Source organism: Salvelinus fontinalis, chromosome 9, assembly GCF_029448725.1.
Source record: "Salvelinus fontinalis isolate EN_2023a chromosome 9, ASM2944872v1, whole genome shotgun sequence".
Lineage (NCBI taxonomy): Eukaryota > Metazoa > Chordata > Actinopteri > Salmoniformes > Salmonidae > Salvelinus > Salvelinus fontinalis.
Genome location: NC_074673.1, coordinates 42,311,043 through 42,431,876, shown reverse-complemented (window position 1 = coordinate 42,431,876; position 120,834 = coordinate 42,311,043). Strand labels below are relative to the sequence as shown.

At 44.7% G+C, this 120,834-nt stretch overlaps 1 protein-coding gene across 6 annotated transcripts; it reads left to right on the top strand.

Annotated features, from left to right (window-relative positions):
* Window positions 1-2,707: 2,707 nt before the first annotated feature.
* LOC129862634 (A-kinase anchor protein 13-like) lies at window positions 2,708-100,771 on the top strand. Of its 6 annotated transcripts, none has more exons than XM_055934481.1 (38): window positions 2,708-3,096; window positions 23,815-23,858; window positions 34,994-35,147; window positions 39,136-39,459; window positions 43,668-43,854; window positions 46,835-47,030; window positions 47,296-49,612; window positions 52,192-52,271; window positions 69,825-69,912; window positions 74,715-74,839; window positions 76,717-77,093; window positions 77,905-77,961; window positions 78,733-78,792; window positions 79,897-80,068; window positions 80,254-80,353; window positions 84,651-84,693; window positions 84,816-84,930; window positions 87,517-87,673; window positions 89,856-89,923; window positions 90,214-90,268; window positions 90,669-90,822; window positions 91,067-91,179; window positions 92,146-92,292; window positions 92,529-92,782; window positions 92,903-93,028; window positions 93,241-93,358; window positions 93,539-93,790; window positions 94,013-94,089; window positions 94,880-95,061; window positions 95,500-95,582; window positions 95,690-95,887; window positions 98,002-98,166; window positions 98,274-98,344; window positions 98,966-99,010; window positions 99,240-99,290; window positions 99,419-99,883; window positions 100,150-100,483; window positions 100,619-100,771. In XM_055934481.1, exons 2-38 carry the CDS (start codon window positions 23,826-23,828, stop codon window positions 100,675-100,677), a joined length of 7,602 nt encoding a protein of 2,533 aa, XP_055790456.1. In that variant the 5' UTR covers window positions 2,708-3,096; window positions 23,815-23,825; the 3' UTR covers window positions 100,678-100,771. The 6 variants fall into 6 exon arrangements, with proteins under 6 accessions (XP_055790456.1, XP_055790453.1, XP_055790455.1 ...); XM_055934478.1 differs by having other exon boundaries at window positions 90,214-90,274; XM_055934480.1 differs by having other exon boundaries at window positions 90,211-90,268.
* Window positions 100,772-120,834: the final 20,063 nt, after the last annotated feature.

Sequence of the window (120,834 nt, the reverse complement as noted above, 5' to 3'; positions counted from 1 at the left end):
AAGCAATATAAAATGTAATGTGGCAAGCCAAAAGATGTACATTGTGGTTTTTAAATTGCCCTTTGTTCATTCAGCCAAAACATCCATTGTAAATGTGTTTTAATTACTATGCCAACAGTGCCCTCTACTTGACAAATGAAGCAGTATTCTTTCACTGGTAATGGCCCCACCATCTGGATAAACAAAGTTTCATTTTATTTTACATATATCTACTTTGCAATGTCCAAAACTTGACGTATTTATATTGCTTAGAAATACCTCATATGCATTTGGCTTGAGAGGATTACCACTTCCAGGTCATGCAAAGTCCTAGCAATCGATCAAGTGTGGTCAAAGTAATGCTGATGCTAAAAGATTCCAGGGGAAAGAATCTCATTGTTGTTAGGGTCAGCATATTGTGAATGAACCCACATTAGAGATCCTGCAGGATTAGAGCAGCTACATTTAGATGTTTTATGACCTCTGTCTGTCAACCTCAGTCGTTACTGCCTATTGGTCTTGGCAGCAATCTCTGTAACACATATCACGGGAGTGCCTTCCCTGTAGGTCTGCTGCCTGGTGGGTCTTTGAAGGTGATATGCAATGGATTTCAGTAAGATGTTTTTCTTAAGTATCTGTTGAAAGTACACATTATTGCCTTTGTATAAGTACCATACTATAAAATGTATGATTGAAAAAACTACAATGCAATTTTATACACATGTACTCCGTATCAAGATGTAATCTAATCTAAAATCACTGGTGCAGTAACACAGAATCGACTTGTCGCTTATTTGTGTCCTAACGGGTCAGTGGCCCCCTGTGTCTCTCTCTATCCATCCATCCTCCCAGCCAGCCTACAGTAGCAGCGTCCAACAGCACCGCTGTTGTGATTCCCTCCACGCTCCTCCAACCCCAGCATCATGCCGGATGCAGCCCTGGACAAATGTGTTTCAAGCAGCCCAGCGTGACAGAAACCCGAGCTGCACCTCCTCACGCCCAGCCTCCATATTTATCTAACCTCTGGGTTTCTCACTGAAGAAGCAGGCGAGAGAGGAAAAGAGACAGCAGAGCATTCTCAGCCTAGAAAAACATTAGAGTTCTTCAAAGCCCACTGACACGTGGTAGCTATGGAACCAGAATGGACTCCAGGGACCCTGCTCTTATTTTGGGGGGAACGGTGGAGGAGAAGAGGGCGGAGGAGCAGGAAAAGGGGGAGGGAGAAAGGGAAGAAAATGGCAGAAAGAGCAGACACATTCACCAAAATAATATGACATATTGCATCATACTACAGCACACTAACCTGAGACTCTAAACTCTAAGACAAAAAGGTGCTATCTAGAACCTTAAAGGATTCTTTGGCTGTCCCCATTGGAGGACCTTTTGAAGAACCCTACACAGCGGGTTCTACATGGAACCAAAAAGAGTTCTACCTGGAACCAAAAAGGGTTCTCATACGGGGACAATCGAAGAACCCATTTGGAACACCTTTTTCTAAGAGCGTAGACTTTAATTCATGACCTTTTAAAAAGTATGCTATAACAGCAGCATCCAACATAGTGCTGCAGTCTTCAAAAGACAGACCTGCTTTCAAGCGGACACCCTGGATGAATAGACAATGGCTAGGAGGTACACTGTACACTGATGTTAGTGTAGTGCACTTTATATGAACTCAGAGGCCCCAAATCTATTAATCTAACCCTGTTCCTCCTCTCACACTCTCTCCTTCATCCCTAGTGTGCAAGACCAGTGTTCAAAGTTCATCACTCCATATAAAACCTAACCCTGTCTCTAAATTATGAAAACCTCAAATATGAACAATGTGCAGTACCCTACCTATACTGAGAGCCTCACTCCCATCTACATGCAGTGACCACACAGCACAGGTCAGGTCCACACAGATAACAATATTTCTTATCTGCTAAACCATTGAGGATGGGTGATCCACTTCCACTTTGTATTCTCAGAGTGACCACCAAGCATTCACACCATCTCTCCGCCAACGGGATGAATGACGTGTGTCACTGTGCACAAGTGGACATCAGTGAATGGTAGTGTGTGTGTGTGTGTGTGTGTGTGTGTGTGTGTGTGTGTGTGTGTGTGTGTGTGTGTGTGTGTGTGTGTGTGTGTGTGTGTGTGTGTGTGTGTGTGTGTGTGTGTGTGTGTGTGTGAACGGTGTTGTTTTAGCTTGGGAGCAGCTAAGCCTCTGTTTGCCCTCCTCTCCGGTTCCAAGAAAAGGACCAACGTGCTACTGGGTAGCTTGCACGCGGGCTGCTAAAGACCTCATTCTAGGACCTGCTGCTAGATCTACTGGTCATGCAGAGCAATGCATGGTTGCCATATCAATCACAGTGCTGCTGAGCCTATGTATTAATAGGTTATAGATATTAGTAAACCATGTCCCTTCGCATAGCCACTAGAGGTCCACCTTACCCACATGAAGTAACCTACATTATTGCCTAATAAAATGCAATGTGTTTTCCCTTAACACATAATGCTCTTTGGTTGCAAAGCATATTCTACTACAGTCTTATGCATTGATGCTGCCAAAAGGGTTTATGTGAAAATGACCAAGTTGACAACTTTATATACAGTTGTTTCATCACCTGTAATGTCTGCATGTCAAAATATGGCTTGCATAGACAGACACCCGTTACAATTCCGACGCCCACCCCATTATCTCAGGGGAAAAACGTCAACACAAACAGAACGTAATATTGTAGGGATGGCTGAATGACAGCTTGTTGGACCGGTGAGAGAAGACAATGGAACATAGTTCCAACTAAACCTCGTCTCCCAAGTGACGGTATAGCCCGCCCTCTGATGCATGCTTCGTGGACTGATTCGGAAGAATAGAGAGTTGTTGTCGTGAGCAACAAGTGGGTGCTCTGCGAACTATTTAGTAGGCCTACTGTATTGAGTACTAGCGGCCATTCATTACGCTGAGAAGAACGGGACTTTATATGAAGATTAGATGCTCAAGTGATCTTCTGGACTTCTCTCTGCAGATCAATTAGTACAGATAGGTGCGGTTTGTGTCCCGATAACTTGTGTTAGACTGAACAGGGGAATGCTTCGGAAAGAGGAAAGCACGCATTAAACACCACAAAGTTCGAGGTAAGATACATTGTAGGCAATAGCACGAGCTGAGTAAAAGGACAGTGTGGTTTTGAAACAACTCTCTTTGGTCTATTTTGTACAAGATACAACATTACATGTTTCAGATTAGCTATGGCACATTATAGCCGTTTTGAATGATCATCTACGGGTCTGCCCTCATGATAGTAACAATGTAACACATGTTGTAGTGACACGGAGGTGGCCTTGCTGGTTAGAATCCAAAGAATCAAAGCTTATTCCGTGGTAAATAATGCGGCACACCTCGGTAGTGGGCTACCCTGTCCCAGGCACCCCTCTAACTTCGGATCGGATTTAAATCCTAGCGGCCATCAAAAAAACATGGGGGATTGCACACCACTGTTGTGCCACTAAAAATGTGACCGGAATGAATAGAATGACCTCCTAAAAGTCATCCCCAGACCCCTGCCATATTAATAACATGGTTGCTTTGATGTAATTACATGTAACTGTGATGTTAGTTCATGTGGTTATTATTACTTTGGTTCAATAGCTATAAATTACCAAAGTACAGTAGCTATTATTGTTAGGACTAATGGTGCGCTGATTGTGGTCTGAAACAAACAGCCACATTGAATCAACTGTGACGTAATGTAACATGTATTAGTTCATTGCATTAGGGTTGTGATAATAACACATGTTTCTGAACAACATATTGTTCATTATAAGCCATCTGGGTGTTTAGAAAAATACGTTTATACCCAATGTGCAGTTGTAGCAGCAGTTATTAACATGCATACCTAGGCCAAGATATTGCTTTTTGCATGCCGCATCTAAATGGGTGTGGCCAGCGCTACCGACTCCTGTGCGACTTCTCTAAAGGGCTTGTGATTGGTAAAACATGCCAAGGCCTGGGAGCCAGCCTCCGGTACATGTTAACGGGGACTCATGGATTTCCTGTCTTGAGTTTGTTATTGTTTTGAATTTTTCTTTACTTTTAACCTCCCTCTGATTTCATACAGCCTTGAGTTTGTTGTTGTTAAGACTAGGAGCAGTGGAATTCCCAACGTATGCTGGGTGTTGGGTCTCCGTTTCCCACTGTAGCACCACCATGCATTAGAGATCACACACAGTTGGACTGGCTGTCTGGCACACATGCATGTTTTGTGTTTCCCCCTCAAGGCTCTATATCTGACTCATTTGCGCTAAGGTCTTGTCCTAAGGGTTTGGCCAATTGTCTGCAAGCTATGATGACTGTATTCATATAGGACTCAGGTATAGTGGTTCATAAAGACTGATACAGTACTTTGATAAAAGTCCTAAAATCAATCGCTGCACTGCATTCTGTAAATAGTGTGTCTTGTGTATGAAGCTCAAAGCAAAGCAGCCATTCTTGTGAAAAACTAAATCAGGGTCACACAGAGTGTTTCTTGGTTTTGAAACAAAAGTCTACACCTCACACACATGGTTATGAGCTTAAAAAAAGAAGACGCATGTACCATGTCAGATATGGAGTTTAAATATATTTTTGAGTTTGCATCCCAGTATTACACTTGATATACATCACAGAAGACTGAAATATAACAAAACTATTTGCCATAGAAACACCAGATTTTTGTCTGTTACATTTTTTTAAATGTTGATTAATTATGAAACTATGCAAGATATGAATAACGTTCCACCCATGAGGCCACTAGTCATTTGACTGCAGGACAGGGCTACATGTGTTTTGCAGCTCTGGAAATAGAACTGTCAAACAGGAGAAAGTGGTAGCTAACATTCCTTACAGTGGAATACTCTGTTTAATGAAACTTAAGTGGGTCCATCTGCCACTTACTGCCTGGGTTGGAATTTCAAATCCTTATGAGAGTGGTTCCTCACAGACCACAGGGCCTGCACAGATTGACCTGAAAGTTATTTCGTTGGGGTAACATTGGGGTATAGGGAATTATCCTGTCTGAGTTTTAGCAATATGTCTTGTTTTCTCGCCGATTTTATCACTCGCTGATCAAAATATGACCTTTTTCTCATTGAAGTGTGATTTTAAGGACTGAGCTGCTAAAGGAAATGGCGTCCTGTCATCTTGTCAGCAGCAGTAGAATAGTAGGTGTCCCCGGGCTGTCTAGAGGACATACAGCATACAAATCAAATCCATGGGAGGTCTTGGCATGTAATGGATGATTGGAGAATGCGCTCACTGCCTGAGTTTCCTCCATTTTCAATGTGGTAAGGCAACATTAAGGACCTCTATGAACATAGTAGTGGGCCCCACAGGCCTTTCTGACTAAACACCCATGACGTACCAACTGGGTAACCTGGTAGAGAGTGGACCAATGACACAGAGGGAGACCATACCATGCTTCTGAATCATCAACACCTCTGGGGATAGTTTTTTATATTTCAGTTTTTCAATCTTAATAAACTTTCATCTGTTCCTGTGGCTGTTGGGCTGTTTCACAGGGAAGTGATCTTTTGAGCGCAGAGCTCAGTGGCCTATGCTGTCTTCCCTGCCCAGTGATTTGTTTTGTCTTCACTCCCCTTATATGCCTGTGGTTTTGCTGCTTTGTAAGCATGGTCACAATTCCAATCATTCCTGCTTTTCCGGTTTTAAGCTTCTCTCCGACTTCAGAAGTGGTTTTCCAGTGCCCAACTGTCTCGGTGTGATACGCGGCATGCCTGTCTTAGTGCTAACTGCCCCTCGTGAAAGGTTGCACACAGAACTGTTGTCGCGCCCTCAATCGCAGCGCACATTTCTTCCAACAAAGGGCAGGACAATAGAAGGACAGTACTTCAGATGGAAGCTGTGTTGGAAAATGTTGAAAACATGATGGCAACAGATCTATTCATAGCACTGAGTCAAGTATGGATTTAGCTAACCAAATTAGGCTTTTTTTGTGTTGAGTCATAGTGTCTCACTTGGACTGTACAATGTGTTCTAGTGGAGGACATTGATTGCAAACAGATAGGTCTACCTCGGACATTTTGCTGCGTCGAATTAAACTCTGCACTTCCGGGATCTGCTTGATTACTACAGTATCATCATAATAAACATGAATAACTCTGTCCAGATCCTCTTTATCAATCTTTAATTTCTAGCATTCTAACTACAGCTGGGTTTACAGAAGTGCCCTCAACTGTTCAGAAGGGAGCAGGTGTTAACCAAGCCAAGTCTGCTCCAGAGAAGGCAACCAACAGCACATGTCCCAGACACTCCAGTGCTGTTGACACACCTGCCTGTGGCTGGCCTGCTCTCCCCCTCTCCCCTGTGACATCACAGCATTTATCTCCCCCTCATCACCATCGACATATTTATCCCTTCTGTAAACAGAGTATAGTGCGGCCTGGTCGGCCAAACACTCACACAGGTTCCTCTGGAGTCAGCGCCTGCTTCAAACACTGCCTGGCTTCACTGCCTGGTTCCTTTTTTTGTTTGCTTGTTTAATGGGGAAGTTAAGTCTGCATTCGATATGTGTATTTCAAATACAGTAATTTCCGTTGAGGTTTTTGTGTAAATGGATGGAAAACAAGTCATGAAAATCACTCACTCAGACCTGCCAGTGGCCAGAGTTTTAAAGTGCAAAGATACTGTCAAAGCAGAACCTTGCCATGAACTTTAGTGACCTTTAGTAACCCCTGAGAGGAAAGGCTCTTCGTCCTCCTTTCCGACTTGTCATCCCTTGTATGAGTTTATCCCACATCTGCACTTATAATGACGATGTGCCTGCGTGTGAGGAGAGCAGCAGTGTGCTAGCTGGGCCTGTCCTATCCAGGTCCACATCATTACTGTAGCCTTCACCTCCATCTGCTCAGCCTCTATCCACCTTTGTCATGCACTGCGGCGGTGGGGAGGGGAGGGGGGGATCTCTGTAGCTAACATGAAACTACTTAGTCCTAATGTAATCATAGGTCATGATATATTTGAGAGAAAATAAAGTCGTGTTGAAAGGGGTTGTTGCTATTAGTTAACAGTGTCCCTTTTGTAGCCAGTGTGCAGTGAACCCCGTAGACATGCCCATGTCTGTTGTGTTATCAGTAATAACACTCATGTTTCTACTTTTCTTAAAGGTTAGGTCAGTAAAGAGCAGTTTCTTTGTTGTCTTTTTGATTTGGTATGATATGAATTCACTACACCCACTTTGTTATTTAATCTGCAGCAACACAATTTCATATTTTTACAGTATAAATATTTTTATTGATTTTGGTGTCTTTTTGGGTATGTCCATTAGAACAGAGGCCATATTTAGCGTTTGGGCGTGGGCATGGGCTTAGTAAGAGATTTCAGATTACTCTCCTCACAGGAAATGGCTATGTGTTGATAATTACTTTTAATTAGCACTATTTCATGGTCCACTGTGCATCATAGTCTCATATCAGGAGTTTGGAGTGTTTAGTCATGTCCTTCTGGGAAGTCAAATCATTCATCCAAATGACCTTTGTACATCCTGTGAACAACATTGGAGTTAACTACTGATGTGGACAATAAATGGATGTTTAAGCCTTGGTTAACTAGTAATGAAGATACAGTGTAAATACCGTGGCAGGTTTGTACAATAGGCCTTTTCAGGGCCTGATAGGCTGGTTTGATAAGATGAACCAGCAGCAGGTGATAAAACATCCTCTCCTCTCGTTAAAGATGTAAGACTGCCCTCTACTCCAGCCTTCAGGTATTATGGTCTCAGTCAGGACCCGTAATAGAAGATTGACCTGTAATAGAACATCTTTCTTTCTTTAGCCTCTCTTTCCCACATCTCATTAAGCCACATTAAGAAGGCAGACAGACAGGCAGACAGACAGGCAGACAGACAGGCAGCCAGGACTCAGTTTGGGGCACCATGTTATGGCTGGCTGACACTTGTATCAGTTACTAGAAGCTTTTAAATTCTGATACCAATGTTTTATTTTTGACCTCAGACTGATGACAGTCAGTGTAGAGAGGTGGATGGGGATTGTCAATCCGGCCCCCTGCCTGCATGTCTGTGCTTCTCTGTCTATCTGTGAATGAGTTGCAGCTCTCTGTCTTTCTGCCAGAGTGTTGCCTATGGAGCGGCCTAGCTGCCCGGGACTGACTGGGAGGAGTGTCATTGTGTTATCAGGCTGGGTTTGTTTACAGACAATACTGCACTAAGCCCTGTCTCTAAAACCTCACTCCTCACACTCCGGGTCGGCCCGCTGTGCACATTGATTTGGTTCCCTATATCTGGTTGTTGTGCTGCAGTGTGATGGTGTTACTGTCATAGTTGTGGTGGATGGAGCTGAAGGACCCTTTCTCCTGCTAGAACCAGTGGTTATACACATCCTGGTGGGGAGCTGCCGTTCCTGGGAAATGATCTAGCAAAATGTCATTCCTGTGTAGAAGGTGATAATGAAGTTATGACGTTTACCGCTCTTTGACCGGACAGGTACTTTTTAAAAATGCATTTGAGATTTTACAACTAGGCTAAATGCAAATGAAGAGCTTTGTTTTTCACAAACAACAGGCCATATTCTGATTTAGTTCACTACTTCTTTTCAATAGGCCAGTCTTCCTGCTTGGCTAAATGTATCGCTCTTGGGACAGGGTTTTCCTCTGTGTTTATCGGAGCAGAATGGTTGCTAAGAGCAAGGCTCAAGTTAAAGCCTGGAAGTTTAGTTTCAGGGAAAAATGTGTCTCTCCCTCGTGTCCTAAATTTTCTCATCCACAAATGTTTGATTTCCTGCTGTGGAGGGAGTCTCCTGATGGGGGGGTTGTTTTGTGCAGACTGCAGAGAAAGGCTGTGTCAGCTTCACATAACTGCTCATTAAAACAAGTTGTGGAAACCTGGACCCCCCCCCCCTGGGTCTGTGAGTTGTTCCGGCTCTGCTTGTCGGTCACAGCTGTATCTGTGGAGGTAAAATGTTGTGGTATATATCCTGATATATATTAAAGGAGGGCACAGGCAGGCTGATCCTCTCATCCAATAGCAACCCTCTATTGCTCCTCGGTCCTGCCTTGAGGAAAACCGCTGAGTGTTACAGCAGGAGAGCTATGTTTTGGATTGTTTTAACTGCAGTTTAAATCAGGGGCTGATTCTTGTCTTAGTTCCCCCACCTCCTCTAGCTTCCCCAGAGTCTCGCTTTCTTTAGTGCTCCTCACATGCATGAAAACCTCTCAACAGGCTCTTAGCAATCTCTGTATTTGGGCACCGCCATCTTCAGGGCCAAGCTGTTATCAGGCCCCTTAAATGCTCTGTCTGCTCTGAGTGTTCTCCATCCTTGGTATGCATTCCACCAGAACCTTTCACTGGTTCAGAGCAGCCACTCAAATGCCAAACCTTTTTAAGAAGGTTTACTTCAAAAGATGTCTCAGTTTATTTTTACAGCACGTTATAAACTAAAATTGTTTTTTATTTTTTACACTGAATGCCCGCCATATAAACATGAATCTTTAGAGATGAGGTGAGCCGTTGAGGGGAGCATTAACCGGGCCTCTGGTTAAACTTCCACTCGATCATACCACCCTCCTGACCTGAACACATGCCTGTACCCCACCCCCATCAGAACACACACAGTCACACACAGTCCCTCACCCCAAACTGAGAAGGCTTGTTTAGACAGATTTAAACACAGCGAGCGTGGGGCTATTTCTGCTCGACTCTTATCTCCGTGGTAACTGGCTGTTTCGTGTTTTTATGGGGCTATTGATGTGAGGACTGATTAGACACTATTGTTTTACAAAACGCACACACAGCGCAGCGAGATGAATTACCAGTTGTTGGGTAATTTTGAAGACATTTAATGTATCTGAAACCACTCTTGGCCTTTTTACATCATAATACCAACCCAGCTGTAGCCATAATATATTCCCTTCTGATTTGCCAGCAGTTCAGTTCCCTAACCCTCGGAATGACTTGGGCTCCAATTAGAAATCCCGGGGATTGACTTGCAGCAGGGATCTCCAAACAGTCAGTTATAATGTCCGAGCTGTTTTTGTTTGTCTGTCGGCATGGAGACTTCAACAATGAGACAGCTGATTGGTTGAGCTCCATGATAAGTGAAGTGCAATGTTCCCTCTAAGCTGCAGACTGCCACACAGAAGAAATATCAACCCGTGCAGAGAAGCAATTTTCAAGAGTTTTCCCCTTTAGTTAACACCATCAACGTTTCGCTCAACTGTGGGAATTGTGCTCGAATTAACGCAATATTAGCCACTTTCAATTAAACATTCTGAAACAAAATTAATTATTCAAGATTTAGTATGCAAAGCTAACTGTGCGTGATATTTTCTTGTAGGCAAAGCGCATTGGAGTAGGATTCTTTGCATTGACAGGCAGGACTGCTGCAGATTAGAGCTGCAGTAGGCCTTTATGCTAATAGCCGTTGCCATATATGGATCTATGCCATTCACTTTGAACTGGACTGTGTTTATAGCGGAGTATGTGAGCAGAGTTGAGTGATCAGAAATCCCGCTCAAGCGGTGTTTGCCCAAATGCTCAGGCCAACTGCTCCACTAAAAACCACTCCACGCTCACAGGGGAAAAAACTGCCGCTCAAAATGGAGATTAAAATGAATTAAAATCACAATTTAACTAACACCCATCTATTTTTGTGACTACCTGGACCTACCATTTGGTTTTTGAAGTATTGAAACCAAACCATATGATTTGAATTGAAAGTATTTGAATAAACTTGAAAAGGTGAATGTAAGAAGGGCTCATCATTTCAAATAGGATACATGTTATATTAAACAGCATATTAACAATCTAAATAGACAGGGAGCCTAAGAAGGAACTACAATATTTTAGGCTATATTATTTCAATTATTTCAATGCTATAGCCTACAAAGAAATGCATTGTGAAATACATTGGCGAGTGCAACACACTAGGCTGGTAGGGAGTCAGGGACATTAAGCGCTCAGCATTTCAACAACATTTTGTTGTATTAAATCATTATAGTCTATAACTTGCGCACATAGGTTGTGACTTACTTAAGCAGTAAGGCACGAGGGGGCGTAGTATATGTCCAATATACCACGTCTAAGGGTTATTCTTATGCACGATGCGAAGCGGAGTGCCCAGCCCTTAGCTGTGGTATGTTGGCCATATACCACAAACCCCCAAGGTGCCTTATTGCTACAATAAACTGGTTACCAACGTGATTAGAGCTGTACAAATAAATGTTTTGTCATACCTGTGGTATACGGTCTGATATACCATGGCTATCAGCCAATCAGCATTCAGGGCTCGAACCACCCAGTTTATAATTAGAATTAAATACAAATTAAACAAAAACATCCTTATTAGGTTCAGTATACAGTGCCTTTGAATACTTAAAAAAAAAAAAGTGTTTTGCCAGAGTCTGTAGCTTCAGGTAAATGCGATGGTGCCTGGAGAGCAGGCCAGCAGCAGAGAATATCCTCTGCGCACCTGCAGAGCCACTGGGGATGCTAAACACCCTTTTGGTCACTCTTGCCAGGCTGGGCAGGGATGCAGAGTTGTTATTTCTTCTATACGTAGGCCTCAAGGTTTTTAGGCAAAATAACCCATTCAAAACGGAAAGCTCCTTGAAAGTTGGAAAAGCCAGGCCTATTGGGCCAAAATCAATTATGGCTTATTGTATGGATAATATAACAAACATGAAGGAAACTTTTAAGAGATCAAATTTTTTGTTTATAAAAACTTTGCAACAATGACACACTTATAAAAACTTTGCAACAATGACACACTACCCACCTCGTTCCTTTCTTTTAGCATGTGCATGCAGTAAGTACACCATCATGCTTTGGGGATAGGTGTTTTTTCAGATTCCACAATGATTCTTTAGTTGTGGACTCTACATTACTGCACTCCCTCTCTTGCTCTTGGTCCTCCTCATCTTTGTAAGTCACCTTGATTTTGCAGCTGTGTGTTCTATCAGTTTCTCTCTGAAAATATTTATATTGGAGTGGGCGAGGAGGCCGACGCATCAGCCTTCGGGAATCTCACTCCAGCTCCGATCCTTGTCACATACTCTGATTTTTAAGCATTAGTGGTCTCAAATAGATGCGCATGTTTTGATATCAAAGCCAGAGCTGCATCTACCCACCTGTGCACATTTGTTCATATTCTTTGCTAGTTAGTGAGTTATTAGCCCAGTTATAGGTCGTTTCTAGTCAACAATTAGGGAGTGGTTGCTTCCTGCAAGAGCGCAAAATGTGTGTATTTCTAGTCATCTTTGAAAAGCGAGTCAGGTAAAGAGCTTTTTTTTAATGTCTTATGGAATGTAGGCCTACATTGAACAACACACATTTGCTGCCTCTGACAGAACAGCTATTTGTTAAAATGTTATGGGATTCATTTATCTCCATAGTTTTTTTTATTTTAGTCCACTCTGGTAGTCCTACATGATGATCAAATAGTCACAGCAGCCTACTTGGCCACTGTTAACCTCTACAGGATCCCCCCCCCCCCCCACCACCACTGCGCGGGATGGTTAAGCTAACGTAGGCTAATGTGATTAGCATGAGATTGTTAGTAACAAGAACATTTCCCAGGACATAGACAAATCTGATATGGGCAGAAAGTTTAAATTCTTGTTAATCTAACTGCACTGTCCAATTTTCAGTAGCTATTACAGTGAAAGAATACCATGCTATTGTTTGAGGAGAGCGCACAGTTATGAACTTGAAAATGTATTAACAAACCAATTAGGCACATTTGGGCAGTCTTGATACAACATTTTGACCAGAAATGCAATGGTTCATTGAATCAGTTTAAAACTTTGCACATACACTGCTGCCATCTAGTGGACAAAATCCAAATTGCACCTAACCTGGAATATTACATTTTGACCTTTCTCTTCCATTTCCAAGATGATAAAAAAAATGGAGATGTTTTTTTCTTTGTATTATCTTTTACCAGATCTAATGTGTTATATTCTCCTACATTAATTTCACATTTCCACAAACTTCAAAGTGTTTCCTTTCAAGTGGAATCAAGAATATGCATATTCTTGCTTCAGGTCCTGAGCTACATACAGGCAGTTAGATTTGGGTATGTCATTTTAGGTGAAAAAAAAAGGGTTAGATCCTCAGGAGGTGTATAAAACTGTAACTTAAAATGGGTACAGCCTCAGTGTTCACAGTAAACACATTTTCACAATAATCAAGTTTGTGCTCGGCAAACCTGAAATTTGCTCAGTGCTCCAAAAGATTTGCTCAGTGCTCCAAAAGATTTGAGGAAACTTTGGTGACATGCAGTCTCTGTCCTGTCTGTCCCCCCCCCCCCCCCCGAAAAAAGATATATAAATGTTAAATTGTTTTTTCCTCAATGATTCTGGTGGTCGGTATGCTCAAAATCCCCATATTTGCTAAAACTGCATCAAAACCTCAGGAGGGCAACAGGCAACATTGCCGATTGCCGTATGCAGTGCCTACCTTCCCCTTCATTGAAATGCATAAAAATAGTTGGTGCACATGCGCATTCCTGACTCCTACATTCATTTAATTGAGCGATTTCATATTTTGCGCATGCGTGTAGCCTTAAAAAGGTTGGTCGTCAGAGATACTCGGCTCTTCCTCTCAGTGGTCATGGGCGTCTCTACATAGTTTGACGCTGGCATCCCCTGAGTGTCAACTAACATTAACGAAGCTAGCTTCCCACTGGTTGCACCAACGTTGTTTCCACGTAATTTCAACAACAAAAAAAAAATTGATCAAATGACTTTGAATCAACGTGGAAAACGGATTGGATTTGCAAAAAGTCATCAATGTAAAGGATTTTTATTTTTTTTTGACGCGACTTTGAACATAAATCCAATAACATGGTGAAATGTTTTGTTGATTTCACGTTGAATTCACGTTAGCTGAACCAAATGTAAATCAAAACTAGAGGTTGAAATGACGTCTGTGCCCAGTGTGTAGTTAGCATAAACAATAACCTGACAAAATGGATATTTGCACCTCAAACAATTTCCCCTTCATCCAGAAAAGTAGAAGAATGGATTTAATTTACATTTGCAATTAGCAGGTCACAGGTGAATGAACATGAGAATAACTGGTTTATTACAAATGTGTAAAACATATGTAACTTGCTCTATCATTAACAGGACCACAAAATACACATTTAAGCTCTGTATACTGTAGAAAAGAGAAGAAGCTTCGTAACGATATCCAAACTCTCTGATCAGTTGTTAAGAGAGAATCACAGAAGTTTGCCGTCATTTTTCAGCCCGGCGCCGTTTGATTCTGCTTGCAGCAACGCAAGTGCCACTGTAGAATACATTGTATGTCTGTCTGTTATTTGGTGCGTGTGTGTGTTAGAAAGACGACCTTGCTATTACCTGGGTCACAGTGGTGCCAGTGGTATCAGGTAAGGCTAGGGAGTCTACTTTCCGAACAGGAAAGTTTACATGAACTGTTAGCTGCTTCAATATCTCTTTGAGTGACAGACAGACGCTAGTATAGCATTAAGTAGACTGTGAATCCCACAGTCTATGGTAAACAAGTGTAATAGATAAAAAAGTTATTGAATGCATGAAACATTATTTGCCAAAATTGGAAACTTGTCATGGTAGAGTATATAAGCTGGAGAGCTATGAAGGTGTTCAGTAGAGCTGGTATTTCCCTAGTGAATGGTTCCTTAATGTAACCATTACGTAACTTAATGGTGTGTTCCTACCGCATGACTGCTTGTTCATAGAGACACATCCAGGCTTTGATTAAGAAAAACACAAATAGCCCATATCCTTTGTCATGCCTGTTTTCCTGCATATTGGTATAAGCTACGTAACCAGTTGTGTAATGCTGCTATCTATCTGCCTTCAGGGGATGACCTTAGCTGCACATGACCCCTGACCTCTCAGAGGGCCTGACTGGCCAGTACAAAGGCTTTCTCATGTTCCAGGGGGAAGTCCCTTAGAGACTGTCCCACATGCTACATCCTGTTGGTGCCACAAGGGGTGTGTGTGTGTGTGTACGTGCACCAGCCCTCCATGTACTGTTATCCCTCTGAGTCAGCTCTGTAGCCACACACACACACGCACGCACGCACGCACGCACGCACACACACACACACACACACACACACACACACACACACACACACACACACACACACACACACACACACACACACACACACACACACACACACACACACACACACACACACACACACACACACACACACACACTCACAGAGCAGCTCATAGATTACTGCACCTGTACATAGCCCATCTATAATTTAGCCCAAACAACTACCTCTTTACCTACTGTATTTATTTATTTTGCTCCTTTGCACCCCATTATTTCTATCTCTACTTTGCACCTTCTTCCACTGCAAACCAACCATTCCAGTGTTATTTTTTACTTGCTATATTGTATTTACTTCGCCACCATGGCCTTTTTATATTTTTATTTATTTATATATATATTTTGTTTGCCTTCACCTCCCTTATCTCACCTCACTTGCTCATATTGTATATAGACTTATTTTTCACTGTATTATTGACTGTATGTTTGTTTTACTCCATGTGTAACTATGTGTTGTTGTATGTGTCGAACTGCTTTGCTTTATTTTGGCCAGGTCGCAATTGTAAATGAGAACGTGTTCTCAATTTGCCTACCTGGTTAAATAAAGGTGAAATAAAAAAAAATAAAAAAACACACACACACACACACACACACACCGAGTTCAAAACCACCGGGAAGGGGACATTGACATCCAAACTATTTCTGCAGGCCCTTGTGAATGAGCATCAGCCCCTGTAGCTCAGATTGTTCACGCATTCCTCCACCGTGACGGAGGCATGCACATATAACAGCATGAGAGTCTCCACCAGGGCTCCAGCCTTGCTCTGACACCAGGATACCTCATAGCTGCCATGCTTTTCATATAATTACTACGTGTGCAGATGACGGAGGGTTAAAGCTAATCAAATGTAATGTAATGAATGGGTTAGCATTAGCCAGCTAATCCGTAATCACCTTATCCTATTTCAGGCTTCATGTCATTCATGGTGCAGTCTTAGCATCATCCACATCCACACAATAATATCCTTCCCTGGTAATTGTGTGGTGCAACAGGGAATTGGCTTACCTAGGCTGGAACTACACTACATTAATGCTGTCTCTTCTCTCTAGACTTACTATTAGGGTCCTCCCTCGCCTTTGATTAGCGGTATGTTAGTTGTGAGCCAGAACTGTTGTGCTTGATGATTTTATTAAGAGGAGACAGTTTAAGTGCAGTTAATTCCCCCCTAACAGAGACCAGAGAGCCGAGGTAGAGCTGAAGAGTGTGTTTTGACGAATTTACTCAGACTAAGCAAATGGGTGTTTGGCTCTGGCCTTAGCTGCTGAACTCACAGTTCTCCACACATTCTGGGATTGACCATAGTTCTCCATTTTTGTTTAGTGGAACACTCTACTTCTAGGTTTCTAACCTGACAGACTTTGCAACCTGCCCAAACAATCCGTGTTGCTGCTTTGTATTTCAGCAGATAGCGAAAGGAAGTTAAACTCACTGACCTAGTTCTTGTTGCGGACCAGCTATTCTTTCTACCACACTGAGGTATGTGTCCTCTGTTTACTGATTACCCATCCAGTTCACCACCACCACCACAGTCCATCAAACTAAAGTTCTTATGAGGCCATTGAGGCTGTGGTTGCAGAGCAAATCAACTCCACACACACGCCTCTCATCCACACAGACTGAGACAACAACCCGAGGATGTACACAAACACAGAGTTAATATGTTAGTTGTGTCGGGGTTTGTCAGACTGCCCGCTCCTTGTCGTCATTATCACCAATAAGCACTCTCTAGCCCTTTGCTAAAATGTTTTCGAGCGCAGAACGAGTCACTGGTCCTTTTTTAATGCCGTCGCTAATTTTTGGGATGAGAGACTGCAAAACCAAAAGTACAAGCATAATTGTTGTGTTGACAAAAGCATTGCTTGCATAACTGTAGCAGCCATTTTGATTGAAAACAGTACTGGTTTGCTTGGGCTAAAGGCTTCTGTGTTCTGTGGTCTATTGCGCAAAAACTGCAGCCCGTTGCCCAGCCAGGCCCTCTCCCCTCTCTCCCTTTGAAGATCAGAGGATGTTGTTGCTTAATAATGGGTCTTTTTCTAGATATGTAGAATGATCCCCAGGCAGTGCTCCGTCATGCACCATAGGTACCCTGGCCTGTTTTTAAGGATTAATCAGGGGACATACGACTAATGTGAAACATGTTACAGTGTTTCTTGATACAGTGGAAATCGTGCTGCTATTGTACGCTATCATCACACTCTTGTTCTAGCTATACTGTATGTGCTATTTTGACGTAGTTTTAACTTCAGGATTTTTGAACAAAAAGATTCTGCATGGTACACTCTTAGAAAAAAAAAGGTGCCATCTAGAACCTAAAATGGTTCTTCGGCTGTCCTCATAGGAGAACCATTTGAATAACCTTTTTTGGTTCCAGATAGAACTCTTTTGCATTCCATGAAGAACCCCTTTCTCAGAGGGTTCTTCATGGAACCCTTTTCTCAGAGGGTTCTTCATGGAACCCAAAAGGGTTCTACCTGGAACCAAAAAGTGTTCTCCTATGGGGACAGCCAAAGAACACTTTTGGAATCCTTTTTTCTAAGCATGTAGAGTGTGAAATTCTGAAAGACACGCTTGGCTAGCATCTCCTTTCCTCACAGCTTTTTGACAGCCAGGGGATGTCCAGATGCTTTATAGGTCAGAGTTCAAGCTCTTTGTGGGAGTCAGTCAGTCGGTATATAGGGCTGTGTGTGTCCGTCCCTCTGTCTGGCTGTGAGGACTTAGAGCGTCAGGGTGAGATCAGTGGGTATAATTAGAGGCAGTTGATTATCCCTCTCCCGTCTGTATGTCTTACTCCAACAGTAGCCCATTTACTGAGGAAATAACTAGAAACTGATCCAGGAATAGAGAGCATGACCTGCCCCATGATGGATGCCCCCTTACTCCTCCTGATTTATTCATGATGCTGAGCTGACTCTGAGCTTCCTGTTGTCCATACCCCCTATTTGGACCCCCACTTCCTGTTCTGTCCTGTCCTCTCCCCAATTAGAATAGTGTTTTTTGTGGGGGTTTTGGAGCCGACCAAATGTACAGGTCGAGTTTCAGCGGTACCAGAGAGCTAGCCAAGGCACACAAATCCCCCCCCCCCCTTTTTTGTGAATGCCTTAAGAAATTGATATGGTGTGGAAAACCTCAACCGTAATGCTGATTCTGCAGTTCGCTGCTACAGTCGCTCTCCTGGCCCATCCTAGAGGGGGTTTTGTCTCTTTTTGCTGTTTCTTTTCCTTCGTCATTCTCAATCTCCCCTCTGTAGCCATGTTCAGCAGTACACTGTTCACCACTCTGCCTTCCTTCCACCCTCTGTCCCTGCCTGGTCCTGGCTGCTGGTAGAGATGCTCCTCGCTGATGGAGATCACTTCACTGCTCAGTAGGTGGAGAAGATGATGATGTATTTGGACCAAGTTACATGTTAAACCAGCACCTGCTTAGTGTGAGGCCAGCAGCAGCAGGCCAGGCTGTCTGGTTTCTGTCTGGGGCTGAGGGCTGGCCTGGCGCTGAGGCTGGGGATGAAGTTGGAGCCTAGACCTGGGGATAGAGCTGGGGCTGGGGATAGAGCTGGGCTTGAGGCTGGGGCTAGAGCTGGGGCTGGGGATAGAGCTGGGCTTGAGGCTGGGGCTAGAGCTGGGGCTGGGGATAGAGCTGGGGCTAGAGCTGGGCTTGAGGCTGGGGCTAGAGCTGGGGCTGGGGATAGAGCTGGGGCTAGAGCTGGGCTTGAGGCTAGGGCTGGGGCTAGAGCTGGGCTTGAGGCTGGGGCTAGAGCTGGGGCTGGGGATAGAGCTGGGGCTAGAGCTGGGCTTGAGGCTGGGGCTGAGGCAGAGCCTGGGACTCAGGGTGGTTGGGGTTAAGCTAGGACTGGGATGTGAGCTTTGACGAGAGCAGGGGTAGAGTGGGGCTGGGGCTTGAGCTGCAGAAGTGGCTTATAGAGTGGGGGTTGGGCAGAGTTATGGTCTGTGTAGTTGTGCTGGTGGTTGTTGAAGGGAATTATAGCTGGAACTTTGACTTCACAGTGCAGGATTAGCGAGCCCCTCTATGTGACTGACCGGCACCTGCAAGACTGCAATTCAGTTTAAAGTCTGTTTAAATCCGTTTTTCATTTTGTTGGTGGACATGGGTACACCGTGTGACTTGAGACTCAATAATCAGATTGCCTCTTTAAACTTCCCCCTGCAGAATGTGACTTGAAGCTGATTTCTAAACAATAGTGGGGGTGGATTATCATCTTAAGCAGACAGAAGGTGGACAAGATAACAATAAGTAGGATGGGTTTTCTATTTACTCAGCTCTAGGCTCCCATTGAGCGGTTGCTTCACAGATGAAATGGACGCTGTAATGTATTGACAAGGGCGGACATTTTCCCCAATGACACAATAAAGAGGTTAGTTGTGACTAGTTCATTGTTGTTGTTGGAGTCTGAGTAAGGCCTAGTGTGTGGTGCCGGGATGTTTTAATGGCCGGGTAGAGCTGGTTAGACCCCAACGCCCTGTTACAGGTGGGTATCATGGTCGGCAGCTCTCGGGAGATTCTCCAGCATGGCAAGGGCGAGCGTTGGGCCAGAGCGTTGAGCCAGAGCTTTGGGCCAGAGCGTTGGGCCAGAGCGTTGGGCCAGAGCGTTGGGCCAGTAAACGAAAGGTTGCTGGTTTGAATACCCGAGCCGATAAGGTTAAAAATTGGTCGAATGGCCATTGAGTAAGGCACGTAACCCTCATTTGCTCCATGGGCACCATACTACTGTGGCTTAGCCTGTAAAACACATTTCACTGCACCTACCTGGTGTATGTGACAATAAAACAAATAGGACACTGTCTCAGACCTGCTCTGTTCTCTCAAAACATAAACCTGTGGTGAGGCGTGTTTCTGCACAAAAGCAGGCAGCCTCAAGCGTGTTTGTGTGGTTTTATGCATTGATCAAAGATAAAATAATAACTGGTCCAAGTTCAAAGTGAGTTCACAGTACATGATGAAATAAAGTTAAAGAGGAAGTAAGTATTGCAGTTGGAAAAGTAATGTGACTGTCTCCTTAGAACATATTCATTGCTCACTGTAGCAACATTGTCTGTTGTGCTCAGTGTCCCTGCACAGTTGCTCTGCCTGTCTTCCTGTTCATATCTATGGGACTCTACTTGTAATGCAAAGTGACGTGTTTGGGATGAATGGCAGGGCTCATGCCAGCCAGGACTGTTAGGCCTTTCTGTTCACTTCTCAGTGGAGACACTTCCTGTTGCTGCTTTGAACAGAGCCACATCACACAGACCAGCTGACTTTGGATCAGGGTATTACATGATTAACGGTGATGATTTTGTTATCATTTTACACTTCAGTCAGGCCCATAATTATTTGCACCAATGATAACGATGAGCAAAAAAAGATTAAAATAAATAATACAAATACTGAGCAATATTATATGATTGAAAAAGTATATTTTATATTTTTGATCACATTTTTGTAGCATACAGTATAGATCAGTAGTTGTATAATTTATTTAATAGTCTTTTTTGGTCATCTTTATCAAGGGTGCCAATCATTTTGGATCTGAGATTTTACAAGAAACTTAGGCAAAGGAATCGGCTGCTCAAAGGAGTGAAGTTCCACCACATCTACACAGACATTTTTTAAACCTCCAGTCCATGAAAACAGTAGCCTGACGACTCACACTAAATTCTTCCGCTGCTCTGTTGTTCGCTACATTCACTACATGACCAAAAATATGTTGACACCTGCTCGTCAAACATCTCAGTCCAAAATCATGAGCATTAATATGGAGTTGGTCCCCCCTTCACTGCTATAACAGCCTCCACTCTTTTGGGAAGGCTTTTCACTAGATGTTGGAACATTGCTGCGGGGACTTGTATCCATTCAGCCACAAGAGTATTAGTGAGGTCGGGCACTGCTGTTGGGCGAAAAATGCCTGGCTCGCAGTCGGTGTTCCAATTCATCCCAAAGGTGCTTGATGGGGTTGAGATCAGGGCTTTGAGCAGGCTAGTCAAGTTCTTCCACAACGATCTCGAGAAACCATTTCTGTATGGATCTCGCTTTGTGCACGGAGGAATTGTCTTGCTGAAACAGCAAAGGGCCTTCCCCAAACTCTTCTCACAGAGTTGGAAGCACAAAATTGTCTAGAATGTCATTGTATGCTGTAGCATTAAGATGTCCCTTCACTGGAACTAAGGGGCCTAGCCCAAACCATGAAAAACAGCCCCAGACCATTATTCCTCCTCCACCAAACTTTACAGTTGGCACTATGCAGTCAGGCAGGTAGTGTTCTCCTGGCATCTGCCAATCCCAGATTTGTACATCGGACTGCCAGATGGTGAAGCGTGATTCATCACTCCAGAGACCACGTTTCCACTACTCCAGAGTCCAATGGTGGTGAGCTTAACACCACTCCAGCCGACACTTGGCATTGCACATGGTGATTTTAGGCTTGTGTGCGGCTGCTCGGCCATGGAAACCCATTTCCTGAAGTTCCCGATGAACAGTTCTTGTGCTGACGTTGCTTCCAGAGGCAGTTTGGAACTCACTGGTGAGTGTTGCTACAGAGGACAGACTATTTTTACGCGTTTCAGCACTCTGCAGTCCCGTTCTGTGAGCTTGTGTGGCCTACCAATTCCACTTCACAATAACAGCACTTACAGTTGACTGGGGCAGCTCTAGCAGGGCAGAAATGTGACAAACTGACTTGTTGGAAAGTTGTTATCCTATGACGCTGCAACACTGAAAGTCACTCAGCTCTTCTGTAAGGCCAATCTACTGCCAATGTTTGTCTATGGAGATTGCATGGCGGTGTGCTCGATTTTATACACCTGTCAGCAATGGGTGTGGTCCACTAATTTGAAGGGGTGTCCACATACTTTTGTATATATAGTGTACTTTAGTCTGAGAGTGCCAGCCTTGAAGTTGTGTGTGCTGACGAGGGGCGTTGTAGAAAACAAAGTCATCATCGATTGGATCATTTCTAACCTATCAAAGCCATTGACACATTTTCAAACCACTGCTTTACCCTTGTGTGTTTTGCTCTGGCCCAACCCATCGTTTTCTGGACCAATCAGATGGCCCAGAATGTGTTCACATTCGTGAAGGGTCTGGAGGTACTCAGATCCAGACTTATTGCCGGAGAAGAAACTAACGTCCGTGGGCGCGGTGTAGTGTTTGGCCGGAGCAAGGAGTCTGGATAGCCAGGCAATAAAAACAGCACAGAAAATACTAAACTATTTAGACCGTATTCATCAACAACAAAAGCCCATACCTCAGGAGTTGTCTCTCTCTCAGTCTGCAGCGTTCTACACAGAGAAAGAAAGCAGGGTCGTTCCATATGATTTCATTTACTTTCTGACTGCACCCCTTTTGATTTGAATGAAACCTTTCATACGTTTGCTCAGTGGTAGAAGTGGTCAGGAAGGGACTTTTTTGACCTGAATGCCAAAACATTCAGGAGATGGAGAGCCTCAAAATGGACCCATTTTGCATAAAACCCACCCCACATATGACGTCCATGTTACGTCGTCTGAGGTGTTTGTGTTGTGACCGTCAGCGGTTGAGACGCAGCATATTCTTGAATTCAAGGTGTCATTTCAGTCTTAGAAATGTAAATCTTAGAATGGCCCTATCCCTTCAGACCACTGCAATTTTGCTGGTACACCATTGAAATATAAATTGAATTGAAACTTTTACTTCCAATTACTACCGGAAAGATGGCCGCTGGTCCATCCACCATCAAATGCCAAATTGAATGGAAATGTCTATTCTATTATCTATATTTCTGTGATTTCAATACGGTTCCTGTGGAGGAGGGACGGTTTGATTTAGAAACAATGGATATTCACACTTGAGTCAACATTCTCTGATGTGTGGACCTCCAACCATCTTTGTGGTACCATTTGAAAGTTGAAACGTTTATTCACATTTTAGTGCATTTATCAGCCAATACATGACACCCACCTTGTATTCAAGAGTATGCTGTGTCTCAACCGATGGAAGGCACAACACAAACACCTCAGATTATGTAAAATAGGGTCTTAGCCACAACATGCTAATTATGAATCATTTTATTTATTTTTAGATAATTTACGTTAAAACTTTAAAAAATTACAAAATTTTCATTAAAACAATTTATTTTTCAATAAATCATCAAATAGTTTGACAACCCTGTTTGTAAGCTTTCAAATTGATATCAGACTCAACCGTCTTATCTTTTTCTGTGGTGAAGACATGGATGTCTAATGGTGGGGTGGGTTTTATGCAACATGGCCTAACTTTGAGCACCCCAATCTCCTGAATGTTTTAGCAGTTAGGTTCAAAAAGTAACTTTCTGACCACTTCTACCATGGTCAAACATGTATGGATGGTTTCGTTTCGAATCAAAAGGGGTGCAGTCAGAAAGTGATTGAAATCATATGAAACGACCCACCAGCTAGATGCCTTAGTTTAGAGAAAAGGGAAAAAGGAGAAACAGGGTGGCCATTAAAGGCCCAGGCAACTAAGTTACTGTAATGTGCTCTTAATTATGGTTATTAGGCCTGATTTTTGTCTGTTAAATGCCTCGTCTGATCCCAAGCCTGGTGTTGCTGCAGGCCAAACCGCTATCCGTGGTCTGACTCAGGCTGTTGGCCTGTTGTGTGGACTGATACAGAGAAGTGGTAGTGTGAGGCTGTATAATGGCTGCTTACCTCACGCTGCCCTCTGCTTCTGGGTTTACAACTGTATTTATTAACGCTGATGCTCTCTCTCCTCTCTCCACAGTGTCCAGTGTCATGAAACTAAATCCACAGCAAGCTCCGGTATATGTAAGTACTCCACTTTAATCCCAAATCTGTCTGGTGCATCTGAGGAAATGGATTCAAAGCATCAAAACATATTATGGCTATTTTCCATTGCTAATTAAAAGTTATATTTTGGTGACATGTAAATTATATAGTGTTGTTGAAATATTTGGATGAAAGGAACCAAAGAATAAAAGACAGAATTGCATTCATTATATAGATAGATAGTACATCGGATGTATGTGTACATAACATTGGGTTGAGTGAGTGATAGATAGAGGCCTGTCTGTTCTCTGTGATGGTGAGGGTGGGTTGTAGGGCTGTGCTGGATAATTGCATGTTGGTGCTTTGTTTGGGTTCGAGCATGTTTCATTCGATTTACACAGGGTATGAGGCGCCCACGTGTCACAAGGGTGGCTGGGCTGGAGACATAACACTGTTACTAGATTATGTGGCAAACCTGTTAGACACTGTTTAAACATAAAGGCGGTACCTCCCGGTAAAGCTGGTTGTCCATGTTCACCCTGTGTGTTAAACTAGACCATCTGGTTTATCTGAACATGGATATATAATGGCCATGTGTGTCTGTGCTGGTGGCGAGGTCCTCGCCCTATCGTCTTAGTGATACCAAGTCTGCTTTGTAAACATAGTTTAGTATTGCTGCTCATATCCTAGAACTGAATGTGTGGGTTAAATAAGTTAAAGATTTGCTTTGACTTTGTTAAATTGCGCTTTTTATTTTTTTTAAATGACAAAACATGTTGATGCATCCAGGCAGGGAGTGAAATGTGACATGTGAACCGTCTCTGTAAAGTAACCAGTGCTTGACTTGGACTGAAATAGGTGCCGGTACTCATTTTGGGTGCTGTTTATATTTAGGTGCAGGAACCCCACAATACGTTTGAGCTATTATTCTATAAGAGGTGCAGGAACTCAAGAAGTAGAACATTTGAGGTGCCAGTACTCAGTTCCCGGTAAGCTCCTGCCCAAGTCAGGCACTGAAAGTAATTCCTAAGTGGGCCTTAAAACTGTAACCGAAACACTTTGTGACCCTTTGACTTGGCAGTGCAACAACATTTTTAGGGTGCCAGTGAATGTTTTTAGCTGGTCATGTTCGTTTTTGCTTGACAATTAGCTTTTTGAAAGTGTATTATTATCGAGGTTTATTCAAAACAATGGGTATGCAACAATGGTGTGGTGTGCAAACCAGGTATTCAGAAAGTTGGTTGAATATTTGCGATGCGCAATTTAGTCATCATACTCTGTTTGAAAGAACGTTTCTGAAGGCTTTCCCAGAAAACCTTCCCAATGAAATGTTGACCAAAAAGTAGGACTAACCAACACAATGATATCATGATGATTTGAACCAATCGCGGGAGGCATTTGTTTCGCAAACTCTGCCATCATATGTAACCTACGCTGTACATTGTACAGTACAGCTAGCCAAACACAACAGTCTCTTACTAGGTGAGCAATTGAGTGTAAAGGGCAACTACACCCTCCAATTTCTTATGATGATTGTTCGCAGACCTCAAAAGGGGTCTTCTGATGTGGTCGTTGTGGATTTTTTTTCTTCTCCCTCCTAACAATCAAAGTAAATATGATATTGTTAAGTTAATTCAAATGTAATTATTTGTATATGGAGGGTAGGCCATTATAGGCTGTAGGCTACTTGCTCATTCCGCAAATGAAAGATAACGTTTAAATGTTGCGGACATCATCCATTTCCCGGGCATGCTAATTTAAAAGACGGCTAGTCATAAATTAGCCTGGTTCTGTATGGAATGCGGGTACGTTCTGGGACACAGGTCAGGTCATTATTGCTGCGCAGCGCCGGGAAAAATTGGTGCCACCAAATCCTGCTGGTGCCATCAACTGAAAAAGTTGGTCTAGAACCCTGCTCATAAGTGGAGTCAATGGACAATGTTATCTGTGTGACAATCTGGGTGATGCGAATGGGAGGCTTGCGTGAGTTAGGGATATCTTAACCATCTCCGTGGCCTATTGTTAGTGTGTAGCATGAGTTAGCTCTAGAGGCCTGTAACTGGGTGTGTGGGAGTGGCTTTGGATGGGGCCTGGCTTCAAGTTGTCATTGGATCCCTGAGCTGAGCTTTCAGCTCGGCCTGTGGAGCGGAAGCGGGTAGACTAAAGAGACGGGGAAGGAGGGGGTTGTTGCTGTGTGATGTGTGGCCCGGCAGCGTCTGATTTCAGCGAGCAGCCGCATGAAGAAGGGGATCAGCTGGGCTCAGTGCACACAGCTAGGTCTGGGCTCTCCTCTCCTCCCGGCAGAGCCTTCTGAGCATGCTCAGTACACAAACAGGAAACCCAGGGCCATCAGACATATAGTAGGAGCAGGCTCCAGTCTTCCTCTGACAGCCAGGGGTTTTAATTGGGCAGAGGCAGGAGACGTCTGTGTCAAATCAGCACTCTAGATGAGGTTTAGGAAGGAGACGCCGTTTATACAATATGTGCTGATTCATCCTCATTAACAGGGAGGAAGGCAGCACCTGATCACTCTGAGGATCCGATCCCAGCCCTCCTCTCCGCCACAGATATTCTGCTCTCAGACACAAGATCAGCTATTACGACTCTGATCTAATACATTCACACAGTCCTTAGCTAGCCTCAGATCTATGGCCTGCTGTATTACCAGGGCTGGAAAGAGTACTGAAGTATTGTTACTTTAATTACATTTTATTCAAGTAGAAGTAAAATTACTGGAGTAAAAAAATTACTAAAGTAAAAGTAAAAAGTAGCATTTAAAAAGTACTCAGGGTAAAAGTAATTGAGTTACTTTTAAAATAAAAACAAAAACATCAGCACTTGCTTTAAAACTCTACTTGGCTGATTTACTGACGTCAATCAAGACTGACGTGTATCTCGTGACTAAAACAGTGTTCTCTGGAAGCATGCGACCTATCCCTTTTTGTGCCTGTTGTGGTGGGCCATGCTAACTAGAGGATTCTGTCAGGAGAGGGGAACTCTTAACATATTGTCTAGGAGTACCTCTCCTACACTCAGCCAGGTGTTGTCTTACCTTCCTCAGAACCAGAAAGCTGCAGATCAACGTGACTGAGATGTGCTGCGGTCTGTGATCACGTTTTTTGCTACCTTCCTGCCTGTGTGTCTGCTGTTTCCTGTGCATTACGTGACGCCTGCCACCTTTCTGTTCTAAATATTGAACAGGGAACATCAAAAAAACAAGTAGCAACTGAACTCAAGTAACCTCTTGTTCTAAAAGAACACATTATACATTAAGTGGTTTGAGAGCAGTTGATACGCTTTGAAACACATGGCTGGTTAGGCCCTGGGGGTTGCAGAACGAGAGAGGGAGTGACTAACTACACACATGGAGAAGTTCATTCCTTTTCCTCTGTTGGTCTCACTCTCTCTTTCTCCATCTGTTCCTGTCTCCTCACCTTAGACAATGAGACGGTGAGCTCAGAGTTTGCCCCCTGGCCCTATGGTCCCCTCGCGCTGGGTGTGGTGTGAGTAGAGAGTCAGGAATGTAACAGGGCTGGGGCAAACCTCAGCATGTCGGCCACTCGTGACAGTGACTCATTCACATGTGCGAGGTGCGCTAGTGTGGCTGGGTTGTGTCTGTACAGGGACCCATTTCAGCAAGGGATCCTGCACATACAAGCTCAAGAAAAAGCTGTTTTGTTCACCTGATAAGTGTGTTGTAACTTGTTTCATTTGAAGGCTCTGATTTTCAGCCGTCAGGGACAACTCTGGTCATGGCCTTGGTTAAGTACTAAATAAGCAGGGGAGCAGTGTGGCTAATTCAATCAGATGCCCTGCCCTCCGTGGATTTGATGTAATTGTTCCTGCCAAGAGAACAAATGTTGGAATACAGAGTCTGTGTCCTGCCCTTCTAGAAAGCCTGGGTGTGTGCTGTCGGGATACTTTATGCCCTTGGAGTAATACAGCTGTCTCTGAAGAGGAGGAAACACACTCACTCACGCACGCACACACACACACACACACACACACACTGGGTCCGAGAGCCACCCAGTCTTTTTTGGTGCGAGTGGTGTCAAGGTCAGTCTGTCATTAGAGTACCTCAGTAGCAGGCAGCCAGGCAAGATGAGCTCCTCCTTGGACTGTCTCTCCCTGGGGTTATTTCCAGTCAGGAGCTCCTCCCTGGACTGTCTCTCTCTGGGGTTATTTCCAGTCAGGAGCTCCTCCTTGGACTGTCTCTCTGGGGTTATTTCCAGTCAGGAGCTCCTCCTTGGACTGTCTCTCTGGGGTTATTTCCAGTCAGGAGCTCCTCCTTGGACTGTCTCTCTGGGGTTATTTCCAGTCAGGAGCTCCTCCTTGGACTGTCTTTCTCTGGGGTTATTTCCAGTCAGGAGCTCCTCCCTGGACTGTCTCTCTCTGGGGTTATTTCCAGTCAGGAGCTCCTCCTTGGACTGTCTCTCTGGGGTTATTTCCAGTCAGGAGCTCCTCCTTGGACTGTCTCTCTCTGGGGTTATTTCCAGTCAGGAGCTCCTCCCTTGGACTCTCTCTCTGGGGTTATTTCCAGTCAGGAGCTCCTCCCCTGGACTGTCTCTCTCTGGGGTTATTTCCAGTCAGGAGCTCCTCCTTGGACTGTCTCTCTCTGGGGTTATTTCCAGTCAGGAGCTCCTCCCCGGACTGTCTCTCTCTGGGGTTATTTCCAGTCAGGAGCTCCTCCTTGGACTCTCTCTCTGGGGTTATTTCCAGTCAGGTTCTCCTCCTTGGACTCTCTCTCTGGCGTTATTTCCAGTCAGGTTATCCTCCTTGGACTCTCTCTCTGGGGTTATTTCCAGTCAGGAGCTCCTCCTTGGACTGTCTCTCTCTGGGGTTATTTCCAGTCAGGAGCTCCTCCCTGGACTGTCTCTCTCTGGGGTTATTTCCAATCAGGAGCTCCTCCCTGGATTGTCTCTCTCTGGGGTTATTTCCAATCAGGAGCTCCTCCCTGGATTGTCTCTCTGGGGTTATTTCCAGTCAGGTTCTCCTCCTTGGACTGTCTCTCTCTGGGGTTATTTCCAGTCAGGTTCTCCTCCTTGGACTCTCTCTCTGGGGTTATTTCCAGTCAGGTTCTCCTCCTTGGACTGTCTCTCTCTCTGGGGTTATTTCCAGTCAGGTTCTCCTCCTTGGACTCTCTCTGAGGTTATTTCCAGTCAGCATTTAGAACTACCTCTGATGTAGATCTCTGGAACAGCATCACAAACAACCCAAGAATGCCTAAGAACATTTTAGACTAGAGGCAAACCACTCCAGACCCAAGAGCAGTGGAACCGTTGGAATCTTAATGGAATGGTTGGAACATTTGCTCTGTGAACTTATCTTTCAAACTTCTGGTATGCATGTAGCTTACATAATTTGGAACTCATAATCACGTTTTCAAATACATCAAAGTATATAAAAAGGAGGAAGGGAAGCTCTGCTAAGGTACACAATAGTAGATTTTGGTAGACACAAGGTGCTCTTTGGTTAACAAAGTTTAAAAACACCTACGGGTTTCGCCTGCATGGAGTACGCCCTGACGAAGGCCATGCAACCGAAACGCGTCAGAGTTTTAAACTTTGTTTCCATTCCATACAAATAAAGGCCTTTTAATGAAGAGTGCCTTGGTCCTCCTTTCTTTTTGATACATAAAAAGTATATTTCACAAACCCCTGCAGGGTGGTCTGTTGGCAAATGTTTTGGTTTAGTTCTCTTTTTGCTCTTGCTCGCTTTCTTTCGGCTTCAACACCTGTTGTCTATATTGGGCTTTTACAGTAGAAGTGGCCCAAGGCCCAGTTTACCATTAGTGTGCATGCTTTTGCTCCTGAACAGCACTGCATTTTACTCTCATCTTGTGATTCATTATTTTTTTCCAACTAGTCTTTTTGTTGTCTTCAGCCTTTTGTCATTGTTGAGAAGCACTTCATGGTTTCACTTTGTATTGCTTGGATTTGTTTTAGACTGTGACCTTTTGTACTTTTGATTGCTTGAAATAAAATATTTGTCCTCAGAGGCCTTCCGATTGCCTTTATATTGCTGATGACAGTCCTAAAGCCTTTTCCAAACAAGTCATACTGGCTGCTCAAATGATTTAATAGCTTTGTGTCACAGGATTTTGTCATTCGACCTCGGTCTAAAACCTGTCTAACTCCCTAGCCACTTTTACATAATGGAAAAACCTTTTGACTGTTCTAAATGAGAAAAATGAAAATGAAGTCTGCTTCTTTCTCCCTCATCACGCCCAACTAGCATCTCCAAATAGAAGCATCTGTTCAGAGTACAGGCTCCAGTAACCCAATCAGCAAGCCACATCTGCCACCCTAGGGCCATGTCAACACCACGGAGTAGGACACATCATTAAGGAGGTGTGTCCTCCACATCAATCAGAGCCGAGTCGAACACAAGACAGTAGCAGGGAGGGAGGGAGCTGCAGACAGACATGCTAGCTCCCCTCCTCTTTTTGTGTTGCCGTCGGCTACTCATGTAGAAAATGGCTGCTGCAGTTACAGTAGAAAGATACCATTACTAATCTCTTACTGTAAAACAAGGGTCTTTCTTTCAGATGATCTGCTCTACCACATAGACAGAAACAGACTTTTAAGATACATACATGAAGGTAAAGAGCTCCAGGCCAAATACGTTTTGCACCTACACTATATATTCAAAAGTATGTGGACACTCCTTCAAATTAGTGGATTCGGCTATTTCAGCAACACCCTTTGCTGACAGGTGTATAACATCGAGCACACAGCCATGCAATCTCCATAGACAAACATTGGCAGTAGAATGGCCACCTTTCCAACAAGTCTGTTCATAAAATGTCTGCCCTTCTAGAGCTGCCCCTGTCAACTGTAAGTGCTGTTATTGTGAAGTGGAATTGGTAGGCCACACAAGCTCACAGAACGGGACCGCCGTGCTAAAGCGTGTAGCGAGTAAAAAATTGTCTGTCCTTGGTTGCAACACACACTACCGAGTTCCAAACTGCCTCTGGAAGCAATTTCAGCACAAGAACTGTTAGTCGGGAGTTTCATGAAATAGGTTTCCATGGCCGAGTAGCCGCACACAAGCCTAAGATCACCACGCACAATGCCAAGCGTTGGCTGGAGTAGTGTAACGCTCACTGCCATTGGACTCAGGAGCAGTGGAAACTTCTCTGGAGGGATGAATCACGCTGCACCATCTGGCAGTCCAATGGACGAATCTGGGTTTGGCGGATGCCAGGAGAACGCTACCTGCCCCAATGCATAGTGCTAATTGTAAAGTTTGGTGGCGGAGGAATAGTGGTCTGGGGCTTATTTTCATGGTTTGGGCCCCTTAGTTCCAGTGAAGGGAAATCTTCATGCTACACCATACAATGACATTCTAGATTATTCTGTGCTTCCAACTTTGTGGCAACAGTTTGGGGAAGGCCCTTTCCTGTTTCAGCATGACAATGCCCCAGTGCTCAAAGCGCGATCCATTCAGAAAGAGTTTGTCGAGATTGGTGTGGAAGAACTTGATTGACCTGCTCAGAGACCTGACCTCAACCCCATCGAACACCTTTGGGATTAATTGAAACTGACTGGGAGCCAGGCCTAATCGCCCAACATCAGTGTCGACCTCACTAATGCTCTTGTGGCTGAATGGAAGCAAGTCCCCGCAACAATGTTCCAACATCTAGTGGAAAGCCGTCCCAGAAAAGTGGAGGCTGTTATAGCAGCAAAGGGGGACCAACTCCATATTAATATGGAATATGGAATGAGGAATGAGATGAGATGTTCTACAAACAGGTGTCCACATACATTTGGTCGTGTGGTGTATAGAAGATGAACCATAGGATGGCTGGGGGGGTTTCTGTCCTCAAGCAGTTGGTTCTAAGCACAGCTGTATGTTAAACAGTGCTAGCACACACGGTGCAAGAGCTTTCCCGTTGATTCTAAGCATAGCTTTATGTTAAAGTAAGTGCTGCAGTGTTAGCCTATATGGTGAGAGAGCCTCCTCTAACCGCTTGTCATCAGCCACAGACAGACCAGCTGACTGGCATTCAGCACTGAAGGATGTGGCTTTTACAGTCTTTCCAAAGTCAACAGTCGTGTCCACATACGCCCACTGTACGTCATTGAACACCCACTATACTAAGCTAGCTAGCTAGCCGCCCCAAAGGCTACAATTGGTAGCTCCGGACACGTTGCGTGTATTTGGGAATAGTTTTTTTGCGTGTGACTGAGTAAGCTATGCATTCTTCTTACCCATGACATCTATGTTTCCCACATGCATTTTCTATCTTCAGTGTTTATTTCTGTATGAAAAAAATCCTGCCACTGAAGGAGAGAGATGGGTTATTTGGACTAGTCAGTACCTTTCTGTCCCCCTATCTGTTATTCATGCTGCATGTGATAAGGTGGATATGATGTGGACCTGTGAGGAAAACAACAGAGGGCAGACAGCTCCAGCAGTCCGGTGCTTTGTACCGGCACACGGGTAACCTAGAATTAAGGAAACAGGAAACACAGTCGTCCTCCAATCTTACCTTCTTCCTCTCAGGCTGAGGGTCTTGCTATGTGCAGCTGTCTGTCACACTGGACCATGCGCTGGGTGAAGCAGAATGACAGGTAGTCATGTGTTTACACTGGGTCCCTCAATATAACAGACCTGTCAGAGAACTGCAAACAGCCTGGTTGTAACCCCAGGCCGGGGGCTCTATCAATTTGAAGAGTTCTTAGTATAAAGAGGTCTCTAAAATAATTATCATTCATTATAACACACACCGATGCAAGAAGGCACACACACACACACACACACACACACACACACACACACACACACACACACACACACACACACACACACACACACACACACACACACACACACACACACACTTGTGCAATACACTGTAATTAAATAAGGCGGGGTAATTATTGTTTTAGCAGGGTTTGTTTTTATGTATTCAGTTGAGTATTCCACCCTACATTATGGGTTGATAGTGCTATAATAAAACACAGCCTCTTCCTACCGTGATAGACAGGTGTTGATACCTGCCCGTGGGTCTTTTTGTTCTCCTATATTTCTGTGTTGGTTTTTCCTCTGGTTTAGAATAAGAATGGGGGCGAATCAATACAGTAGAGCAGTGTTTCCACTGGAAAATGTGTTAGCTGTGGGGGACAGTTAGTGGTAGCGGGGTCCTCCCACCCCCCCCAAAACAAAATATGTATAAATACTGAAAGCTTGGTTCTTGTGACTTTTTAAAATGAAAAACTCAAATAAACCATCTAAAATATAATTTCCACCCCCAGAAATGAGCTCAATAACATATCAGTAAAATTATTATAGTATACAGTCTGCAATTTAAGGTTGAGTGTTAGCTATAGTGTCAGCTATCTAAAGAAACACAACAGAGACCTTTCTGAAATAATAAAGTTTATCTTGACAAAATTAACAGAGGAACATTTGACTGAACATGAATTAGAGCCCACTAATTCATGTTCATCACAAAAGGAGAGCGTTGGAAATGTCTTTTCAATTTCTGACAAAAGCCTTTGTCAGAGCACTTTATTCTTCTGGGCTTTTGGAAAAAGATTTCCAACGCCCTCCTGTAATTGAGCTCCTTGATGGAGGGGGGGGGGGGGGGGGGTTGTTGATGGAGAGCCGGCTGGATGCTCTCCCTGCAGTCTGTTCCTCAAGTCTGTTTTGACCTGCAATAACAAAAAGTAAAATAAGAGAAGGGAGAGGGACAAAGAAAATCGATCAACTTTCACATTTAAATGTTCTTACTCCTTTCATTGCAGAGAAGTCCCTCTCAAAATTAACAGAATACACTGATATAGTCAGGGGTAGACTGCTCCCACTCATCAAACTGCAAGGCCAGCTTTATCATTGCCGTCAGCATGTTCCAACCCCTAAAATACAGGTGTTTATCCTCTCACTAGAGAACGCAGCCTGAGGTCCCAACACCCCCCCCCCCGAATCTCCAGGGGTTGAAACCTCCGGTCTAGGCTGTCCTGGAGCCCAACAAGATATGGATCCATGACCTAATTAGTTTATCCAACACACATGATGTAACATTGGTTTCATCACAGCATTTGAAAACACACCTCCTCTCTGAACCAAGCCCAGAACTGCTCCCTGGTCTTGATCGTCTCTACCTGGCCTCTCTCTCTCCTCCGCCTCCTTGATGTTGAATGCGCCCAGACCCATTGGGTCGAGGTCCTGGTGGAGTTAGCTCAGAAATAAACACATAATGCTGTAGACTAGTACAGACTAAATATGCACCATTGTTTTTTAGCCCTTAGCCCCTAGCTAGCTAACATTAGTCAAACAAACAAGCTAACGTACCTTTCTTGCAATTTCTCACGCAGGAGCACTCTGAGGTGATTCAAGTGAATTGTGTTTCGCGCCGCAGAGCGTCTGTATCGAGCACTGGTCACTCACGCAACTGGTCACAGGCGCGCTGTGTTTCTTGAGTTGCAGGCTGCCTGCCACAGCTCACAGAGCTAAATAACCTTCAGAACTGTGTTGAACCCAGAATGGATGATCTATTTACTAAGAAAAGAGAATGTGCTTTACAGAACTTTATTGAAACTATGTTTGGTAGAAATATATTATGGTTTCTTTTGGTGTAGCAGGAATGATTCTGCCGTGGTGCAGCGCCACACTTAAATGAACGCAGAGGAAACACTGCAGTAGAGTATCGCAATATAATCTTTGCCGATTTTATATCGATACTGTGACTCCCAAGTATCGATATGTGAAATCCCAAAAATAAAAACCATACTTTGTTTTAGCTAGCGTTAGCTAGCGCTAGTCAGTTATAACTATAGGTTATCCTCCATCTTATTTTTAAATGTTTTAAAGAGTGTGCCAACATGTTTTGAGCACTTTTATCCCCAAAACTGATTTCCTCACACTCTCTCGTCTTTCTGCCGCAGACACATACAGAGCAATATGTTTGGAACATCGAATCACAATCAAATCGCAGTACTGAATTGCAATACATATAGAATCGCAATACATATCGTATCAGCACCTATGTATCGTGATAATATTGTGTCATGAGGTCCCTGGCATTTCCCAGCCCTAGTTTAGAGAGGTCATGTTCTTTGCCATTCTGCTGCGAGCTCTGACAATGTAAAAGTTCAACCTATGTCAATCAAACTATGTGGCTCAAATGTATAGTATAACTGTATTTCCATTTGTCTGTCTTTTTCCAGGGTGAGTGTCTTCTGACGGTGCAGCTTGGTGATGAAGATAATTTGGAGGATGAGGAGGATGTAGAGTTCTACCTGCTGTTTGCTGGCACCAACCAGAGGCACCTGACCAGCACCTTGAGGATCAGCCATGTCACCCTGCAGGCCGTGTGCCCAGGTAAGTCCCACAATGCACCACAGGGCGTAAAGGTCCCAAACATTCCATTGAGCTGGCCAATGGAAAGTACAGTAGTACTGCCACACTGCAGGCCGTCTGTCTTCACAATACTTAGAGTAGTATTGTATCCGTTGCCACACTGTACACCACACATGGCTACTCAAGCTCACGCAATCCCACACACCCGCAGCCCAATGACTTACCATACCACCAGGAGTCCTGGGAATATGACCGGCATTTCTCAAAGTGTTCCAGATTGAAACTAGACTAATAATTCACTCTGAGACAGTCAAACACACACTGCACTTATGGCTAGAGACCTCTAATTGCTGTTGATGTTCAGAGACATTCCATCTTAATGTAACGGATGTCGGAAGTGGAGGAAAACCTGACAAGGCTTTAGAGAAGTAAACACAGATATATTCAGCTCCTGAAAGCCTTGCCCCGAGCGTGCGTGCATATTGACCCTAGGTACTTGTATAAGGACATGTATTTCCACTCCTTTCCCTTAGTATTAAACAGAATGGAATAACTCAATCCTAATCTCTAAAATCCCTTTTACCAAAGTAGTAAACACACCATAGCCTAATAAATACCTCCACAAGCCTTGCTATCATCAGTCAGCCTTACAGTGTGTGTCCGCGTGCCAATCCAGTAAGCCATTTTCCCCCAATGTCGGGATACCTTATCTAGCCGATCTACAGTACGGTTCATCCCTGCTGTCGCAGCGCTAAATTAGGTGGAACTGGATGTGCTGCAGACTGTTTTTAAAGTATTCCCTCTGTGTGGTTTGGTGGCTATGATGTCATCTACATAATATAAAATGACCTCACAGCGTAGCTACGGTACATTTCTTCGTTCCTGTGGAAATAGCCACAGCAACAGCAATCGTGTCGTTGACTTGTTGATATACACACAACTCCACGGCTCAGTGCGGTGCCAGACAATTAGGGAAGACACGGCGTGAAAGTGAAATGAACGTCTGTGCGTTCTGACAGATGGACGGCTAGTTGACGGAGAGGGTCCTAATGAGGCCGGAGGAGGGGAACAGAGCGGGGTGGAAGATTCCAGTGGAATGGCTCCATGTGCGTCCCAAATGGCACCTTATTCTCTATTTACAGTGGTGCACTACTTTGGACCACGGTCCACAGTATAGGCAGTATGGTGCTGTTTGGGACAATCTGACTGTAACACATGCCACTGTGCAGCAGCAGCTCCTTGGCACGGCCTGTGTAATCATTCCAGTGTAGAACACTTAAAGGATTTTGGCCAGTGCATCAAGACCTTCAAATGAAGAAGAGCTTCAGAAAGCTCTGTCATCCTCCTCAGGTGCACTTCTGTCTCCCTCACAGAGCTCTGCCGCCGCCGGTGGTCCCGGCTCTTGTTTTAGTGAAACTGATGGTTGCTAGGACGTTTTTATCAACAGGAATGAAACATTGACTTTTTTTTTTACCCCACGGGACAGTCAGACGAGAGATTGGGTTTTAAACAACATTCTGGTGCTGGACGGTGGTACTGGTTGTGTGTTTGTCCGTTTGTCTGTGTGGCAGATCCGTTTGGATAAACCAAGTCTTTTATAGTTACACGAACGCACGCACACACATACACGCGTACGCACACACCACTCTTCATGGGCAAATAGAGACATTGTACATGGATTTTCAGCTAATGATGTTTGCTTTTTGCTTCCACTGAAATGGGACAAGCCTCTTGGCAGCTGACACAGGAATGTTGCCTTTGTTTATGACTGCTTCTCTGCTACATGTACACCACTCTCCCAGTCTTTGGAAATACATTGTCACAATGTGAGAACTTTGCTCCATAATTATATCTGTCTCAGTCTGGTCATTGGTAGTAAACCATGTTTTCATCCACCGGGTGTTTATGTCTAGGCAGCCTTACCAGAAGATGTCCTAGAGATAAATCCAAAATATATTTTTGTCTGACAGAAAAGTAGTTTTTATATTTAACCGCGGCTTCAGTTATCATCCTGATCACCATGCATGGTCCGTGTAAAAACATGGCTGACATGTGGCATATTGATGATGGCGTGATGGCTAACCCCAGCTCAGATGTATCTGTGTTTGTGTTGTGTGTATGGACGTCAGCAGAGCCATGAATAGGAGTGGGTGGGCCTCCTGAATGTTTGCGTGCTGTCCCCCCTGTCCCCTCAGTCCTGTGGCATGACTAATATGAGCTGTCAATAAAATATGGCTCTCACGTGGCCTTTTGCTGTGGAGTCCATTCATTTTCAGAGCAGGGAGGGACATAGTAAAGGAACAGAACAGTACATCATGTCACTAGGCCATGTCTTAACCCTTTACACTCGTGGGAATTGGCCTATACGTATAGGGCTACATGGAAATGTTTCCTACAGAAGAAATAGGAAAAGCATAGCCATGATAGCAATTGAACGTTTGGGAAAATGATTAGACCAAAGTTGAGGACACAGCAGTTCACCTGACTCAAGACTGAATCCAAACATTACACTGTTGATTTTACATTTACTGTACTTTTCGCCACATTCTGAAAATACTCTGTATACATACAGTTACATGATACGACTATTCCTGGAAAATGTGGGGTCAGTTAAACATAAGACCAAGAAATGCTAAGGGTTTGAGTGAGAGGACTAACTGGTGTCACCACGTGGCTACACAGGCGCACACCTCTCCAAAGTGTGCACAGTTCCAAAGTCATTTAAATGCACTTTTGTGACTCAACATAGAGTCTTCAACAACAGTATAAGGTGCCTATTTTTTTATCTCCTAGCTGTGCCGTTGAGGAACTAGAGCAAGCACACTTGCCACTGTTTTGATTGGAACACAGCCCTGCATCACACACTCACTGTTGTTTACACAGTCCAGAAAATGGCCCATTATAAATGTTCTATTGCCAACATGACCAGCTAAGTTGTAAAATACGATATTACGGTGTTAGGCCTTCACAGGGCAATTCAGAGAAACAGATCGTACTGTTGGTGCGCATGGAAAGGAGTGGTGTACATTCAGGTGGTTGTCTTCTTCACAGTAGACAACCAGGCTCATTCTGTTCAGGACAACCCGGGGTATGACGCCATGTCATCTTGTAACTGTTCATCAAACAGTGATCATAAACGTCGACACTGTAAATGACATGAGTTTTATGATATGGAAATGTGAAGTGTTTGGCTTGCTCGATGACATCAAAGCAGTATTTATTATAATCCTCACCGTCTCATCTTTCAGAATACATCGAGTCCTCTTAATTTACAGCATTTCCCTCACTCAGACAACAAAACATTTGCAAAAGTTGCACTATTACCAGGAGGGATTTTCAAGCCGTATACGGGTACGAGTGTAAAGGGCTAGACACTTTTCATAGATGCTAACAGGTTTTAATGGTTATTACCCCTGTTTGCGACACCTGTAGCTAATGGATATTCCTCTGATTGTGAGAATAGCATATTTACCTGTTGGTTCACAGGCTTCTTCAATAATACACCTTTAAATATAATTAGAATTGTCTGTTGAAAGGTCCACTGGGAGGGAGGGTAGATTCATGTTAGTCCACTCTGAAACCTGTTGACACCAGCCAAGTTATTTGGGCAAGCTAAGTGGTATTTTGCCTGCTCTGTCACTTCTACCCGTATTAGCTGACGAGAGACTTAAACGCTGAATGTTTCCTTTTCATTCCTCTGGGGTTTTTAAAACTATTCATTGTCAAAGAGGGTTTCATGTTTGGACCTTGAGCATCTTAGCAACCAGAGAGGTCACAGAAATCTCACGCCTGCATTGCAGCGGGACAGTGGAGCTTATGCCTCTATTTTTCTGTTCTTTTTTCTAGGCTCAACTGAACTGTATAGGCCGATACACGCTGTAAACTCACCCTGTAAACTCACACTGTAAAGTATTTTTGCATGTCTGAAGCATGTGTATGTACAGTAACAAACTGGTCCCTCAGCCCATGCTTGTATGTAAAAAGTAAACTAACCCCTTCTCCTTCCTAGCCCATGACTGCTCTGAGTCGGTGCAGGTCACGCTGTGCTCGGCGCGGCCCGGCGGCTCCGTGGATCCCGTGGCTGAGGAGCGCTTCCAGTTCGTCCAGGACCTGGCCTTTGACATGGCCCAGTTCCTGGTGAGCGCTGCGGGGCAGGCCGACGGTCTGGAGGGGGCGCTGCTGCTGGACGAGTGCCAGATCCCGCTGCAGGAGTGTGAGCGGCTGGACGACAGCCTCTCCCTGGCCCTTAGACACCTGGCCCTGCCCCAGGGGTGGAGCGTCCTGGGTACCAACATGGGCACACCACCAGGTACCAACCTGGACAACAGCATAGGTGAGTTAGGGATAGGGTCTCCGCTTTGTGCGTCACTGTGGACCTATTTTTGAGTGCTTCTCACGGTGTGGTCTGCTTTATTCCCTCTTAATGTGCCTGTATATTTCATACAGTATGTGCTGCTGTGTTCGGTGCACGCCTCAGTGAGGTAATTAAGTAGACTGAGAAACATTTGTTCCTTTCCTCCCGAGCTGAGAGATGATTTGGCCGGGTTCCCGTTCTACTGAATGAGTAGTGGAGCGCGCCCACCGGGTGGTTCACTAACGATACTCCAGCTCCGCCTCCCGGGCATAAAATCTGCTCCAGCCACTCATGGCCTCCGGAGAAAGAGCCGGTCGTGGTAACGACCAATCAGAGGTCACTTTGTTGCCTTGTGTTTTTTTTGGGGGGGGGTGCTCTGACATTTCAATCCCACTGCAGTGATTCTGTTAATTGGCACACAGGAATCCTGACAGTGAGAGGAGTGAGAGTCTGACCAGAGAGGTCTGCACTAGTGAGGAGAGGAAGGGCTCTATCTGAGAGAGGGAGGTTGCGTAGCCATGATAGCAATTGAACGTTTGGGGAAATGATTAGACCAAAGTTGAGGACACAGCAGTTCACCTGACTCAAGACCTTCACAGGGCAATTCAGAGAAACAGATCGTACTGTTGGTGCGCATGGAAAGGAGTGGTGTACATTCAGGTGGTAGTCTTCTTCACAGTAGACAACCATAGGCTCATTCTGTTCAGGACAACCCGGTGAGAGGTGTGAGAGTCTGACCAGAGAGGTCTGCCTAGTGAGGAGAGGAAGGGCTCTATCTGAGAGAGGGAGGTTGCCATCATGCCCCAGTGTCCCCTGGGATAGCTCCAGTCCTCCCTCCTGATGTTCTTGGCTGGACTCTCCGGCTGAGTTTAGATCCACTTTATTTCCTCCTGTGTGTTTCTGTTTTCTGCTCCTATTGGGTCGTCATAAGTCAGGAACGCAATGTCAGATATGCTAAAAACAAACATTCCCACCCAATGAAGAAGTGGGCAGTAACCAACAGTGTTTATTTGGTCTATTAACCAGAGCCTGGGACTTGTTCTGGAGCTCAAAGGGGATTGTTGGGATACATGTCGGGGGCTCTGGTCACAGCTGACTGATGCTTGTTACATTTGGAGCCTGTACGCCTGTTCTTGTCAGTAGAGTGTTAGTGTGCTCCCACCCCCCCCCCCTCTCTTACTTTCTCTCTCTCACACTTTCTCTCTCTCTCTCACACTCTCTCTCTGCACCGGGAATTAAAGACTGTATGAATTAAGTTTCATACAGTCACAGTAGAGGTCATGAACCCACTTGAGGCAGACCAGACAGACAGACAGCATATTCAGCCACTTGAAAGATCGGTTGGAATGTATGGCCCTATAGAGCCATTTAATAGTACAGGACCCATAGGTCATCATGAAAACTATAGGCTCCTGCAGGTCATTTGGAACACCAAATTGAAGGAAACAGATTTGAACAGGACATTTCTGTTTTCCTTGAGGCATTGTTTTCACTAGACCATTCCGTTTACCACTGCTTACCAATTCTAACCCATCGTCTATAGTTGATTAAGAATGTAAACGCTGGGCTGATTTGATAGTTACAGAAATACTAAATCAGGCCATATGCAGGACTGTTCAGTCATCTTTGCCTCAGGTCCCCTTTGAGTAGTCTGTTGTTGAAACATACGGTCTCATTCCAACTCACTGAAATCTAGAACCCACATGCTTTTTATGCATGTCTGCGTCTAGGCGTCTACTGTCTTTGTATTTTGCTTTGACTGATGACAGATTGTCATACTAACAGAATGTGTTTAATGCTTTAATGTTAGTTACACATTGTGCATGCTGTCAGAATGTGGAGGATGGAGGCCACGCTGAGCCACTGACGGCTGTTATGGCTAGCAGATGTCCTGTTGTGATGTTACCATGTGCCTCTGTCAGGCATAGATAAGAGGAACACAAAAAATGCTGAGCTTAAAGACTGAGAGTGCCCCTCCCCCAGCCTTTTTTAAAATTTTAAATCCTATCAGCCTCTTTAAAGGACTACTTGATCTTGGCCTCTCAGTGAACGATATATCCTATTAAACCTTTTGGGATCTTTAGTATCTCAATGACGTCTGTCCCTTTTTTCTCAGGGATTGAGCTTGTAAGAGCTCAGTGATTTGGCAGAGATATCTGCCCAGCACCAATGTACAGAACTAGCCAACAATGTATGGCGAGCTAGAAACACCTGTCAGATTGACTGGTTTATATGTTTCAAGTGGTTCTAGGCCTGACGTGCACTCAGATGAAAGCATTGCAGTCCTTTATGAGGTGGGACATGTGACTCTGCCTATTTCCTCTGTGCTTCGAAATCTCCTCCGGTTCCACTGTTACCTGAGGCCCCTGATAATATTTGATTCCAAAACTCTCTGATGTTTGAAAAAAGGGGGGGGGGGGTCTGTTAGAATAGATGATCCTGCAGCCAGGTTAAATTCCTCCCCCCAACGGTTGAGTGGGCCAGCTGTGTAATGGCTTCTCCAGCCCTGGCATTTCCTGAAGCTGGTCCCGGGTACCTGGACGACAGGCGGTGAGCCCTGGAACTAGCGGGCCTTAGGTCCAGAGGCTCTCTCTCTCTACTGGCTCTGCTGGCACTGCCCGGCCCCAGTGCCCAGCCCCAGCCAACAACTCATTCTGGTTGAAATAAAGCACAGAGGGCCATTATTATCATGAAAAAATGCAGTAAAACTCCTAAAGGCATATTTTATCCCTTGTCACATCGACTGCCAACACTCTAAATGCCAACAGAGGATCTGCTAGCATTCCAGCGCTTCGCGTAGCAGTTATACTGAGGGTTTGTGGGAAAGAGGCAGCCATGAGAATCCAGCGCTGGTGGAAAATCTGATTTGTTAGGGTCTCTCCCTACTCCTGTAAGTGGCTGTTGGAGTGAATACGCTGAGTCCTACCATAGAATGTGGCTGACAGAGAGGAAATGGCGGCCCATGCTCATATTGTCTCCGTGTTTCTACAAATCAGATGCACTGAACTGAGTCTAGTAGAGGTCAGGACAAGGGTTGATTTTCCTTTTCACATTGGATAGTTTCCCATCAATGTTACAAACCAGCTAACCTGCCATTGTATGCACGTTTTGTATTGTATTGAGTATGTCTGTCAGTGTGATGCAATATAGTACGTGTTTCTTCTTTTAGTTCCTTTTTCTCTGACAGCATTTCACAGGAAAATGAGACAAGAAAACCTTCTACTCTGGTCTGCTCTGATGTGCAGCAGTCATTCAAATGATCTGCTTCAAACATAGACTCCTGGTGTCAGACCTGGTGCAAACGGTGTTAAATTAGCACCCTCAGCTCCGCTACGACTTAATCCCCAACTCCTCAGTACCGGATTACGTTTCTAGTAGGACTCATTTTTGTGCAACACCTCTTTTTATGGGGGCTCCAAATTGGTTTGTTGAATTCCCAGTGGGCCGTTGAAACCAGGGCAGTCTCTTTCCCAGCCTCTCATTAACCAAAGTAGAACAATCCTCCCACTGTGTGTCCTCGTACTGCTGGGATAGTAATGGCGACCGCCCGGTCGACAAGGCTCTCTGCTCTCAGAATAGAGCCTTCTGTAACATTGCAGATAATCTCCTAATACACCATTGTGAGTTGTCTTGCGTTGGGAGAAAGTCTCCATACGACTTAATTACCCACACTGAAATGGGACTGTAGCTGTATGGTTTGTAGTAAAAGACACACCTCCATGTCAGGCCTTCCTGCTGGTTCAGTGTGTATTGAAGCAGAGGATCAGCAGTCTGACCAGTGGGAGGGGTGAGAGGGAAATAGGGGGCGGGGTTATTAGACACATGACTCAGACAGGACGGTGGGTCACACAGGTTAGGAGGGCGGGACTCTGACAGGGCAATCACTTCAGGCTTATAGCAAAGGTGGGAGGAGTTAGGGAGAGGGGAGAGAGGGAGGCGCTCGGCCCGTGCATGCCTGAAAATGCACTTAGGGATTTACACGTGAACATACTGCACTGCCAAACAGGTTACTGATCACAGAGTGGCAGAGTAAACACGTCGGCTATTAAGCAGAAGCTGGAGTGTTGTTGGATGCCTGCTGGCAGCACATCGTTGCATGTGTGCCGTGTTCTAGTGAGAGGACTGGAACTGTTGACCGTCGCTGAGCCCAGTGTAAACCTCCCTCCCTCCCTCCCTGTCGTGTCCAGCTGAGCCCAGTCCACACGAGACCCTCCTGCACTTTGCAGCTCGGCGTGGGCTGCGGAAGGTGGCCTTGTTCCTGCTCCAGCAGCCAGGAGGTAGAGAGGCTCTCAGACTGCCCAACAAGCAGGGCTCTACACCAGTCAGCGTGGCAGAGAAGAGGGGCCACGACCAGCTACAGCAGCTCTTCACTGGGTAAGTACTCACCTGAGTCCCATCCTATATACTTCACACAGGGCCTACATATGAACAACCTTTACTACAGTAGTGATAACCTTCAGATACACGATTATTATGCTTCTATAGGAGTAAGCTAGCTAGCCAGTCATTTCTACTACCTCGGGGACGTGTGAAAGAAAAGCAGAAACCGTGTCTTCATAATATATTCTGCTGTTTTCAGAATGTTATCTGTGAATGAAATGCACAACCCTCTCCACAGCATTTAATTGCTCTCAACATGGTCACGTCGTTAGGTAGCTCTTCGCCGCCCTTTTCGTTAACACATACCCTTGCATTCCTACAGATGAATAGGCAAGAATTTCAAGCGAGCTCATTAGGATTTGGGATCCAAACCAGCGAGAGGTGTCTTTATGTAACCGTGGGAATGGGAACAGCTCTGGTTAGTTAGGAGCTGGGGATGTTGAAATGTGTTTGGAGTGTTTGGGGAACACAGAGACAAGCAGACAGACCAAGGATGACCTCTGCAGCTTCGCTCCGAACTGCTGCTGTCAGCACAGAGTCCAACGCTATATGCACTTTGTTAAGTACGTCAAGCCAGACCAGTATGGCTCGTCTTCCTGGGACAAAAATCACAAAATGTACCAAGCTGGCGCCTCACGATGGCATACATTTGACGTCCGTTTAAAAAAAAAAATGTACTGTTTTAGAATCAGGAGGGACAGCTCGTATGCTACTCTGTGTTCTCACAGGCTGTACCAGCTGTATGGGATTGGTTACCAGTGCTCTCAAACATCTGAGCTATAAAATAACACAAGAAAAAAAATTACCCAGCCAACATTTTGGTTTCAAAACTAGACCAATGTTAACTCAGCAGCCCCAGTAGGTTACTTCTCCCAAACACAGATGACAGATTTACCACTGAAAAAGTCGTAGTGAAGATGGTGGGAAACAGTTGTTTCATGGAACTACTATACAAACTGCATTTCCAGTTTATCTAATAGAGATAATTTGCTCCCAGCCACAGCCTCAACTAGCACCTCACCAAACGAGTTTGCTTACCTGCTTACCATCAGTGTCGTCCGTGACACAGTGGTGATTTGTTCTCCATCTGAGCGCATACGGTTGACCTCATTACAGAGTTCACCAGAGGTCACTTATCACTCTCTATGACATTGAGGTTCAGATGTCACCCAGTCCCCGACAGGGACCTGCGTGGAACAGTTGTGACCGGGTCATAGGGACACTCTCAGGCACCAACACTGCATGGTGTCTCTCTGTCTGCGTCACACAGACTGCTTTGCTGTCCCCTGGGTCAACGGTCTCTGTCGGGTCTCTTTCGGCCTGGTTTGGTGGCTTTGACACCCGATCACCGTCAGAGCGAGAGAGCAGCACTGGCGGGAGCTCCTCAGAGGCACTGTGTGTGTTACAGAGGAGAACAAAGCAACTGTTTTCACTAGACTAGACCAGGGATTTCTCCTTACCCACTCTTCCTCGTCTGAATGTAGCAGTTAGACCAGTCACATAGACACCAACCCATGTTCATCTCTCTAATGTTGCTTGGTGTAGTTGGGGAGGCTGTTGTTCGGTGTAGTTTTCGGGAGTGTATTTAAAGATTCCTGAAATGAGTTAAGCTGGGAGTGGAGAGATTGAGTCACCTGGCTTCTGACGTTAAATGCTCTGAGACAGGATTAGTTCAGGTCAGGGACAGCCGGCGGTTTATTTGGCACAGGAGAACAGTTAGGTGTCATGGCTGAATCCCAACAGCATAGTTGTGTACATTCCACCCGCTGGCTGTAGAAATAAGCTGGTTAGGTCATATACCATTAATAAAGGAATAAAAAAATACAAAATTATAGTACAGTTATCTTCATGGCAACTGTGTGTTGTTAAAAGCTCTCTCCCCTGGCTCCTGAGATTGAGGCTGGGTCCTGGCTGCATTCAGGTTCCCTACTCAGGTCCCACAACGTGGCTCTGTTCTGTTCTTCCCCCGTGCCGTGTCCTGCCTTTCATTCCCCAGTGAATGATGTTAGGGGGTTGCCATGGAGACCCATTCAGCCCTGTGCTGGCACCGAGCGCCAAGAGGCAGGTGAGAACAGCCTCTGATCTCATCGCTCCTGCAGACCAAGGCTCAAATACTATTTCCAACCATTGAGTATTTGCTCTAGCCTGCTTGGAGTGGGATATGGAGCAGGGTTTTGGAACTATTCTATTGGTCCGTTAAGCCAGGCAAGCTCAATCAAGCACGGCATAAAGTATTGGAAATGATTTCAAATGGTATTTGAACCCAGGTCTGCACTCCTGTCCCAGGGGCTGCATGGGGCTAGAGGGGTACGATCTTACTCATCCCATCCATTTACTGCATGACTCCCTCATGCCCTTTGTTTCCATCAGATTGTTTTGGATTTGTGTCCTTCTCACCGGAGCTTACCAATGGTGACATCATCACCCCTGAGTCGATTAGAGTCAGTTCCACTCATTGTGAGTAGAACAGATGACTCAACCCAGGCAGAGAGAGACTCACACCCAGAGCCAGCTCAACAGGACAGTACACTACTAAAGTCCCTCCCAGGATGTTGCCATTACAAGAGGCGTTTAGAATAGGTTCATGCAGAAAACGTCATTTTAGCACGGCTATGATTGATCTCTTTGTTTTTTGTTCCTCTTTGTAACTCAGTAGAACTGGTTTCACTGGTGGAGGAGATTAGAAAGGGAGAAGTGGTGTTTACTTTTTCAATTCCACCGATATCATAGAACAATTCATTAAATACCAGTTCTCTGATTGAGATAGAAGTAGCAATGAAGCTGACCAGCTTGGTGGTGAGGTCGGCGGTGGAATGGTGAAAGGTTGGTCTCCGGTGCCTACCCTGGGAATAAACCTGTGGGTCACAATAGTTGATATAATATGGGCGTAGGTAGTGCTGCTGAATGCTGAGTCAATGCTGAGTGCTTTGGCTACCTCCGCTCTGACCAGGTGTGTTCTGTTTGTGTTGAGCAGGGTTGACACCTCGCCGGACACCCGGATAAAGGCAGAGGAGAGGCAGTGTTACCCAGGAGGCCGAGCGCTGCAGCACCACCCTAGACTGAACACCTACACCCTGACGGTGGACACGGAGCCAGGGAAAACTCCGCCCAGCCTGCAGGGAGAGGTGGAGGAGCTACAGAAACTCATCCGCTCACACAGAGACAACAAGGTGAGCTATAGAAGTCTGCATTTAACTCCGTCTGCTTTCAACTCTGTCTGCTGTCTCACTTTGTTGCTTTGAACTATGACTTACTTGCCGTATTCTCATACACTAAGTCATCTCAGAACCCAGAATCAAATCTTCTGGCCAGCTAGCTAGCCTATTGTAAGTTACCTGTGGGTTTTGTTTGCTCTGAACTTTTTGTGCATGTCTTATCTTGACATGAAGTGTCAATTATTCAATTATTCACCCTGCATTTCTGTTTGTACTGTAGGGAGATCATGTGTTCCAGCAGCAGTCACCAGACGAGCTAAACAGTACAGCAGGATCCAGCGACATCAGCAACACGTCAGCGCACATAGCTTTACACCCCCAACACAGCCATGCCCACCTCGCGGGAGGGGCGTGGCCTTGTCCGAACGGCCAGCCAGAGGAAGGGGAGGCGGGCCCTGCTCAGGCAGCAGTAACGGACTCTGTGAAGGCGTTAGATAAAAGAAGTGAAGCTGCAGCACAGCGGCGGAAGAGGGAGGGTGAGACTCAAGCTTTCAGCACACCGTCCTGTGGAAACCAGCAGGAGGAAGCTGATAGAGAGAGGACAGGCGTAATCACTGCCAGGCAGAGCAGCAAGGCAGGGCGCCGTAAAAGGAACAAGGAAGAGAGAGAGAAGAGGAGAGCAGAGACTGAGACGGGCGATAAGGCTGCTGCTTTTCCGACGACGGTTACGCCAGCCATGGGCCACGCACAGTCCCAGGAACACCCGGAACACCCGGAAGCCAAGCATTGGCCCCTGGAGACTGGGGAGAGGAGTACAGGCAACAGCAGTAGCAGCTGTGGGGACACGAGGGCTCAAAAGACTATGGAAAGGCAGGGGGAGCCTAACAACATCGAGGAGATGGATTGTAGAGCACCCTGGGCTCAGATAGTGGCTGGGGCTCCTGTGGAGAACGGGCAGCACGGCAGACATGGCGGCGAGCTGGAGGTGGAGTACGCGGAAGCCGCCTCTGAATGTACTCTGCAGACAATGACAGGAGCTGTGAGCCGCCATCAGGCACAGGCTGCACAGTCACAAGACCCCGAACAAAGACAGGAAATCACCACAGCGCTGACGAGTTATTCTGAGGAGCAGGATTTGGCCAATAACAGGAGCCAGACCCGGGGGTCTGAGACTGAAAGAGGTGGTGATTGTAGCGGTACACACGAGAGAAAGAGAGAGGCAGGAAACCCCGGCCAACAGACTAACTGTAGCACTGAGTCAGCCAACAGCCGAAGTGGAGAGACTGACACAAACAGCATGAAGCAGAGCCCCAGTATGACAGAGGGAGAAAGCGAGAGCAGCCGTTCACACGGACCCAGTAGCGTTACAGCACCAGAGCCCAGTGAGCAGGTCCTGGATCAGACGGCGGAGGGCACAGTGGAGGTAGTGGTACCACCACCACAGCATAACCAGAACGGTGCCCACAGCCAGGGCCACGAGGCTGGGCAGGAATGGGAGGAACAGGCGTCCACCGACCCAGCCAGAAGGACAGCTGAGGTTGTAGAGAGGCCGAGCGTAGAGAAGTGGACCATGGGGCCACAACACTCTGATGATGTCACAGACCTCACACCCTCTTGTGAGGAGGAGGAACTCGTCCAGTCGGATAGTTGCTCCGCAGACAAACTGTCTGAAGAGGGGACAGTCACAGGAGAGGAGACCCCTGCAAAGAAGAAGGTGTCTGTACAGTGGGCATCGTTAGAAGAGGCAGACTCTCTGCTGTGTAGGGAGGAGATAGCAGCTACAGCTGTAGCAGTGGTGGCCATAGCAGTAGCAGCTGCTGTAGCAAACATAGAACAAGGCAACTCCAACTCAATGCTGGAGGCAAGCCGTGTACCGGAGGCTGTTGACAGCCAGAGTGAGCATCAGACTGGACCCAAAGACACTGCACCAAGGTCAGCGGTCACTGTGTCTGAGGCCACTGAGACCCTTACCTTGGACGGGGGTCCTATTGTCTCACCTGGAGAGTTACAGGGGGATGTGATGGACAAGAACCCCTCAAAGGGAGAGGATGAGCCTCATCTTCTACAAGGAGAGGAGAGCAGTGACGTATCCGAAGCCAGACCTGGGAATGAGAATGAAGTTGAGGCCAGACTAGCAGGCCTGAGTCTGACCCAGGGAGAGAGTGTAGAAGCCAGCAGAGAGTGTGGAGACTCCCACCCTCAGACAGACATGTTGTTACATGATGAAAGGGCTGTGGACAGACACAGCGATGAGGTCATCACATCCTCCTCCACTATCTCCCCAGAGAGATCCTCAGAGCTGACACATCAGGAGGCTATTCCAGAGAGAGCGGCCACACCTGCAGATTTACATACAGCCAGTGACTCTGACAGTGGTACGGGCCAGAGTCCAGAGCTGACTTCCCTCTCGGAGCTAGACAGTAAAACAGGCCCGGGTGAGGAGAAGCACAGCTTCTCAGTGGAAGTAGACAGTGGATTGTCCTTGGGCCTGCAGTCCCCAGACACACTGGCCAGCCTGGATGGAGTGAGTGAGAGAATGCTGGATACTAAAGTGGAGTGTTCTGAAGCTTTGAGACCACTTGACAATTCTGTGAAAGGTAAGGCCACACAATGATAAAACAATGGTAACTGCCCATGGCCCTTTTATAGCTTGATGTTGCTATGCTTTTGCTTTGCTCAGGATTCATAAGTAGGCATTTCACAGTAAGGTCTATAGACCTGTTGTATTCGGCACATGTGACAAATACACTTTGATTTGATGAGTTAGTAGAGTTGGGACGAAAAAATGAAAGTTGCAGACATCGACACTGCCTTCTTCCTACCGAAGCATTTCGCTTATGTCGGGGATTTCGCTACACAACGCTCCTGTGGATTGTTCTAAAACCATTATTTGGTCAACGGTAATAGCCTATGCATTATGTCGACTCATGTTCTGAAAGTATCTGTCCAAGTTCAGCTGTCGGAGGAGGGGAGAAGCTCAGGCATATGACCGTTACTCAAAATGCAATTGCGGGAAAAATACCGTTTTCAAAAGCAGCTACTGTTGTTCCTCCCACAAGGAAACTGGTTAGGGGATTGTGGATCTGTTTCCGTCCGTTAGTACGTTAGCCACAGACAACATCTCAGACAACACAGGGCCGATTTTGTTAAAATTTAGGTGAATGACGTGTCGTGCCATAGAGAGCCGGCATTTACAAAATGATACTGCTTGGCCGGGGGGGGGCTGCATCATTCGTGGGAGATAACATGTTTACTGTTGTTGATTTATCATTATCGCCAAAGAATTTTCAATTTAGCCATTTTTTTGGTTCATATCATCCAGCTGCACTAGTTAGTACAAGCTCAAATTCAAGTAGATTTGGGTCATGAGGAAAATCTGAAGCTCACTTTTCATGTACATAAACCCGTTACTATATATCCTCTACTTTATATCCCAGCTGCTAAATTCAGGCCTGGTGTGCATTTTTGGCGTCTTTCTTAACTGCACCGTCTTTTCTGTGTGAGCACACTGTCGTATGATTCTGAGCATGTGACCATTAGTTCAGCTATGCCTGAGCTTTTACTGTTGCTAAAAGGGGATAGGCTGTCATTTGTCATGGCATTCTGTGGAGGTTGAACCACAGAATATTTACCTCAAAACAGAATGTAGATTATATTGAAATGTAACTTTTAACACATTTTGTCAGCTATACCATGTAAATTATAGAAGCTTGATTTTCAGGAGTAACATTATATGAGACTCTCTGGCTAGGCTTGGGCAGTATCCTGATTGTCATACCTTCATACAGACCTTGTGCCATACCGGGATATTCCGTAATACCAGCACTGAACAAAAGGGGCTTTATTTTCAAACAACACTTAGGCGTCTGTATTCTGAAGGTTAGCAATGCTAACAAGTACATGTAAAAGTACATAGAGGATGCTAACTAAATGCTAACGAGCGCAATGTGAACATTTTATACAGTCTCTGACCTAAACTATTTGCAGGACAGACATCCCAACGCATAAAGTTTTACAATGAGATCAGAAATGCTACTCGCAGTTTACTCCAAGCACAAAACAAATATTAGACAGCAAGGCTCTTGATCCAGGAGGGGATTTTCTGCTGTTAGGATTTTGGAAGAAGCTAACCAACCACTTAGCTAGATAGCTAACTAGATACTAAATTAGCGAACAAAATGCACAACTGCAGAGCATTTAGCACATTTTAGCCCGTTACCTTAATAGTTATAAGATATCTAGCTGGCAAACATTTAGTTGTGAATTCCATACGTAAGTAGTTCGCCTGACGCGTGCTGCACAACAGTGAGAGACTCACAAGGCTCCGGTCTTTCGTCGTTGTGTGCTTATAAAGAAACACCACATGACTGGGGATTACCGGTAAACTTCATAATGAAAGATTATGTGGCAGATGTACATTAAGATTGCGATCTTCTTTATCTCCTAACCTATATAACAAGTTGACTGCAGGGATTTACTTTAAGTACAGTAGCTTTAAATATGAGAATTTATTCAAAAACTTCAGAGAAATTGTTTAAATGGTATTGAAAAAACATCCTGTGGCTATTTCCAAATACCCCGGTATATATGGTATACAATACCCCGGTATATATGGTATACCACCCAAGCCTATCTCTGGCCTCTCATCCCTGAGTCAGTCTGAAAAGGTCAAAGGCTCCATGTCAGTCATCTAGAGAGCTGTGTGATTGTGAATGGGGTTGTGTGTGTATTTACGTATCCAAGCAGCAGTACAATGATCTCACCAGACCTTACAGTAGGCTCTGAAAATAAAGGTATCCTTCCACTCAGAGCCTTCCCTGTCTTGGCAGTCTGTGAGCACATGGCTACACCCAGGCCTTTTCCTGTCTGGATGGGAATATGGAGCAGAATAGATCCTCTGATTCTACACTGATGTAGTATAAATAGAGATCATTGTCCTCTCTTCATACATGACAGCTTGTTTATTGTTGCTTTTCTAACGGTTGTCAAGGCATATGCTGTTTATACATTAGATACTACTGGTATGATTCATTATTTTGAGTTCATATTTTGAACTTTAGTTGAAATGAAGTTTTCATTTACGGAGAGGATTCTGTGTTAGTTTGTTCATAGGGTCAAAGGGTTAGGTTCCGTATTTGTCTGTGTCATACCTGTGTCATACTGTATCACTCCCCAGACAAAGACACGGTCTGTCCAGCCCAGGGAGAAGAGAAGGGAAAGAAGGAATCTCTCGAATACACGGAAGACTCTACACTGGTGAGTTAACGTTTCAAGTGTCAAAGTTTATTCTCCACGTGCACACGTGGAAAACAGTACAGGGAAGTTGATACTTTGAGAGCTTTTGTCAACAATGCAGTGATAGTAATAATAGTATAGACAATAATAGAAAAAATAGAAAACATATAAAAATTAAGACATAAATTAACAGACGCCTCACAAGTCCTCAATTGGCAGCTTCATTAAATAGTACCCACAAAACACCAGTCTCAAAGGTTAACAGTGAAGAGGTGACTCCGGGACGCTGGCGTTTTAGGCAGAGTTGCAAAGAAAAAGACATATCTCAGACTGGCCAATAAAAAGAAAAGATTAAGATGGGCAAAAGAACACAGACACTGGACAGAGGAACTCTGCCTAGAAGGCCAGTATCCCGGAGTCGCCTCTTCACTGTTGACGTTGGTGTTTTGCGGGTACTTTTTAATGAAGCTGCCAGTTTAGGACTTGTGAGGCGTCTGTTCCTCAAACTAGACACTCTAATGTACTTGTCCTCTTGCTCAGTTGTGCACCGAGGCCTCCCACTCCTTTTTCTATTCTGGTTAGAGTCAGTTTGCGCTGTTCTGTGAAGGGAGTAGTACACAACGTTGTACGATATCTTCAGTTTCTTGGCAGTTTCTCACATGGAATAGCCTTCATTTCTCAGAACAAGAACAGACTGACGAGTTTCAGAAGAAAGTTCTTTGTTTCTGGCCATTTTGAACCTGTAATCGAACCCACAAGTGCTGATGCTCCAGATACTCAACTAGTCTAAAAAAGGCCAGTTTTGTTGCTTCTTTAATCAGCATTACAGTTTTCAGCTGTGCTAACGTAATTGCAAAATGGTTTCCTAATGATCAATTAGCCTTTTAAAATGATAAACTTGGATTAGCTAACACAACGTGCCGTTGGAACACAGGAGTGATGGTTGCTGATAATGGGCCTCTGTACGCCTATGTAGATATTCCATTCAAAATCAGCCGTTTCCAGCCTAAATAGTCATTTACAACATCAACAATGTATTTCTGATCAATTTGATGTTATTTTAATGGACAAAAAATTAGCTTTTCTTTCAAAAACAAGGACATTTCTAAGTGACCCCAAACTTTTGAACGGTGGTGTAGATGTAAACAGGAGTAGTAGTGACCAGTAGCAGAATAAATACATATATACTAAATGTAAAAGCAATCCATAATCAATGAACAGCAGCGTAATGGTAGTAATACACCTAGTCAATAATCATTATTATCATTATATCACGTTCATGTTTTTATCAATTTACAGATCGAAAAACTCTTGGTACTCTAATGATTTGGAACAGAAGTAAAACTCTGACTCCTGTCCCCACAAATCAGTTGAAGTCACATATAGTCTGATTAATGTAACATTTTTCATGACTGGGAGATCATTTGTTTCTGGGAAGCGATTATCTTATCGCTGTTCCATGCCAAGCATTCCCACCTGACCTCACTAAATAAACCCTTTTTTTTTCATGTTGTTAGCGTTCACTTTTGGGAAAGTCCGTACAAACATGACGCACTTCTCGGCCTGACAAGCTGAACTCTGCCTTCTAAAGGTCAGGTGGGCAGATATGGGAAATCTGTGGCCACGTGTGTGTGTGTGTGTGTGTGTGTGTGTGTGTGTGTGTGTGTGTGTGTGTGTGTGTGTGTGTGTGTGTGTGTGTGTGTGTGTGTGTGTGTGTGTGTGTGTGTGTGTGTGCCCTACCTTGTTTAACCAGGAGGAGAGAGAAATAAAAGATGACCTCACCGTCTCTTCTCTCCCCTGAGAGGAGTGATATGAGGGGTGAGAAACAAGCCGTAGAGAGGGAGGCAGAGATAACAGAGTCCCACTGACAGTAGCTGCAGCAGCAGTGTGAAGACAGGGAGGAAGGAAGGAAGTGTCTGATTAGCAGTAGGAGACATCCACACCAGCAGGTCAGGGCACTGCTCTCCCACGCAGCTCTAGAAGCCCACCTTTTCCTATGGGAAGCCATATTGTTTCCTACCGTTGTCATTCTCTGTTTCTGACTACCTGGTTCTGAAAGGTGACCTTCTATTGTATAGTAGGTCTTGTGTTATGGTGAGGGACTGACCGTGCAGTTGTGGGCAGGCATCCTCTGTGATTTTCTTTGTAAATCTCTATAATTTTCTTGGGTTGTTTTGTGTGGTGCGGAATTGTCAGCATAGTCCACAGGGCCTATGTGACTGAGATGATGTCATAGTGTATGCTTCAGCCATGTCATATCTCTGTTGCGATCACGCCGCAATCTGCAGGCAACTTTCTTCTGGTATGATAATTGTCTTCATGCAAGAAGGATTAGGTGTATTGTTCAGCGGTGATTTAGTTCTGCAATTCACCCCCCTCTTGTGAATGTGGCTAAGCTGTGCTGCTTATCTGTAGAGTGGCATGTAGACAGGGCCACTGTAACCGCTCTCTCTTGGCCAGACTCCCTCTGTACTTCATTGTTAGCCTTTGAGAGGAATTACACTGTAACTCTGGAGGACTGTCTTATAAGAAGCTCACCAGGTAAAACACAACAGCCAGCCAGACAGCCAGAAGTCTGTGGCACGTAAACCACATACGTCTCAGAGGAGAAGAATGTTTCAAAACTCTTTTATGAAGATCTTTTTCAGCGTACTAGGTCTAGTTTCAGTTAGAGAATTAAGAGGCAATGTAGTGTACTCTTTGAATGTCTATCAGAGTCAGACACTGGATGGAACCAAGGCTGTGGGTACCACAACACTTAGTACGAGGATCAGGGTACATCTGATTTTTAATGTCAGTTAGAAAATAGAAACAGAGTTTGTAGACATGATGTATACAGTAACTGACTGATTGGCTCTGAAAAGCCAACTGACATTTACTCCTGAGGTGCTGCCCTGTTGCACCCTCAACAACCACTGTGATTATTATTATCTGACCCTGCTGGTCATCTGAACGTTTGAACATCTTGGCCATGTTCTGTTATAATCTCCACTTGGCACAGCCAGAAGAGGACTGGCCACCCCTCAGAGCCTGGTTCCTCTCTAGGTTTCTTCCTAGGTTCTGGCCTTTCATGGGAGTTTGTCCTAGCCACTGTGATTCTACATCTGCATTGCTTGCTGTTTGGGGTTTTAGGCTGGGTTTCTGTACAGCACTTTGTGACATCGGCTGATGTGAAAAAGGGCTTTAGAAATAAATGCGATTGATTGATTGACTATGAGACAGCTGAAGATTGGGTGCAGTGCAGGACTCATTCATGTCTTCCTATTAGCAGCTGTTGAAGGTCCATGCCGGGGCCTGCTCCGCTCAGTGTTCTTCCACCTGAAACAAATATCTGCCAGTGCCAGCCAGTGAGAGTGAAAGCAGATGCCATTTCTCAGATCCTTTCAGTCTAATTCAGTTTGCTCCAGCAGTGTTCCTCATTGTTCTGTTGATGGAATCACGTCATTGATGTCCGCCTCGCTGATTATGACAGCCTGTCAGAGAGACAACCTGTGAGCTGTTACAGAGTGGAGGAGCTGCATGGAATAATAATTTGGTGCTAACGTTAGTCGCCAGGAGAGGGCAGTCTAACATCAACTGGAGCCGCATTTTGGTTGACGGACTCCGCACCAGAGGTCTGTTTGAACGTGTTTGATGGCCAAAGTTTTCAACGATAAATAGAGAATGTATACAAAACAACGTAGAGCACTACAGTTCAGAATTAGCCTCGACATTACATTGCTATAAAGTGTGATGCAGAATGTTTGGTTAATTGATTTGGATGAATGCAACACAGCTTTTAGTGTCAATGAGTTTGTGTGAGGTACAGTTGAGTAATCTTCGTAAAACAACTGCGAGTACTGCAGAGAGCAGCCAGGAAAGGAGGAAGTCCTGACAGACTGTGCTGCTGCTGCCTGCCAAAACCATAATGAATGTTCCTGCCAGCTCTGTGTCCTCAGGCACCCTCTAGTGTTGTGTTCTGGTATAACTACCTCCCGATGTGTACTGCATTTCAAACGGTTAACAAGAAAAATACAGATTACATAAAAAATATATTTTTGCCAGAAAGTTTGGTTCAGTAATATATTGCCTGTCTTAATCTTGCAGAGGCATGCTTAACAGCCTGCATTCTAGTCAGGAATTGTGATGGTTTATGATTTTTGAGTTTTCACAGGTTACCAAACCAAGCATGATGAGACTGTTATAAATCTGCCACTCCTACCTACTGCAGTGGAATGGGCTGCCTGGGCACTGTAGGTCCTGAGGCTGCTCGGTGCATAAAATGAAGGATATTCTCCTCCATATTGTTTGGTTTGGGGGAAAGCAGGGGGTAGCTAGTTGCGGTGAATTCTTCAGTGAGTCTGTTCATCGCTCACTGAATCTGACTAGGGTGGGTCTGGCTGTCTGTGTGTCTCTTTACCTACGTCCCTATTCCTTCCCATTCATCCTCCTCTCTGGTATCTCTTCCCCTCCCTCTGTAGTTGTACAGCAGGATATGAGGACACACGCAACTGTGCAGTTTGTTCCTCTCTCTCTCTCTACCTAGGTGCTGTTGACTACAGGTCCGATACCAGTCCAGAACTCCATAGGTGCCCAGTCTCAGACCCTCTGTGTATGAGAATAGAAGCCAGTTCTTTGTTAGCACAAAGAGAGGCTGGAAGAAATCATGAAGTATTGATCAAATCCCCCCCCGTAGTGGTTTTAACCAATGAGAATTGCCATTCTAGAAAAGTCCCCTAAACATGATTAGCATGTCACGTATCTGGGTCTGTTGTTTTCCTCCCATAATGTTACAAGCCGTGCCCTGGGGAATAGTAGGAATTGGGGCAAGTTGCTCTTGTTTCCAGGGGTTGTGTTTCGTTCCACTCAGCTGCCCAGACGTGTTAAGACCGAAGGAGCCCCAACCCTCTCTTTCTCTCTCTCTCTCTCTCTCTCTCTCTCTCTCTCTCTCTCTCTCTCTCTCTCTCTCTCTCTCTCTCTCTCTCTCTCTCTCTCTCTCTCTCTCTCTCTCTCTCTCTCTCTCTCTCTCTCTCTCTCTCTCTCTCTCTCTCTCTCTCTCTCTCTCTCTCTCTCTCTCTCTCTTTCTCTCTCCGTCTCTCGCTCCCCCCTCTCTCTGTCTCTCTCTCTCTCTCTGTCTCTCGCTCCCCCCCCTCTCTCTCTCTCTCCCTCCTCTCTCTCTCTGTGTGTGTGTGTGCGCGTCATGTGGACAGTTTGTAATGGTTGCCATGGTTCTAACTGTTTGTCCGTTCCATTGATGACTGTCTGCAGATGTGTAGTTTTTTTCCCCTGCTCAAGTGTTTCACACAGAGGACACTTCTGCTTTCTCCTCAGCTTCGGCACCCAGGGTTTGAGAACATGTTACACGCATTGAGATTCCAATTCTAAGTGATACGCTTGGGGTGTTTTTGATCATGAGGACCATGTTTATACTTGAATAAAGATAGAAAACATATGATTTTAATTCCTAAAGATATTGTCCTTATTAGCAGTGTTATTACATCAAACCTATGGGACAAGCTACAGCAGTTGACTATGTCTCTAGTTATAGTTTATCTTATCTGTTCCTCCTCACTGCACAGTGTGTAGGAGAGCATCCCTCTTCTGGAGCCAGCCAGTATGCAGGTCATGCATCACAGTGGCTTCTCTCGTGGCTGGCTGTCTGCCTTATCAGTCTGTTTCCATAGACACTCTCTACCTGCCGCTCAGCATCACAGCACCCACTGGGTACAGCTGTTCAGCTCGTCGCCACACGGAGAAACGGGGGGGAGAGGAAATAGATGCAGATTGACGAGAGGATAAGAGGAGTTGAAATTTAAGAATTGGAAAATGGAAAAGAGATGAATAGGGGAAAGGCGAGAGAAAAAAACGGCCGTGAAAGAGAGGAGAGGAGGGAGGAGTGTGTGTGAGAGAGGGAGAAGGAAAAGAAGGGAGGGTCAGACTGAGGGGCTGGTTCTGCGAGCAGATGTGGGAAGAGTTGCTCATTTCCCCCAAACTTCACAAAGGACTCCACAAGCCTGAGCTTCATGTTGGAATCTAGCGCCTTTCTGTTAATAACCACTACTTTTCACTGCCTGGAAAGATGTACGAGCGACACAAGCGGAGGTATAGTCTGCGTGGAAAGGGGGAGAGAACAGTGGATGTCGTTTTGATAAAGGTACGAATGGACAGAGAATCTTTTTACTTGCCACATGTGTGAGAGAGCGCTCTACGCCTGTGGATGTGGTCATGGAAGAGAGAAAAAATACAGGCTGTAGGTTTTCTTAGCAAGTTTTCATCTAGCCTTTCTTCTCTGCTGTATCCGCATGGTAACAACTAAGATTTCACATCTACACTGGGAAGATGACTGTCACCTTTCGTGTCACGGGAGAGTAATTTACTCTCTCTGTGTGTGTTAGTATTTGTCCGGATGTGTCTAATTTTTAGCCGTTCTTCAGTGTGTGCTCAAGAGGTGTGGAGTGTTTGTGAGCCGTTATTAGGTGGGCTCACTGACAGCCTTGAGGAGTGTGCTCTCAGGGTGGACTTTGTCTTTGGATGGAGAATGAAGGCCTGCTGGCCAGATCTCAGGAAGTGGTCCATGCTCTTTTCTCTCTCTTTCTCTTTCTTTCTTTCTTTCTTTCTCTCTCTCCCTCTATCTTTCTCTCGCTCTTTATTTCTCTTTCTCCCTCTCCCTTTCTTTCTCTGTCTCCTCTCGCTCCCTCCTCCTCTCAATCTCTTTCTCTCTGTTTACTTTGGATGACACTTCGTCTGTGTGCAAAGTGTGAGTCACGGCATACAATGCTAGGATTCTGAATGTGATGCATATTCTGCTGTCTGTGCGTGTCGGGATTGTATATAATTTATGTAAACTTTGTGTAAATTCTTCTGTCTGTGTTCTGTCTCCAAATGTTGTCTATTACTAGTGGCACCATATCTGATTTTGATCGGTTTTGCCTCAAGTATCACGTCAAAGCCTGCCTCATCTAGCTCAACAGATTCATTCGATCAAATCGTGTTTTTCCACAGAGACACACAGCTACAAGCTCCGAACTCAGGAAAACCCTGAATTTGTGTTCTGCGAAACACAATGGCACGGCGGTGCTTTCAGCATAAGGCAAGGGAGGTGTTTCAGTGACGTGACAAATCAGTGCTCCACCAAACCGCTCAGGTTTAAGTCATATTTTCAGCATCTCTTCACCACCACTTTGAGCATCTCTCTGTACTTTAGCTTGGTGGGACTGGGAACAGCGCTGTAATTCCAGTGGAATGTGGCATGTGGGCTCTGGGTTGGTGAATATATATACACTGCTCAAAAAAATAAAGGGAACACTTAAACAACACAATGTAACTCCAAGTCAATCACACTTCTGTGAAATCGAACTGTCCACTTAGGAAGCAACACTGATTGACAATAAATTTCACATGCTGTTGTGCAAATGGAATAGACAAAAGGTGGAAATTATAGGCAATTAACAAGACACCCCCAAAAAAGGAGTGATTCTGCAGGTGGTGACCACAGACCACTTCTCAGTTCCTATGCTTACTGGCTGATGTTTTGGTCACTTTTGAATGCTGGTGGTGCTCTCACTCTAGTGGTAGCATGAGACGGAGTCTACAACCCACACAAGTGGCTCAGGTAGTGCAGTTCATCCAGGATGGCACATCAATGTGAGCTGTGGCAAAAAGGTTTGCTGTGTCTGTCAGCGTAGTGTCCAGAGCATGGAGGCGCTACCAGGAGACAGGCCAGTACATCAGGAGACGTGGAGGAGGCCGTAGGAGGGCAACAACCCAGCAGCAGGACCGCTACCTCCGCCTTTGTGCAAGGAGGTGCACTGCCAGCGCCCTGCAAAATGACCTCCAGCAGGCCACAAATGTGCATGTGTCTGCTCAAACGGTCAGAAACAGACTCCATGAGGGTGGTATGAGGGCCCGACGTCCACAGGTGGGGGTTGTGCTTACAGCCCAACACCGTGCAGGACGTTTGGCATTTGCCAGAGAACACCAAGATTGGCAAAATCGCCACTGGCGCCCTGTGCTCTTCACAGATGAAAGCAGGTTCACACTGAGCACATGAGCACATGTGACAGACGTGACAGAGTCTGGAGACGCCGTGGAGAACGTTCTGCTGCCTGCAACATCCTCCAGCATGACCGGTTTGGCGATGGGTCAGTCATGGTGTGGGGTGGCATTTCTTTGTGGGGCCGCACAGCCCTCCATGTGCTAGCCAGAGGTAGCCTGACTGCCATTAGGTACCGAGATGAGATCCTCAGACTCCTTGTGAGACCATATGCTGACACATGCACATTTGTGGCCTGCTGGAGGTCATTTTGCAGGGCTTTAGCAGTGCTCCTCCTTGCACAAAGGCGGAGGTAGCGGTCCTGCTGCTGGGTTGTTGCCCTCCTACGGCCTCCTCCACGTCTCCTGATGTACTGGCCTGTCTCCTGGTAGCGCCTCCATGCTCTGGACACTACGCTGACAGACACAGCAAACCTTTTTGCCACAGCTCGCATTGATGTGCCATCCTGGATGAACTGCACTACCTGAGCCACTTGTGTGGGTTGTAGACTCCGTCTCATGCTACCACTAGAGTGAGAGCACCGCCAGCATTCAAAAGTGACCAAAACATCAGCCAGTAAGCATAGGAACTGAGAAGTGGTCTGTGGTCACCACCTGCAGAATCACTCCTTTTTTGGGGGTGTCTTGTTAATTGCCTATAATTTTCACCTTTTGTCTATTCCATTTGCACAACAGCATGTGAAATTTATTGTCAATCAGTGTTGCTTCCTAAGTAGACAGTTTGATTTCACAGAAGTGTGATTGACTTGGAGTTACATTGTGTTGTTTAAGTGTTCCCTTTATTTTTTTGAGCAGTGTATATATATTTATTTACTGGTAAGGAAGGACACTGTATCTATCTGAGAGAGCCCAGACCAAAGCAGAGCATGTTGGAGCGCTTGGACAGAGTAGAGTGGCCTGTGGATTTGAGGTTTGTGATAAGAGGCCAGGCTGCGTCTCTGGGGCCAGGCGTCAGGCTCTATCTTTGGGCATGGGACCTGGGAATTCTCCCCTCTGCTCTCCATCATCTCTGGGTGTCAGAACCCAGGCCAGACTAGTTTTGGACAGGCATGAGGCTGGACTAGATTCGGATGGCTTCAATACAGAGGGGAAGAGATCTGCTTAGGAGATGACTTCTTCCTAAAGGATGTCATTATGCACAGGTTTGTTATATATATTCAAAGGGAATAGACAAGATGGTCCATACTAGATGGCTCTATTGCAATTCCACCCCAAAAATGAAGATGAATTGTGGTCAGATCAAAGCTCCCCTTCCTTAGCCTTGGTCCTCCCTCTCAGGCTGTGTGTTGTGTTCCCTGAAGGGCGAGGAGGGCAGAGTGAACTTGGTGACAGATAGACCAGGGTAGAGCGTCTTTCGAGTCCAACTCCTGGGAGAAAACATGTCTGAAATGTTTTTCACCAGTTATGTCTCTGCTTCAGAATAACTCCACCTATTCCAAGGGTGTGTATTGATTGTTTGGGCCTAAATTAAGCTTGGCAGTGTTGTTGTTTCTGTCTGCACTGTAAGTACTGTAGCAAAGCACTTAAATGTAGCTCTCTCCAAGGACATTCCTCTCCCTTGCTGTGCCTCTGAGTCATGCCAGACATTGGCTGTCACTGTGGAAAGTGCAAGTCTGAAGTCTGCCATTCGTTATATTGGGTTTATTTTCACCAGGGACTTCCTTCTCAACCCACATGTATCCATTTATAGCTGATCATCTCCTTTTCCCAGGCAGCGCAGGAGACTGATCTACTAGGCAGCGCAGGAGACTGATCTACTAGGCAGCGCAGGAGACTGATCTACTAGGCAGCGCAGGAGACTGATCTACTAGGCAGCGCAGGAGACTGATCTACTAGGCAGCGCAGGAGACTGATCTACTAGGCAGCGCAGGAGACTGATCTACTAGGCAGCGCAGGAGACTGATCCACTAGGCAGCGCAGGAGACTGATCTACTAGGCAGTGCAGGAGACTGATCTACTAGGCAGCGCAGGAGACTGATCTACTAGGCAGCGCAGGAGACTGATCTACTAGGCAGCGCAGGAGACTGATCTACTAGGCAGCGCAGGAGACTGATCTACTAGGCAGCGCAGGAGACTGATCTACTAGGCAGCGCAGGAGACTGATCTACTAGGTAGCGCAGGAGACTAATCTACTAGGTAGCGCAGGAGACTGATCTACTAGGCAGCGCAGGAGACTGATCTACTAGGCAGCGCAGGAGACTGGAGACTGATCTACTAGGCAGCGCAGGAGACTGATCTACTAGGCAGCGCAGGAGACTGAACTACTAGGCAGCGCAGGAGACTGGAGACTGATCTACTAGGCTGCGCAGGAGACTGGAGACTGATCTACTAGGCAGCGCAGGAGACTGAACTACTAGGCAGCGCAGGAGACTGGAGACTGATCTACTAGGCAGCGCAGGAGACTGATCTACTAGGCAGCGCAGGAGACTTGAGACTGATCTACTAGGCAGCGCAGGAGACTGGAGACTGATCTACTAGGCAGTGCAGGAGACGGATCTACTAGGCAGCGCAGGAGACTGGAGACTGATCTACTAGGCAGCGCAGGAGACTGATCTACTAGGCAGCGCAGGAGACTGGAGACTGATCTACTAGGCAGCGCAGGAGACTGGAGACTGATATACTAGGCTGCGCAGGAGACTGGAGAGATCTACTAGGCTGCGCAGGAGACCGGAGACTGATCTACTAGGCAGCGCAGGAGACTGATCTACTAGGCAGCGCAGGAGACTGGAGACTGATCTACTAGGCAGCGCAGGAGACTGGAGACTGATCTACTAGGCAGCGCAGGAGACTGGAGACTGATCTACTAGGCAGTGCAGGAGACTGGAGACTGATCTACTAGGCTGCGCAGGAGACTGGAGACTGATCTACTAGGCAGCGCAGGAGACTGGAGACTGATCTACTAGGCAGCGCAGGAGACTGGAGACTGATCTACTAGGCAGCGCTAGAGACAGATCTAGTAGGCAGCGCAGGAGACAGGAGACTGATCTACTAGGCTGCGCAGGAGACTGGAGACTGATCTACTAGGCAGCGCAGGAGACTGATCTACTAGGCAGCGCAGGAGACTGGAGACTGATCTACTAGGCAGCGCAGGAGACTGATCTACTAGGCAGCGCAGGAGACTGATCCACTAGGCAGCGCAGGAGACTGATCTACTAGGCAGTGCAGGAGACTGATCTACTAGGCAGTGCAGGAGACTGATCTACTAGGCAGCGCAGGAGACTGATCTACTAGGCAGCGCAGGAGACTGATCTACTAGGCAGCGCAGGAGACTGATCTACTAGGCAGCGCAGGAGACTGATCTACTAGGCAGCGCAGGAGACTGATCTACTAGGCAGCGCAGGAGACTGATCTACTAGGTAGCGCAGGAGACTAATCTACTAGGTAGCGCAGGAGACTGATCTACTAGGCAGCGCAGGAGACTGATCTACTAGGCAGCGCAGGAGACTGGAGACTGATCTACTAGGCAGCGCAGGAGACTGATCTACTAGGCAGCGCAGGAGACTGAACTACTAGGCAGCGCAGGAGACTGGAGACTGATCTACTAGGCTGCGCAGGAGACTGGAGACTGATCTACTAGGCAGCGCAGGAGACTGGAGACTGATCTACTAGGCAGCGCAGGAGACTGATCTACTAGGCAGCGCAGGAGACTGGAGACTGATCTACTAGGCTGCGCAGGAGACTGGAGACTGATCTACTAGGCAGCGCAGGAGACTGATCTACTAGGCAGCGCAGGAGACTTGAGACTGATCTACTAGGCAGCGCAGGAGACTGGAGACTGATCTACTAGGCAGTGCAGGAGACGGATCTACTAGGCAGCGCAGGAGACTGGAGACTGATCTACTAGGCAGCGCAGGAGACTGATCTACTAGGCAGCGCAGGAGACTGGAGACTGATCTACTAGGCAGCGCAGGAGACTGGAGACTGATATACTAGGCTGCGCAGGAGACTGGAGACTGATCTACTAGGCTGCGCAGGAGACTGGAGACTGATCTACTAGGCAGCGCAGGAGACTGATCTACTAGGCAGCGCAGGAGACTGGAGACTGATCTACTAGGCAGCGCAGGAGACTGGAGACTGATCTACTAGGCAGCGCAGGAGACTGGAGACTGATCTACTAGGCTGCGCAGGAGACTGGAGACTGGTCTACTAGGCTGCGCAGGAGACTGATCTACTAGGCAGCGCAGGAGACTGGAGACTGATCTACTAGGCAGCGCAGGAGACTGGAGACTGATCTACTAGGCAGCGCTGGAGACTGATCTACTAGGCAGCGCAGGAGACAGGAGACTGATCTACTAGGCTGCGCAGGAGACTGGAGACTGATCTACTAGGCAGCGCAGGAGACTGATCTACTAGGCAGCGCAGGAGACTGGAGACTGATCTACTAGACAGCGCAGGAGACAGGAGACTGATCTACTAGGCAGCGCAGGAGACAGGAGACTGATCTACTAGGCAGCGCAGGAGACTGATCTACAATATAAATGCATGCGCTCATCTACGTTTGTACCAGTGACAATTGTAGAATAGAATAAAATAGATTGGAACTAAAACAAACTATTATCCATTGTTGGATAAGAAGGGAAATGTGTCCATACCTGAACATGTTGTGTACGATATGTACACGTGTTCTATATTGTACGTTACATGTGTTTGTCTGGTGTGTGTGTCTGCTGGGCTTCTGGAGGATAAGAGTGTAGTGTTCTCCCTCCGCCCAGCGCTGCAGGGCACACAGAGGCTGCTCAGTGCTGCACTGGGCTGTAGGCAGGCCCATCAATGAGGCCTTGTGCATTGTCCACTAGCCACTTTAAGACTGTACAGAACCCTGGTAAAGAAGCCCCCTGCCCCCACATTCTACTAGTGGGGGAAAGACAATTAACCACAAGCCTGGGGAAATCCACATGTTTTCACATTCCCTACAGAGGAGAAACATGTACACATAGACTTTGTTCTCTCACCCACTCCTTCTCTTTCCCACTCCTCCCTCTCTCTCTCTCTCACGCACACAGAACAAAAATGCGTATAGTCTTTAATGAGTTTAATGCTTTTAAATATAATGAACTTTTACAAGACTCAATCAGTTCTGCCATCAAGTCAGTTGTCACTAATAATGAACGTCAGTGCACTTGTCTTTATTGCTCAAGAAAGCAGTGGAATTACTCCATAACTTAATCGTCAAGTCATAAATCAAAGTAACCAATGGATCCTTTGTTCAGGGTTTCTTAATAGTTCCATTGTACTGTCTGTTTTATTCTCCGGCCACTCTGTCTGCTAAACCGTTTAGTCCAGACAGATAACTGACTGACTGATATATTTCCACTATAACAAAAATATCCCAACCTGAGCTTTCCTTTCTTGGTGGTGGAAACCAAATAGACAATGAACTAGAATTTTCTACTTCATCATGTTTGACCCCGTAACCTACAAGTCTGTCCTTTTTGAGAATGTATGGTGTCTGTTTGAGCCTTCGGAGCGGAGATATACTGATCTACCTCTGAGGTTTATGTGTTGTGTATTCGCTATCTCTTGATTACCGTCACTCTGAAAATTAGCACAAACTAATTGCAAAATCACATGTACGCTGTTAGCTAAATGCTAACGAGATTAAAAACAAACATAACCTAATTGCAAAGACAGGCAAATCCTCATAAAGCTATATATAAGCGTAGCTTGTAGCTACCGAATGTAACTTTCGGTGAGTGGGGAGATTTACAAGCTAAAGTGAAATTGTGCAAAGTTGTGATGTATGCTTTTCTGAAGGACAAAAACACGAAGAAAGCACAGGGGAAAAATGGCAACTGTAGAGAGAACTGATCCAGAGGTCTTTGACTTCTGGCAGAAAGCCATTATAAGACATCTGATGGCAGACATTTAGTTGTGAATTGCATACAGCACAATTGTAACTTCATCACCTTCTGCGCTCTGCACAAGAGACTCGCCAATAGATATAGAAAGCTATGGACGGTCTCCCGTTGTGCTAACGCTTTCTCCCGTTGTGCTAACGCTAACGCTTTCTCCCGTTGTGCTAATGCTTTCTCCCGTTGTGCTAACGCTTTCTCCCGTTGTGCTAACGCTAACGCTTTCTCCCGTTGTGCTAATGCTTTCTCCCGTTGTGCTAACGCTTTCTCCCGTTGTGCTAACGCTAACGCTTTCTCCCGTTGTGCTAATGCTTTCTCCCGTTGTGCAAACGCTTTCTCCCGTTGTGCTAACGTGTTCTCCAGTTGTGCTAATAATAATGCTTTCTCCCGTTGTGCTATTTACAAACAAACACGTGACTGGCTCAACTGGGGAACCACAGTAAGCTTCATAATATTTGTGACAGGTGAAATTAAGAATGAAATCTGCTTTATCTCCTAAGAAATTGCACAAGTTGACTGCTGGTAGTAACTTAAAAAGTAGCTACAAATATTCAAATGTATTTAAAAACTTAAAATAAATAGTTTTGACGCTATTTACATTTTTCCAAATAACCCGGTATACCGTATATACAGTATACCTCCCCAAGCCTAGTCAACACTAAGGCCATCTATAGGTGATAAAGGAATGGTAAAGGCCTTAAAGTATCCTCTGTTTTGTGATAAACTATGCTTATGTCCTGACGTGGGTAATCTGTAAGTGATAAAAACATGTTAAGGAGAATACAAGATCTGACTGTAGGCCATCTGTAAGTGATAAAAACATGTTGAGATGTGACCGTGGGGGGTCTGTCTATCTGACCATGGGTTGTGTATTGTGATAAAGCCATTCTGTGGTCTGAGAGGACAGTATCTCTAGGTCACTTGTCCGCATTGTCCCCCTGGTCTGGTTCTGAGCAGCAGCAGCTGTGTGATTGGACGGACACAGAGAGGGGCGACGCCCACACAACCTTGTGTCACGACACTGAGACCCTGTCCCTCTGAGCAGGGGCGGAACAATAAGGCCCTGTATCAGCAGCCGTGTGTGTGTGAGGGGAGAATTCCCTGGATACACACACAAACACCTCACACACACACACACACACACACACACACGCACACACACACACACACACACACACACACACACACACACACACACACACACATACAGTCACACTTGCATGCACGAGTACATTCGCATATGCACTCATGTAAACACACTCGCACACACACACGCAAGCAGGCACACACACACTTATTACAAACACACGTACATGAACACATGTACAAGGCGTGGGAGGATTGGCTCTGTAGTTGGCGACCTGATCACATGATGAGTGGTCTGCCAATGGGTGTGATGTCTGGGGCTGATGATGGATGATGAGGAACAGACGGTGAGCTGTATGAATCTACTCTCTGTCTTCATGGAAGTCTCCATGGCCAAGTTCTCAATAAACCCCTCCCTGGAGAAGTGTAAATGTTGTTGTTAGAGAAGTGTCGTTGTTGTAGTTAGAGAAGTGTCATTGTAGTTAGAGAAGTGTAGTTGTTGTAGTTAGAGAAGTGTAAATGTTGTTAGAGAAGTGTCGTTGTTGGAGTTGGAGAAGTGTCATTGTTGTAATTAGAGAAGTGTAGTTGTCGTAGTTAGAGAAGTGTAAATGTTGTTGTTAGAGAAGTGTCGTTGTTGTAGTTAGAGAAGTGTTGTTGTTGTAGTTGGAGAAGTGTCGTTGTTGTAATAACAGAAGTGTAGTTGTTGTAGTTAGAGAAGTGTCGTTGTTGTAGTTGGAGAAGTGTCGTTGTTGTAATTAGAGAAGTGTAGTTGTTGTAGTTGGAGAAGTGTAGTTGTTGTAGTTGGAGAAGTGTTGTTGTTGTAGTTATAAGTGTCGTTGTTGTAGTTAGAGAAGTGTAAATGTTGTTGTTAGAGAAGTGTCGTTGTTGTAGTTGGAGAAGTGTCGTTGTTGTAATTAGAGAAGTGTAGTTGTTGTAGTTGGAGAAGTGTAGTTGTTGTAGTGGGAGAAGTGTTGTTGTTGTAGTTAGAAGTGTCGTTGTTGTAGTTAGAGAAGTGTAAATGTTGTTGTTAGAGAAGTGTCATTGTTGTACTTAGAGAAGTGTCGTTGTTGTAGTTGGAGAAGTGTCGTTGTTGTACTTAGAGAAGTGTAGTTGTTGTAGTTGGAGAAGTGTAGTTGTTGTAGTTGGATAAGTGTCGTTGTTGTACTTAGAGAAGTGTAGTTGTTATAGTTGGAGAAGTGTCGTTGTTGTAGTTAGAGAAGTGTAGTTGTTGTAGTTGGAGAAGTGTCGTTGTTGTAGTTGGAGAAGTGTCGTTGTTGTAGTTGGAGAAGTGTCGTTGTTGTAGTTGGAGAAGTGTAGTTGTTGTAGTTAGAGAAGTGTGGTTGTTGTAGTTAGAGAAGTGCAGTTGTTGTTGTTAGAGAGGTGCAGTTGTTGTTGTTAGAGAGAGGTAGTTTTTGTAGTTAGAGAGGTGTAGTTGTTGTAGTTAGAGAGGTGTAGTTGTTGTAGTTACCATATTGTAACTCTTGAAATCTTCAACTAATGTATTTTGGTTTTAATAAGGGCATCTACTAGAAAAAGTAATAGTTCTTCTCTGTTCACTCTCTTTGTTTTAATCTGAGGGTTGGTTGGTGTTCTTCCTCCTCCATTCTGTTCTTACTGCCATCTGAACAGTGAACACTGATCATGAGGCGGCAGGTAGCCCAGCGGTCAGAGAGGCGAGCCAGCAACCTGAGGGTTGCCAGTTTGAATCCTGGGTCCGCCTAGATGCCATTGCCTGCTGTTGTACCCTTGAGCAAGGCACTTAAGCCCCCACAACAACCGCTGCCTGGGTGCCCAGTGTGGCCTAGAGCCTCAGACTGCTAGCAGCTGTCAGCTGAATGTCAATCAGGCCTGATGTTTACATGTGGGTAGAATTCCTCTCCGACTCCCGGTCCAAATTCCCAGCAGCAGCACGTATGGTAAGCAGCAGCTAGAGCTCAACACAGCCAGTTCCAGACACAGAGAGAGAGAGAGCCTACTGAAGGCTGACTGTAGCTGGGCCCAGGGGATAGGCCAGATGTGGGCCTATTGAGTCAGATCGAGGCACAGTCCCAATGTTTATGGTCTTTCATTCACTTGATTAGATTCTCTCTACCTGTAGGAATGTATTTTCTTCTCCTATGCAAAGCTGTGTTCTGTGGTAGGTCTTCTGTGTTCTGTGGTAGGTCTTCTGTGTTCTGTGGTAGGTTTGCTGTGTTCTGTGGTAGGTCTGTTGTGTTCTGTGGTAGGTCTGCTGTGTTCTGTGGTAGGTCTGCTGTGTTCTGTGGTAGGTCTTCTGTGTTCTGTGGTAGGTCTTGTATGGTAGGTCTTCTGTGTTCTGTGGTAGGTTTGGGTCTTCCAAAGTAGAGGCCATCAATATTAATGTCCTGAGACTAATACTGTTGTATATCTGTCTGACTGTTCTATAACACCAACCTGCCAAGACAGCATGGTTGAGAATACTAGGAATTCTTCTCGGATTCTTAGGTTTTTGGAGATAAAAAAATACTGTGTATATTCAATAGTAATTTTGTTTCTCCATCCCAAAAATATGCTTACCGCTACTTTACTAAAGACATCTGTTGTATAAGTTCGGTCTTGTTGATCCAAAATGTATTTTTGTTTCTAGATCCACAGAGAGAAGGAGACATTCTACCCTGTCCAGCCCTGCACTGATCCTACATTACAGGTGAAAACCACCATAACAGAATCCACAGGTAAGTCAAAATATGATGATGAAAAAAGGTGCTATCTAGAACCTAAAAGGGTTCTTCGGCTTTCTCAATAGGAGCACCCTTTGAAGAACCATTTTCTGTTCTGTACCCTTGTGGTTCCAGGTAGAACCCTTTTGGGTTCCATTTGAACCCTTTCCACAGAGTATTCTACATGGAACCCAAAAGGGTTCAATCTGGAACCAAAAAGGGTTCTCCTATGGGGACAGCAGAGTAAAATAACTATTCAGAATAATTTGCATTGACCAATACCAGGCATGGCAGGCATGGCATGGCCAATGCTGAGTTTATTTCTGCCAGGCAGTCAGTTATCATACAGGTTATATGAGATAGAGAAGAGCAGAAGTGAAGATTAGGAGGGTTGTCAGGGGTATGGAGGTCCTTGCTTAGATCATGGAAGAGCACTTGTCAGAATATATTTTGATTTCTGGAAGATCTCAGTTGGAATGACCAGGTTGTAACTTAATTTCAGAGGATTGAGATGTACTGTAGAGAAGAGAGCAGCGCTCTGTAAGAGTAGTGAAAGGCTTAAAATGGTAAGGTCATTGATTCAGATAAGATGGGGGTGGCATGGACCTGCTTTCATCTGAACTTCTATCCCTACTGTACCATGTGTCCCCATAGTATCAATCAATGTATCTCGTACATGTAGACTAGGTTAGCATGTTGTGCAACCTACCACCTTTGATGTCTGAAGAAGATAGTGTTCACATCTGTGCAGAGATCAGTTTGAAGAAAATACCTTATGTCATAGGAATTAGACTAGTGTTCACATCTGTGCAGAGATCAGTTGCCATCATAGCTTAAAAAGGTATCCATATGTATCCATATCACTGCATTGTCCTTAGCATCTCTGTATCTTTGTCCCCTCCCTTTGAGACGCTTCCAGTCCCACCGTTCTGGTTGCTAGGCCAAACAATGACAAAACAGCAACCCACTCATAAACAATAAAATCCTTCTTGTCAAAATAAAAAAAGAGCTTATAATTTTTTCTGCATATGACATCATCAACATCATACCCAAGAGGATCGCAACTATCAATGCAACACAGCTTTGCAGCACGTTTTTCTTCCTGATCATGTGAAAGGAAGACAGGGAAAAATGTTGGACTCCAGCCACCCAAGCCATAGACTGTTCTCTCTGCTGCCGCACAGCAAGCAGTACCGGTGCATCAAGTCTGACACCAACAGCCCCCTGAACAGCTTCTATCCCTAACTTAACAGCTAACAAAATGGCTACACGGACAATTTGAGTTGACCCTATTTTTCACTGTCTTTATGCAGTCAAACTCCATGTGACCGTTTAGTCATGGTAATAAGGCTTCTCCAAGCTCTGATGCTGCATTAGTAGCCTACCAAACTTGCTAACTGCCTGGTACTCAGCACTCTATTGTCCCTCTAATCACTCTGATATCAATGCAGAAGTAATCAGAAAATCTAATCAAACACTTCATGAGAGCCCATGAGCTCATGTTGCGCAAGGTTTCTGTCGGCTGTGCAATTGCGTGAGAAAACAGTGATGGCCTCTACTAAAAAGAGGAAAATCCCATCAGCTTTCTATAGGCTAGATGTATTTCTCAACTTTCCTAATATTAAGCACATTGCTTCATTTTTCAACAGGAGTGTAGCCTACCTGGCTGGCATGAAAATGAACCACAGGAAAAGCGTCCTCCATTCGCTATTTAAGTGCATAGATTACATTTATGTTTCCGCTGCTCCTGTTTCGATACAGGTGAATGATAATGGTCCATTCTAAAAAATAAAGAAATGTCACACATATATTATTTAGTATATGTAAAGACAAGATTAAATCAAGAATAGTTTGATGGGTGACAATATTAGCCTATCAATTGTGAATTATATATTATCAATCAATTTTATTTTATATAGCCCTTCGTACATCAGATAATATCTCGAAGTGCTGTACAGAAACCCAGCCTAAAACCCCAAACAGCTAGAATGCAGGTGTAGAAGCACGGTGGCTAGGAAAAACTCCCTAGAAAGGCCAAAACCTAGGAAGAAACCTAGAGAGGAACCAGGCTATGAGGGGTGGCCAGTCCTCTTCTGGCTGTGCCGGGTGGAGATTATAACAGAACTATGCCAAGATGTTCAAAAATGTTCATAAGTGACAAGCATGGTCAAATAATAATCATGAATAATTTTCAGTTGGCTTTTCATAGCTGATCATTAAGAGTTGAAAAACAACAGGTCTGGGACAGGTGGCGGTTCCATAACCGCAGGCAGAACAGCTGAAACTGGAATAGCAGCAAGGCCAGGCGGACTGGGGACAGCAAGGAGTCACCACGGGCGGCAGTCCCGATGCATGGTCCTAGGGCCCAGGTCCTCCGAGAGAAAGAAAGAGAGAAGGAGAAAATTAGAGAGGGCCAAGATTTTCAAAATGTTCATAAATGACAAGCATGGTCAAATAATAATCAGGAATAAATCTCAGTTGGCTTTTCATAGCCGATCATTAAGAGTTGAAAACAGCAGGTCTGGGACAGGTAGGGGTTCCATAACCGCAGGCAGAAGAGTTGAAACTGGAATAGCAGCAAGGCCAGGCGGACTGGGGGCAGCAAGGAGTCACCACGGCCGGTAGTCCCGACGTATGGCCCTAGGGCTCAGGTCCTCCGAGAGAAAGAGAGAAGGAGAAAATTAGAGAGAGCCAAGATTTTCAAAATGTTCATAAATGACAAGCATGGTCAAATAATAATCAGGAATAAATCTCAGTTGGCTTTTCATAGCCGATCATTAAGAGTTGAAAACAGCAGGTCTGGGACAGGTAGGGGTTTCGTAACCGCAGGCAGAAACAGTTGAAACTGGAATAACAGCAAGGCCGGGCGGACTGGGGACAGCAAGGTGTCAGCATGCCCGGTAGTCCTGACGTATGGTCCTAGGGCTCAGGTTCTCAGAGAGAAAGAGAGAACGAGAGAATTAGAGAGAGCATACTTAAATTCACACAGGACACTGGATAAGACAGGAGAAGTATTCCAGGTATAACCAACTGACCCTAGCCCCCCGACACATAAACTACTGCAGCATAAATACTGGAGGCTGAGACAGGAGCGGTCAGGAGACACTTATCACTTATGAATGATGCCCAGGATAAGAAACAATGCCTTTTTTTGCGACTTTTTCTAATTTTTCTACCTCATGTAGCCTAGCCCATAGGCCTATACGTTTTGATGAGGTTTGTATCTAAAGTAACTAGAGTGGCCAAATAACTTCTTAAAATGAAGCCTAAAAGAGCCTAACTGGCATTTATAAGCAGCGCATGAGTTAAGTTTGGGGAAGATCATTTTCACCATTAAAATGCACCTTTTATAATAAAAGCATTACAAGAATAATCGCATTTGCGGTCACTTTTGATAATGGTGTTTTCCTGCTAATGGAACATTCGTGCTTACAGCCTACTGCCATGTTCACATTGCTGCACTTATAATGTGAAGAAATAATCTAATAGTTTATCAACATTTTAAGCTTAACGTTCTGATATGTTGCGTCAGCCTCATTGCGTAAAAAATATGTTTGGGATGCTCGTGGTTGTATTAATTTGGGATCTATCGCATCCCATAACTGTCCCAGACTATGTTTTTAATATTTATTTCTCTCAGAGAACAGAATAGGTTGATGTTTGTGCTATGGGGGATAGTAGATTGACATAGGCTAGTGATTTTGCTGTTCGTTAGGCCTACTCATCTTGTTGGCTGACGAAAGTAAATGTGGACAGTTCTTCCAATTTCTTCAATATGCACCGCAGAATTGGATTAGGATGCGCTCAGTTGCGTAACCGATGTGTCTGTCTTCACTTGTAGCCTGTGAGAAAGACATGATCACGTGACGGAGAGCCATGTGAGTGAGAGGTGATTCGGAGGGCACAACGGGCGCAAAAGGCATAGAGTTTTTTTAGGGCACATTATGGCCACACACAGGGGATGCCGGCGTGAAATTGTAGGCATCATCAAGTGCTTGTCAAATTGTGAATGAGTGACTGATGTAGTGTGTACAGCCTGTGAAAAAACAAAGCAGAGCTCATGCCTTTCAAGCGACATTTTTCGAATCATCATTGGAGTCTCATCATGCAGCCTTAGAATGTATTAAAAATCAAAACATATAGCCCACCATTTGTAGAACAACTAAAGTTGCATTAATAACTCTAAATTAAGTATATAGGAGTACCTATTTTCTATTAACCGCTCAACACAGGATAGCCACATTCCCTCAAATCATTTGGAGAAAATATCCTTTCTATTTTATTCAGCTTTGTTCAGTTGTATTCTTCATAATATAAAATAATGCCACGGAACTCTAAGCAAATCTTGTCTGCTTCATGAACTAGTGTAGCCCACAGCCATATGGCATAGCAAGATCAGGGCCTAACATAAGGACAACTCATAGTATGCTATTCTGTTCTTCTGAAATAGACTACATTTTCTTCATATCATGTTTCTTTAGAACTGTCTAAAATAAATCATGGATTCATTGTGATGGTGTAGGCTATATTACATGGATTTATTATACTTTTTAATATGTAGATGTTCCAAAGGTCTGCATCAGTGGCTTGTAGGCTGTGCGTTGAAGCCAGGAGATGCTAAACGTGTTTATGCTAATTAACGGTAATTTCCCATGAGACAGACAGTTATTTGCTTGACAATCACCAGCTGATTAATTTTTAGTGACCGCCACAGCCCTACACACAAACACACACACTGACACTCCAACACACACACAAACAAGGCAAGGCCATGGTGAATATCTGACACTCATCTTGATACCCCTTTTCTCTCACAGAAATCCCTGTGTCCCCGTGCTCTGAGAGCTCTGAGAGTGTTGGAGGCTCTTTGTCGACCACTGGTGCCCTGAGAGACTCAATCAGTGATGTGGACAGTCTGGGAGAGGACAGTGTCTTCAGAAAGGTGAGCACAGCACACTGGACTGGACCCAGACACTCGCTTTTAGTTACAATACCATGGAAGAACAGGAGTAGGTGTCTTCATCGGCTATGACATGATAGCATATGAGTACATTATAAGTCAGTTCTAGAAAACAAGCAACACGGTCTATGTCTTCCCTGTTGTATGTTTTTGGTGATGTAGTTCCATTGATTTCCCAGCTAGTCTGTTTGTTAATGCATATTCAGACCACAGCAGACTGGTTAGCTTCCTCTACCATGTGACATCAGCAGGCTCCCATGAGCCCTCCTTCCTGGGCCAGCAAACCCCATTATGACCTCATCCCCCTCGTTTTCTCCTTTACCGCCCTTCCTTCCCTGCCCTGTCCCCCACCCTTCTTTCATAGTGTACACTCAGTGGAGGGCGGTTGAGGCATAACGGCACTCCAAAGCTGTTTTTCCACTACAGCCTTGGTCCTCATTTCTTTGGTTTCAACAGGCTATGGTTTCTCTGCCCTCATGAGGTCCTTTCCTCTCCGGGCATCTACTTAGCACTCAACCACACATGCACACTCTAACTTTAACTCAGTCTGTAGGCTACATGGTTTATTTCATTAGGTTTTCATGTTGGTATGTAAAAAAAAAAAAAAAGAGTAAGTTAATGAGTCAAATGTAAGAAACGTTAACAAATGTTTTCTTCCTGAGAAGTTACACAAGTCCCCTCTAACTGCTCCTCCGCCTCCCTTCTTGAGGTTTGTCATTACGCAACAGGTTTTGAAACTTCGGGTGACCTCACCACTTTGGACAGAGACAGGCAGGCAGTGACCAAAAAAGGACCTGAGTAACATGACTCAATTCTACTAGTCTTTTCATTCCTCGAAGGCTCTTTTAAAACGATCCTATCCTATCCTATCCAAGTCCAATTTTCTCTAGAGCATATTTTCGAAATGTGCGTTTGTGTGTGTGCGTGACTGCGTCACTGCGTGTGATTAGTGTAGGTGTGTGTTTGTGGAGAGAGTGTTAGCTGGCTGACTGCTTCCCTGCTGCGTGATCTCAGGCAGGCTGAGTCATTTGTTCTGGAAGTTAATTTTCCATAGCCTTCTCATAAAGAGGCCTGTATGGTTATTATGCTCCGAGCCACTGCGGCCGACCGTTAGCTTAACACCCGCCCAGCGCTGGCACTGCTGGAGAATGTGAAAACTAATGATACACTCCCAATGAAGATCATCTGCAGCCTGCCTCCCTAAAGGGTGTGTGTTTCAGTTGTTATGTAACCTTTATAGGGCTGGAAAAAACTCTCTCTCCCATCAGCATGTCTCTCTCCCTGCCTTGCCCTTTCCTCTCGCCAGTCTGAAGCCTGCAGTAAGCTCAGACTAATGGCAGCTCTGACCAGTCATCATCAGGCCTAACCTCCCAGGCCTGGCATGTGTGAGAAACAGCCTGAGAGACAATGAGACAGGACATTTTTGTTTTGACATTTAGGGACACATTTGGCATCATGCTTACCATACATGTTAGATTAGGTTATAATTTGCAATTCCAGCTAAAATAAGTATGTTCCAGCAAAAAAGTCCCCTACAGACTTTCCCAACCTTAATATATAATATATTGTGCACACTGAAGAAGATCTGTGAGTCGTGACATGTTGGTCCGTTTTATTTTTGAATTGCAATATCCTCTAAAATAAAGTTACCTTGGATGGTTTTGAAGTATGATGTTTTCACACAGCTACTACTTAATTGTGTCACTAAGTCATACCCCGTTCTCCCATGACCACCTCTCTTTGTCTTCATACTTGATGCAAAAGAAGCTCTCCCTCTTTTTTGCACCCAAATATAATGCCTTTGAGTTGTGTTGACTCCAGTGGTTAACAGGGTCTCTCTGGGTCCTCTCTGTCCCCAGGCTGTGGATGGGCCAAGGGATAGCACCAGCGGGGTGTCAGTGTCCTTCTCCTCCATAGACGACGTGGCCAGTGTGGGTCCCCTCAGTGCCAGCTCTCAGGGCAGTGTAGGTCCCCTAAGTGTCTCCTCCCTGGGCAGCGTGGGCCCTCCTTGGGCCGGGGCGGGGGCGGTGGGAACTCGGACCAGCTGGAGCTCTGGAGACACCTGGCAGACGACAGGGAAGGGAGGAGAGGAGGAGGAGAGGAAAGACAAGCTGACAGAGGTGCCTGTATGCTCTGCCGTTATGCGCCCGTGTATCCGTTCGCTCTCTCCGTTCCGCCGGCACAGCTGGGGCCCGGGGAAGAATCCTGAAGGAGAAACGGATGTGAACCAACGCAGGTGAGTCCTCTTAGACCCAGACACTGACCTCTTACATGTACCCCACACACACTCACATAAACATACAGTACTCCCCAGGAAGGATAGCTATGGTGGTAAAACGTCATCATCTGTGTGAACCATACACCGCCAACTCCTACAGTATTCTGACTAGTCCTCAGTATGATTATATCTATTGTGGAGTCACTTGAGACTCTGGTAGCCTGGGAAGTACAGTGTACAGGGATGAGACTAGGACAGAGACTGGCTCCCAGAGGAGTGGTCCTCATACGCCCGTGTGTGTGTGTGTGTGTGTGTGTGTGTGTGTGTGTGTGTGTGTGTGTGTGTGTGTGTGTGTGTGTGTGTGTGTGTGTGTGTGTGTGTGTGTGTGTGTGTGTGTGTGTGTGTGTGTGTGTGTGTGTGTGTGTGTGTGTTGATGTTTATGTCTTTGTGATCTGTGCTTGTCCCTCAGAGGGCCTGTCTACAGTATAGTCAGCCTGGAGGCTCCTCTGTGTAAGTGGACTTTGTGGGAAAGACCTGGTCCCAGTCAAAGGTTAAACACTGACCTCTGACCTCTTTCAACAGCTGCGCGAGCTGTTTGCGAAGTTCTGTTCCATCACTCCTCTGACATCATCACTCATTCTGCTCAATGTTTCAGTCTGCGAGACACTATCCAGAGGCTTGCCTTGAATAGCCTTTGTTTTTATTGCTACCAATTCCTTCTTACTCATTTCCACCCATTTGGTCATGTATTGTACTGTCAGTGCTCCCATCACTCTCTGTCCGTCCCACCTTTCATGTCTTCTGATCATCTCTCCATTCATCTTCTCAGTTCGTTGCGAAGTCAAGGGGAGGGGAAGCCTCGAAAGCCAACGTTTCATAGGAGAAGGTACCACACAGTTATTTCTCAATGTTTCCATTCTGACTCTCCCCGGTGTGTTGCAATTACGGCAAGAAAATGCTAAACCTACTTTTACCTTTATCACACGTATGCTATGGAAAAGTCATTTCTAAAACAGTATGAGAGTACTGTCAAATTATGTCTGGAGAGAGTGGAAACCAAGCAAAATAGTCTTTTCCTCCAATAAAATACTTTATCAAACCACCTCAATGGGGGGGGGGGGGAGCCTACATTTTACTGCAGTGGGCTAAATCATTGTCATTGTAAATAAGAATTTGTTCTTAACTGACTTGCCTAGTTAAATAAAGGTTAAATAAAATAAAACATTTAATTAACCAGGGTCACAGAGTTTTTCTTGGTAGTCTTAAACAAATCTACTTTGAAACAAAAGAGTACACCTCATACACATGGTTGTGGGCTTAAAAAGAAGACACCTCTACCATGTCATATAGAGTTGAAATGTATTCCATTTAGAGTTTGCATCCCAATATTACACTTTATATACATCACAGGAGACTGAGCAAAAACAAAACCGTTTGCCATAGAAGAAACATCAGATTTTTGGTGTAAAAAAAAAAAAGAATGTTTATTAATAATGAACAATATTAATAACATCCGACTGCAGGATTAATCGTTAACCCACCACTTTCACCTTTGACCCCCTTCACCCTGTAATAACGTCACCCTGTTTCTCCTCCCTTTGTGTCCACCCATCTCTCCTGTCCCTCTCCATCCCTCTCCCTGGCATCTCCCTGTCAGTATGAGCTGGTGTCCCTCCAACATCCCCCCTCCTCACCCGGAACAGATTGATAGCAGAAGGTATGCCATCACTGTTTGTCAACTAACTGCCTAGGGAGAGAAATAAAGGTGGAAAGAATGCACTGAGAGTATAGGAGGATTAACAAGATGAGAAATAAAAAAGAGAGAGGAGCCCCTGCATGTTCTGTGCTCTGTGCGGGATGTACTGTATCTGGCTTGGTGTGCGCTTTGTCACTGCTGCTTTCACTGTGGTCTCTTTGTCTTTGTCACTTTGTTGGTCGGTCGTGGTCGACGGTCGACCTCAGGGATGCAGTCACTTCTCTTCTGCCTCTCTCTCTCTCTCTCTCTCTCTCTCTCTCTCTCTCTCTCTCTCTCTCTGAGACAAGGAAGCTAGAATTTAGAAAGGAAGCATCAAGCATCTTTAGAACAATCATATTTTACTGCTACACTGCTGGTTAACTATGGCAAAGCTTAAAACAACCAATATAAGCATCGTCATCAGTGAGTCATACATGTGAGTTATGGTTTTACTTCAGTTACCTCGCTTGGCAGCTTCAGTGAGAGGACCGATCAATACACAGCCGGGAACGAGGTGCAAGTTATTTTGTACACCAATACTGAATGCTGATTTCTTATACATTCATGATCTCAAGTGTGTTATTTGATAGTTGTTATTTAACATGAATTGTTCTGTTGTCTTAAATGTTCTACATCTTTTTAATCAACTAAACTTTAGGTTGCCAACCTGAAATTGAAGCGTTGGGGGGGGGGAATATTTATTATACTTCAGTTATTTCCCCTTTATATTATGTTTAGGTTTGCATGTATGTGCTCCTTCCTGTTTGTGCTGGTGTTCATTTATTCCTCTTTGGCTATACATGCTTTCCTTCCTTCCTCCCATCATCTCCTCACTGCCGTCCTGCAGGGATCTTAAAAATGTAAAAATCTAGTTCAGTGTCTACATGTGCATGTACTTGTGCGCTACATGTGTCTGGTTTCAGTTTTGAGCCAGCTGATTGATCATCTGCCTGGAGCATGAGGATCTGCTGGGTGTGAGTTCACTGCCTGCCTCTGGTTTAAACATCTCTCGGGGCGTTAGTATCTATTGTCCCGAAGCAAAATGCTTTCAGTAACTCACACAGTTTTGTTGTGTTGTGGCTGCAGTTACAGTTTGGAGGGCCTGGCTGGAGAGGAGGATGCTGGGAAGGCTTCCGCCAACGTGGGGAGCGCTGGACGTGTGACCCGCCTGGACAGTGAGGAGAGAGGCTCGCTTCTGTCCCTGACAGAGGAGCAGGAGTCAGACCTTGGCGACTACTGCAGCAGCCTCGACAGCCAGGTATGTGTCCAGGCTTATCTTTACCATATGGGTCCTGTGTCTTGCTTGCGCAAAGGCTTGCGCAATCGCCGAATCTTTGTAACTTCCCGTGTAGAGTGACTCTCTGTATGCACAGTAGTTGAGTGATTCGTGTTTTATTTGATTGCAGACAGCTCACTGATCACACTCTCTCTCCTCTATTTCAGTTATCAGGGAGAGTTATGCCTGTGAGACGTCCCCTCATACCTCACCAAGTGCTCACCAAGTCGGTGTCCATGCTGGCCATCAGTCACAGAGACCTGGACGGTGAGGCTCACTCTAACACGTTAACACTTTCTCTGGGTTCCCCTCTACAGCACACGTGTCAAACTCATTCCACGGAGGGCCGGGTGTATGCGAGTTTTTCGCTCCACCCTTGTACTTAAGGTCACTGATTAGTAAGGAACTCCCCTCACCTTGTACTGCAGTGGGCTACATCAGTGTCACGCCCAGTGTTTCTTGGTAGTCTTAAAGAAATCTACTTAACTTCTCTGGGATAAGTGGGACGGTAGCGTCCCACTTGGCCAAAATCCAGAAAAAATGTAGCGCTATACTATAAAAATCAATCTTTCATGAAATCACACATGAAAGACACCAAATTAAAGCTACACATGTTCTGATTTCAAAAAGGATTTACCTGGAAAGCACACCAAGCAATTATGTTAGCTAAGTACATAGCCATAGAAAAACACAGCCATTTTCCCAGCAAAAGATAGTAGTCACAAAAACAGAAATAGAGATAAAATTAATCACTAACCTTTGATGATCTTCATCAGACGACACTCATAGGACATCATGTTACACAATACATTTATGTTTTGTTCGATAATGTGCATATTTATATCCACAAATCTCGGTTTACATTGGCGCCATGTCAAATAACAGAAATACTCATCATAAACTTTGATGAAAGATACATGTTTTACACAGAATTAAAGATACACTTGTTCTTAATGCAACCGCTGTCAGATTTAAAAAAAAACTTTACGTAAAAAGCACACCATGCAATAATCTGAGATGGCGCTCAGATTTAACAACATTTCTCCGCCATGTTGGAGTCAACAGAAAAACTAAATTACATCATAAATATTCCCTTACCTTTTGATTATGTTCATCAGAATGCACTCCCAGGAGTCCTAGTTCCACAATAAATCGTTGTTTTGTTCGATAATGTCCATTACTTATGTCCAAGTAGCTACTTTTGCTTGCATGTGTAGTACACGTGTCCAAACGCTCGCGCAGGTGCAGGCAAACGTCGGTCGAAAACTTCAGAAAGTTATATTACAAGTCGAATAAACTGGTCAAACTAAGTAGAGAATCAATCTTCAGGATGTTGTTATAATATATATCCAATAACGTTCCAACCGGAGAATTCCTTAATGTCTGTATAAATAATGGAACGCAAGGCGATATCATGAGGAAAGCGCGTGAGCAAGAACTGGCAATCTGCCAGACCAATGACTGAAACACCTCCCATCCGGCCCCACATCACACTAGAGGCTTCATTCAGCGTTCTACAGACTGTTGACATCTAGTGGAAGGCGTAGGAAGTGCAAACAGATCCATATATTACAGGGAATTGAATAGGCGATGACTTTAACATCGACCAGTCTCAGAATTCTCACTTCCTGTTTGGATTTTTTCTCAGGTTTTTGCCTGCCATATGAGTTCTGTTATACTCACAGACATCATTCAAACAGTTTTAGAAACTTCAGAGTGTTTTCTATCCAATAGTAATAATAATATGCATATATTAGCATCTGGGACAGAGTAGGAGGCAGTTCACTGTGGGCACGCAATTCATCCAAAAGTGAAAATGCTGCCCCCTATATCAAAGAAGTTAAAAACAAAAGTATACACCACACACACATGGTTATGGGCTTAAAATAAGATGTTGAAATGTATTCAATTTTGAGTTTGAATCGCAATATTACACTTTATATACATCACAGAAGACTGAAATATGACAAAACCTTTTGACTTAGAAACACAGGATTTTCAGTGTTAAAAAAAACAAAGTTGATTAGTTATACAATTATGAAAGATATTAATAACGTTCCACTCATGAGGCCAATAGAGGGCGATTTGGTCATTTGACTGCAGGAAAGGGAAACATTTTTAAACCTGCAGACCCTGCCCTCCGTGGAATGAGTTTGACCCCCCTGCACTACAGCCCTCTCTCTGTCTGTGGTGGCATGGTGGCACAAAAGGCCAGGCCTCTATCTTTCCAACAATCAAGTCTCCTGTCATCTGCTGTTTCCAACCTCGTCCTTCAGGTCCATTTTCCCTCTGTACCTCTGCTGTGCATTTTCCAGACAGTTGACAGGAACAGCATCCAATCAGGTGGTTAGTTCACCCCTCTCAATCCCAATCTCCTCTGGGGCTAACAGAGGCTACTGTTACAGCTTCTCCTCACTATCACTGGGGCGGGGATTTCTCCCTTCTCTGGTTTCGCTGTCCCTTTGTGTGGGGTGTCACTCATTCAATCACTTGGAAGGGAATGAGGTCAAGTCTGTGTAGGGCTCACTTGATCACTCGGAAGGCATTGAGGTTCCGCCCAGGTTCTTGTTCTCATTTAACGCGTGATTTGATGTCTTTTGTACCCTTGAACTGGATAGCGAGCGGACGGACTCGACCAAAGAGACGCATCTCCTTCTCCTTCAGCATCCCCAAATCTAGAACATTCTTTTCTATTGGCTCTTCCTCCAGTGATGAGGAGGAGGTTGTGAGTAAGTACTGTACAGCTCCCAGAATGCCCTGAGTGCCCACCTAGCCCCTGGCTGCTTCCTGTGTAGTGTGCCTCTTCTTCTGCCCGTGTCACTAAACGGACGTCACATCCCGCTAAACTCTAAATCCAACCCTAATCTCTGTTTGGTCCCCTCCCCTTAACAGGGTCAATGTCTCTGAAGTTGTAGACAGGTCATTTGGTTTGAGAGAAATTCAACATGTACATAGCTTTGTTTTCAAACAAGTAGGTTCTCATCTGCAGTCACCAAAACTGAACAGGTGATCAAATATGCACTGGTAATGAAAGTCGATTTAGTGAAAATTCAAGCAAAGTGTTTATGAATAGAATAAGGCAATTGCTTCCACATAGACTATTAGTCTTGTAAATTGGGCGAGTCTGACCAGTGCACTAATTGTGTCTGTTGAGTTATTGTGCTCTATGTTATTTTCTGACTATGGCTTCATCTATTTTATGAAAGCAATGCCTACAGCTTAGTTCTGAAAATCTTGGTTACCATGACAAGAACTGAAGAAGAATGAAAGGATTATGCCAAACCATGTCCATGTTTTTCATTTCAGTCTAATTCAAAATAAATTTTAAAAATCCGCCAAGATGTTCACATATTTATTAAATGTTCATGAAACAGTCAAGGACAAGATTGACTCTTTTGTCCTTTTAAGAGCGTTGTATTTATGAACGATTTGTACATTGCTGAAAACCTAGCAACAGCAGCAGACTCAATGAGATCTTTTATAAGAATAAAAACTGCAGCTTCAGAGTAGAAAGCCCTCTGCAGTCCAGTCAGCCATCTGGAATCATCATCATCATTGATTCTGCCCTTATTGAATATCTGCAGGAGACGCCCATGACCCCAGAATCTATTTCCCACTATTGGTATCGAACTGAGACTAAAGAATCAGCTTTCTCCTAGCACAGATTTCCCCAGGTCCCCAAGTAGCCATTTTCCTATTGTATTTGACATGGCTGCCATGCATACTATGTCCCTCCTGTGAGTTTTCCACATATTTCTTCCCTTTTTCTTTCCATCACTTCTATTTATTCCCCCTAGCCTCCATTCTTTGAAATCCACATAAACACATTTCAAAGTGTTCCTTTTGGGCTTCACAGCTGCTAAAAAGGATTGAGTTTCCTTTAGGAAATTTCACTGCTGCTTTCACACTCCTTTGAGCCTCGTAAGAACGGCTTGTATATTATTTTGGGGGCGAACGATAGGAAGAAAATCCCTGGCCGTTACTGGGGGATGACGTTTCAGAGGGCTTTCGCTGCTCTAGCATTTCAGAGCTACATTAAGAGCTGTGAGAGATGTTGCATGGCAGTTTTTGAAAGTGTCTCTGTGTTTGTCACGTGATGTGTGCCTTATTGAGCTTTGCTGGAGGACTGTGTTTGGGCCCTAGTAACTTTCTTTATTACTGTCCGCCCATGACTACTACTGGAAATATATGATGTCTTATGTTCACATTCCTTAGTGTATGTATTTTTTATGTTAATTGGCTAAGTCCTTAACCATATTACCCAGTGTGCAATTCCACATGTAACCCGTCCTACCAAGTACCCACTGGTTCAGTTGGATGTTTGTACAAACGTGTTATGTGATATCACCTTTGCTTGGAAATGTCTTGTAATGATTATGTAATATGTCATTTATACATGTACTGAACCACAATTCTGATAAAAATATGACAAGCCTGTTTCATGGTTATATACTGTAAGTCTATGATTTTATACAGAGGAATTCCAGTCTGTAATTTCAACATGTTATTTTAACATGCTTCCATTGGTCCAGCTCATCACCCCCTCTCTCTATTTCTACCGTAGGATTGGGATCCTACTCCAGCACCTCTGGATCACTAGAGTACAGGTACGACAGAGACTTTCTTTTCAATGGGGCTGTTCTTACAATGTGTACTATGATTGCTATTTCACCAGCAGAACAAGTGTAAATGGCCGTATGTTCAGTGCATTTTTCCTTGTCTGGTTCAGCATCTCTGAGGAGGACCCGGGTCCCCTGCGGAGTTACACTGAGGGGAGACAAGGGACCAAGGTCAGCCGCACTTTCAGTTACCTCAAGAGCAAAATGAGTACTAAGAAGAACAAGGTGAGTCTGTCCATTCAGCATTTCCACCTCTCCTCCTCCTGCTTATCTTCCTTTCCTCCTCTCTTCCTCCTGCTTCTCTTCCTTTCTTCCTCCATTTCCTCCTCTCCTCCTCCTGCTTCTCTTCCTTTCTTCCTCCATTTCCTCCTCTCCTCCTGCTTCTCTTCCTTTCCTCCTCCATTTCCTCCTCTCCTGCTTCTCTTCCTTTCCTCCTCCATTTCCTCCTCTCCTCCTCCTCCTGCTTCTCTTCCTTTCTTCCTCCATTTCCTCCTCTCCTCCTCCTGCTTCTCTTCCTTTCCTCCTCAATTTCCTCCTCTCCTCCTCCTCCTTCTTCTCTTCCTTTCTTCCTCCATTTCCTCCTCTCCTCCTCCTGCTTCTCTTCCTTTCCTCCTCAATGTCCTCCTCTCCTCCTCCTCCTGCTTCTCTTCCTTTCTTCCTCCATTTCCTCCTCTCCTCCTGCTTCTCTTCCTTTCCTCCTCCTCCGACTTAATTTCCTCCTCTCCTCCTCCTGCTTCTCTTCCTTTCCTCCTCCATTTCCTCCTCTCCTCCTGCTTCTCTTCCTTTCCTCCTCCTCCTCCTCCATTTCCTCCTCTCCTCCACTTCCTGCACTAGCAGAGCACAGGGCCTGGCTCAGAATTGTATGTGAGAGGATAAATCAAGTTGTATTGGTTAATTGAATTGAAGAAGCCCCAGTAGTACATTTTCACTCTGACCCTAGCGCTATTGTTCCCTCTTGGTCTTTCTGACGTTAAATCAAATGGATTATTAGGTGTTCAAAGGCTTCTCAATTCATACAGTTCTATGGATACATTTATACAGAGTACATGTATTCAGAAGGGATTTAGAGTATCTTTCTGTTAGTTAAGTGTATCCGTCTGTGAGTTGTGAGTAGCAGAGCGAGGCGCCTGTTCTGCACGCAGTAGGGAAGTCAAACAGGAAACAGAGGCATGCTGTGGTCTTTCTCAAAAAGCCGTCTGTATGGCATCACTGCTTCTGCGAAAACAAACCACTCTCTTAGGTTTAATTCAACAAAACAAAAATCAAAATCAAATGTTTTTATATAGCCCTTCGTACATCAGCTGATATCTCAAAGTGCCGTACAGAAACCCAGCCTAAAACCCCAAACAGCAATCAATGCAGGTGTAGAAGCACGGTGGCTAGGAAAAACTCCCTAGAAAGGCCAAAACCTAGGAAGAAACCTTGAGAGGAACCAGACTATGAGGGGTGGCCAGTCCTCTTCTGGCTGTGCCGGGTGGAGATTATAACAGAACATGGCCAAGATGTTCAAATGTTCATAAATGACCAGCATGGTCAAATAATAAACATCACAGTAGTTGTTCTCCCATGTTTCCTGATAACATTACAGTAAAAAACAGTAACGCCCAGACCATGCATCAGCACAGTTCTCATGTGATTTTATTTCTCTGTGATTGTATCCCCAAAAATATATTTTATTTTCATTAAGACTTGTTCATACTTGAAGTATGTACATTGTACATACTGTAGAAAAATTTGCTGAGATTGCGAGCTAGAGGCCGGAAGCTGCAGTGGGGCGGGTGTGTAACAGAGACGGCAGACTACAGCAGTGCAGAGGCACAGCACAGATCCTCCCTCCACCACCCCCCTCATCCTACACATGGTATCTCACTTCCTCCTGTTGAGCTGATGGCTGGCGTCATGGGAACTCCAGTGTTCTGTCTGTAGAGGCTGTAGCGCCTGTTGTTCTAGACCAGCGAACAAACAGACTGTTACTGTAATGTTGTGTAGACGTCTCCTGGCACACGGTCGCTCCCTGAAGCTGAGGGCTGAGGCAGGACAGGATGAGGTAGGGGATATTGGTCATTTGGGAATTCTGGGAAGAAACTGGTAGTTGTTAGTCACCATAATGTACTTAGTCACTAACTACTGCATGTCGAAGGTGTGCCTCGCACTTTCCCAATGTAACTTTGTACTGTATTTGTTTATCATATCTACTAGTTTATTTCTATGACGTCGAACGGTGTGGAGTCTTCGTTGGCAGCCTGTGACTTGTGTTTTGATGAGAAGTGAAGAAGTGTCTCCAGCCTCGTTGTTTAGAGTTGACTAGTGCCTGGTTCACGGCACAGCGCTCAGACGGGAACACACCATGATACTCTTCTCACCACACATTCTTCCCTCTTTCAGGAGAATTGATTTTAGCATTGTATTTAGGTTGAGTCAGCATCGTAGGATATTGGTTGTTTCCTGTACCCATCAACAATTAGTGTCTCTGTACCATACACCTGATTGTGTGTTTTCTGTCAGCCCGGTGTATTGTCTGTGGTTACATTGATATACTGTAACCTTTTGTCTGAATTAAGTTTCTGTTTGTGAATTAAACTTCTAGATCGGAAATATTAGGAAGGGGTTTTTGACTAGTGGTCAATGATGTCGGCATACTTCCTCAGAATATCTTTGTGCAAGTGACTCATGCATCTTGTCTTTGGCTAACTATTATCCAAGCGTGAGATCTATTTGTAAGACCTTGATTGCTTAACTACCGAAAGCATCACTGTGCTTTGACTCAGATAATTGATGGCGGTTTTTCTTTGTGTCTCTAACCCCTTGCAGGAGAAAGACAAAGATAAGGGTCAGGGTAAGGAGAAAGACACCAAGGAGAAGAAGACCCTGAACGGCCATCTCTTCAGCTCTGTGAACCCAGCCCCCTCCACAACCTGCCACCAGTGCAACAAACCCATCAACACTAAAGAAGCGTTCCTCTGTACCAGTAAGACACCCCCTCCTCTTCTGTAAACCACTTCCTCCTCCTCCTCTTCTTCCTCCTCCTCTGTCACCCAGCCCACGTCAGGTGTTATGAGAGAGCAGATTCCACAGTACACAACTATTCATTTTTGTTCCAGGGTAGGAGACAGTGCTCTAGTTTTATTAACCCCTCAAAACCCCTATTTCTTTACATGGTGTTTATATAGGCCTATGATTGGTGCTGCTCTGGACAATTACTTTGGGTTTCTACCTGTAGGTTTTCAGGGGCCCAAGCTGTGTTTGCAGTCATTGTGTAATGTCTGGTGATGGAACGTCTTACTTTGGTTCGAAGCCATGTGACAAAATGGTGACTACTTACTATATTCAGTTCCCTGAAACGGCCTAGTCAGCTTGTCTAGTTGAGAAAGTCCATACTAAGCAAAACACAGGAAATCCTACATGGCGAGGGTCTGTCTGAGGAGAACTTAAGAGGATGTTGTTTATTTTGGGGCCAACAGAAGTGGACGTATAGAACCTCTCTGTCACGGCAGTATGTACATTCCTCCCACCATCTTTGTATGGACAGCAGCTTGCATTAGAACAGCAGAGTAGCCTACTCCCAAGCCTAGTTCTCAAACTCTTTTGTTTGTTGTCAGTCTGTCTGAAGCGTGATGGACTGGGTGGGTCTGTCCCAGTGAAGAGGGGGTGGGTGGTTAGATGGAACCAGGGACGGGACGGATGTGGCCCCCGGCCCAGCCAGTTCACTCAGTCCCCTCAGTCTTTCACTGAGTTGCATCACCCTGCCCCTGACACAGCTGGGAGACGTCAACTCTGCTCTTACAGCTCGGTTCTGTCTCTCTGCACTTTGTTGTGTGGAGACGAACATCCTGCCTCTCTCTCTCTGTCTGTCTGTCTCTCGGTCTGTCTGTCTGTCTGTCTCACACACACTAGCGGAGGATCTTGCACTGTAAGCCCTAAGTTAGGTTTCCGTGGCACATTTCTTAGAAGTGCCGTAGTTATAGACACGCAGTGTTTCACAGCATTGCGGCCCACATAGGGTTTGACGAGCACAGACCTAGATTTGAAACAAGCCCTTAGTTTTTACAATTGACCTAGTTATTCAGAGGTACCATGATCAGTGACTGATCCTTATCTCTATCTCCTAGCTAGAAAGTCAAATAGGGCTTTGTGGAGAGTGAGGGAGTTTTGTCTGAAATATAAACGAATAGCGTTTATTCTAATGGACACCTGCCTCCTCTCTCTGTTCTCTCAGCTTAACTTTGAGATTCAGTCTGTCAGGATCTGTGTTTGACACACAATCAAAACAACTCCCACAAGCTGGCCACGGAAAAATTGAAGGGCACACACCCTGTTGCACAACACAATCCCCTCTCCCTGTTTAAAACCTCCATCTGGGAGAGCGCAACAGCCTGTTCATTGTGGTCTTCCTTCCCTTCTGTTCCCTCCCTGAAGTGTTGTTGTGTTTGTTGGATGGGCTTGACTGGAGGTGCAGAGGAACTCTTTGAACTCAATGGCCTTTTCATACTCCACATTAATCCCTGATTCTTCTGTTAGTCATTGTGTTGCTTTTATGTGGTTAGATGAGCAGTTTTTTGATGGCGCCTGCATTTTCTCCGCGTTTTCAGATTAGAGTTTCCTGTTTCTATAGTTTAGGGTGGTTCAAAGAAGCAGTGTTGATTTGGTATGAGTCACGTGATGCAGGTGAACGAAGCTGTGTTGATTTGGTATGAGTCACGTGATGCAGGTGAACGAAGCTGTGTTGACTTGGTATGAGTCACGTGATGCAGGTGAACGAAGCTGTGTTGATTTGGTATGAGTCACGTGAAGCAGGTGAACGAAGCTGTGTTAACTTGGTATGAGTCACGTGATGCAGGTAAACGAAGCAGTGTTGATTAGGTATGAGTCACGTGATGCAGGTAAACGAAGCAGTGTTGATTTGGCATGAGTCACGTGATGCAGGTAAACGAAGCAGTGTTGATTTGGTATGAGTCACGTGATGCAGGTGAACGAAGCTGTGTTGATTTGGTATGAGTCACGTGATGCAGGTATAAGGTTGTATTTTTTCTACTTACATTAGAATCACAGTATTCTGTCCTGTGAGATGAGTGGAGGCTTTTTCTGCAGTGTTTGACCGATTGTTCGACCAACTCTTTGTCCTAATGTTGTTTTTCTTCTGATCGTTTCAGACTGCAATGCACAGGTCCATAAGGGCTGCAGAGACAGTCTTCCTGTGTGTGTCCAGGTCAAAATGAAGGTAACGTTTGGTTCTGCTCTGTCTGTCCGCTGTCTACAATGCATCTTCCCTCACATCTACAAAGCGTCTTCACACACAGGAACAGAATGTGCCTGTCCTGTTGGAGCTAGAAACACAAGCATTTCGCTACACCCGCAATAACATCTGCTAAACATGCGCATGTGACCGATACAATTTGATTTGATTTGATCAGTCTCTGTCTAAAGTCTGAATGAATGGGTAACAGGCTTGTTATTGGCATTGATTTAGCGTAATACGTGATACTGCATTCCCCTTGTGTTTTTCAGCAGCAGAAGCAGCAGACCGTGGTAGATTCTGCATCCGTGTCCGGAGTCATGTTGAGAAGTAAATGTAATACATACTTCTCTGTCCACTAATTCCATGTCTGTCATTCTGAGCAAACCTGTGTCTGTCTGTTTCTATCTATGCAAATGTGATCTGGCTGCTGAGGGGAGGACGGCTCACAATAATGGCCGGAATGCGGTTAATGGAATGGTATGAAACGTGTGGTTTTCATGTGTTTGATACCATTCCATTCAGTCCATTTCCCTTCAGCAGCCTCCACTGATTCTCAAGTACTGCATGTATGTATTCTCAAGTACTGCATGTATGTATTCTCAACTACTGCATGTATATTTGTAAGTACAGTACGTTTGTGTCCATGTGCAGTAGGCTGCCTGTGCATTTATGTGCACCCACACCTCTACGAAATATACTATATACTAATTTCTGTGTTTGTGATCAGCCACGTCGGCGGCGTCTCGGGAGCGTCCGTGGTCTGCCATCTCGCCCCCTGACGACCAGGCCATGGTCATGGTGGCGCCGGTGGTGCCTCGCAGGAATACCAGCATCCTCTCCAGCAACCTGTCCAAGAGCATCTCCATCAGCAACATCGCAGGGTGAGACACAACACCACTCAACCAGCAACCAGCTCACCATCACCCCCTTCACATACTCAGCTTGTACATTCTTATGCCGACGCGCTCATCAACACTACTGGACCTGTTGTATCACAAGTGTCGTGTCTAATGCATTGTACCGCAATTGTGCAGCCGGAGTGTGTACGGGACTTATGTTTTCACTCTAATAGCCCCTCCTTCACTAACTCTGTTTCTCTCTCACCCTGTCTGTCTGTCCGTGCAGGCCATTGATGGACGAGATGCCTCTGAAGGGCCTGAAGTACCTCTCCCAGTCCACAGACTCACTACACAAGATCTCCAAGGTCAACGAGTCCACTGAGTCTCTCACCGATGAAGGTGAGTTACCCTGAGAGACCTCAAGTCACAGAGCCTGTATTGTCTAATCATATTCCCCCATCATTGCCTGTATTGTCTAATCATATTCCCCCATCATTGCCTGCATTGTCTAATCATATTCCCCCATCATTGCCTGTATTGTCTAATCATGTTCCCCCATCATTGCCTGTATTGTCTAATCATGTTCCCCCATCATTGCCTGTATTGTCTAATCATGTTCCCCCATCATTGCCTGTATTGTCTAATCATGTTCCCCCATCATTGCCTGTATTGTCTAATCATGTTACCCCATCATTGCCTGTATTGTCTAATCATGTTCCCCCATCATTGCCTGTATTGTCTAATCATATTCCCCCATCATTGCCTGTATTGTCTAATCATGTTCCCCCATCATTGCCTGTATTGTCTAATCATGTTCCCCCATCATTGCCTGTATTGTCTAATCATATTCCCCCATCATTGCCTGTATTGTCTAATCATGTTCCCCCATCATTGCCTGTATTGTCTAATCATATTCCCCCATCATTGCCTGTATTGTCTAATCATGTTCCCCCATCATTGCCTGTATTGTCTAATCATGTTCCCCCATCATTGCCTGTATTGTCTAATCATGTTCCCCCATCATTGCCTGTATTGTCTAATCATGTTCCCCCATCATTGCCTGTATTGTCTAATCATGTTCCCCCATCATTGCCTGTATTGTCTAATCATGTTCCCCCATCATTGCCTGTATTGTCTAATCATGTTCCCCCATCATTGTAGGGCTTGCTTCAAATGAGTGAGCAAATGTAAAACACATTCAACATGTTCAGATTGCCTCCGATGTTTTCAGCTGTTTTATTTCAATGTTTTAATGTATTGTATTGATCCTCGCTCAATAATGAACAGTGTATGTGTAGGAGCGTGCTCGTCTGCTCACGGTGTATACGGTACAGCAAGCCCTCATGCTCCTGTCTGTTGCCGTAGGGACTGAAATGATGGACAGCCAGCTGATGGGGGAGTTTGAGGCGGAGTCTAAGGATCTGGAGGCGGACTCCTGGACCTTCACTGTGGACAAGAAGTATGTGAAGGGGCTCAAGAAGGAGGTGGTCAAGAGACAGGACGTTATCTATGGTAGGAGGACACTGTCGCGCTACCACTCATGTCATTACACTGGGATATACTTGGTTTCGTTCGAGCAATTTATTTGAGATGTTATCATATCATCAGTATTGCGGGTTAGGATATCGGTTACTCAGTACAAACACAATAGTAGGGTGCTGTTTAATGGGAATTCACTTTATAACCCCTCATCTGTAACCATATATCCTTTTTATAACACTATAACCATTCCCCATGCCTCTCTCCAGAGCTGGTCCAGACAGAGATGCACCACGTGCGAACGCTGAGGATCATGTCTGAGGTGTACAGTAAGGGCCTGCAGAAGGAGGTGCAGCTGGATACCCAGGTGGTGGAGCGAGTGTTCCCCATGCTGGACGAGCTCCTGGAACTACACACACACTTCTTCGCACACCTCCTGGAACTCAAGCGGAAATCCTCCATCGAGGGCCGGGACGACGGTAGCTTCCTCATCCGCAAGATAGGAGACGTGCTCGTCTCACAGGTCAGCATGGGGGAGACTCGGGGTTTAGAGAACGTTGTGGAAATGTTGTAGAAATGTTGATTATTAGGCAAATCGGTTTGTTGGTAGTAATCTCACGGGATTTTCTTGTGTGGTGTTCAGTTCTCAGGTCCCAATGCCGACCGCATGAAGAAAGTCTATGGGAAATTCTGCAGCCGCCACAACGAGGCGGTCAACTTCTATAAGGAGCTTCACACCAAAGACAAACGCTTCCAAGCCTTTATCAAGGTATGGTGTCAGCATGATGTTTGTTTACCCATCCTAGTCTCACCATTATAAAGTATGGAAAATAATCCCTCTCTCCACCAGGGGGTGCCAACACTCTGGTGTGATTTCTTTTGTTGTTGTCGCATTTAAACACACATTGACATCTGCTAAAGTCGTCATTAAGACATTGTATGAAGCACTATATGAGTATCTCTATTTTATTTGTTTTTCAGAAAAAGATGAGCAGCACAATCGTCCGAAGACTAGGCATCCCAGAGTGCATCTTGTTAGTGACACAGCGAATAACCAAGTACCCTGTGTTACTACAGAGGATACTGCAGCACACAAAAGGTGAGAGACACCTCCTGTGAGACTTATAACTGTACCTCTACTGAGTACTGTTATATAGTCTTATTCTGTATGCTTTGAATGGCACTTGGTAGCAGAAAGAACCGCGATGGAGATTGTTTGGAAGTCTTGACCTCTGTACAATATGTGTTGAAGTGACATGCTGATCTTTGACATGTGCAGAGAACGAGGAGGACCATGACGATATAACCCAGGCTCTGAGGCTGGTCAAGGAGATTCTAAATGCAGTGGACAGCAAGGTGAACGAACACGACAAGAAGAAACGGTTAAAAGAGGTGTATAGTCGTACGGACAGTAAGTCCATTCAGAGGATGAAGAGCGGCCAGATGTTTGCACGGGAGGACCTGGTGCGAGGCCGGCGGCTGCTGCATGATGGACCGCTGCAGCTCAAGAACTCTGCAGGCAGGCTAAAGGGTACGGCACCAGCCTCATTTATCACTGCCTCACTCTCTTTCTTGCTCTCTCCTGTCTATCCTCTCAATCTGTTTCTCCATCTCCTCTCATTCGCATCCTCTCCTCTCTCCCCCTTTATATTTCTATATTTTTCCTGCCCTTCTCTCCCTCTCTTTCTCTCTCTATTTCCCCTCCATCTCCCCCCTTCTCTCCTCCACTGATCCTGACTGTTATTTTCCACAGATGTCCAGGCCATGCTGCTGTCTGACGTGTTTGTGTTCCTCCAGGAGAAAGACCAGAAATATGTCTTTGCCTCACTGGTATGTTATGTTTTGTTATTCCCAGCACATTGTTCCCTATGATGCCACACTGTAGTATTCCTACCTCTAAGAATTCATTAAAAAAACATGTATTTTTTTTCAATACAGAGCTATCAAGTATTAGTTTACTGCAAGATTAGCTTGCTCTGCTGTTACAATACAGGTATATCTATGTTTTTCCACCTAAATTGTGTAAGGCTGTTGTATGGTAGATTTTCATTACAACATTACGTTTTAATGAACCAGTGGCATTGGCATAGTTACACTCTTGGCAGAATTTTGCTATCCTGCAGTTTTTTTAATCATTCAGTGGAGATTGGAGTTTTCATTCAGTTCCCTTTTCCTTGGGCTAAACATTGCATTTCCCCAAAGTATCTTCCATAGAAACCTCCCACTGGTCTATACATCCTTCAATAGAAATCTGGTCTAAACATCCTTTCACCTCCTTCCCGCCTCTCCCTCCATTCCTCCCTCTGTCTTTCCCCTCCACCCCTCTCTCTCTTCCCGCCTCTCCCTCCATTCCTCCCTCTGTCTTTCCCCTCCACCCCCTCTCTCTCTTCCCGCCTCTCCCTCCATTCCTCCCTCTGTCTTTCCCCTCCACCCCCTCTCTCTCTTCCCACCTCTCCCTCCATTCCTCCCTCTGTCTTTCCCCTCCACCCCCTCTCTCTCTTCCCACCTCTCCCTCCATTCCTCCCTCTGTCTTTCCCCTCCACCCCCTCTCTCTCTTCCCACCTCTCCCTCCATTCCTCCCTCTGTCTTTCCCCTCCACCCCCTCTCTCCCGTCCCTCAGGACCAGCGGTCCACGGTGATCTCCCTGCAGAAGCTGATTGTGCGGGAGGTGGCTAATGAGGAGAGGGGTCTCTTCCTGATCACAGCGGGGATAGAGAAGCCAGAGATGGTGGAGGTATTGGCCAGCACCAAGGAGGAACGCAACACCTGGATGCAGCTCATACAGGACGCCATGCACTCCATGTGAGTCAGTTAGACAGGAACACACATAGATATAGAAATACTTGAATGGGAGAAGCCCCTCAGACCACAGCAATTCTATTATTTTTGAATATGTCATTCTATGTATATGGGAACACACACATTGTATATTCACAGATACAGTATAGAGCATATTAGCTTGACATTACATTTACGTTGACATTTTAGTCATTTAGCAGATGCTCTTATCCAGAGTGAATTACAGTTAGTGCATTCATCTTAAGATAGCTAGGTGGCAGAACCACATATCACAGTCATTGTAAGTACATTTCTCCTCAATAAAGAAACTATCAGCAAAGTCAGTGCTAGTAGGGAAAAAAGTAAAGACGTGAGTGTTAGTTCACAAAAAATGAGTTTTTTTAAATCGTTTTTCCCCCATGCAGTGTAAATGGTTTGATTGATAACTGTGTATGTGAACAGAGAGAAGGATGACGATGAGGGAATCCCCAGTGAGACAGAGGAAGACAAGAGACTGCTGGAGACCAAAGCGCGGGAGATGAGAGGTAAAACCTGTTCTCTTTTGTTCTGCTAACCATTTGTCCCAAAGCGGTGGTCGGTGGTGTGAAAGATGGGTAATAACCACACAACACTCTCTGTCTGTTCCTCTCAGAGCTGCTGAGGAAGAAGGACGAGCAGATCGTGTGTCTGTTGGAGGAGAAGGTGAAGGTGTTCAGGGACATGTGTGAGGGAGGCAGCGGCTCGGCGGAGACCAGCCCAGCCCAGTCCATCAGGGCCAAGATGCTGTTCAGAGCCACCCCAGACTACGTCACCAAGGGAGAGCCCATCATGAAGGATGCCCTGAGGGAAGGTGAGTCAAGAGTGGACGGTCGGCGGCCCAGAGACCACACACACACAACACAGGTGACCCTTTATCCAATCATTGGTGACCTATTGAATTACTTGGTCACATGGCCCAACCAGTGATTTCCCCCTGAAGACACACAGAACCAATCAGAAGTAATCAGGGAATTACCTGAAAATCCCCTTTATATAATATAATGCCAGTAGCAGCTGAAAGACCAGGGCAGAGAGATTACAGAATACTGCTGAAAACACGTTTTTGACCTAAGTCAGAGTGATATATGGTTACTTGTCATAGTTATTTATATCCTTGTTTTTCCTCTGTAGACAGGGATGGAATCAATGCATAAGTGTAATCTGATTCAGCTGTGTAGAAAGAAAACAAATGGATTGCTTTAATGCTGCAGGTTGAGTAATGGGCCAGATATTGATATTTTCCTCCTTTTCTCCTCCCTTAGTAACCCAGTTTATGTAGGTCTGACCGGGTTGCTTCAGCTGATAGAGTAGTGTGTGTAGTAGTCTTTACTGAAATCGTACAGTACGATGTGTGTGCGTGTGTATGTGTGTGCTTACATGTAAACAGGCAATGGTCACGATGCCTGGCAAATAGCAATGATAAACAACACACAACTGTGAATGATTTTATGTCATGGCACTGCAAGAATACAGCACCAGAGTAGAGGTCTGCGCTGGACTGATTTCTTCATCCCGCACCCGCCGCACCCACAGCTTTTCATACCGCACCCGCCCGCTCCCTCCTGCTGGCTGTCCAACTCCCATCCGCTCCCGCAAGAACTTGTCGCACCAGATCTCGTGTACTGTACGGCTACTGAACTTGAAGCAGCAAGACTGATAAGGGCGGGACACTTGCGCTTTGTCTTGAGCTACGTTTTGCATATTTGGATATAGCCTACCGATTTGCAGACAAAGACAAATAAACGAGTAACCAATATTTATTGAAAAGGCTCAATGCTCAATTCACCATGGTAGCCCATATGCATGCTTTGCGCACAGCTCCTCCTGGGCAGTTCTTGTCTATTAATGTTCTGTATTAGTTCATGTTTTCTGTGAACCCCAGGAGGAGTAGCTACTGTTTTCGCAACAGCTAATGGTGATCCTAATAAAATACCAAAATACACTCAAGAAAAACTCAAATTGCTGAAATAAGTCAATGAAATCAATGATGAGAGAATAATCAGATGAACTGATTTCCTCATATTTCAGATGAACAACCTACTACTCACTTTAAAACCACCATACCATTACTTTACTTATAATGGTTTGACTCCTGACGACTGGTAAAACAAAGGTCTTGAGAACATCTTTCAAAAATCCTAACATGGTTCTCCCACTTGCAGACAAACCACATGAATTGGATGATCAAATGTTCTGACTGCAGCTCGACTCACTTTGGTTGAGCGCCGTCCACTTCTTTCCGTTATCAATATTTATTTACAAACACTGTAGTAAACTATAGCCTAATCATAGTTAAGTTCATATCCTTGGAAAGATAACCGCCACATGATTCTCAGCCCATGCATATGTAACAGTATAGCTTCCGTCCCTCTCCTCGAACCAGGGACCCTCTGCACACATCAACCACAGTCACTCACGAAGCATCGTTACCCATCGCGCCACAAAAGCCGCGGCCCTTGCAGGGCAAGGGGAACAACTACTTCTAGGTCTCAGAGCGAGTGATGTCACCGATTGAAACACTATTAGCGCGCACCACCTCTAACTAGCTAGCCATTTCACATCGGCCACACATAGGCAGCCTACTCTATTTCATTGAGACCACACATATACTAGGCACACTTGATCTCACATGCCACGCTAGGAGAGGAGAGGTAGGCTACTGAAGTTGAAGCAGCCAGTGTATGAATAATGTGAAAAATTGTATTTTAATACAATATGTAGGCTTAACGCATACAAGGCAGAAAGACTATCGTTTCCAAATATTCTGCACCAATTTTTTAAAATTAATCCCACAGTTGTCTGACCGCCTGCCCTCTCCCGCCCTCAGCATGAAAAATGCAAACCACGCCGCAATGATCTCTGTAGCCCTCTACACTAGAGCGCAGGACCTATCTTCACGGGTGTGGTTTGTTTGTTTCGTTTCAGTGGAGACTCTCCATGTGCTGGTGAATGGCAGTCTGGGCGGGGCCGTGGGGCAGCAGGTGTCCAGTACCCAGGATGCATCAGGGGGCAGTGTGGGGCCGGTGTGTCTGCCTCGTCGCGCTGAGACCTTCGGAGGCTTCGACAGCCACCAGATGAACATCTCCAAGAGTAAGAAGACCTCCCTCTCTCCCGATGTACCCTGACTGGCTGTCGTACTGCAGCTGACTGTCATTAACTCTAGCTGTGGGCTAAAGGTGTCCTCTTTTTCATTCCAGACGGAGAGAAAGAAGAGGGGGAGGACTCATTAGACCTTCGGAGGACTGAGTCAGACAGTGTGTTGAAGAAGGTAATTACAGTAACTAAGCTCAGAGATGTGTGTGTGTGAGCCACAGCAAAGGATGCACGCACGCACACACACACCCACCACAACGCACATGCACACACACCACACCATACACATATACACACACACACACACACACACACACACACACACACACACACACGCACACACACACACACCACACACACACACACCACGCACACACACAGTGCACTTTGTGCATGAACTTGACATTATTTTTAACTCTCCTAACCCATGCCATCAGGAGGGATTTAAACTGAGCTGTGTCTCAGTATGCCTGCTTCTGCCCATCACCACCACTGACATTAACAGACAGACATTAGCCCAGCCCTGGGCCCTGGACTGAGGTCTGAGCTAAGCTGAGGAAGTCCATATCGTTAAGGCTCCATTAGGCTAGGTGATGCCCCTGGGCCGGGCTGGGCTGTGTGGGAGCAGCCCTGTGCTTTGAACGCCTATAATCTCCTCTGCTCAGGCCCAGGCCTCTCCGGCAGGCAGGTGGGATCAAGCGCTTCCTCCAAGGAGGTGATTAACATGGCCCCTCGCCTCAGTAGCGCTGTTAATATCTCAGTAACTAACTGCAGCTGTGCTTGTCTTCATCCACAGGGGGGCAACAACAACCTACTGCTGCTGCTCAAGAGGAACAGTGAGGTAGGTCTGGCTCCCACGCTATGTTAGGCGTCCAGCATACTGTACATCCCTGACTGACTAACTGGCTGTGTGAGAGAGGCATCACTACTTGCTCCCACGCCTCTCTAGTCTCTGCTGGACAGTGCTATGCAGTAGGTTATTTCATAGGAAGTATTTTATTGTATATGTACCTACTGTGTAACCATATGCAGAAGTTAAGTGTTTTATCATCTCTCTTCCTGACTAATAGCAGGTCCTCCATAGTGTCACACATCTCCATGATCTCCTCAACACGCTGCAGGTACAGACACTCTTCCTCACATCTCCTCTCTGGTTAGAACACAAAGAGCTGCTAACCAAGCACACAGACACACATACGATCCATTAGTATAGGGGATAAAACTGTTTACATCCGTGTGTGCTCTGCAGGCAGTGGTGGTTCAGCAGGACACCTTCATCGAGGACCAGCGTCATGCTCTGGCTGAGCGGCCAGCCTCCCGCCACTCCTCCACCTCCTCCCTGTCCTCCTCCTCCTCGCGGCCCAACTCCCTGATCGAGCAGGAGAAGCAGCGCAGTCTGGAGAAGCAGAGGCAGGAGGTGGCCAACCTGCAGCGCCAGCAGGCAGCCCACGCCGACGAGAGGAGAAGGAGGGAGAGGGAGTGGGAGGTGAGGGAGTCGGGGCTGAGCGACAGGGAGGCGCAGGTGAAAGAGCAGGACGAGGAGACGTTGAGGAGGCGCGGGCAGCTGGAGGAGGAGAGGCAGGAGCTGCAGAAGAGGAAGGAGGAGTACCAGAAGGATCTGGAGAGGCTGAGGGACGCCCAGAGGAAGTTGGACAGAGACAGGGAGACGCTGCGGCGGGAGGCTGAGATGGTGGAGCAGATGAAAAAGGCTGAGGTGAGCTAGAACAGTTGGTTCTGCAATCCCACCGTGCTGCTCATTGTTCTCTGTCTGCTACCTTATGCTACTGCGCCCCAGAAAGGACGTAACTGCTATTATGTAACAGCGTTTTACCACAAATGACTACACATACATTATTTAGTGATGCCCTTAGAATGAATAACCCTTTTACTGCTTACCCTAACCTCCACCTGGGCTCAAGCCTGAGCTTCTAATCCTAAAGCAAACTATTTTTCTCGTTGCGTGTTTGATTTGATCGGTAGGCAGAGCAGGCACACAGGACCCAGCGGACGCCCTCCTCCACCTCAGAGGAGTCCATGAAGTTCCAGAGTTCCACCTCTCTGGATAAAGAGCCTGGAGGAGGGGAGGCAGAGCTGCCCTCCTCCTCCGCCACCAAAGACCCCTTCCTCAGGATGGGCTCCAAGAGGAAAGGGAAGAACCTGAACCCCTTCTCCTCTTCCTCCAACGCCAGCTCTAAGGCCCAGAGCAGCACAGAGGGCCAGAACCAAATCCCCAACCGCCTGATGCAGCTGGCCAAGACCAAGGACAAGAAGGAGAAGAAGAAGAAGAAGGGGAAGGGACAGCAATCACAGCCAGGTACAACTAGCAGCACACATCTTTGTAAGGAAAATAGAGCCATGGTAAAAGTCTACTTACCTGTGCTAGACACTGAGGGATGTTGTTACAGTGTAGTCTTAAACTCAATTATACCTCCATCTTTCTTCTCCACAGATCCCCAGAACACTGGGGTCACAGAGCTTCAGGCCGATGGAGAGATCTTCTTCTGCTGATTTCTTGGTCCTCCACTATCCCACAATGCCCCACACTCACAGCATCACAGTGACTGCATCAGCTGACTGCCCAGACGCTGTACTAGCGTGGGAAGATAGATATGCACCCCATTGACATCCTGTACCCTACCGAATGACCTGAAGGGGATGGGCATGGACAGGAAGTACGACAAGAGCATTTCCTGTGACCTTTATAGGGAAACATGCAGACACTTCCCAGTTGCAATTCTGAAGTGTCGAGGTGTGACTTTTGGATGAACAGAATTAGGATTCTGCAAGTCTGATGTGGCATGGATTGGCTTGCATGGGTTGGTTGCCTTGGCTTTGATAGTGTTCAGATATGATTTGGACAGTTTCAGGAGTTATACCATGGCTAGAGGAAGTTTTATCATTCATGAAGTATACAGTAGCTAACATTCATTTTCTATCTGAAGGGAAGACCTGCGGGTGCCGTGGGACCTGTTATAGAATGTTCTGCATTTTGCAAATTCAAGTATACCCTAATAGCCAAAATGACAAAAGAGAGCATACACACTATTTAACAACTCCAGTTGAGTGAGTCAAGCTTATACAATGGTGTTTCTTGTCATACTTGTCAAGGTATTGCTTAACACTGGGCCCCATAATGCTTCATTCCCGCCTGTAAGGAACTAGAGGCTAATTTCTCCCATCAACTCTACATCAGAAGTTCTGCAATGTAATCACTCAAATGGGTGGCAGGTAGCCTAGTGGTTAAGAGCATTGGGCCAGTAACCGAAAAGTTGCTGGTTTGAATCCCTGAGCTGCCTAGGTGAAAAATCTGTTCTTTTTGCCCTTGAGCAAGGCACTTAACCCTAATTGCTCCTGTAAGTTGCTCTGGATAAGGGCGTCTGCTAAATGACTAGAAGGTAACATTTTAGAAGTTCTAAAGAAAAGCGACTCAAGGTCAGGGCAGAGGAAACATGACTGACTCAGAGTTATGAGAGGGGGATGAATGAGTCTGGGAGAAATGGAAGACAAGCAAAGAGAAAGAATAGCTTGTAGCAGAGGAGAGAAAGATGAGCATGTCTCAGAGAGATAGAGAGAGCCAAATGAGGAAGAGAGTCTGTGTAAGGGAGATAATTGTCCACTTTGCAATTGAATGTAATGATGAAAACTGTTTGTTACGGTTCCAGCAGACTGAATGGGTAGAAGAAACATTTGCGGTACTTGTTGTATTCCTCCACTGCACACTTGAATTTGTGAACCATTTTATTTGTCAATCACTGCAATGCAATACTGGCACACACGGTTTGAAGGTGATGAGCACTTTAGATTATATTCACTCTGTTACAAGAGAAGAGACTTTCTCCTTGACATTGAGTGACAATCATTCAAATGACCCAGACTGAGTCGAAACTAAGGAATAGCTATCTTACAAGAATGGACCTAAATAATGATTTTCTTCCCCTAGTAATATTTGAATGCTGATATTGGAATATATTAATCTAGAGCTGACCAACCATTCCCTTTGTTAATCCCATTGGAATTACACTGATATATCAGCCTGCAGGACAGGCTGTTCTTTTATTAAAACCAAACCTTTACTCTGGACACAACCCCATATTTCCCCTGCAGTCTGCTCTTGTATTGATGGACTGTGGTGCCATAAACTCTCTTGTGCCTCTCAAATGGTCCAGAATAATTAATGTCCCTGGATTTTATTCATGGATTTTTCCCCATCTACGTTCCAGTTTCGGGTTTTGATTCGTATAACCAGAGCTGCATAAAGTCTAATATTTCAGCAGAGATATGTTCTTTCTCTTTTCTGCCGATGAGCAGAATTGAAAGCGAAAGCACAGCAAGACCATCCTCTCCTGACTGTAAAACTGAAATATGGTGCTGATCACTAACTCATAACTGTTCTGCTTACTTTTTTCTGCCTTGGCTAATCTTGCCTTTTTTTGACCATCACATAGAGCTTTGTCAATTTTCCCACCACTATTCACTCTGTGGCATTTGTCATCTTGATATCTCACAACAATGCCCCCTGGGCATATATATAAAACGTGAATCACCACGTTAACATGGTGTATTATGGCCTTGCTTAGTGATTTTAGAAAAGTGAAAGCATAGGAAGGGATCATTGGCATTTTGATTGATTGGTTCATTCACACACTGACTTGCATTAATAGACAGATTCCACTTTTGACAGGTGTGAACGCACCTACAGTAGATCCTACCCTACCACTTTATATTCCTCCAGGAATATATGCTAATTATCCCGTCAACATGAACTGTCATGGCCGTCTATGGTATAGAAGTTGAGCAGTGCTACAGTAGCTCTGAAATGTTGTACATGACGCATTGTGCACATGACGCAAATGCAAAGATATTATGCTCAAATTGAAATGCACTATTAACCAGCATCTGTGAGGGGTTGGAGTGTGTTTGACAGTGATACTGTAAACCAGTGCTTTTAAGGTAATATGTTGTTTGTACTAAAAAGGTACAATTTTTATTTTCTTGCTGAATTCCATGTAAAAAATAAAATTAAAAAAAGGGCAAAGCAACAATTATGTAAATATGTGTCATGTACAAATTAAACTTTTAAAGTATTGATTGTGGATTTTTGGATCAATTTAAGCTTTTTATAATGAGGCTTTATTTATCAGTGTCCTCCCTGTTTTGGAGGCATAAAATGTACATTCATTTTCCCCTTAATAAATAACTATTATTGTTTGTCAACTGAGATGTGTGTCTGTGTCTATTTTCTACCCTTGTCTTCGTGTGTTAATAGCTTGTACTAGAATAGAATGGCTTTGGTGTACCTCTGGACCACACATAATGGCCAGTCAGTCAGGACAGGATTGTGTTTCACAGTTATTGGGTGAATGTATGCCTTAATTGACTGACTGATGCCAACTGTACAGAGGGTATGTTTGATTTAGCCACCTGTTGTTACTCTCTCTCTCTCTCTGCCGTTTTTCTTTGCAGGGGACGTTGTCTGTCTTTGAGCTGGTGGGTTCCACTCCATTGACATGATAGAAATATGCTGTTTTTTTCTCACTGTAGCATGCTTCTTCATCCAGCTCACTGCTAGCTCTTTGGGCTGAGAGTTGCTTCAGCAGGGATTCTGTGGGAGAGGATGTGGCGGAGCCCACTTCTGGACGTGACTAGCTCTGCCTTTGTCCGTGACAAGTGACCCTGCCCAGCTGGCCTGCACCATACCGCACTGCGCAGAGGAGGAACACAGGACTTTAAGGTAAGAGGGGAAGAAGATAAGAAAATGGTTTGTAATCAGATCCAATCTTCATCTTATCCCAAGTCTTGACAGAAGAATGTGCACTAATTTTTCTCAAGTTTGTCATAAAAAGAACGGTTCATCCAAATATGTTTTTAAACTCATGAAAATACCAGTGGTATAACTAACCCATTAACCACCCTTAGTTTTTGTGTTACTGAATTTTATGTTGTCCAAATTAGTATCCATATTTGACTTTTAAAGTCAGATTGAAAATGGTATTTGGATAAGGATTACAGACCGCTGTCTTTGGCTGTAATGAGCATTCTCTGGCAGATTCTCTGAAATGTCACACACGGGTCCAGATCTATTTAATTCCGAAAGCCCCCCGAGCTCCAGCCTACAAGATGTCTGCCATTATAACTTCACCTAACCACATATTCATCTTTGCTAGTATGACCTTTTCAAAGTGTTTCCAAATCCCCTGGCCCTACCTCCCTCCCTCTCTCTCTCCCCCTCCACTGCAGTGGAAGAATGACTGGGCGACCTGTCACACCATTAGAATGTGAGCAGAGCAGATCAGCAAAGATTTGGCTTGTGAAGGATGATATTATCATGCATTGCTCACAGTCAGTAGTGACCTTTCTCCAGCTCCTGGTGAAAATTGGTGTGTAATGTGAAAGAGCAAAGCCATTTTGCTCCATCTGGGGGAAGAAAGGAAAGGGACAAACAATCAAAAGAAACCTGAGCCTTTGTTGTGTTGCGTGACGAAGGGCACATACATATTGTCCGTATGTTCGCTAGAACAATAGTGGCAGCCTGGTGATATGAGTCATTATTCTCCTTTTACATACAGTATTATAGGACAAACCTCAATGAGCTGCTCTGTGTGATAGTAAACATAGTGGAGAGCTGGAGTTAATTTTTTGCATTCAGCATCACTCCGTCAAGAGAAATATAGTATTATTTCTAATAAAGACATCTACATCTATTTCAGGATGTTGTATATCCCTGGAAATAATCAGCATTCATGTAAACATTACATTGCTTTACAACATTACAAACATAGCTTGTCCAAAAAAAGTGGTATTTTGGCACAACTTATCCACTTATCAACTTAAGGTATGGGGTAAGTTGAGCCATCTACAAATTTCTGTACTGAATGAAATATTATCACTACCTTTTTAACACCATGTCTAGTTCCCAAACACAATTCAACACAATCACAATCACTTTTTTGTCTTGCTTCACACACATGCTTCACACCTAACAAAAACGTAGTACTTTTTTAATTACACTTTTAACACAGTTGTTGCCTCATATCCCAGTGATATTGCCTTGCATTACACCTGGGAAGAAAACATGTCATTTTGCTCAACTTGCCATTGTCTCAACCATAGGCTCAACTTACCCCAAGGTAAACATTTTGACTGTACTAGCCCATACAGCTACAAGGATGCACTTTCATGCTAGGTTTCGAACCTCATATTGAAACTTATAGAGAACCCAACTGATGTATAAAACAATCTTAAAATTATCTACTTTGGTTTAGATACAAGCATCATGAAACCTCAAACAAAAATTAATTTGACTTTGTGAAAATCATTTTCTATGTGGTTTCTTTCTTCATGGACTCATGAAATGATGAACTGTTCCTTAATATTTGGTCAAATTATAAATTTTGTGTATGGTTCCCTAGAAACAAGGGTGGCTCAACTTACCCCACTCTCCCCTACAGTGTTTTATGATTTGCCTCAGTAGAGTATAGGCCTATAGCCTACATGACTTGGGAAACACCTTGATACCGGATAAAGCATGTCCTCCTCCTATTAGAAAATGTTGAAGCATCATCAATGAAAGACTATCAAATATTAAGATATATCATACGTAGACTGTAAGAGGCCAGCCTGTCTGGTATAGAGTCTGCTGATGACAACATTGATGAGACGGGCAGTCCTCAGATGGATGGCTGCCTGATGTCTGTTTTATGATGAAAGCTGTAGAACTGGCCAGCCTGGGTTTATACAAGCCTGTGCCGCTCACAGGTCTCACATTCTTTTTTTCATTGTGTATATTTCACCTTGGAAGCACCACAGTTCAGTGGCTCACACTACCTCCCTGCCTCTCCCCTCCCCCCCACGCACCACGCAGGCAGCACCCTGCCTATGGGTTAATATTGAACTCAGTCACTGTCTGATGGAAATGGCAGGCAGAAGGACTGAAGCCATTTCCATCAATCTCAGGACCTCCTCTCCCTGGGGGTGGGTATGATGAGGGGGCTGCGCTGTGGTTCATAATTTACCCCGTCAGTGGTTCCCATCATTGGCAAATCATATTTCACCTTGACTCTTAAAGGTTCAGAACTAGGCTGCTTCTGCTCTGCAGCACTCTCTCTCCTTCTCTTCTTGTTTTTCTCCCTCTTTTTCTCCCTTCCCCACCATTCCTCCCTCTGCTTTTTCAATCTCCATTTCTGCTAATTGATTCTCTATCCCTGATGTGCTGAATAGGCCATTTTTTCAAGCCTTTTACATTACTCGTAAATTATGGCATTAGGGCTGTATTGATCCCAGTAGAGGCAGAGACCCAGAAAACCTGAGTCTACTGCTTCACTATGGTGAATCAATAAAACAATACACTACGGAAAAAGAAGGAACAGCAGGTCAGAAATCAGCTCAATGGAATGGAAGAATCCATAGAATTGGAACACACTAAACAAACAACACGAAAAGTTATCTATCCAAAACGGAGATGTATGGATAAACCACTTCTCCAATCTTTTCTGGCTCTATAACAATGAACAAACAGCAAAAACATATACAGTACCAGTCAAAAGTTTGGACACACCTACTCATTCCAGGGTTTTTCTTTATTTTTACTATGTTTTACAATGTAGAATAATAGCGAAGACATCAAAACTATGAAATAACACATATGGAATAATGTAGTAAGCAAAAAAGTGTTAAATCAAAATATATTTTACATTTGAGATTCTTTAAAGTAGCCACCCTTTGCCTTGACAGGTTTGCGCACTCTTGGCATTCTCTCAACCAGCTTCATGAGGTAGTCATCTGGAATGCATTTCAATTAACAGGTATGCCTTGTTAAAAGTTAATTTGTGGAATTTCTTCCCTTCTTAATGCGTTTGAGCCAATCAGGTAAATTGTGACATGGTAGGGGTGGTATACAGAAGATAGCCCTATTTGGTAAAATACCAAGTCCATATTATGGCAAAAACAGCTCAAATAACGAAAGAGAAACAATAGTCCATCATTACTTCAAGACAAGAAGGACAGTCAATCCGTACATTTTCACAAACTTTCAAAGTTTCTTCAAGTGCAGTAGCAAAAACCATCAAGCTCTATGATGAAACTGGCTCTCATGAGGACCGCCACAGGAAAGGAAGATACAGAGTTACCTCTGCTGCAGATAAGTTCATTAGAGTTAACTGCACCTCAGATTGCAGCCCAAATAAATGCTTCACAGAGTTCAAGTAACAGGCACATTTCAACATCAACTGTTCAGAGGAGACTGCGTGAATCAGGCCTTCGTGGTCGAATTGCTGCAGAAAAATCACTACTAAAGGACACCAATAATAAGAAGAGACTTGCTTGGGCCAAGAAACACGAGCAATGGGCATTAGACTGGTGGAAATCTGTCCTTTGGTCTGATGAGTCCAAATTTGACATTTTTGGTTCCAACCGTGTCTTTGTGAGACGTGGAGTAGGTGAACGGATGATCTCTGCATGTGTGGCATGGAGGAGGTGTGATGGTGTGGGGGTGCTTTGCTGGTGACACTGTCTGTGATGTATTTACAATACAAGGCACACTTAACCAGCATGGCTACCACAGCATTCTGCAGCAATACGCCATCCCATCTGGTTTACGCTTAGTGGACCTATCATTTGTTTTTCAACAGGACAATGGCCAAACACTCCTCCAGGCTGTGTAAGGGCTATTTGACCAAGAAGGAGAGTGATGGAGTGCTGCGTCAGATGACCTGGCATCCACAATCACCCGACAACAACCCAATTGAGATGGTTTTGGGATGAGTTGGACCGCGGAGTGAAGAAAAGCATTCCTCATGAAGCTGGTTGAGAGAATGCCAAGAGTGTGCAAAGCCGTCATCAAGGCAAAGGGTGGCTACCTTTAAGACTCTCTATTATAAAATATATATACCTAAATCTCCTACACAGATAAATGTCAGACATGGGCCCTGACAGTAAATCTCAGTAAGACAAAAATAATATAATGGTGTTCCAAAAGAAGGTCCAGTCGCCAGGACCACAAATACAAGTTCAATCTAGACACCGTTTCCGTAGAGCACACAAAAAACTATACATATCTCAGCCTAAACATCAGCGCCACAGGTAACTTCCACGAAGCTGTGAACGATCTGAGAGACAAGGCAAGAAGGGGCTTCTATGCCATCAAAGGGAACATAAAATCAGTTATAAGGTGGGTGGGCGTATAACGTAAACGTCTAACAACCCAAAGGTTGTGTTTGAATCTCATCACGGACAACTTTAGTATTTTAGCTAATTAGCAACTTTTCAACTACTTAGCATGTTAGCTAAACCTTCCCGTAACCCTAACGCTAACCTTAACCCTTTTAGCTAACCATTTAACCTAACTTATCCCTAACTCCTAGCCTAACTAACGTTAGCCACCTAGCTAACGTTTGCAACAAAACATTTGAATTCGTATATCATATGTTTGCAAATTCATAACATATTGTACGTTTTTCAAATTCATATAGTGCATTACGAAAATATTCAGATCCCTTGACTTTTTCTATATTTTGTTAAGTTAAAGCCTTATTCTAAAATGGATTAAATCGTTTTTTTCCCCCTCATCAATCTACACACAATGTAGTAATGACAAAGCAAAACAGTTTAGAATTTTTTACAAATGTACATTTAAAAAAAACACTGAAATATCACATTTAGCTAAGTATTCAGACCCTTTACTAAGTACTTTGTTGAAGCACCTTTGGTAGAAATTAAAGCTTAGAGTCTTCTTGGGTATGACATTACAAGCTTGGCACACCTGTATTTGGGGAGTTTTTCACATTCTTCTCTGCAGATTCTCAAAACCTGTCAGGTTGGATGGGGAGCGTCACTGCACAGCTATTTTCAGGTCTCTCCAGAGATGTTCGATCGGGTTCATGTCCGGACTCTGGCTGGGCCACTCAAGGACATTGACTTGTCCCGAAGGCACTCATGCATTGTCTTAGCTGTGTGCTTAGGGTCCTGTTGGAAGGTGAACCTTCACCCCAGTCTGAGATCCTGAGGGCTCTGGAGCATGTTATCATCAAGGATCTGTCTGTACTTTGCACCATTCATCTTTCCCTCGATCCTGACTACTCCCAGTCCCTGCCGCTGAAAAACATACCCACAGCATGATATTGCCACCACCATGCTTCACCGTAGTGATGGTGCCAGGTTTCCACCAGACGTGACGCTTGTCATTCAGGCAAAAGAGTTCAATCTTGGTTTCATCAGACCAGAGAATCTTGTTTCTCATGGTCTCAGTGTCTTTAGGTTCCTTTTGGCAAACTCCAGGGCTGTCATGTGCCTTTTACTGAGGAGTGGCTTTCGTCTGGCCACTCTACCATAAAGGCCTGATTGGTGGAGTGCTGCAGAGATGGTTGTCCTTCTGGAATGTTCTCCCATCTCCACAGAGGAACTCTGGAGCTCTGTCAGCGTGACCATTGTGTTCTTGGTCACCTCCCGAACCAAGGCCCTTGCTCAGTTTGGCCAGGCGGCCAGCTCTAGGAAGAGTCTTGATGGTTCCAAACTTCCTTCCGTTTAAGAATGATGGAGGCCACTGTGTTCTTGGGGACCTTCAATGCTGCATACATTTTTTGGTACCCTTCCGCAGATCTGTGCCTCGACACATTGCTGTCTCGGAGCTCTAAATCAAATCAAATCAAATTGAGAGAATTCCTTCGACCTCATGGCTTGGTTTTTGCTCTGACATGCACTGTCAACTATGGGACCTTATGTAGATATATGTGTGCCTATCCAGATCATGTCCAATCAATTGAATTTACCACAGGTGGACTCCAATCAAGTTGTAGAAACATCTCAAGGTTGATCAATGGAAACAGGATGCACCAGAGCTCAATTTTGTGTCTCATAGCAAACGGTCTGAATACATACGTAAATAAGGAATTTCAGTTTTTTATTTGTAATAAATGTGCAAAGATTTTGAAAAACCTGTTTTCTCTTTGTCGTTATGGGGTTGTATGTGTAGATTGATGAGGATCCATTTTAGAATAAGGCTATAACGTAACAAAATGTGGAAAAAGTCAATGTGTCTAAATTCTTTCTGAATGCACTGTATCATACAAGTTCTAATTCGTAAACATATCATATGAAATGGATGATGTAAATCCTCAAATTGATACATACCATACGAAACGTAACATATAATATTAAATGGAGAACGTAACATATAATATTAAATGGAGTGTCAAATTTTTGTATAGAAAAGTACGAAATGCTCTGAGACTAGGTTGGGCAGGCATGCATTTGGGGGGTGCGGTCATCATCTTCTGTGCTCCAGTAAATGCTGCCCCTCACAGCATGCTCTGTCATTGTTATTTTCTCCACCACTGCCTTCTCCTCACCAGCCTACCACGACTAGGCTTGCACCTAATTTTCCTCCAACATCGCCTAGCTTTGAGGCGGCAACTACAAAGGGAGAGAGGGGGAACATGGTGGGGGAGGGGAGTGAAATTAAAAGAGCATCTTCTTCACCCTCCCCAAAATTGGAGGCTGGGAATATTACGCAAGATTCACAGACACAGGCCACTATAGGACCTATGGGTTGTAGCCGCAGCTGACGCAATTAAATCCTTTTTGCTCCATTATGGATGTCAACAAGTGTCTTTTAATGTGCCCGTCACTGGGAGCTCAGCGCTCACGCAGCCGTTGGCGCTGGACTAGTGGAAGGTTCTGGGCTGATTGTGTGTGCTTTCATTAGCACTAGCCTGACCAGGCCCAGCAGCCAGCTAGTGGTGAGCAGGCAGGAAATCGCTCTGGCAGAACAATAGATCAAAGGGTCCGCCAGGCCGGGTGAAAATGTGAGTCCAATGGGCTCATGCTTTACTTGCTCTGTGAGAGAGAGAGGATGACTTCATCGCATGCCGACCATCGGGCTTGGGGCTCCACCATGCTCTGCTCTGGACAGACCAAACGGACCGTTTATTGATCTGACTGGGCCTCCTGGGGTCGCTGCACCACACAGCCCACTGAGTGTCCTCTATCCAATTACTACAGCCCTCTGTGTCTGTCTGTATGTAAATATACAGTATTTTGAGGAAGTGCTCATGCCTGTTACAGTATAGTATGTTGTATCGGTTGGTAGGTGTTTCTGTGATATTAAAAGATTGTTGGTGCCATTGAAGCCAAACCAGAGTAGGGGAGAGTGGGGTATGTTGAGTTATTTTTTTTACATTCAGCATCACTACATCAAGGGAAATATAGTATTCTTTCTAACAAAGATATCCACATTCAGGATGGTGTGTATCCCTGGATCAGAATGCATGTGAACATAACAGTTTTGAAAACATAGCTTGTCCTAAAAAAGTGGTCTCTTGGCACAACTTAGCCAGGGTTAGGGTAAGTTGAGCATAGGGACAGGGTAAGTTGAGCCACCTTGGGGTAAGTGGGTGATGGTGCTGGTAGGTCAAAGTTTAATTCATGGAATGGGGGTGTGGTATATTTTACATCTTAAATGTATGCCTACATTCAGATCTAGACAACTCTGTTCAATATCACTTACCCTTCCATTTCTTGACCAGTTGACTGGGACAGGGATATTGTGTCAACGTGCCAATTCTTATTTATTTGCAGTTGAGACTACTAAGCCCATGAAACTGGTGTGCAAGATTGTTAATATGTTTAGCAAGCAAGATTGTTAATATGTTTAGCAAGCTAGATGTCATCAGATAAGACCTTGTGTGCCTCTGCTACTCTACCATAGCCTCTCTTTCGCACAGTTCCATTACATCTTTTGTCAATATACCTCTTCAGTGTCATTGTCTATTTGTTCATCCCTTGCTGCTGCTCTAATGGTTTCCTTCCCTTCTCTCACTTCCTTGGCTGCTCTTTCAAGAACCTCAAGGCTAGGCATAGCCAGAACCCTTTTTTTTTGATAGGCCTAGAAAAATTCAGATAGACATTTTTTCTACTTGTTTATTACATTTATTTTGCGATGTGCACAGTATATTATTTCATAATACAATTGTTTTATACTAGTGCATAGTACTTGGAGTAACCTCGTTACATATACAAATAATTACATATCCCAGCATATTAAAATAAGACAGTAACTTTAAACCAGTTGCCAACAACATAACACTCATCTTCAGGCGCATTTTAATCTCGATGGGCAAACAAGCCTATATTTGATGTTACCATGTACAGTTGAAGTCGGAAGTTTACATACACCTTAGCCAAATACATTTAAACTCAGTTTTTCACAATTCCTGACATTTAATCCGAGTAAAAATTCCCTGTGTTAGGTCAGTTAGGATCACCACTTTATTTTAAGAATGTGAAATGTCAGAATAATAGTAGAGAGAAATATTTATTTCAGCGTTTATTTCTTTCATCACATTCCCAGTGGGTCAGAAGTTTACATACACTCAATTAGTATTTGGTAGCATTGCCTTTAAATTGTTTAACTTGGGTCAAACGTTTCGGGTAGCCTTCCACAAGCTTCCCACAATAAGTTGGGTGAATTTTGGCCCATTCCTCCTGACAGAGCCGGTGTAACTGAGTCAGGTTTGTAGGACTCCTTGCTCGCACACACTTTTCCAGTTCTGCCTACAAATTTTCTGTATGATCTAGGTCAGGGCTTTGTGATGGCCACTCCAATACCTTGACTTTGTTGTCCTTAAGCCATTTTGCCACGACTTTGGAAGTATGCTTGGGGTCATTGTCCATTTGGAAGACCCATTTGCGACCAAGCTTTAACTTCCTGACTGGTGTCTTGAGATGTTGCTTCAATATATCCACATCATTTTCCTTCCTCATGATGCCATCTATTTTGTGAAGTGCACCAGTCCCTCCTGCAGCAAAGCACCCCCACAACATGATGCTGACACCCCCGTGCTTCACGGTTGGGATGGTGTTCCTCTGCTTGCAAGCGTCCCCCTTATTCCCCAAACATAAGGATGGTCATTATGGCCAAACAGTTCTATTTTTGTTTCATCAGACCAGAGGACATTTGTCCAAAAAGTACGATCTTTGTCCCCATGTGCAGTTGCAAACCGTAGTCTGGCTTTTTTATGGCGGTTTTGGAGCAGTGGCTTCTTCCTTGCTGAGGGGCCTTTCAAGTTATTTTGATATAGGACTCGTTTTACTGTGGATATAGATACTTTTGTACCTGTTTCCTTCAGCATGTTCACAAGGTCCTTTTCTGTTGTTCTGGGATCGATTTGCACTTTTCGCACCAAAGTACGTTCATCTCTTGGAGACAGAACGCGTCTCTTTCCTGAGCGGTATGACGGCTGCGTGGTCCCATGGTGTTTATACTTGCTTACTATTATTTGTACAGATGAACGTGGTACCTTCAGGTGTTTGGAAATTGCTCCCAAGGATGAACCAGACTTGTGGAGGTCTACAATTGTTTTTCCTGAGGTCTTGGCTGATTTCTTTTGATTTTCCCATGATGTCAAGCAAAGAGGCACTGAGTTTGAAGGTAGGCCTTGAAATATATCCACAGGTACACCTACAATTGACTCAAATTATGTCAATTAGCCTATCAGAAGGTTCTAAAGCCATGAAATCATTTTCTGGAATTGTCCAAGCTGTTTAAAGGCACAGTCAACTTAGTGTATGTAAACTTCTGACCCACTGGAATTGTGATACAGTGAATTAAGTGAAATAATCTGTAAATTGTCTGTAAACAATTGCTGGAAAAATGACTTGTGTCATGCACAAAGTAGATGTCTCACACCTTGGCCTTAGTTATCTTTGTTTTCATTATTATTTTAGTTAGGTCAGGGTGTGACATGGGGATGTATGTGTTTTGGTTTGTCTAGGGGTTTGTACGTTTCATGGGGCAGTGCCTTGTCTAGGTGTTTGTATGTCTATGTTTATGTTCTATGTTGCATGTGTGCACTTAGTTCAGTTTAGCTTCACGATCGTTTGTTTTGTTCATTTTGTAAGTGTTTGTTTTTTCCTTCATTAAAAGAAGATGTATTTTTCACGCGCTGCGCCTTGGTCCTCTCTCTCTTATTATTTATTATTATTATTATTTACCGTTATTTTACCAGGTAAGTTGACTGAGAACACGTTCTCATTTGCAGCAACGACCTGGGGAATAGTTACAGGGGAGAGGAGGGGGATGAATGAGCCAATTGTAAACTGGGGATTATTAGGTGACCATGATGGTTTGAGGCCAGATTGGGAATTTAGCCAGGACACCGGGGTTAACACCCCTACTCTTACGATAAGTGCCATGGGATCTTTAATGACCTCAGAGAGTCAGGACACCCGTTTTAACGTCCCATCCGAAAGACGGCACCCTACACAGGGCAGTGTCACTGCCCTGGGGCATTGGGATATTTTTTTTAGACCAGAGGAAAGAGTGCATCCTCCTGGCCCTCCAACACCACTTCCAGTAGCATCTGGTCTCCCATCCAGGGACTGACCAGGACCAACCCTGCTTAGCTTCAGAAGCAAGCAAGTAGTGGTATGCAGGGTGGTATGCTGCTTATCAAGACGATCGTGACAAGATGTCCTAACCGACTTTCCAAAACTATTGTTAGTTAACAAGAACTTTGTGGAGTGGTTGAAAAACAAGTTTTAATGACTCCAACTTAAGTGTATGTAAACTTCTGACTTCAACTGTATACCACGGTGGGCAGTAGTACTATAAAAAGGTAATTTACCTTTAGTAGACGTGTCATAAGGCGTGACCTACATCACATGGCGCAGACGGCGAGGCTTTGAGTTGAATATGGTGATGATTTCATCGTAATCCAATGTATCTGTCAGTTCACGCTCAAAAGACATCAAACTGAAGTGGTTCAGCCGGGCGCTTGTCATTGATGTGCGAAGACGATTTTTATCCTAGTTGTTGTTGAGAAAAGTCTCTCCACACTGCGTGATGTCATTGGAAGTGTGACAGTGATCCTTAACATAGTTTATATTAGGGAAAATATCATCAGGGCAGCTGTCAAGTACACTCATTATGGAGGAAAAGTCACTCTTTCCCATGTTCATTTTGCGACTCAACTGCTGAATAAAAACAGTGAATTCAGCATCCTCAATTGATATTGCATAATGATCGCATGTGGTCTTCAGCTACTCTTTAAGGCCACAGGTTTAGAATTCTTTGGAAAAGGAGGCTGCCACTTGCCTTATCCAATATGTGTCTTGTTGAAATCTTGAGTTTAACTCAGTAATCTGTCTGTCTAGAATATTGTTCCAAAGTTGCCTCAGGTCACAGTCACTCTTGATGCTGGATGTTTTCCCTAATGAAGTTGTGACGACACCGTCTGACAATTTTACAGGCAGTTTTCGCTGCCGTGATGTGCTCACATCCCAATTACTAATATCACGCTTAAGCATCATCTCTTCAGTTAGCTTGAGAACTTTATCAAAGTCTCCCCCTGAGTTCTCTGAACGTAGAAAAGCTGCTTTTGAGGATTTCAATTAAACCAATACAGTCCGTCACAGATAATGTAGAGCTTTGTAATCCCTTCGTAGAAAAATCACTAGTGTCAAACAATTTACTAAACGTGACTAACAGGAATAAAAACGTATTGTTCTGGATTTGTTGTAAGAGGGCATCAGCTTCTAATTTGGTTTGTCCACAAGCCTCTGAAAAATCTGCAAGAACCTCTAAAATGACATCTAGCAGTAACAGCCCTTTACTCATTGACCCTGATTTTTAACTCCAACGTACATCTGTGGATCTTTCTAGCTCGATACATGGTCTATCGGGATGCAACTCTTTCTGTACTTCTATGAATCCAGCATGTCTGTGGGATCCACTCATAAATGTGTGCAGCTGGTTTACTGTGTCAAAAAAAAGTACTGACGTCTCCCGATACTTTTGCCGCGATGCACAGAACCAAATTCAAACGGTGGGAGTTGCAATGCACATATACCGCTTGCTTAAACGTTTGCTTTAGTAGGACATGTACCCCTCCTCTGTTCCCTGACATGACTGAAGCGCCATCGAAACAAAAACCCACACAGAGTGGGATCCAACTCCAGGGGTTGCAACACTTTAAGTATTTCTCCAGAAATTCCGTGTGCAGACAAATCAGCAGTTTCCATAAACCCAACATCTATTTCTTTAATCATTTCAGCATGAATGTATCGGATGCACACAGCAATAAGTTCTCGTTAGATTGATCTTTATATTCATCTGCTAGTATGGAAAAATAAGTGGAAGGAGCAGAATGAACTTCATCTTTTATCCTGCACAGTAACAATGATGCTGCACACTCCAGCAACTCGTTCTGAATTTCAGGGCTCATAAGCGTGGCATTGTGAGGTAGCTCATTAAGCCTGTTTTGTATTTCTGAGTCATGCTTTGAGATTGAAGATTTCTAGTTAGCTAGCATGTAATTTGCTATTCTTGTGTTTGCAGCAAGCATTTCTTGTGAGTGTCCAGTTATTAAATCCATCTCGTACAAATCTGAATTCGACATTTGCCCCAAGAAAGGGCCTACAAAACTTACAATGAATTGCATCTTTTGCTTTTCTTGACCTCAATCCACACGAACTGGTCATACCACCTTGAAGAGAAGCAGCGTGATTTGCCATTTATCATACTTGAAGGGAACTTTGCTAGCTTTGGTTGACAGGCTGGTTCATCAATGGCAGAGAAATCTGTCGGTGGAACTACTGCAGGTTCACCCCCGCCCGCAGCATCAAGAACGAGAGGAGACGGTGGGGTAGGCAAACATGCCTGGCTCAACATGGTATTGGTGGTTGTGATGGCAATTGCGGTTGTTTCTATCCTGGCGCCACCTGTTAAATGTCTCATTCTGGAAGATATCGGTAGATTGATCCAAATAATTTTCTGGCACCCACTCTTTTTCCTCCAGACGTCTTTTTTGAAAAACCTAGCGATCGTCATTTGGTTTGCCATTGCTAGAACTACTAAATTCAGTGGCGTGCCGTGGGCCTGGGGCCTGGGCCTTCAGTGAGGTCCTACACAGTCCCACCCGAATTAATCCACCTCTTATTACCATCATTATGATGCCATGGCTCTAGACACTATACATTTAGACAGAAACGCAGTATAACCAGGCGTTGCGTCACCTTGAAATTGACAAAAATTAGAAATTTTGGGGTAAACAGTGTTTACCCAAAAACATGACACAATCAATGAGTCTTTTCAATATTTCCCTATTTTTCTTCACCTTTTCATTGTGCAGCTCCGTTGCCCTGCGCGCTTGTTCGTTGAGCTGTAGATCCACTTGGGTGTCCCCAAAAGTTTTCAAAAGCACCATTGCTTGTAAGTGCCCAGCCGTACTTTGGTGTCTCGTTGCTGCCTTGGTTAGACAACTCAAGTTTGCAAAGCCAGTGTGGCTCCAAACACCAAATCGATCACTTGCAAATAATAGGCATTCCCAGCAGTAAAGTTTGCAGTGCTTCTCGGAGCCTGTGAGCCATTGATAGCGCTCGTAGTTGGAACTTTGAAAGTGGCGAGCGAACAAACCCCTTTCCCGCCTGTAACAGGCTTTGTAGCGTCGGCGTCGAGCGACCTCTTCTTACAATGTCTAACTTTTCTTGAAAAGTTCGTCTTGAGAATGGCGTTATAATTATATCCTCGACCAAATCGATATCTTCTCCTCCTTCCGCCATTGTGGGTTGAAAAACAGTTTAGTAGTACGCGAATTAATTCGTTTATCAAATTCAGTTTCCTAGATCTGCATAGACCTGCCCATAGGACCTGCCTCTCAATATTGGTAATCCAATCAAAAGACGTGCACGCACTACGCCTGCTAGCTGGCTCCTGTGTAACACTGGAGCCAGCCAGCAGGCGTACAATAGCCAACTCTAAAGCTGATTGGTTGACACTAAATTTTCATTTCCATTCACTTTAAGCTACAAGCGCCCGCACTGTTGATTCTGAAGGCCTGAGGGCAGATTTTAGACCCCTGGCAACACATGATGGCTGAATATGATTGGATAAAAGATCTAACATAAAGACCAGCCCTCCAAATCTCAACCTGGGGCTGGAAGCAGTGCAACCAAGAGGAAAGCTATGAAATGAAGAGTATAACTCTTACTCTGGGGAATAATTTAATACATATTTGTGGGAAAATATATATATTTTTAAATTATATTCTGATGATGTTTAGGCCAGCAGAGAAGGCCTTGCTGGCCCTGACGGCCCACCACTGACTAAATTACCTTAGCTGGTGAGTCATTTCGAGTAAGCTAGCGTGGTAGAGCTTGCTAGCTTATGCGCTACAAAGTTTATCCACGTGACGTTGCCAGGTTGTTCAGGTAAACCACCGTATGATTTTTTTTTTTAAATGTAACCAATAATTGTAAGCCAACTTGATTGTCGTGGACTATTTCTTTATTACATTATATTGAAATTACCCATAGAAAATACATCTCACATGCATTTCTTTTAAAAATGTAATAAAATAAATACAAATAAAAATGTATATTGAATAATAACTTTGTATTATTACAGGCCTACCCGTGGGTATGCCGCTGCCTCAAGGGGGCTGGAACCCTGCTTGTTTTACATTTGTATACACTGGCATGATGGTGTCGGCTCTATAACAATAACAATTCAATATCTTGAGTTCATATGCATGACACATTGTAAAAATATTATGCATAAAACTGACAAAATGTAATAATCATTTGTATGGGGTATTGTGGCCATAGGCTCAACCTACCCCATTGCTATTAGCTCAACTTACCCCAAGGCAAGCGTTTTGACTATATTAGCCCACACAGCTACAAGGATGAACTTTCATTCTAGGTTTAGGACCTCATATTGTAGCTTATATAAAATGATCTACATTGGTTTAGATACAAGCATCATGAAACCTCTAACTTGCTTATCCATTTTCCCATGTGGTGTCTTCCTTCACAGACTCCATGAAATGATGACCTCTTTCTAAATATTTGGTCACATGATTCATTTTGTGTATGGTTTCCTAGAAACATACAAAAAAATACCACTTCCTTCAACTTACCCCACTCTACCCTAATAGTTGGTTTTTTGCTACTGTGCTGCACTGGCTTCAGTAATGGGTTTGTGGATTAATGCAGATGTATAGAAACCCCTAGAATGCTAAATATAGAGTAGCGAACGCCACAGTCCATGGACTGAGTACAAAAACAACTGTGCAGCAAACGCTGTAGTCAGCTTTTTCACCCCCACTCACAGGACATTGTTTGTAATCTAATTATGTGAAAGTATTTTTTTTCACCAGTTTGTTGATGTAGTTCTATGAAGAAACTCCTTCTCTGTCTAGACGTGTTATACTGAACAAAAATATAAACACAACATGTAATATCTTGGTCCCAGGTTTCATGAGCTGAAATAGAAGATCCCAGAAATGTTCCATAAACACAAAAAGCTTATTTCTCTCAAATGTTGTGCACACATTTGTTTACATACCTGTTCATGAGCATTTCTCCTTTGCCAAGATAATCCGTCCACCTGCCAGGTGTGGCATATCAAAAAGCTGATTAAACAGCATGATCATTACACAGGTGCACCTTGTGCTGGGGACAATAAAAGGCCACTCTAAAATGTGCATTTTCGTCACACAACACAATGCCACAGACATCTCAAGTTAAGGGACCATGCAATTGGCATGCTGACTGAAAGAATGCCCACCAGAGAAATGCCAGAGAAATGAATGCTAATTTCTCTACCATAAACTATCAAGCAGTTTTAGAGAATTTGGCATTACGTCCAACCGGCCTCACAACTGCAGACCACGTGTAACCACGCCAGCCCAGGACTTACACATCCGCATTCTTCACTTGCGGGATCGTCTGAGACCAGCCAACCAGGCAGCTCATGAAACTGTGGGTTTACACAACTGAAGAATTTCTGCACAAACTGTCAGAAATTATCTCAGGGAAGCTCATCTGCGTGCTCGTCATACTCACCAGGGTCTTGACCTGACTGCAGTTCGGCGTCATAACCAACTTCAGAGGGCAAATGTTCACCTTCGTTGGAGAAGTGTGCTCTTCGTGGATGAATCCTGGTTTCAGCTGTACCGGGCAGATAGCAGGCAGCGTGTGTGGCATTGTGTGCGAGCGGTTTGCTGATCAACATTGTGAATAGAGTGCCCCATGGTGGCAGTGGGGTTATGGTATGGGCAGGAAAAAGCTATGGACAACGAACACAACTGCATTTTATCGATGGCATTTTGAATCCACAGAGATACCGGGATGAGATCCTGGGCCCATTGTCATGCCATTCATCTGCCGCCATCATTTTATGTTTCAGCATGATAATGCACAGCCTCACGTCACAAAGATCTGTACACAATTCCTGGAAGCTGAAAATGTCCCAGTTCTTCCATGGCCTGCATACACAACAGACATGTCACCGATTGGGCATGTTTAGGATGTTCTGGATTGACGCGTACGACAGCGTGTTCCAGTTCCTGCCAATATCCATGAACTTTGCAGAGCCATTGAAGAGTAGGACAACATTCCACAGGCCACAATCAATGGCCTGTGATCAACTCTATGAGGAGATGTGTCGCGCTGCATAAGGCAAATGGTGGTCACACCAGATACTGACTGGTTTTCTGATCCACACCCCTACCTTTTTTAAAAGGTATTTGTGACCAACAGATGCACATCTGTTTTCCCAGTCATGTGAAATCCATAGATTAGGGTCTAATGAATTTACTTCAATTGACTGATTTCCTTACATGAACTGTAACTCAGTAAAATCTTTGAAAATGTTGCATGTTGCGTATATAA

Bases quoted from the DNA above. Each gene is read 5' to 3' on its own strand.
- LOC129862634 (XM_055934477.1), top strand. From the start codon at position 23,826: ATGAAACTAAATCCACAGCAAGCTCCGGTATAT. The intron at 77,962-78,732 runs GTACCACACAGT...TCTCCCTGTCAG, and splicing joins CCAACGTTTCATAGGAGAAG to TATGAGCTGGTGTCCCTCCA. The intron at 87,674-89,855 runs GTAAGACACCCC...TGATCGTTTCAG, and splicing joins AGAAGCGTTCCTCTGTACCA to ACTGCAATGCACAGGTCCAT.